Source organism: Moschus berezovskii, chromosome X, assembly GCF_049115385.1.
Source record: "Moschus berezovskii isolate FMDL1 chromosome X, NW_MosBer_1.0, whole genome shotgun sequence".
Taxonomy (NCBI): Eukaryota; Metazoa; Chordata; class Mammalia; order Artiodactyla; family Moschidae; genus Moschus; species Moschus berezovskii.
The window spans coordinates 38734625-38878803 of record NC_142488.1 but is presented as its reverse complement, the minus strand read 5'-3'; the positions used below and the strand labels follow the sequence as shown (position 1 = coordinate 38878803).

At 40.6% G+C, this 144179-nt stretch overlaps 3 protein-coding genes across 5 annotated transcripts; 2 read left to right on the top strand and 1 right to left on the bottom strand.

Moving 5' to 3' along the window:
- The first annotated feature begins 33622 nt into the window (after nt 1–33622).
- MED14 (mediator complex subunit 14) lies at nt 33623–98876 on the top strand. Of its 3 annotated transcripts, none has more exons than XM_088834027.1 (31): nt 33623–34168; nt 38139–38165; nt 40619–40724; nt 48404–48577; nt 49222–49351; nt 49816–49944; nt 50259–50366; nt 51139–51271; nt 51980–52130; nt 52625–52736; nt 57304–57429; nt 59704–59782; nt 63011–63170; nt 66101–66295; nt 66683–66817; nt 69829–69905; nt 73961–74121; nt 74224–74370; nt 75063–75154; nt 75897–76049; nt 76264–76533; nt 79397–79534; nt 81077–81188; nt 84009–84140; nt 86051–86233; nt 87117–87352; nt 90081–90260; nt 90356–90463; nt 91766–91891; nt 92157–92349; nt 98425–98876. In XM_088834027.1, the coding sequence occupies exons 1-31, from the start codon at nt 33960–33962 to the stop codon at nt 98475–98477; spliced, it is 4335 nt and encodes a 1444-aa protein (XP_088690153.1). In that variant the 5' UTR covers nt 33623–33959; the 3' UTR covers nt 98478–98876. The 3 variants fall into 3 exon arrangements, with proteins under 3 accessions (XP_088690153.1, XP_055293863.1, XP_055293864.1); XM_055437888.2 differs by lacking the exon at nt 98425–98876 and adding an exon at nt 94864–95073; XM_055437889.2 differs by lacking the exons at nt 84009–84140; nt 98425–98876 and adding an exon at nt 94864–95073.
- A 341-nt stretch (nt 98877–99217) lies between these two features.
- Nucleotides 99218–123030, top strand: CXHXorf38 (chromosome X CXorf38 homolog). Its single transcript, XM_055437890.2, has 7 exons — nt 99218–99583; nt 99726–99860; nt 106512–106631; nt 108323–108472; nt 109948–110121; nt 119829–119991; nt 120432–123030. Exons 1-6 carry the CDS (start codon nt 99368–99370, stop codon nt 119988–119990), a joined length of 957 nt encoding a protein of 318 aa, XP_055293865.1. The 5' UTR covers nt 99218–99367; the 3' UTR covers nt 119991; nt 120432–123030.
- Nucleotides 123031–126141: 3111 nt separating this feature from the next.
- On the bottom strand, nt 126142–127016 carry MPC1L (mitochondrial pyruvate carrier 1 like). The gene has a single exon (XM_055393486.2). It carries the CDS (start codon nt 126706–126708, stop codon nt 126226–126228), a length of 483 nt encoding a protein of 160 aa, XP_055249461.1. The 5' UTR covers nt 126709–127016; the 3' UTR covers nt 126142–126225.
- Nucleotides 127017–144179: the final 17163 nt, after the last annotated feature.

Sequence of the window (144179 nt, the reverse complement as noted above, 5' to 3'; positions counted from 1 at the left end):
TTAATACTGATCCTAAAATTAAATGGAATAGACCTAGAATAGCCAAAACAATTTTTGAAAAGGAAAAACAGAGTACAAGACTTTCACTTTCCGATTTCAAAACTTATTATAAGCTGCAGTTATTAATATAGTATGGTGTTGGCATTTCAGGTGTTGGCATAGAGACAGACATATAGATCACTGGAAAAGAATTGGGAATCTAGAAATAAACTTTTATATTTATGGTCTGTTGATTTTTTTAAAAGATGTGTGTATGCAACTTTTATTTTTTTATCAACTTTTATTGGAGTATAGTTGCTTTAAAATGTTGTTTCTGCTGTACAGCAAAATGTATCAGCTACACGTATCCATATATCCCCCTTTTTTTGGATTTCGTTTCCATTTAGGTCACCACAGAGCATTGAGCAGAGTTCCCTGTGTTATACAGTAGGTTATCATTAGTTGTCTATTTTATACATAGTATTAATAGTGTATATATGTCCATCCCAATCACCCAGTTCATCCCACCGCCCCCTCCTTGCCCCCCTTGGTATCCATATGTTTGATCTCTACATCTGTGTCTTTATTTCTGCTTTGAAAATAAGATCATCTATATATGGTCAGTTGATTTTTGACAAAGGTGCTAGGCATTTCAGTGAGGAGAAGGATAATCTTTTCAACAAATGGTACTGGGAAACTTGGACACCCACATGAACGCCATACTAAAAATGTAACTCAAACTAGATCATAGACCTTAACAGTAAGACTAACATTATAAACATAAGACTTTCCTGGCAGCTCAGACGGTAAAGCATCTGCCTACAATGAGGGAGACCCAGGTTCAATCCCTGGGTCGGGAAGATCCTCTGGAGAAGGAAATGGCAACCCACTCGAATCCTCTTGCCTGGAAAATCCCATGGACGGATGAGCCTGGTAGGCTACAGCTCACGGGGTGGCAAAGAGTTGAACACAACTGAGTGACTTACTGTACTGTTACTGTAACATTAGAAAATCTGTAATAGAAAACAGGAGAAAATCTTAAGGACCTTGGTTAGGAAAAGGCTTCTTGGATATGACCCCAAAAGTATGATTCATAAAAGAATGAATGACTAAACTCAACACCATCAAAATTCAAAATTTTTGAATTTCTAAGAAACACCACTAAGCACCACTAAGAAGATGAAAAGCAAAGCCATAGACTGGGAAAAGATATTTGCAGGTCACATATCCAGATAAAGGATTTGTATATCCAGAATATATGAAGTCCTCTTACAACCTATTAATAAGAAAACAAACAAACCAATTTTATAAATGGACAAAAGGTAGAGTTCTTCCCTACACCTAAACAGGACTGCCTGCTAAAAGTGATTAAGGAGAATCCAGAATCTCACAACATAATACCCAAAATACCCAGGGTACAATCACAGACGACTTTTCATACCAAAACCCAGGACAATCGCAACAGACACAAGCACTGCGATTACTCAGGTGTTGGAATTATCTGATAACGATTTTAAAGTTTTAATTGTAAAAATGCTTCAGTGAGCCATTGCAAACACTCTTGAAAGAGATGAAAAAAATTCACAGCAAACAAATAGAAGATATTTAAAAAGAAACTAAGAAATCACTGGAAAGTACAATTAATGAAATAACTCGCTAGAAGGGTTCTATAGTAGATTGGTGAGGATGGAGGAAAGAATCAGTGAACTAAAATATAAATCTATATAAATTATACAATCTGAACAACAGAGAGCTCTTACATTTAGGTCTTTGATAAATTTGAGTTAATTTTTTGTATATGGTGTGAGGTATCAGTCCAAATTCATTCTTTTGTATTTGAACATCCAGGTTCCACAACATTATTTGTTGAAATGGCCAATCGATTTTTGACAAATGTGCAAAAGCAATTCAATGAAGTAAAGACATCTTTTTTAACAGATTGTGCTGGAACAACTGGACATTTGTAGAAAAAAGAAAGAAATGAGCCTTGACCTAAACATCACACTGCATACTAAAATTAATTCAAAATGGATCATGGGTTTAAATGTAAAATGTAAAACTATGAGACTTTTAGAAGAAAACATAAGAGAGGACTTCCTGGTGGTTCAGACTGTACTTCCACTGCAGGGGACATGGTTTCAGTCCCTGGTCAGGGAAGTAAGATCCAACATGCCACATGGCATGGCAAATAAATAAATAAATAAAATAAAAAGTGCTTGGAAATAGAAGAAAACATAGGAGAATGTCTTTAGGACCCAAGACTAGGTGAAGAGTTTTTGAAAAAACACTAAAATCACAATTCATAAAAGAAAAAAATGGACATCATCAGAATTAAAAACTTGTACTGTGAAATATTCTATCTAGAGGATGAAAGCACACGCTACAGTGTGGTTGAATATACTTGCAAACCATATATCTGGTAAAAGCTTTCTTTGTAGAATACATTAAAAAAAAACCTCAAAATGTAGGGGAAAAAATCCAATTATAAAATGGGCAAAAGACCTGAACAGATATTTCACCAAGAAAGAAATATGGATGGCAAACAAGTACATGAGAAAATGTTCAAGATCATTAGTCATTGTGTGTGTGTGTGTGTGTATGTGTGTCAGTCATTCAGTTGTGTCTGACTCTTTGCAACTCCATGGACTGTAGCCCACCAGGCTTCTCCGTCCATGGGATTCTCCAGGCAAGAATACTGGAGTGGGTAGCCATTCCCTTCTCCAGGGGATCTTCCTGACCCAAGGATCGAACCCAGGTCTCCTACATTGCAGGCAGATTGTTTACCATCTGAGCCACCAGGGAAGCCCTCATTAGTCATTAGGGAAATACAAATTTAAACCATGAGATATCACTACAAAATTACTAGAAGAGCTACAATAAAGTATAACAATAATACCACATGTTGGTGAGGATGCAGAAAAACTGGATCTCACATACACTGGCAGTGAGAACGTGAACTGGTGCAGCCACTCTGGAAAAGAGTGGCACTGTATTAGTTTCCTAGTGCTGCCATAACAAATTACCCCACATTTCTTAGCTTAAACAACAGAAATTTATTCTCCCGCAGTTTTGAATGCTAGAACTCCAAAATCAAGGTGTTGGCAGGGCCATGCTCTCTCTGAAGACTATAGTGAAGAATACTTCCTCTTCCTAGTTTTCCCTAATTTATGGTAATTCTTGATGTTCCTTGGCTTATAGCTGCATTAGTCAGATGTCCATCACCATCATCATGTGGACTTCTTCCCTCTATGCATCCCTCTGTCTAAATCTCCTCTTCCTTTCTCCTATTCATCAGATCTAATCATTGAATTTAAGGCCCACTCTAATCCAGTATGACTTCTTCTTAACTTGATTATATCCTGACTGATGAGTAGACCTTAAAATACTCTACTTCCAATGTTCCCTTCCATTTTTATGTGTCATTGCCAGTGTTTTCATTCTACCTTGCTTTTTAAAAAATTTTTTTTGATGTGGCCCATTTTTTAAGTCCTTATTGAATTTGTTACAATATTACTTCTGTTGTTTATGTCTGGTTTTTTGGCCCTGAGGCATGTGGGATCTTAGTTCCCCGACCAGGGATCAAACCCACGTCCCTTGCATTGGAAGGTGAAGTCTTAACCACGGGACCACCAGAGAAGTCCCCACCTTGTTTTTAATACACCCAAATTAATCATTATTGTCATCTTTGTTTCTTAATAGTCAATACCTGTTTAGATTTATCTGCATATTTACCAGTTTCTTTCCCACATATTAATTTGCTCACCATCACTTCCTGCATCCTACACTCAACTTCAGGATTCAACATATTTCTTCCCAGAGTGAATCCTGCAGAGGTTTTTAGGGTGACAGTCTGTGAGTGATAAGCTCATTCCATCTTTGTCTGAAAATGTCTTTATTTTGCCCTTCTTTGAGTACAAAATTTAATCAGATGGGGTGGCGGCTTTGAAAATATGCCACTCAGATCTCTTGCTATGGGAGTGTAATTGACAGATGGCCTCAGCTGCTGCACTCTGAATCCACCACCACATTAGCCTGGAGGCCACTGAGAGAGCATTTCACACAGGCTGCTCCCAGTCAGTGACTAAGCACAGCAAGGATACTGAGAATTCCGGCAAGACATGTGACTCCTCTGATGGGCTGCTTTGGCCTGAGGACTCCTCATCAGCCTGGCTGAACCTTTCTTAGAATTGTACTGCAGTCTTAAAATCTGCCTGCACTAGCCTCCCTTTTTGTCAATGTGGTCTGATAATTCTTTCCTACCTTCTGGGCTCCCTCCCCTTTTCCTCCAATCAACCTCTTGCAAATCCTATTCCATCTTGGCTTTTTCTTCTCAGAGGATCCGGACTAACACACACGGTTTGTAAATTATGCCAATATAAAATGTATACATGAGTACTAGGGGTGTAATACACTATATTTAACACTGCTCTCCGGTATATTTGAAAGTTAAGAGAGTAGGTCCTAAGAGTTCTCATCACAAGGGGAAAAAAACATTTTTTTCTTTTTTTGTATTTATATGAGATGGTGAATATTCACTAAACTTTTGGTGGCCATCATTTCACAATGTCAAGCCATGATGCTGTTCAGTGTAAGCTTATAGAGTGCTATATGTCAGTTATGTCTCAATGAAACTGGAAAAGAATAAAGTGAGATGTTAGCTTGAGAGTAAAAAATAAAATGCATGCAATAATAAAAGCCTCAGTCCCACCCTTGCCCACATCTATTGTTTCTCCCACCACAACCACATTCACAGAGACGTACTCCTTTTTATCATTTTTGGTGCACCCTTTGAGGTTTTTTTAAAAAATAATTTTATTTATTTAGTTTTGGCTGTACTGGGTCTTCACTGCTGCACCTGCTTCTCTCTACTTGAGTTGCATGGGCTTCTCATTGTGATGGCTTCTCTTGTTGCGGAACATGGGCTCTAGGGCAAGCAGGCTTCAGTAGTTGCGGTGAAAGGGCTCAGTAGTTGAGGCTCCTGGGCTCTACAGCACAGGCTACACAGTTGTGGCACACCAGCTTAGTTGCCCCACAGAATGAGGGATCTTCCCGGAACAGGGATTGAACCTGTGTCTCCTGCTTTGGCAGGCGGATTCTTTACCACTGGGCCACCAGGGAAGCCCACCCTTTGAGTTTTTTATTAAAACATAATAAAATATGAATGCATAGTCTTGTTTTCCTCTTTCTTACTCAAAGGTAGCATACTATAAACACCACTCTAGTTCTTACACATTTTATCTTCCGGGTCTCTTCAACTTTTGAAAATATCTTCCATCTTTGGGTTACTGTGTCACAAAATAGTGAAACATCTCCTTAAATCTGTTACATAGTTAATTTATTCTCTTTTTATCTGTGTTTAATTTGCTTTTTAATTCATCCATGAGATTGCTTTTAGTGCCTGTACTTTTTTTATCTTTATATGTTTATGGTTATTTTTCCTAACCTATCTGTCCTTTTTTCATAGAGTCTTGTTCTTAGTGTTTTGATCCTTCTTTTAGGTTTCTAGTTATCTAAAATATACCTATCTTATGTTTTCTTTCAAATTTTATCCCATTATCTCTGGTTTGGGACCTCTAGTCCTTCTGCTTACTATGTTTGCTGGTTTCAACTTATGATGGATTGTTTCCTTATGAAGCTTTATAATTTTTTTATTATAAGCTCAACAGTGGTGTGTTTTTTTCTTTCTGTGTGTATCCAATGCAACTGGGGTTCTTTGCATTTACTTTTGCCAGGCATATCAATTAGCATCCAGTGAGGAGACATAAACCACACCAGTAATTTGAAGATAATTAATACAAAGAATTACTAACAAGTTACAGGTGATTACTAAATAAGTAAAAGAGAACTCTGAAGAAAGTTGAGGGAAAGGATACAAGGATGGAAAAAGCTTAAAAGAGTGCTGCCCTTTCCCCGCCCCTAGGCTGAGACTCAGACCTCATCAGAAAGAGTGGGTTGCAGCCCATTGGATGGTGGGAAAATCCTCTGAGTTGCAACAGGTCGGAGCTGGTCCACACCTGGAAAGCCAGGTTGCTAGTGAGCTGGGGCTGGAGAGCAGGGAGCTGTCTTTTTGGGTGCCAGGGAAGCTCACTGTGGGTGCATGCCACTGGGTCTCCTGTACCCTGTTGACAAGGATGCCACTTGCTGGGATTCTGGTGAAAACTGCTGGGCACCACTCCATCTTCTGCACACCACTGACAGTGGCACCATAGATTCAGGAAAGAAAAACACACCAGACCGGAAAGAGGAGTGCTGGCCTCTGCTGTGTTTTACGCTGTTCCTCCAGCACCCTCACTTGACAGAGTCTGACATTACACTCTCTGGCAAAGAAGAAATGTTTTACAAGGTCCAGTATCACAAAGCAGGGCCAAGAAAGGCAGATTTCGAGTCGAGGGGCAGCAAACTAATTAGTGGCATGTCAAGTCCCTAGACCAGGATCAATTCTTCACATTTGTTTTATAGTTTGGGATTACCAAACCATGCGCACACATGCTTAGTCGCTTCAGTCGTGTCTGACTCTTTGTGACCCCAGGGACTGTAGCCCACCAGTCTCCTCTGTCCATGGGATTCTCCAGGCAAGAATACTGGAGTGGATTGCCATTTCCTCCTCCAGGGGATCTTCCCGACCCAGGGATGGAATCTGCATCTCTATGTCTCCTGCATTGGCAGGTGAGTTCTTTACCACTAGCGCCACCTGGGAAGCCCACCAAACCATGTAGGTAGTATAAATTTGGACTTCAAACCCAGAAGAGGCATATCCCTGGGATTTTGATTTTTCAAAGAGACTCCCTCCCCTCAAAGCTTCCCACGTAGCATCACCTGTTCATAAAGAAGGCCCCACTCCCATGTGACTGGTAATTATATAGCCAGAACAAAGTCCATGCAAAAATACTTCTAACTCTTAGTACTGAAAGAATGACATTACAGATTAATTCAGATAGCTGAAACCTATTTAGAACCCCTCATTACTAGCAATGGCAAATTCGTTACGTGGAACAGAAATCCATAGGTGGAATAACAAAATACTCCAAAGAAATATGAGCACAAAACCAAGAAAAGACACAAAAGAAAGTGAACTCCCCAAGTGGAAGAAGCAGTTAATATGGCAAATCAAAGAAGACTTTAAAATTAAGTATAATATCCCCAGAGATATTCTAGAGAAATGTGCACGAGGGAAAAGATAATGAGAATTTCATTTTAGAAATGAAGTTTATGATCATTGAAATAAAAGCTCAAGAGATAGGCTAAAAAGAATAACAAACATACCTAAGAATGATAATAAAACTATTTGTTCACTAGTATGGAATAGGTATCAGACAATCAGAATATTCACCCAACCAGTAAGACTCAGAACAGAATGCCCTAATGGTGTGTACTGGCTTAATTTCAGGCTTAAACACAGATGAAATTGAGCCAAGAGATTTTCCCAGACTACACTGCACAGAGGCAATGAAATGAGAAGTATAGGAGACAGTCCAAGAGACATGGATGATCCACAAGTTTAAAGGTGCGCATGATAGTGATTCTACATGGATCAAACAGAGATAGAAGACGGGAGGGAGTGAAGAAATAATAAATGAAATATTGTAAGAGCTCAAGAAAGATGCTAGTCTTGAGAATGCCAGATCCCATCAAGTGCACACGTTTTGTTTGTTTTTCCATAAAAGTGCTTCATTTAAACCTAATGAAGACAGAGAAGGGGGTCATTATTCTTATTTTACTGGTGAGGAAATTGTGGTATAGGGTAGACAACTTACTCAAGTAAGTCAGGATGTGAACCCAGACTGATTTCTAATCTTCCGATGTACTGTTTTGCCACCAATTTGACAGCGGCTTCAGCTTTGCTTATTCAATAACTTTGTGAACACCTCTGAGTTCCAGGTCAGTGGGTGAGTATAGGAGGGGAGGCTAATTAGAGGTGAATAAGATGCTGTCCCTGCCTTAGTTTATCCTCTTGCAGCCAGTGGCTATGGAGAGAAAATGGTATGACATACTGTGAAGAGAATGGATTTGAGCATCAGATAAAACTGGGGTGGAATCATCACTCTAGTAGCTCTTACATGCTTTGTGCTCTTAACCCAATTACTTAATCTGAACTTTGGTTTCACTACCGCAGGATGGAAATAACAATAGTACCTATTTCATTGGGTTGAGATAGCCTTTGTAAACGTATGAAGATTGAGATAGCCTATGTAAAACACTCAAGCTCTTGTTTAGACCATACTAATGTATCTTGGGAACTCACAGATAAATTAATACTAATGTATCTTGGGAGAAGGCAATGGCAACCCACTCCAGTTCGCTTACCTGGAAAATCCCATGGACCGAGGAGCCTGGTAGGCTGCAGTCCATGGGGTCGCACAGAGTCGGACATGACTTAAGCGACTTAGCAGCAGCAGCAATGTATCTTGGGAATTACCAGTTGGGAGACTGGGGAACACTTCATGGGAGAGAGGTGGTGAAGAAGAAATGAAAGGTTTAATATGTAGACAGGGGAGGAGATCCCTTCAGGCGGAGCTAACAGCATGAGCAAATGCATGCAGGCAGGAAGCTAAACTGGGTCAGGTCAGACAGTACCTGAAAGGAAATATTAGTAAGTAAACGGAGAAGGCAATGGCAACCCACTCCAGTACTCTTGCCTGGAAAATTCCAGGGACGGGGGAGCCTGGTGGGCTGCTGTCTATGGGGTCGCACAGAGTCGGACACGACTGAAGTGACTTAGCAGCAAATCTTGAATAGTGGCTTTGGTCTATGCCCTAGCAAAATAAATGAAATGAGATTATGAACTCCAGGGAGACAGAACTATTTTGATTTTTCTTTCATTTTGCTACCCTGTGTCCCAATGAGTAGAACGGAACAGCACAGAAGTTATAATGTGTTTCATATGTGTTGACAGGCTAACCCAATGTCTGTTCCTGCCTGCGTTTGCTCTCTCCTGATTTCCATTCTGCTGCTGCTGCTAAGTCGCTTCAGTCGTGTCCGACTCTGTGCGATCCCATAGACAGCAGCCCACCAGGCTCCCCCGTCCCTGGGATTCTCCAGGCAAGAACACTGGAGTGGGTTGCCATTTCCTTCTCTAATGCGTGAAAGGGAAAAGGGAAAGTGAAGTTGCTCAGTCGTGTCCGACTCTTCACAACCCCATGGACTGCAGCCTACTAGACTCCTCCGTCCATGGGATTTTCCAGGCAAGAGTACTGGAGTGGGTCGCCAGTGCCTTCTCCGGATTTCTATTCTAGAGGCTAGAAAAAGGCTTGGTTTCCCAGTCTCCCTCATGGCCAGTAGTGGCCATGCTTTATGGTTTCTGACTATTGAACTAGAAACAGTAATCTGTCAGAGGGCTTCTTGGAGAAATTTGCTTTATATAATGAAAAGGACAAATATCCCAGAACTATTTTTTCTCTGCTTCATGCCATGTCTGGAGTTGCCCCAACCATGTTGGGACCATGAAGGTAAGGAGCAAAGGATGCTGGTACAGTTGATACGCTGAACTAATTTCTCAGCAACCACAAATCTCCAGTCACCTTGTTAAACGAGAAAAATGAACTCCTGTCCACTGCTAGCCACATTGTCTGTTCTTGTAACCAAAATCATTTCTAGCTGGTACAACAGGAGATTTGGGAGCTTTGAGAATTTTTTAAAAAATAAGTATAACTAGTTTTTACTCAGGCGGAGTTTCACTTATTCTATTTTTCTCAAATCAGTGCCCACAGTCCTAGTGATTTTGAAAGCTAATCTAGTGTTTGGCTAAACTGGGGAAGTCTGCAAATGGGCTGTGAAAATTACATAGCGGAAACAGATGGGTTTAGCGTTCATGAATACAAGTTTTTGCATGGTCTCTTAAATCTGTTTTTTGTTCTATCTGGAAAAGTGTTCTGTTGTCAAAGAGAAATGCTTTGACATTAAATAATGACCTATAATGTTAGAATAATTGAGTGCAATATCCATAAAGAGGAAATAACTGACTGATAGGAAATTCAGCATGACAGAAATGTTATTTTGCTTCCAAATATAAGGCAACATAATGTAACTTTTTCCTGCAGTGGAAAATTGTTATACAGTGATTCCAGGGGATGATAAATGTTTACCCAGTTACAAACTTTCAAGGTATAGATTCACCCATGTGGTAGGTTTGTATTTTGGTGGTCCTCAAATAGTTTGGATTCAACATAGTCTCAGTTTCAATATAACAGATACATTTCCAGGTGTCTGGGCTGGCAAAAAAAAAAAAAAACTCTGAAATATTAAGAAAACATATATAAATGAGATTACTGAAGAATGGACTACCTCGTGATACTTGGCAATCTTATTTTGAATCCTTGGTTTAGTGAAAATGTTGCTCTACTGCTACCTATCTCTTTGTAGTACCTAATTGAGCAATCTTTTGGTAACATTTGGAAGAAGTAATTTTGGCAGTAATTTTCATAAATATCAAAGAAAAACGAAAGTTATATTCACGTGTTCTTCAGGAGCATTGTTTTCTCTCTGAACTTTGCTTTTAGCTTAGAAGTGGGAGTTTCCTTCCCTTTTGGCTCATTCTATCTTTCAGAAGTGTCTAGAAATAATGGGCTAAATTGTTTTGAAGCAAAAAATGAATTCTGTACAAATCTTTCCACTGGTTTAGGAAGACATAATCTAGCATGGGTCTTAAGAATGGCCTTGCTAAGTGTGCCACACTAAGGCGTGACCATCCCTGGATACTGAATGGTTTCCATAGAGAGTTATGTGTTAAGTTGGTCAAGGAGACCAAAACATGACTACTCTGTGGAAAGGGGAACTGGCTTGTCTGATGCTTGCCACAGAATGTACTGAGCCCTTGGCCTTGGATTGCAGCCTAATCCACTGTATGTGTAGCCTAGCTCATTGCCTCATGAGACTTAGAGGCATAGGAACTGGTACCACTATGCTTGTTTTCTAGGCAGTAATAAAATGCTTTATTCTGATTTATCACCTCTCATTGTCTACCATTTTGGCATCTGTGGAAGTAGGAGGTTTACCTTGTGTTAGGCCAATCAGACTACCAAAGACATGTTTGCAGTGTAACAAATCAGGTTCATTGAATCACTGTAATAAGGGAGATCACACAAGAGGAACCATGGGGCATCTCATCAAATGAAGGAAAAGTGACAGTCATTATGGAATCTGGGGGAAGGGTGGCGTTTGCATCCATGCATGCTCAGTAGCTTCGGTTGTGTCTGACTCTTTGTGACCCCATGGACTGTAGCCCACCAGGCTCCTCTGTCCATGGGATTCTCCAGGCAAGACTACTGGAGTGATTTGCTATGCCCTCCTCCAGGGGTTCTTCCTGACCCAGGGAATGAACTCAAGTCTCCTGCATCTCCTGCACTGCAGGTGGATTCTTTACCCAGTGAGCTACCTAGGAAGCCCAGGGTGGCATTTAGGTGACATTTAAATAAAGCAGTGTTTTGGAGGTTCCAAGCAAGACTGTATGTAAAAGGCTGAATATCAGCTCTACGCTGCAAAGTGAACCCTTGGATTAACATATATGTGGATTACTGAAACCAGGACCCCTATCTGAAGCTGTTCACCTAGGATGGAAATTGTAGCTGCTTGTCTAGGTCAAAGTGACTTAGATTCTCCAGGCAAGAGTGCAGCGTTTTATTCCTGAAGATACAAACGGCAAAGTTTCTGACAGTCCATGATTTTAGAGAACAAAATTTCTCAGTGAGTATGGCAGCAGTAGTCACCCAAACAGCATGGTTACTGTGACATTTTCTACCTGCACCATGTTCTTGAGAGAAATATTATTTCTGGTGATGGAGGAGCCTGGTGGGCTGCAGTCCATGGGGTCGCTAAGGGTCAGACATGACTGAGCGGCTTCACTTTCAATTTTCACTTTCACACATTGGAGAAGGAAATGGCAACCCACTCCAGTGTTCTTGCCTGGAGAATCCCAGGGACAGTAGAGCCTGGTGGGCTTCCATCTATGGGGTTGCACAGAGTCGGACACGACTGAAGTGACTTAGCAGTAGCAGCAGCAGTGCAACTGACTTTGTGTATTACTCAAGCCTAATGAATGACTGGGCAGATTCCTACTTTCTCTTTCTGAACTAAATTTGACTTTCACCATTCCTTCTTTTGTTCAAGGACTATTACATTCAATCCATAGGACATTGTGTTGCGAAATCCAGGTTGGCACCACTGTCTGAGTTCCACTGATTGGAAGGCTCTTTGGGCAGTTGTATTAGTCAGTCCTTTTCACTTCCATTGTAAGATGAACTGGTGAGTCAATTTCTGTGACAGTATCTGAACGGTGGCATTTAAGACTCTGAAGACGACACATTTGAATGCTGTAACACAGGTAGATACTAAGAGAAGGTTTTACCACCAGAATTTGAAGATTACCTGTAAGTTAGAAGGTATCCAAGTTAAATTAAGACAACAGATCCTATCCCAATCTGGAGTCGACAGAGCTAGAGATGGAGTATTAGCTAAGTTATCTCATTTTTAAAGGAAATGTCTTTGCCACCTATAGTTACTTAGTATTGAGTTCAATTACCTAGAAAACCAATTGGTTTATCACAAGAAATCTGTACCAAGGGAAGTTGGAAAGAGAGTACATACTCAACAGCTGGTTTAATTGTATGTTTTTAGCCAAATCATGAGCAAAGTGTAGCCAGGTGTAGGAGCTCTACCAAGGAGTGGGTAAGGCTTCAAAGAGCAATATTAAGAATTGGCCCTATAGGGACTTCCCTGACGGTCCAGTGGTTAAGACTCATCGCAGGGCATACAGGTTCAATCCCTGGTTGGGTAACTAAGGTCCTGCATGCCATGTGGCATGCCTCCCCAGAAAAAAGAATAGACTCTATGGATATTACAGTTAAAGAAGTCAACAATCTCAATCTGGCAAAGAAGGGAAAAAAAGCCTACCTTGTGCTATGCATGTGGGGCAAAATTGTCTACTTCATGCTGGCATCTGCTTCTGAAGGATTTTGAAGAATCTTTAGTTTGAGGTCTCCTGCCAATACAGTCTTCCAGTGATTTAAGAGTGACTTATATCTTTTTGAGAGACATGAGTCCAAAGCTCAGTGTCCTGGAGTATTACTGTTGTGTTAGTTGTGTGCTGAGGTGCTTCAGTCATGTCTGACTCTTTGCGACCCCATGGACTGTAGTCTGCCAGGATCCTCTGTCCATAGGATTCTCCAGGCAAGAATACTGGAGTGGGTTGCCATGCCCTTCTCCAGGGAATCCAGGAATTGAACCTGCATCTCTAGTTTCTTCTGCATTGGCAGGCGGGCTCTTTACCACTAGTGCCACCTGGGAAGCCCTGCTGTGTTAGTTAAAAGTATCTGGTAATGTCCTCATCAAAGTTGGAGGCATGTCTTTTTTCAGAAGTCAAAGTCTCTGGGTTTTAAATTAAAAGACTTTGTTTTATTATTTAAATTAATTTTATTGGAGTATAGTTGCTTTACAATGTTGTATTAGTTTCTACTGTACAGCAAAGTGAATCAGCCTTCCATATACATATGGACTTCAAGACTTTGTTTTAGAGCAAGGTTTCTCAACCTTAGCACTATTGACATTTTGGGCTCATAACTCTTTGCTGTTGGTGTGTGTGGGAGGCTGTTCCATGCACTGTAGGATGTTGAGCAGCATCCCTGACTTCTATCCACTCAATGCCAGGAGCACCCCTCCCCCAATTGTGACAAACACAAACATCTGCAGACATTGCCAACTGTCCCTAGGGGTGGGGCTAGCCCCTGGTTGAGAAACACTGTTTTAGAGGAGATAGGAAAAACTCTTCTCACATCCATTGAATATAAGACTGAAGGCGATATGGTCAATGCAGATTTTGAGTAAGATGTAATATCTCCCAAAGATGCTTGGTAACTGTTTTAGAGAAGTGAATGTCACCATCGCTAGAGAGAACATCAAGATTTTTCCAAGTAGAAAACAACTAAATCAAGTAACCTTTTTGTTGTTGTTCAAGTTGTGGCTTTTTGATAACCTCTGATGAGTCTCAAAAATAGATCCATAATGGCCAAACATATTTACATCCTATGTAAATCTATTTGGAACATTTTGAAAGGGGCTTGAGGCTTTGGCTATAGGATCTATCCCATCTTAACTGTTTCCACAGGATTATGGCACAGGCAGGTAGCATCCTTGGTGGACTTCCCTGGTGGATAAGAGACTGCCTGCTCACGCAGGGAACATGGGTTTGATCCCTGGTCCAGAAAGATTCCACATCCCATGGGGCTTAGATGCGCCTCAACTACTGAAGCCCCTTTGCCCTGGAGCCTGTGCTTCACAATCGGAGAAGCCAAGGCAATGAGAAGCCCATGGATCGAAACAGAGAGTAGCCCTGCTTGCTGCTACTAAAGACTGCACACAGTGACAAAGACCCAGCGCCATCAAAAATAAATTTTAAAAAGAGAGACTTAAAAAAAAATCCTTGGTGATATCTTTTAAACAAATACAGGTTTAAAAATTAGCCAGATTATCTCTGCCTTGGTAATGTGACTGAACACTTCTGGCTAATGTGTTATATATTAATCAGCACTGGCTCTAGCAGACTGGAAGAGAATAGCTGTTTAGTTCCTCTTTGCTTCCTGCCTTTGCATGGTAAGTTGCTTTAGTCATGTCCCACTCTTTGTGACCCTATGGACTATAGCCCGCCAGGCTCCTCTGTCCAGGGGATTCTCCAGGCAAGAATACTGGAGTGGCTTGCCATGCCCTCCTCCAGGAGATCTTCCCAACCCAGGGATCAAACCCACATCTCTTAAGTCTCCTGCATTGGCAGGCAGGGTCTTTACCACTAGTCTTTACCTAGGAAGCCCCATCCTTTTCTGGGGTTTAACATAATTAATTTATAAGGATATAGTCAAAACTACCCTGGAAGTAAGAACACTTTACGGACAGTGGGGACAATGACAAACTTCCGGTAGTTTTTGATTTATATCTGAGATTTGACCAGGATGGTCCCCGATCAACAAAGGTATTGAAATCTAGAAACTCAACTTTGTAGACAACTACTTTGTAAGTCTGTGTGTTAGAACACAAGGATATCTGCTTTAACCTGAAAGGTACACACTGAAATGTATCTACTCTGTTTAACTTGTACATAAGTGATCTAAGAAGACTGAACTTTTTTCATGTGTTAGCTTCCTCCACCTCTTTCTCCCCCACAATCTTAACTTTGGGAAACAAAAGAGTTTTCACAGTAATTTTGAGTTACTCCCTTAAATGTGGAGAATGCTGAAACAAACCTATGTCTATTATCTTTCTTTTTTATGAGGTGAAGAAGCAAATGTTTATGAGGCCATTCCAGGAAATACAAAGATAGTTCAGGCGCAAAAGACATCCTTTATTAAAGGAAATGGCAACCTACTCCAGTACTCCTGCCTGGAGAATCCCACAGATGGAGGAGCCTGGTAGGCTACAGTCCATGGGGTCGCAAAGAGTCGGACACGACTGAGTGACTTCACTTTCACTTTCAGGGGAAAGACAAAATCAAGAACTGTCAGGAAACAGAAGACATTAATGTAAGTCATACTTTTAAAAACCAAGATACATTTATACATTTTAAAACCACAGTATTAACACTGATCTTTACAGCTTAACTGAAAAAATAAGAAACTTTTGTTGAAATTATTCAAGAGTTTGCAAGATAACAAAATATGTCCTGTAAATTTCAAATAGGTCATAACAGAAACTTCTGTTTTCTAGGCAAAGAATTAGTTGGATGTTCTACAGAAAGAAAGCCCGAATCTAATTTTCACTCTTTATGTATATCATCCATGTCATAATTGGCAGCAGAGTACTTAAATGCCTTTTTAAGTAAATAAATCTATCAGTACGAGTGAAAGTGAAAGTGTTAGTTGCTCAGTAATGTCCGACTCTTTGCGACCCCATAGACTACAGCCCGCTAGGCTCCTCTATCCATGGAATTCTCCAGACAAGAATGCTGGAGTGGGTAGCCATTCCCTTCTCCAGGGGATCTTCCAGACCCAGGGATCAAACCCAGGTTTTCCACATTGCAGGCAGACTCTTTAGATACCCTTAATTATTTGTTACCATTTATAAACCTTTTAAAAATTACTCTTAAGGTACTTTCATATCAGGGTAAATTAAAATTCATATAAAATTATTTTAAAGTGTACAATTCAGTGTGGCATTTAGTACATTCACAATATTGTGCAACCCTCCCCTCTATCTAGTTCCAAAATATTTTCACATCCCAAAAGGAAACCCATACCTATTAAGCAGTTACTCTCCATTCTCCCTTCCCAGGCCCTGGCAAATACTAACCTACTTTCTGTCTCTATGGATTTACCTGTTCTGGGTATTTAATATAAATGGAACTGTACAATATATGACCTTTTGTGTCTGGCTTCTTTTACTGAGCATATTTTTGAGGTTCATCCATGCTGTAACACGTATCAGTATTTTATTCCTTTTTATGACAATGACACTCCATTGTATGGATTTACTACATTTTGTCTATTCATCAATCGATAGACATTTTTTTTGTTGTTGTGTTCTCTTTGCAGCAGCGCAGCTCGCTGGGATCTTAGTTCCCTAACCAGGGATCAAACCACTGTTCCTTGCAGTGGAAGCACCGAGTCCTAACCACTGGATGGCCAGAGAAGTTCCTTGATAGACATTTGGGTTGTTCCTGTCTTTCAGCTACTGGGAACAGTGCTGCTATGAACATTTGTATACAAATATTTCTTTGTATACCCATTTTCAATGTTTTTGAATATATACATAGGAGTGGAATTATTAATATGCTAACAATATGCTAATATACTAATTATACATTTAACTTTGCAAGACCAACTGAACTGTTTTCCATAGTAGTGCACTATTTTACATTCCCGCCATCCATGTCCTCACCAACACTTGTTATAGCCTGTTTTAGTAACAGCCATCTTGCTAGGAGCGAATGGCATCTCACTGTGAATTGTACACTTTAAAATAGTTTGACTTAAATTTGCCTAATGATTAATGATATTGAGTGTCTTGTCTTGTGCTTATTGGCCACCTGTATATCTTCTTTAGAGAAATGTCTATTCAAATTCTTTGCACATATTAAAAATTGTGTTGTTTGTTTTTTGTTGCGTTGTATATATATTCTGAATAATAGATACCTGTGAGATTTATGATTCACAAATATTTTCTCCCATCTGTTAGTTGTATATATTTTCAACTTCTTGATAGCTTCCTTTGATGCACAGAAGTTTCTTATTTTTATGAAGTTCGATTTATCTACTTTTTTTTAATTGCTTATGCTTTTCATGTCAAGTCTAAGGATCCATCGCCAAATCTAAGATCATGAAGTTTTATTATTATGTTTTGTTCTAAGAGTTTTATAGTGTATGCCTTTGATCCATTTTTGAGTTAATTTTGGGATGTGGTATAAGGAAAGGGTCCAATTTCATCTTTATTTTAATTGAGGAATATTTGATGTACCATACTATATAAGTTTCAGGCAAAAGAGTTGGACATGACTTAGCAACTGAACAACAAATACAACACAGTGATTCACAGTTTTTAAAGGTTATATTCCATTTACAGTTATTATAAAATATTGGTGATATTCCCTGTGTTGTGCTGTGTATCTTTGTAGCTTATTTATTTTATACATAGTAGTTTGTACCTCTTAACAATTTCAGTCTTTTGCGTGTGGATATCTAGCTGTTCCAGCTCCATTTACTGAAGACACAATTCTTTCCCCCATTGAATGGTCTCAGCACTCATAGAAAATCAATTGGCCATAGATGTACCAATTCATTTCTGAACTCTCAACTCTATTCCATTGATCTGTTTAGTTGTTTGCTTGCTTAGTGACTTTTCTAAACTATTATTGTAAATTCTGTGTTGTCATACATGGCCACCTACGTCAGTTCTGTTAGCTTTGTGGTCAGATAATGTTTTGACAGTTTCGTTAAGGACCTGGAGAGGAGAAAAAGAGGAGAAGGAGGAGGAGGAAGAGAGAAGGAAAAAAAAAAAATCCCCTTTCTCCTAGTCTTTTCAAATTGGCTCAGTGTCAGGGTACTCCTTCAATGCTTAGCCAAGCCCTTTGCAACTCTGCTTAGCCTTCACATCCTGCTTGCACAGAGCCTGAAGGCAAGCCAGAGGTGAGAGTTAAGGATCTTTTCAGGGTTTTGTTTTTTTTTTTTTTGAGCATGCATCTAGCCCTGTGCGTGCATGTGGCCTTCTTGATTCCCAAGTATATGTGGGAGCTTTTAAAAGTCCTTATTCTCTCGTGTACCTCCTTTCCCAATCTCTCCCTTCCCAGGCTTTATGGTCTCTCTATTTGTTGCCCCGGGCTGCAACTGCCAATACTTGGGCCCTGAAATGCTTTTGGTAAAAGCTGTTTGGGAAGCTGCTCCAGACCTGGGAATGCTCCCAGTTGAGCAAAACAAAGGTAAGTCTTGTGCAGTTCCTTTAGGGAGCTGCCAGGCAAGTCTACACTCACAACCACAAGTATTTGAGAATAAACTGCATATTGCTCCCTGAGGCACTGGCAATGTCTGCCAGGGGTGTGGACTGCTGTCCTTGTGGCTGCTGCCAGTCTGGGATGGGGGGATTGTAAGTGGGCAGTTTAAAATTCCACTGTGCTCTCTTTCCTCAATACAGCAGCTTCTGTCTTCACCAGGTCTTCCTCTGGTGGTTGTGTTTTTGACCAAATTCTAGACTTGTGCAAAAGTTAATAATGATTGTTCTTGTCAGCTCATTAGTTGCTTCTGTGGAGGGACACAGTCCTGGAGATCCCTACTTCCTAATTTTCAGTGACAGCATTCCATAATGTACTTTTATATGAATGTGTTTGGATGTAAATATCTAGCGATATAAATAGATAATAAAATTAATGACTTTAATTTTAAGATATAATTAGTGTTAGTATATAGTGTATGTTAAATAAAATACATATGACATTGAAATTACGATTTTAACAAACTAATGATTTCCTTAAGTAAGGGACAAATCCATCATCAGAAAAAACATTTTCTTGTACAGATATTTATATTTTAGGTAATTATTATTCTCTGTATAGCTTTTTTTTCCCCCACACTGCATGGCTTACAGGATCTCAGTTCCCTGACCACGGATTGAATCTGCGCCCTCAGCAGTGAAACTGCAGAGTTCTAACCACTGGACTACCAGGGAATCCCCTATACTGTGTATAGCCTTAATCATTTTTTTTTATTATCTACTTTACATAGCCAACTTTTGAAGCCAAGAACCACCTAGTTAATTTTCCCTGAATATACTTTTTTACATTATATTTATAAATTTTAAGGTAGCAAAATAAGCTCATATATCAGCCACAAGACTGGAACCTTCTGTTAACTTATAACAGTTTTATAATATAAAAGAATAAGGGTAAATTGGAAGAGAGAAGAGAAAAATGTAAAGTGTAAAGAGAAAAAAAAGTAAAAGAAGAGAAGGAACCAGTTTTAGAATAAAATTATCATTGTAAAAGCTAAACACACATTTTAACACATAGTCATATACACACAGGCTTCCCAGGTGGCGCTAGTGGTAAAGAACCCACATGCCAATGCAAGTAGACATAAGAGATGTGGGTTCGATCTCTGGGTCGGGAAGATCTCCTGGAGGAGGGCATGGCAACCCATTCCAGTATTCTGGCCTGGAGAATCCCACTGACAGAGGAGCCTGGCAGGCTATAGTCCATGGGGTTGCAAGGAGTCAGACACGACAGAAGCAACTTAGCACACACACATGCACACATAAACACACAACCATGCGTGTGTATTAGAGGTGCTTTAAGCTATAGCTGGGGGTCTTGATAATTTTCTTTAATTTTTTTTGAAGAATAGTTGATTTACAATGTATTCATTTCTACTGTACAGCAAAGGGTTTCAGTTATACATATATATATATATATTCAGTTATACATATATATTCTTTTTCCATTATGGTCTATTACAGGATATTGAATATAGTTCCCTTTACTATACAGTAGGAGATTGCTGTTTATCCATTCTATATATAATTCAATTCAGTTCAGTTGCTCAGTCGTGTCCGACTCTTTGCGACCCCATGAATCACAGCACGCCAGACCTCCCTGTCCATCACCAACTCCCGGAGTTCACTCAAACTCATGTCCATCGAGTCAGTGATGCCATCCAGCCATCTCATTCTCTGTCGTCCCCTTCTCCTCCCGCCCCCAATCCCTCCCAGCATCAGAGTCTTTTCCAGTGAGTCAACTCGTCGCATGAGGTGGCCAAAGTATTGCAGTTTCAGCTTTAGCATCAGTCCTTCCAATGAACACCCAGGATTGATCTCCTTTAGAATGGACTGGTTGGATCTCCTTGCAGTCCAAGGGACTCTCAAGGGTCTTCTCCAGCACCACAGTTCAAAAGCATCAATTCTTCGGCACTCAGCTTTCTTCACAGTCCAACTCTCACATCCATACATGACCACAGGAAAAACCATAGCCTTGACTAGACGGACCTTTGTTGGCAAAGTAATGTTTCTGCTTTTTAATATGCTATCTAGGTTGGTCATAACTTTCCTTCCAAGGAGTAAGCGTCTTTTAATTTCATTGCTGCAATCAGCATCTGCAGTGATTTTGGAGCCCAAAAACATAAAATCTGACACTGTTTCCCCATCTATTTCCCATGAAGTGATGGGACAAGATGCCATGATCTTTGTTTTCTGAATGTTGAGCTTCAAGCCAACCCTTTCACTCTCCTCTTTCACTTTCCTCAAGAGGCTTTTGAGTTCCCTTCACTTTCTGCCATAAGGGTGGTGTCATCTGCATATCTGAGGTTATTGATATTTCTCCTGGCAATCTTGATTCCAGCTTGTGCTTCCTCCAGCCCAGCGTTCCTCATGATGTACTCTACATATAAGTTAAATAAGCAGGGTGACAATATACAACCTTGACGTACTCCTTTTCCTATTTGGAACCAGTCTGTTGTTCCATGTCCAGTTGTAACTGTAGCTTCCTGACCTGCATACAGGTTTCTCAAGAGGCAGGTCAGGTGGTCTGGTATTCCCATTTCTTTAATAGCTAACCTCAAATTCATAATCCTTCCCTCCCCCAACCTCCCTACCCCTCAGGACCCACAAGTCTGTTCTTATATCTGAGCCTGTTTCTATTTTCACAGATATGTTCATTTGTGTCATATTTTAGATTCCACATACAATGACATCATTTGTCTTTCTCTTTCTGATTTCACTTCGTTTGATAATCTCTAGGTCCATCCATGTTGCTACAAATGGCATTATTTCATTCTTTTTTATGGCTGAGTAATATTCCTCTGTGTGTGTGTGTGTGTGTGTGTACCACATCTTTATCCACTCATCTGTCTTTGGGCATTTAGGTTGTTTCCATATCTTGGCTATTGTAAATAGTGCTTCTATGTACATTGGGATGCATGTATCATTTCAAATCATAGTTTTGTCTGGATATATGCCCAGGAGTGAGATTGCTGGATCATATGTCAACTCTATTTTCAGTTTTTTAAGGAACATCCATACTGTTCTTCATAGTGGCTGCACCAATTTACATCCCCAAGAATGTAGGAGAGTTCCCTTTCCTCCATACCCTTGTGGCATGTTATTGGGGCCTTGATAATTTTTATCATCATACTATTAAAAAGCTGGTACTTATTAACACTTGTATGGAAAAAAATAACATGGTCTCTGTCTTTTAGACAAGTCAGTCTCCTCATGAGTTTTTTTCTTTTTTTGGTCTCTCTTTATTCTAAAGCTCCTCTCAAATGAACAATCTTATCCATGTCAAAGTTGCCCAAAGTAGGCATGACAATTCCAAATTGTTCTTAGTGAAGTTATGCCAGAAGTTAGTATAAGTTTATTAGCCAACAAACCCACGAGAACTGGCTGACACTTGGTCAAACATAAAAATATCACTGACGAATGACTTGGGCCCTTAACTATAATGTTAAGTCATCTCAACTGCTGACGGGAAGAATCAGCAGTCTCCTGGAAGGCAGAATATTTACAAAGATCTCTTCCAAAGTTAATTTCTTATAAGTTCTCAGAGAAACAACAGACAAGATGGTGGATACACAGACAATAGAAGGTGGTGTTAAAAGCCAGATTCCACCAGAGGACACCAAAATCTAATCAGACCTCTAAAATTTCAGGAGGTGAATAACACTTCTGATACCACAGGGACAAAGAAACCATCAGAGTCCATATTCACTGCAAAACCCATGTAATCAGGGACAGAGATGCCTCAAGTGGATGAGAGGCAAGGGACTGCAGATGTGCCCGTGATTACTGAGTCAAAGATTCTGGTTCAGGACTTCCCTGGTGGTCCAGTGGTTGAGAGTCCGCCTTCCAGTGCAGGGGACAAGGATTTGATTCCTGGTTGCAGAACTAAGATCCCATCTGCTGCAGGACAACTGAGCCTGCAGGCCACAACTAGGGAAGCCCGTGAGCCCCAATGACAATGAAAAGATCCCGCATGTCACAATGCAGATGCCATGTGCCACAACTAAGATTTGACGCAGCCAAATAAATAAATAAGCATCTCAGCTGTACCTTGATAGAAACTCCAAACTGTCCTAGCCGAATCCGCTTAAGACCACCAGGGACAAACCCATAGACTGAAAAATTCAGTTTTTATTGACCCGTCATGCGGAGGGACCTGAGATGGCTTTGACTGATGGCCTGGGGAGCTGTTAAAGACATGGCTGGTGTGTCTGTGTGACAAGAGAGTGAGAATGAATGGCAGTAGCCAGGCTGTCTCCCGTGCTTCAGGCTGCCATGTGGACCATTCAGTTGGGATAGAATCATTTCCTCAACAAGGCTTGCGACTTTGGATTTCTGTTCCAATGACTACAGTATGGCCAATCCGGAAAGACTTCCCTGAGGCTGATTTAAAAAAAAAACAACAAAACACGGAATACCATGGAAGAACCTATTCAAAACCAGAGTGCTGTAGGTGTTCCAGACTGACAATGGACAATGGACAGAATGACAGCTCCCACGATGAGCCTCCCACTGCAGAGAATGGCTGAGAAGATACTTCGATCTGTCTCCTGCCTCAAGTGGAAGAAAGACTCTACCATCTTTGTTTTACTACTTGGGGGCCCTCTGTGGTAGTCTGTGATGACACTGAGACCCCAAATGCCCCGGGTAAAGATGGGCACCCCAAACCAGGCACAAACTGCGATCTAAGACAAAACTATGGAAGGGAAAGGCACAACAGTCTTGTCTGATTTAATGAAGATTATAGAATCAAGGGAGAAGCCAGCTTAGTTCCACTGGTGAAGAGATTGGGCTATTGTAGCTCCCTCTAGGGGCCATTGTAGTTCCCTCCCCTAGATGACTCAGACAGAAGCCTTTGGCCCCCAGGGAGAAATAGTGGCTACTGATCTAGAACAAATGAACAATGTGCCCATGGAAAGAGGACAATAACCCTGGTACCTGAAGAAAGAATATCTCCGATCCCTAGGAAGTTGGGGGGTGGGTGAAAATATTTAACGCTTCCTCCATCCTCTAGACGCTGCAGCATCACAAACTAATGACATGATCCTCTTGAGTTAAGCAAGCTGCAATTGGCAATAACCCTGCTGCTGGGTTTGTCATCCCATCTGAGACCTAGGAAAAGAAAAAAAAAACTAATGTGGGATCGAAACTTTTCTGCTGTGCGGGACACCAGCACAATAGCAGGACTATTCATGTCTGCCCGACACCCTCGGGAAAGCTGGATCCCTGGGCTGTGTCGGACACCTCAGCTCCTACCTCATATGGGCACCGGTGTAACCTTGTTCCACTCTAGCTGATAGGAATTAAGGCATTTAGCCCTTGGCCGCGGAGAAGGCAATGGCAACCCACTCCAGTACTCTTGCCTGGACAATCCCATGGGCAGAGGAGCCTGGTAGGCTGCAGTCCATGGGGTCGCGAAGAGTCAGACACGACTGAGCGACTTCACTTTCATTTTTCACTTAGACGCATTGGAGAAGGAAATGGCAACCCACTCCAGTGTTCTTGCCTGGAGAATCCCAGGGACAGGGGAGCCTGGTGGGCTGCCGCCTATGGGGTCGCACAGAGTTGGACACGACTGAAGCGACTTAGCAACAGCAGCAGCAGCCCTTGGCCATCGGTTCCTCAGCTGTGATGAAACTCACTGCTCACAGAATGTCCGTCCGAGCCCACTGAATCACTTCCTGGGACTTGGGGGCATAAGAACCAGAACTCCCATGCTGATGTCTCTGCTGTTGCTGTGCTGAGGCTTATTCTGATCACGTAATCTATTTCCGGTACCCATGGATGCCAGGTTTACTCCTTGCAATCCACAGGTTGGGGGTTCTTCCTATTAATTACAAAGGAAGAACAAGGCAAGGGGAGATTTTCATCTCTTCATTAAGAATATAATAACTGCATTCTAAACGGGTTCCTTTCTGCTTCTATTTCTAATAATACCCCTCTTTTTCTTTTTCCGTTGTTCACCCACTAGAAATCATTTATTAAAGTTTTACTTGTTGGGTCAAATGCTTGTTGCATTTGAAGTGCTAGTTACAAGAAAATCAAATACCTTCAATGTATAAATGCTATTAAGTTTTTAAAGGACTCTGGAGTATAAGTAAGTTTGTTTAAAGAAATTTAGTCTGTTCAACTTGAATCAGCTCTGTCAAACATTAATTAAAAGCCTCATTTAAAAAAATAAATAAATAAAAGCAGAAAAAAAGATATTGAATTTTACAAAGAGGTATCTGCACCCTCTGTATTCACTGCAGTATTATTCTCAAGCCAATGCTCACTTGTTCAGTTGTCTGACTCTGTGACTCCATGGACTGTAGCCAACCAGCCTCTTCTGTTCATGGAATTCTCCAGGCAAGAATACTGGAGTGGGTTGCCATTTCCTCCTCTGAAGTGTCCGTCAACAGACAAATAAAATGTGGAATACACACACACCCACATACACAAATGCATGCACACATGCATATTATTTAGCTATAAAAAAGAAAACCCTGTCATTTGTGACAACATGGATAAAACTTTGAAGGCAGATGCTAAGTTAAATAAGTCAAAGAAAGGAAAATACAGAGAATCCTTGAACAACATGGGTTTGAACTGCCCAGGCCCACTTATACATGAATTTTTCCCCCCGCTTCCCTGGTGGCTCAGATGGTAAAGAATCTGCCTGCAAATGTGGGAGACCTGGGTTTGATCCCTTAGTTTGGAAGATCCCCTGGAGAAGGGAATGGCAACCCACTCCAGTATTCTTGTCTGGAGAAGTCCATGGACAGAGGAGCCTGGAGACCTACAGTCCATGGGGTCACAAAAAGTCGGACACGAGTGAGTGACTAACACACACACAAATATGTATTACACAATCCACAGTTGGTTGAATCCTCAGATGCAGAACATCATATACAGAGGGCCGATTGTGAAGTTGGACATGGATTTTTAAAATTGTGCAGGTCATTGCCTTCACCCTCATCTTTTAAAAACTGTACTGTATGATCTCAGATGTAGAATCTAGAAAAGCCAGATTCATAGAAACAAAGAGTAGCTTGGTGGTTGCCAGGGGCTGGGAATTGGGGAGATGGAGAGATGTTGCTGAAATGGTACAAACTTCCAGTTTTAAGATGGAGTAAGTTCTGGGGAATCTAGGTGTCTTTTTGCTTTTATTGCCACATCTTGTGGCATGTGGAATCTCAACTCTCTGACCAGGGATAGAACTTGAACTCCCTGCAGTAGAAGCAGGGAGTGTTAACCAGTGGACTGCCAGGGAAGTCCCAAGTTCTGGAGGTCTAATATACAGCATGGGAACTATGGTTAACACATATTCTATACTTGAAATTTGCTAAGAAGGGTATCTTAAATGTTCCCACCACAAACATTTTTAAAAGGTAACTATGTGAGGTGAAAAATAAAGATATTGAATTTTAACATAGCTAGAAAAATTTCAGGCTATATATTTGTGTGTGTGTGTTTTGAGAGCTCCTTGGAAACATTCTTATTTCAAGGCCTGAAACCAAAATTGTTAAAATATCGGACATTTTCATCTCTTTTATAAGCAGTTATCATTGAAATTTATTGTAGCTTTCTTTTTTAAAGTTAGTTTTAAACACTCTATACATTACAGAAAATGTTCTTAAAATCTGAAAAAAAATTGAGTAGATATATTAAAGGTTGTTCATTAGGGAAGAAAAAAGATCCAGGCCTTTAGTTGACTACCCATTCTCCATTTTTTTTAAACGAATTTATTGTGTATATTATCACACATACTGAAAACAAGAGAAAGAGTAAAATGAACTCCCATGTATCCATCATCAGCTTTAATAACTGTCAACATTCTGCCAAACTTATTTCATCTACGTCCTGCAACTATTCTTCTGAACTATTTAAAAAGAACTAGACACTTCATTTCACATGTAAATATATTAATATGTAAGTCATTCTTAATCCCCAAAGGTTAACGCAATATAAATAAAATTACAATGTATAGATGAAGGAATATGCCTGTTCTATTCACTCATGAAAACCAGACATGCTAGGTGCTGGGAATATTATAGAGAGAGTCAGTTGAGGGCAGAAGATGGAAAGTTCATGGGTTATTTAGGTGAAAAATCAAATACAAGCATGACTGCTCCTAGGTGATGATAATGGTAATAGCTAATATTTATAGGTAAATGACTATTTTAAGTCCTGTGCAAATGTTATTAAGAATAAATGTCATTTTTCAATAACATTTTTAAAACCAAATGGTTTCTATAAAATGGAAACAGACTCATGGTTGCCAAGACAGTGGCAGGAGGGATGGATTGGGAGTTTGGGATTAGCAGATACAAACTAGTACATATAGGTTGGATAAACAACAAGGTCCTGCTGTGTAGCATAGGGGACTGTATTCAATATCCTGTGATAAGCCGTAATGGCAAAGAATATGAGAAACAAGATATATATGTATGACTGGGTCACTTTGCTGTACACCAGCAATTAAACACAACACTGTGAATCGATTATACTTCAATACTTATTTTTTTAAGAAGAATAAATTATTCTTCATAATCATCCTCTGAGGATGAGGAAACTGAGAAACCCAGAGAAATGAAGTAACTTCATGGAAAGCATTCAGATCATAAGAAGTTAAGCTAGAATTTTAATCTAAGTCGTTTGACTTCAGAGGCTATGTTGTTGTTTAGTCACCCACTCATGTCCGACTCTTTGCAACCCCATGGACCACAGCATACCAGGCCTCTCTGTCCCTCACCATCTCCCAAAGTTGTCCAAATTTGTGTCCATTGCCATGGTGATGCCATCCAGTCATCTCATCCTCTGACGCCCTCTTCTCCTTCTGCCCTCAATCTTTCCCAGCATCAGGGACTTTTGCAATAAGTCAGCTGTTCACATCAGATGACCAAAATACTGGGGTTTCAGCATCGGCATCAGTCCTTCCAATAAGTATTCAGTTGATTTCCCTTAAGATTAACTGGTTTGATCTCCTTGCTGTCCAAGAGACTCTCAGGAGTCTTTTCCAACACCACAGTTCAAAGGCATCAGTTCTTCATGGCTCCGCCTTCTTTGTGGTCCAGCTCTCACAAACATATGTGACCAATGGGAAGACCATTGCCTTGACTATACGGACCTTTGTCAGCAGAGTTATGTCTCTGCTTTTCAACACAATGTCTATGTCTGTCATGGCTTTCCTGCCAAGAAACAAATGTCTTCTGATTTCATGACTGCAGTCACCATCCACAGTGATTTTAGAGCCCAAGAAGAGGAAATCTGACACTACTTCCACCTTTCCCCCTTCTATTTGCCATGAAGTAATGGGGCTAGATGAATTGATCTTAGTTTTCTTAATATTTAGTCGTAAGCCAGCTCTTTCACTCTCCTTCTTCGCTCTCATCAAGAGGCTCTTTATTTCCTCTTCACTTTCTGCCATTAGAGTAGTATCATCCACATATCTGAGGTTGTTGATGTTTTTCTCCTGCCTATCTTGATTCCAGCTTGTAACTCATCCAGCCCCACATTTCTCATGATGTGCTCAGCGTATAGATTAAACAGAGTTCAGCCCTGTTGTACTCCTTTCTCAATCTTGAACTAATCAGTTGTTCCATACAGGTTCTGACTGTTGCTTCTTGACCTGCATCCAGGTTTCTCAGGAGACAGGTAAGATGGTCTGGTATTCCCATCTCTTTAAGAGCTTTCCATAGTTTATTATGATCCACACAGTTAAAGGCTTTGGTGTAGTCAACGAAACAGAAATAGATGTCTCTCTGGAATTCCCTAGCTTTCTCTGTGATCCAGAAAATGTTTGCAATTTGATCTCTGGTTCCTCTTACTTTTCTAAACCCAGAGTGGACATCTGGAAGTTCTTTGTTTGCATAATGCTGCAGCCTAGCATGCAAGATTTTATCATGACCTTACTAGCATGGGCCCCTGGAGAAGGAAATGGCAACCCACTCCAGTATTCTTGCCCAGAGAACTCCATGGACAGAGGATCCTGGTGGGCTACAGTCCGTGGGGTTGCAGAGAGTTGGACATGACTGAGCAACTAACACTACTAGCATGGGAGATGAGTGCAATTGTTGGATGGTGAGCACATTCTTTGGTACTATCCTTCCTGGGAATTGGGATGAGGATTGACCTTTTCTAGTCCTGTGGTCACTGCTGGGTCTTCCAGACTTGCTGACATAATGAATGCAACACCTTGATGGCCTCATCCTTGAGGATTTTGAATAGTTCTACTGGAATTCTGTTACATCCAATAGCTATATTAACAGCGGTGCTTCCTAAGGCCCACCTGACTTTGCTTTCCAGAATGTTTGGCTCTGGGTGGCTGACCACACCATCGCAGTAGTCCGGGTCATTTGGATCTTTTTTATACAGTTCTGTGTATTCTTTCTATCTCTTCTTGATCTCTTCAGTGTCTACTAGGCCTCCATTCTCTGGTGGCTCAAATGGTAAAGTATCTGTCTCCAATGCAGGAGACCCGGGTTCGATCCCTGGGTTGGGAAGATCCCCTGGAGAAGGGAATGGCAACCCACTGCACTATTCTTGCCTGGAGAATTCCTTGGCCAGAGGAGCCTGGCGGGCTACAGTCCATGCGGTCATAAAGAGTCAGACACAACTGAGTGACTAACACTTTCACTTTCCATTCGTAGTGAAGTTGAGGAAATAGTTCAAAACTAATGAAAAGTGCAGAATATATTAACAATCATATCTCTACCCCTAAATTTAGCATTGTTAGATATTAATATTGTCACATTTCCTTCTGGTCAATCTTCAAGAAACCCATTGGGTATGGGTGTGTTAGTTGCTCAGTCATGTCTGACTCTTCACAACTCCATGCACTGTAGACCACCAGGCTCCTCTGTCCATGGAATTCTCCAGGCAAGAATACTGGAGTTGGTTGCCATTCCCTTCTCCAGACGATCTTCCTGACCCAGGAATCGAACCTGGGTCTCCTGCTTGGCAGGTGGATTCTTTACCACTGAGCCACCTGGGAAGCCCAAGAAACCCATTAGATATAACTAATAGCTAATAACCAATAAAGCATCACTGCATCCCTACCCATCCCTAGATGTAATTATTATCCTGAAGGTGGTGTCTATTATCCTCATTTACATTTTTTACTTTGTCTACAATATATTAAATTATGGAGTATTTTGTGTGCTTAGAAAAACAGGAGTAGTATAAAAAAGATAGCTTTTTTCATTCCGTATGGTTTTTGAGGTGTCTCCATGTTGGTACCTATAGGTCTAATTTATTCAACTGAAGAGTTATGTAGAAACATAGTAATTTACTCATCCATTCTCCTACTGAGAGACAGTTAAGATTATTCATATTTTTTTGCTTCTACAAACAATGTTGCAATGAACTTCCTGGTATCATCTGCCTAAAAACATACAGTCAGGGGAGACCTCTCTGAGGATTTCTCATTTAAGCTGATACTGGAAGGAGGAGGAGGCAGCCACATGAAGAGCTGGGGAACAAGTATTTCAGGTGTCTGGAGTAGTGGATAAGCCCTAACACCTTAGGGAATGGCATGTACTAGACCCACCCAGGGCGGTTACAGTGAAGTGAGTGAAGGAAAGAGAAGCGGGAGGCAGAGGTGGAGAAGCAGGCAAAGACTACTGTGTTAATAGCTTTAAAGGCCATACTAAGAAGTTTGGGTTTTCTTCTACGTATATGGAAAGCCATCAAAGTGTTCTCATTTTTTCTGGATTGATCAGATCATACTCACAGTTTTGTGAGTTCCTTTCCTCAACTTCACTACGAATGGAAAGTGAAAGTGTTAGTCACTCAGTTGTGTCTGACTCTTTGTGACCCCATGGACTGTAGCCCACCAGGCTCCTCTGGCCATGGAATTCTCCAGGCAAGAATAGTGCAGTGGGTTGCCATTCCCTTCTCCAGGGGATCTTCCCAACCCAGGGATCGAACCCGGGTCTCCTGCATTGGAGACAGATACTTTACCATTTGAACCACCAGAAAATGGAGCAGCTCTTAAATGAATGCAGTTACTGCTTTTGCTGTTTTGGAGGAATTGATGATAATATCATAGAAAAAAAAATACTTTTCAATTCCTTTACCAATGTTTTGTGCTTGAGGGGCAGTTGTATGTTTCAGAGTGAAACTACAGTTGACCTTTGAATGACACAGGTTTAAACTGCATTATATGCAGATTTGTTTCCAATAAATGTTACTACATGATCTGAGATAGGTTGAACAGCAAGGTACCACAGATAAGGAGGAATTCTAGTTAAAGAAGGCTGACTATAAATTATACCATAAACTATATATAAATTATGAATTTTTGACTGCAAGGAGGGTCTGTGCCCCTAACCACTGCATTGTTCAAGGGTCAACTGTATATATACCAATTTGTCAATTTTCCATCAAAAGGGCTTAAAGGGAAATGTTCTCTTTTTTCTCCGTATTTTGCAATCAATTTGTTCTTTTTATTAAAATCAGATTGACTTCATGAAAGATCCAGCATTTAGGTTGGCTTAAGAGCTGAGGAAATATCATACTGCTAGTTCTGAATTTTATCTGCTAATTCTCAGATAATTTTATCTGAGGTGTGATAGAATCTGGTGATGACCAAGTACAGAAACAACTGAAAATTGGGAATGAAAGAATTAGGCACTTATACTATTAATACAATGCCAAACATTGTATTGTGGGCTTTACAATGATAAATTGCACTATTTCCAAAAGCGATTTGGATCTGAACCATTCATTTAGTATCTCAGCCAAACATGCTAACACTGTCTCTCCTTCCTTAGTCATTTCTTCTATATTTGCCTGTGGCTATACTAATCACGTTGGGAGGTGGGCTATCACTTTCAGGAGTTTTCATTTAAATTACCTCCCCAATCGCCAACAATTTAAGCAAAATACAGTTATTTTCACCCTATTTTCTGTTAGAACTTTTCAATTTTTAAAGATATACAGAAATTTCATTAAAATCTAACCTGATGGATGTGGGTGAAAATTTCTCTTTTTCAAAACAACCCCCATCCACCCATTAAACTTTTTTATTTGCTAATTGGTTGTAATTTCTCTAGGTAGAATCTTACTTGCCAAATAGGATGAATACCAAGAGGCATGGTGTATAATTGTGCTTGCTGCTGCTGCTGCTAAGTCACTTCAGTCGTGTCCGACTCTGTGTGACCCCATAGACGGAAGCCCACCAGGCTCCCCCTTCCCTGGGATTCTCCAGGCAAGAACACTGGAGTGGGCTGCCATTTCCTTCTCCAATGTGTTAAAGTGAAAAGTGAAAGTGAAGTCGCTCAGTCGTGTCCGACCCTTAGCGACCCCACGGACTGCAGCCCACCAGGCTCCTCCATCCATGGGGTTTTCTAGGCAAGAGTACTGGAGTGGCTTGCCATTGCCTTCTCCGATAATTGTGCTTAATATAGACAATAAGACCGAGTTAAAATCCTATTAACATCACACAATCAAAATGTGTTAGAAAAGACCTTAAGGACCATCTCGGGGACTTCCCTGGTGGTCCAATGGTTAAGACTCTGTGCTGCCAGTGCAGGGGGCTTGGGTTTGACACTTGGCTTGAGAACTAAGGGCTTCCCTGATGGCTCAGATGGTAAAGAATCCCCCTGCAATGCAGGAAACCTGGGTATCATCCCTGGGTTGGGAAGATCCCCTGCAGAAGGGAACAGCCGGCTACCCACTGCAGTATTGTGGCCTGGAGAATCCCATGTACAGAGGAGCCTGGCAGGCTACAATCCATGTGGTCGCAAAGAGTGGGACAGGACTGAGCAACTAACACTTTCACTTTTTGGAGAACTAAGGACCATCTTGTACATCTTTTGTGTATGTGATCACCAGGGCTTTTTAGCTGAAGTCAACAGTTTTCAAAAGAGGAAAAAGAACCTTCAATAAAACAAAACAACTGCCAAAGAAATGATACCATTTTAGCTAACTTAGAAAAAAATTGTTTCCTAAGGTAGCAGCATAGGGATGGATCTTAGGGAGAGTATCTACCCTTCAGCAACTGAACCTGTGGGGGGCTGTAAGTAATCCTATTGCCTTTTAATGAGTACTAGGATGGTATTGTTTGTGTAAATGTGCTTTAGGATCACAAAAGAGGGAGCAAGTGATTAAGATTACACCCTCGGAAGACAGGTGAATTGTCTTCAAGAATGACTAAGAATTACACAAGTGGACAAGAATGAGAGTATTTTAACCTTAGGAACTGGCAAGTGCATCTCTTACTCCTAAGAGTCATAGATAAGACTGCAAAAAGAGATTTGAAAAGGGTGGCGGCAATTGACGCTTTTAAACAGTGCACATTAAAACCACCTAGGAAGCTTTTAAAAATCCTGAAGCCCTGACCAATTAAAGCCAAGTCTATGGGGAGAGGAGCATAAGTATTTTTTAAAGCCACCCACTCCTCCATCTCCTCCCAGATTCCAATGTGCAGGCAAGGTTGAGAATCATGGCTTTAAATCAGAAAACAAAATATTAAGAGTGCATTTTGAGCCGGAAAATGTGGCAGTAGGACATAGAAAACGAACTGAAAAGTCCTTGGAAGGCAGGGCGGCTATTTCAAGAGTCGGGACAAGAAACAAGTGGGAGAATCAATGGTAGAGGATTTAAAGACTTTCTGCGGTAGAACTGCCAGGTTTTGGGGGTCGCTAATGAGCTCAGCAATATATCCAACTCCATTCAAATGAAGTTATTCTGCCAGTGGCCCTTCTTCTACCCTCAATAATATTTTCTCGCATCTTTTCCCACAGTTAAAAAAAATGACTGAAACGTCTCCTATCCCACGAAAGGCGCATGGGCAGACTCTGGGAGGTGCAAAGATCTGAGATGTCACAAGCGCTTAGCCGTAACAATGTCTTTTCGAGTCCAGAAACATAGGTCACAAACATCTGGGATGGGGTGTCCTCCCCGGCTGGGTTGCACCCACCAGAGGAACGCTGATGGACACCTCAGCACAAATCGGATCTTTTTAAACTCCAAAGGGCGGCGAGGGCAAGAGCCGGGCAACTGCTGACGTTCTCGATGACAACACTGGCTCCGCCCTTACACTCACTTCCGGCGGCGCGCAGCCCCCGTTTCCGCTTTTCCCGCCCGCGCGCCGGCCCCGCCCCACTCCCACGCGCCCCCCAACGTGCCCGCGCACAACCGCCGGGAGAAAAGGCACAGGTTGCTGTCGGAAGTCCCCCTTTGGTTCCCCTTCCGTTCTTCCTAAGACTTCCGCTTTGGGCCGTCAATATGGACGCTGCGGCTGCCTGGCCGAGCGGCCTCTGAACGGTGGCTGGGGCGCTGCTTTTCTGCGGCTGCCGGCCCGCTTCCCCGCCCTCCCCCCGCCCCTCGCTCCAGTCCCTGGAGCCGGCGGGCTCGTCGCTACATGGGGGCGGGCCTCTGCGGCCGGCGTAAGGCTTCCTGTTCGGAGGCGGCTCGGCAGTAGTAGGCGGCTGCGGCGGCGACTCCGCCCGCGCCCACTTAGGCGCGGTGACTGAGAGCCTGGGAGGGAGGTTCGAGGGCCGCATCTTGTCCCGCTGCGCCAAGCCCGGCCCTGTGCCGCCATGGCCCCAGTGCAGCTGGAGAACCACCAGCTGGTCCCGCCCGGAGGCAGCGGCAGCGGCGGCCCCGCGTCAGCCCCGGCGCCTCCTCCTCCCGGAGCCGCCGTGGCAGCCGCCGCCGCGGCCGCGGCTAGCCCTGGCTACCGGCTGAGCACCCTCATCGAATTTCTGCTGCACCGGGCCTACTCGGAGCTCATGGTGCTGACGGACCTGTAAGTGCCGCGAAATCCACGCCTGCTCCCAGCCCCCGCTTCCCGCCCAGCCGGCTGAGAGGTTCGCACCTCCTTCTCCCCAAGAGGCTGCTGCTTTCTCCTCTCCTCTGGGCTGCTTAAGTCTAGAATTTCTGAACTCTTGGGGCCCAGCGGAGGTGGAGGAGGAGCTTTCCATTTGGGGTCCTGGAGATGAAGTAACCGAGACTTGTAAATTATGCACGTTGTTTGACTTGCCCTGAAAAGCCCATCTTTGGAATTTTTGCTCGATTTGCCAGCTGAACCTTATTGATTTGTTGGTTCGAAGCTTTTTAGCCCAGACTCCTAGTTTAGGGTTTGGAAATATATATTATTCGGGCGTTTAAAATAATTCCCAAAGACAAATTGTGTTACAGCCTTTCACGGTACATTTTAAATGTAGGTTGTAATTGCTTCTGACAAAGTTTGAACTCAGGAGATGTATGTAAAATAATGCAAAATGTTGGATTCCAAGTTTGTTTTTCTGGAATGTTTGAGACTGTTTGAAGTCTTAACACATGTAGTGTAAGTAAAGATTTTTTTGATAACTAGCCTGCTGTTATTGTCTCATGGGGTATGAGGGGAGTTTATAAATCACCAAGTTACCAGTAAAATACCTTGGGATATGATTAGAGTGTTAATCCCTTCAGAATAGGATCAGAATACACTATAATGATTTTCAGGTGTATGAAGAAAAGAAACTATGACATTTAGGGGTATATATAGTTAAATTACTGTTTCACATTTTTAAAATTTAGGTTCAGAGAAAGTAAGACTTACTAATTTTCAGCTAGATTCATTTTTATCTTTTAGTAGACTCCAGTGTATTCAGTTGAAGTACATTCGTATGTAGGTATGAGGCTGTGAAGTGTCACAGTAATTTGTTGCTAGAAACTGTTAAAATATTCTTTTGCAGATGACTAAAAAAAGAGGTTCCACTTATTCCTAAAACATCATTCTGAGAATTTTGATATACTTTATTGAGGGAGATGGAAAGAAGCCTACCCCTGTCTAATGAGGAACTTAAATAGCTGTCATGATTACATTATGGTGGCAATATACTTTTCTGCGCCGTTTATTGTTGGCTTTCATATAAGAATTTGAGTAGCCATGAGAAAAATCTCATGTACCCATCCTATGTATAGCTATGGGAAAATGTTGAAAACTGCTGTCTGTGGTGTGTAATTTGTATAATTTGTCTTTCCATAGGGCATTTGTAGAAATTCTTGTATTATTCTGTTTTAGCACTAAGTTATGAAAAGAGAAATATTTATTGCTGTAGGATAAGTACATAGATTTAGTCTTGCACCCTTTATATGAGGATGATTCCTACACTTCTCTCTCCAGCACAGACCTCTCCACTGAGCTGCAGACTCTATCCACATGCTTTCGTTTAAGTACCCAGTGGACATTTCAACGGACCAAGTCCAGAACTAAACTGATTCCATTCAATACCCGCCCCCCCCCCCAAAAAAAAACTCTCCTATCTCACTAAGTACTCTCTCTATTCTTCCTCTGGATGCTTAGGCCAGGAATTTTGGAGCTAATTCTTGACTCCTCTTTCTTCCAATCCCACATCAGTAAATTCTGTCATCTCTGGCTTCAGAATCCCACCACTTTTCAACTATTCCATCAAGTGTTAATCCTTTGCTCCTGTTACTGCAGTAGTTGACCTCTGCTGCTACCCTTGCCCCTCTATGGTTTTTCCTTCATGAAGTAGCCAGGATGATCCTTTTAAAACTTATTTTTACTCACAACTTTCCCATGGTTCACCATCTCAGAGTAAAATACTTTTTATAGTCACCAGTAGAGTGACCGTAAAGTTTATGGTCCAGATGAGGATGCTTTTGAACATGAAAGGTGGTGCTATTAATAACTATGTCAGAGCAACAGGCATAAACTGGGACTATCTTGAGCAAACCAAGACTGTGGTTTACCTTTAAGGTCCTACATGATGTGTCTTCTCTCCCTTACCGCCTTTGTTTAGTTGTTGTTTAGTCACTAAGTCATGTCTGACTCCTTGCGACCCCATGGACTGTAGCCCACCAGGCTCCTTTGTCCATTGGATTTCCCAGGCAAGATACTGTTGCTGTTTCCATTTCCTCCATTGTAGACCATGGAAAATTTAAGGGGAAAATTCACTGTTGTTCTTGATACATCGGTATACAAAATAACTTTTTTCTCATTTGATTTGTGGTCACCAAAATTGGTTTAAGAATAAGTTCCTAAATCATGTATTTTTCCTTGTTCTGGGTAGAAACTGTCAGGATTAATGTATTAATATAAAACCAGTGTTCAAGGTATATTTTATGAGTCTTATTTCTGCCACATTTGATGTTTGTGGAGTATTGAAAGTAAAAAAGGTGGTTTGTTTTTGGACCCAGATTTCTAAATTTTTTTTTTTTTGCTTGTTCATTTCCTCCTGCCCTTCCCTCACCCATGTACATGCTGTTATCTTAGACTTTACATTCTGCTGTGATTTTTTTTTTTCTTTTAGAGATTTAGGTTCTACTTTTTAAAAACTTTTTTTTTAATTTGAAATCAGAAAATGCTAGAATCTTCCACACTTTGGTGTAAATAAGGTTTTTGTGACTTACTGCACTTTCTTGCTCTTGCCCCAAGTGGTGGACTTGTTATCCATAAAGGAATTTTAAATAGATGAGGAGGAATTGGGGAGAAGGGGATGCAGGCAGCAAAGCCTATCCTCTGTCCCTGAAATGATACCATCTCTGGCAGGAGAAGATCCTTTTAGGGTCTCTGGGACAAGGGGCAAGAGCTGAAACAATGATGCCTGTTCTTTCTGCCCCCAAGACTCTGCTCTTTCTCTCTCTCACAAGCACACAAGCATCTTTGTCATTTTCTCCTCTCTTAAGGACAAGGGAGAGTTTTCAAGGAGTGTCTTCTGAGTCTTTCACAGGCATAGGAACTTGCCAGCAACTGCTTTTACTTGCAGTCTTAACATAATAAGGCCTTAATTTTTGCTTCATCCTCTGATCTGCTGGCCCTTCCAACTCCTACCCAGTTTCTTTTGTCACTTGGATCATAACTTGAGCTTCCATCCCACTGTCTATGCTAAGAACTGTAGGTAACTGTAAGCCAGAGCTCATTTTAATAGTTCCCCTTCCTTGTACAGTGAATCTCTGGAGGTGGTTTTAGGTTTTCTGCACGTGTGGCATGTCAGTGGGTAAAGAGCATCTTAAAAGTGGCTCAGTGTGTGTTCTTCAAGAATGAATCTGATGTAGGGGAGGCTTTAGAGTTCAGGCTGTTGAATCTTGAACCGTGGAGAATGGTGATTCAGGAAGCAGATCAGGACCTTTCTAAGCATCAGTGGATATGAGAATGTTAAATGGTATAGTTTATCAGGGAAAATGGTGACATTGGTTGCTGGCTGTCAGTACTGCAGAACTAGCAAAAAAGAGATCAGAATTTTCCTGGAGCTGTTTAAAAATAAACATTTGCATCTCACCAAGCGACATCATAATTGCTGTATAACCCTTGGCTGACTCTGGCCCTTTCCCATGCCTACCTTAATGCACCATAACAAAGCATGAAGGGATTAGTGCTTGGAAGCAAGGTTCTGTTGACTATCGAGAGGCTCGCAACTGAGTAGTACCTTGCATTCATGACCATTTGGTCTTAAAAGAAGATTTTCTCTGACTTCTCTGTGCTGTAGTATGCTAATAAGACTTGGGCTTTTTTTTAATGTTTGAGGTTCCTGCAGTATCCTTTGAAGAACTTTGAATGGAGAGAAATGTTTCTTTGTTACTTTTTCCTTTGTAGCTATATCTCTGAAAACTTACCAAAGTTATGAGTGGGAGCCACACAAGCCTATAGTAGCTATTTGTCCAGCTTTTCCGAAATGTTAAGGTATTTTAATAGAGTGAAAGTAAAGGCCATAATCATACTTTGATGAAGATGTGCATATATTTAGTCAACTTCTTTTTTTTCTTCTTAGGCTGCCAAGGAAATCTGATGTGGAAAGGTGAGTATAAAACCTTAAATCTGTGTTGATATATCTATGAGTGAGTGAGTGAGTTTGTGTGAGTGTGAGAGGGAGTGTGGGGGGAAACATGTGTAGGTATGGGTAGTGGGATAGTGGACCCGGAACCTAGGCCCAGAGAACCTAGGGTGACTTCTCGCACCATTTGTTCAAGACGCCCCGGGAAGTGTGATTTCCATATCCTTGGCAATTCTTGGTATGTGGCCAGCTCTGGACCTTGTCTTCTAGAAACTGACCAGGATCAAGTGCCTCAGGGGGTAGAAAGATGCAGAAGATAGAGAACTAAATGGAGATAGCTGGTTGCTCATTTTCTGCAGTGATGCTCTTAGATATCTTTGGAGAATGGACATTTGCCTACTGCTATTACTGATTTATAGTTAAGAGAATTTTGATTCAGTTGGAGTTTGGGGCTTAAGACATAACTAAATGCTAGTTCGTTTCCACAGTCCTAGGGAATAAGATAAATTAAGGTTTGAAAGATATCAGGTGATGGAGATTTAAATTGTGGCTATAGTGTAGTCTACTTGACTCTGTCTTTGGCACTACTTAGGCTCCTTGGTTGATCTTTTTTAAAATACCAAATCACTTTGGATGAATTTTAGCATTGTTAGTGACTATGCTCCACCCCCCACTCCCAGTGACCTTTTTGATAGAATTCGACAGAGATCAAAAAGGTAGAAGTAAATGAGACCTCTGTCTTGAAGCATACCTGTGTTATGGTTTGGCTGGTCCATTTTAAAGGAAGGAAGTGAAAATCAGGATGTGTTCTGTCCACTCTTGGGTAGAAAGGGAAACTGGGCCTTGGAGAACCAACTCTTGCTGCCTGTCACCCGAGACAGCGTGGTGTCAAGAAAAAAAAAAACATGCAAAAGTAGTTTACAAAGGGGTATGTCTCCTTTCCAGTAGAGGAGCTCATCTGGCATATGGAGTTCATAGTATACAAATATGTTTGCTTTGGGAGAGGAGAGGAGACCTCACTTCCTCTGTAAGCTGTCGCTGAGTTAGAGTGAGAGCACTGAGGCCTCCAGCACTGCGGGACTGCCAGATGTGAGTGTACATTTAGTATTTCTGCTGTGTGCCAGTCTTGCCTGTGATGCACTCTGCTTGTTTTATCTCTCAGGATCCTTCACAGACACTGGCAAAGAGTCATAATTGTATCAGTGTCCTGGATTCTTCTCTTTCTACTATCAATAATCATATTGCAGGCTGACTCTTCAGGAAGCTTTTCAGGTTGTTTGTGGGCTATGTATGCTCTTAATAGGAGCTAGACTCTATGGCCTTCAGTCAGGATTACGTTGCAGCAGGTTTCATTTTGGTGCATTGCATTTTGGGGTTACTGTTGCGGAGATGCAGAGGTATGGGTTGGATCTGTAGGTCGTTGAATAGCTGTACTAAGATTATTATGTCAGAGTCCACTTGGAGGGAGGTTGGTGTCTTTCTGGGGCCTGTCATCAGTCCTGACCTGTTGAATATTTTTGTGTGTGTCTTAAGGTAAATCATGAAAGGTAGGATTATCAGTTTTGTAGTCGACATGAAGTTGCGAGGTCTAGCTAACATGCTGATTGACAACATAAAGCTTTTGGTGTAAAGCTTTTAAGCCTTTATGAGGAAAGGATAAAAATACTGTTATTGGGAGAAAATGCATTGTAGTGGATATAGCATAAAAATAGATATGGACAGATCTAGCTTTTATTTTTAGTGCTTTCTTTAACTTTGCTTGGATAATTTAATATCCAGACTTTTCACTGAAATTAGTTTGGTAGAGAGTTGCGTAGTTAAGCTCTTTATTCAGTTTTATAAATCATGTTCCTGCCAGATGGGAAATGGACCTTGCTTTTGTAGAAATAATACAGTTTCAAGCTTTGATAAGGAGCTTTTCACTTCTTTCTTTTACCAAAAAGGTTACTGATTCATAACTCATGGTTTCGATTTCAAAGCATAATTTCGTTCCCTTTGTGACCCAGTTAACTTCTATATAATAATTTTATATTTGTGAATATAGTATATTTTTGGAGAAGGAAATGGCAACCCACTCCAGTATTCTTGCCTGGAGAATCCCAGGGATGGGGGAGCCTGGTGGGCTACCGTCTGTGGGGTCGCACAGAGTCAGACACGACTGAAGTGACTTAGCAGCAGCAGCAGCAGCAGCATAGTATATTTTAGTAAACAATTTTTATTGTAGTATAAAATTAATTGTAACATGTGATTCATTGCCTAAGCATTCTATTGGATTTATTATTCTGAGGTAGAAAATGAGGCATATGCAGGTGGTATCCAAAATGTGACAATAATTCATATTTAGGTAAATATTTTAGGTGGGTTCTTTCATTGTAATGGTTGTAAACAGATTGATTCATATTTTAGCTCAGATGAAATTGTGAAATACTCCTTCAAATATGCTGATTCATTAAGAGTTTTTTTGTTTTGTTTTAAAGGAAAATAGAAATAGTGCAGTTTGCTAGCCGGACACGCCAACTCTTTGTTCGACTATTAGCTTTAGTAAAATGGGCTAATAATGCTGGCAAAGTGGAAAAATGTGCGGTGAGTTAAACTTTTGACTTTATTTTATATAAAAGAACTTTTTGGAATGTTAACTTGTAATAGGCATAGTTTCTAATTTTAACTCTAACTTATATCTGCTGATATGTTTTTGGAGGCATTACTTATGTGAGTAATCATTTCTGTATGACAATATATAGTATTTATCTGTAGAAACTTATTTTTTGTTTATGGACACCTAATCAGGAAAAAAAGAGTAGACCATATCTGGAGACATTAAATATGAGACTGGATGTAAAGGGGGAAAATGGTTAGTTTACATTTGTGTGATTTCTTAGAGTTTACAGAGTATTCCCTAAATTTTGCCTCTTGATTTCTTGACAACCCTTTGAGAGTGGCAGAGTCTGTATTCTCTTCTTATTTTACAGATAAGGAAATAAGGTTCCCAGAAGTTTAAATGGCTTTTTCAGGGCCACAGAACTGATGATAGCATTTATCTGTCCCTTTATTTATTCACTGGGGCTTCCTTGGTGGCTCAGATAGTAAATAATCCACCTGCAAAGCAGGAGACCCAGGTTCTATCCCTGGGTTGGGAAGATCCCCTGGAGAAGGGCATGGCTACCTACTCGAGTATTCTTGCCTGGAGAATTCCATGGACAGGGGAGCCTGGTGGGCTACAGTCTATGGGGTCACAAAGAGTCAGACTCAACTGAGACAACTAACATACTTGTTTGTTCATCTGTTCATTCTCCAGACCTTTATTGCACACAAGGCATAAAGACATGGTGGATTGAGACTCGAATAAGGCATAGTCCCTGCCCTCAAGAAGCTTGTGGTCTTTTGACTATTGGGTCACTTTTTTGAATTCAAAACGGTGACCTGTAGTGAAGTTTACCAAAGATGCTAAAATATGCCCACCACACACACACCCCTCAAAAGTTTTAAGCTGTGTTCAAGAAGGGTTAAGGAGTTAATATTGGAAAGGGTAGAGTAATTATAATAAAGTGAATAAAACCCTAAAATGATGACAGCATGTATTAATCCATGTTAATTGAAGTCAGTTCTCCAGATCCAGCTCTGCAAGGCCAAGTAGCCTTCTAGCCACTGTAGGAAAAGTGGATAGATTCTCTAAGTGAACTTGACATTAATGCTCAGATTCTTTTTTCCCATTCAGTTATGTAATGACATTTAAAAGTTTTACCAGTTTTTATAGGTGCAAGTTCAGAAAAAGCTTACACTGGATAAATTATATTCAGATCATTTTCAAATACTGAATTTACCAGGTTTCCTAGATAAATTAAAATCAGCTATTCAGTGTAGAGGTAATTTATTTTTTGCACCTGACAAGCTAAGTTGAAATATTTTTATAGTAACTATATTTGCAGATTTATTAGGGTTTGCATATTCCATAAAGTTTCACTTCAGAAAGAAATCTATAACACAATTGTATTTCTGCCCATGACTTTCTGAAATGTCTAATCAATTTTATCCCTGTGCATTTGATATCTTCAGTTTCACTAAGTTCCCCTGTCATTAGAAAGCTTATGTGAAAGTTACTAAAGTGAAAGGAAGAGAGGTTATGAAGAAGTTGAGAACTTAAAATTCTAGAATAATATACTTTTTGAAAGTTAAAAGAAGACTTATTTCTAGCCACAGACTTTTTTGTCTCTAGGAGTAAGCTGATACCATCCTTCTATATAACATTGGTCAAAGAGGGAGGGTATCTTGCACCATATATTGAGTTTTTTTAATGGGGGACAAGTCCTTTTATTTATTCATCTGCCTGTTGATTTGCTTGATAAATTAAAGTTTGTAGACAGAAAGTCTTTTGTACACTGTAAAGCATCATTCAAAGAATACTTTTTTTAATAAAGATGAATATAAAGATGAATAAACTGGCTTATTTTAAGCTTATTCATCAGAAAGTTTACAATTCGTTTTCATTGTTTTTGGAAATTTGGGCACCAAGCCTAATGAATCTATTTGGCCAAAATGAAGAAGCATGGTATAGTATTTCTGAAAAGTCCCAAGGTTTCTTTTCAATAGTTAGTTAATTTGGGGTTATCTTTTCCTAAAGATATTCAAACTTTCAGTGAAGAATTAGGTATTACTGAAGTATATAAAGGAAAGATATAAGCCTCTGAATGCAGAGTTCCAAAGAATAGCAAGGAGAGATAAGAAAGCTTTCCTCAGTGATCAATGCAAAGAAATAGAGGAAAACAACAGAATAGGAAAAACAAGAGATCTCTTCAAGAAAATTAGAGATTCCAGGGGAACATTTCATGCAAAGATGGACTTGATAAAGGACAGAAATGGTATGGACCTAACAGAAGAAGAAGATATTAAGAAGAGGTGGCAAGAGTACACAGAAGAACTGTACAAAAAAGATCTTCCTGACCAAGATAGTCACGATAACGTGATCACTGACCTAGAGCCAGACATCTTGGAATGTGAAGCCAAGTGGGCCTTAGAAAGCATCACTACGAACAAAGCTAGTGGAGGTGATGGAATTCCGGTTGAGCTATTTCAAATCTTGAAAGATGATGCTGTGAAAGTGCTGCACTCAATATGCCAGCAGATTTGGAAAACTCAGCAGTGGCCACAGGACTGGAAAAGGTCAGTCTTCATTCCAATCCTAAAGAAAGGCAATGCCAAAGAATGCTCAAACTACCGCACAATTGCACTCATCTCACACGCTAGTAAAGTCATGCTCAAAATTCTCCAAGCCAGGCTTCAGCAATGTGTGAACCGTGAACTCCCAGATGTTCAAGCAGGTTTTAGAAAAGGCAGAGGCACCAGAGATCAAATTGCCAACATCCGCTGGATCATGGAGAAAGCAAGAGAGTTCCAGAAAAACATCTATTTCTGCTTCATTGACTATGCCAAAGCCTTTGACTGTGTGGATCACAATAAACTGTGGAAGAGTTTAAACTTTCAGTTTAAACTGAAAGATATGGGCATACCAGACCACCTGACCTGCCTCTTGAGAAACCTGTATGCAGGTCAGGAAGCAACAGTCAGAACTGTACATGGAACAACAGACTGGTTCCAAATAGGAAAAGGAGTACGTTAAGGCTGTATATCGTCACCTTGCTTATTTAACTTATATGCAGAGTACATCATGAGGAACGCTGGGCTGGAAGAAGCACAAGCTGGAATCAAGATTGCTGGGAGAAATATCAATAACCTCAGATATGCAGATAACACCACCCTTAAGGCAGAAAGTGAAGAGGAACTCAAAAGCCTCTTGATGAAAGTGAAAGAGGAGAGTGAAAAGGTCGGCTTGAAGCTCAACATTCAGAAAACAAAGATCATGGCATCTGGTCCCATCACTTCATGGGAAATAGATGGAAAAACAGTGGAAACAGTGTCAGACTTTATTTTTTTGGGCTCCAAAATCACTGCAGATGCTGATTGCAGCCATGAAATTAAAAGACGCTTACTCCTTGGAAGGAAAGGTATGACCAACCTAGATAGTATATTAAAAAGCAGAGACATTACTTTGCCAACCAAGGTCCGTCTAGTCAAGGCTATGGTTTTTCCCGTGGTCATGTATGGATGTGAGAGTTGGACTGTGAAGAAAGCTGATCACCGAAGAATTGATGCTTTTGAACTGTGGTGCTGGAGAAGACTCTTGAGAGTCCCTTGGACTGCAAGGAGATCCAACCAGTCCATTCTAAAGGAGATCAATCCTGGGTGTTCATTGGAAGGACTGATGCTAAAGCTGAAACGGCAATACTTTGGCCACCTCATGCGATGAGTTGACTCACTGGAAAAGACTCTGATGCTGGGAAAGGTTGGGGATGGGAGGAGAAGGGGACGACAGAGAATGAGATGGCTGGATGGCATCACTGACTCTATGGCATGAGTTTGAGTGAACTCCGGGAGTTGGTGATGGACAGGGAGGCCTGGCGTGCTGTGATTCATGGGGTCGCAGAGAGTCTGACACGACTGAGCGACTGAACTGAACTGAAGTATATAAAATCCAAGTGTTCAATTTTTAAAATCCAGTGTTAATGGTTAAATCCATTATACCATGGGTCTTTAAATTACCTGTTTGATACTACTGAGCTGTATGTTGATAAAATACCAAGCAAAATCTAAAACTCTTGGTTTTGATATTGAGCCATATTGTATTCATCTTTCATTAATTCATAGTATTTTCCTATTAGTTTTTTGAACTGGCTGTCACAGTAAGTCATATTCTGAATAAAGTCTCATATTGAACTTTATACATAACGTTTCAGTATTTTTGTTCTGTGAATGTAGATACCATTGTGCTTTTGTCAAGAATAAAGTCCATTAACTGGAGAATTAGAGGATTATTCACATATTGACACTTGGTGTTCTCAACTTAATGATTATTTAACTAGACTCATTAGAGGTTCTTAATAGATAATGATCTTTAGCCATGCCAGACGTATTAAGTGTTTAGCTGAGTGTATAAATACATGGTTTATAGAACTCTGACTAATGGTAAGACAATCTGGATAATGTTTTAGCTAAGAAAAAGAAAAATCTCTCTCCTTGAGCTTTTTTAAAAGCAGTATTGAGGTACAATTCACATACCATACAGGCTACCCATTTAAAAGGTACAATTCTGAGAATTCCTGGTGGTCCAGTTTTTAGGACTCTGCACTTCCACTGCAGGGGGCACAGATTCGATCCCTGGTCAGGGAACTAAAATCCCACAGACTATGTGGTGTGGCCAAAAACCAATAATAAAAAAGTGTACAATTCAGTGGTTTTTAGTATATTCACAGATATGTGTAACCATCACCACAGTCAGTTTTAGAAAATTTTCAAATTGTTACCCTTTAATTGTCACCCCAAGTATCCCCCAGCCCTAAGCAGTCTCTGCTGTCTCTATAGATATGCCTCTTCTGAATATTTACATATAAATGGAATCATAATATATGGTCTTTTGTGATTGTCTTCTTTCATTTAGCATAATGTTTTCAAGGGTTTTCCATGTTGTACCATGTATCATTACTTCATTTTTATAGCTGAATTGTATGGATCTACTGCATTTTATCATTCATCCATTAATGGACTTTTAGATTGTTTCCAGTTTGGGGCTATTATGAATAGTGTTGCTATAAACATTCATATACAAGTTCCTGTGTGGGCATGTGTTTTTCATTTCTCTTGGGTATATACCTAGGAGTGGAATGGTTGGATCATATGGTAACTGTATACTTAGTAATCATTTGAGGAACTGCCAAACTATTTTTGAAAATGACTATACCATTTTACATTCCCATCAGCAATGTAAGAGGGTTCCATTTTCTCCATGCCAGCACCTGTTATTGTCTGACATTTTGGTTCTAGCCATCCTAGTAGGTGTGAAGTGGCACCTCACTGTGTTTTTTGTTTGCATTTCTCTGATGACTAGTGATATTGAACATCTTTTCATGTGCTTTTGGCCATTTGTATATTTTCCTTAGAGAAGTGTCTATTTGGTGCTTAGTTAAAAATTTTAAAGGAGTTTATTATTAATCATATCAAAAGTTGGTATGTGAGTACTTAAAGAACATGGTCATCATTAGGGACCTATATGGATTCACTAATAAGTAATTCAAAACTTAACTTTTATTTTTATTAATTTGATTTCTAAGTCAAAGAAATATAGCTAGGCTAGTTTATTTTGAGTTGAGTAAGGCCGTTTAGAGAGTTTCGTTAATGACCCACATTTAGGGTGGAGCAGTGTAGGCACCCCACGAGGGTTGATGCACATCTTCCTGGAGGGAAATCTTTAGTATTCTTTGGCTGAAGCATTTTTAGTGTCCTGAGTGAATGGAGACTTGGGATGACCTAAATCTGAGTAAAAACCAGTAACAGAAGTTGAAAGAAGCAGGATTCAAAATGGTTTTAAATATGTTAAAATCAGAATGGAGTCAAGCTTCAGGTTCAGGATGCGAAAGGGGACCTTGCTTAAAGGAGATTGATGCACAGAAGATCAAGGCCTTTTAGTTAACTTCAGGGTTGCTGTGTGGTAACAGTGTCGTGGCTCCTCATGTTAGAAGTTAATGTTGGTGGTATTTGTAGGACTCCCATTTTACTAGTCATGGAAGGTAGCATTTCTACAGGGCCAACCAGTCCATTCTAAAGGAGATCGATCCTGGGTGTTCATTGGAAGGACTGATGCTAAAGCTGAAACTCCAATACTTTGGCCACCTCATGCAACGAGTTGACTCACTGGAAAAGAGTCTGATGCTAGGAGGGATTGGGGGCAGGAGAAGAAGGGGACGACAGAGAATGAGATGGCTGGATGGCATCACCAACTCGATGGACATGAGTTTGAGTGAACTCCGGGAGTTGGTGATGGACAGGGAGGCCTGGCGTGCTGTGGTTCATGGGGTCGCAAAGAGTCAGACACGACTGAGCGACTGAACTGAACTGATGCTGGTCTTAATTGAAGAGTTAGAAAAAACAGTTTTTGGTTCCAGCTTCTCTGATTATTGACTATCTTTGAGCAAGTGTATAAACCTCAGCCTCAAGTTTTTCATCTCTAAGGTAATGGTAATTAACTGTTTTTTTCTATTTCTTAGAGTTGTAAAAATCAGATAATAAGTGTGGGAATGCTGAGAAAATGTAGGGCATTGTGTGAGCCTGATGTGTTATTAATTCTGGATACCATATTTTAAGTTGATCACTGATAAACTGGACCATTTCCAAGCAGTGGACTAGGAATGGTAAGTCAGGAATTTGGAGATGTGAAGACAAATTGATACGGTTGGCACTGTTCAGCTTGAAGATAGAGTGTGGCTTCCCCTGTTTGAAAGACATGAGAGACTTCTAAGTATTGTTCCGAAAGGAGTTAGTTTTCAGCTTCTGGCTGAACTCTGTCAGTTTGGGTGCACCTGTGAAATGTGTTGCGTAGAGAACTGAGGGAAATGTTTTCTGTGTCAGATGTGAAGGTGACCTGGATCTCATAATGGGCAATGTTTACTGAGTGTTATATATGTTCTGGGCACTGTTCTAAAGGTTTCATGTGCATAAACTCTTAATCCTCAGAACAACCTTATGAGAGGGAGGAAACCATCTCCATTTTATATTGAAAAAACGGAGGCACAGAAGGAAAGTAACTTGGCCAAGGTTACAGGGCTAATAAGTTGCAGAATTAAAATTGAGACCAGGGCAGTTTGGGTCCAGGAGTCCATGCGTTTATATCTACTTTATTACCAGTCAGCTCTAGAAGTCTGTAAGAGAAAAAGCATTTTATTCTATTTCTTTTTCTTGACTTGTCATATGTATGTGTAATGTTAAGGATGGAGAAATGAATTGGGAAACCTTTTATTTAAATTGATAGAAAATTACTGGTTTTTAAAACTTTCTTTCCTCAAATTACTGGAAATTTTTTTTTTTTCTTCAGTAAATGTTTATTTAGTGAAACAAACTCAGCTAGGAATGAAGGTTCATCCTGTGGTGACCTGATCTGGGTATGACTTTCCATGACCATGTGATCTGTCATCTTGTAGTCCAGAGGCAGGTACACTGGGATCCTGGATGTATGTCAATATGCGTATCTTTAAATGGAAACGCTGGGACTTCCTCAGTGGGACTTTCCATTTGCATGGAAAAGTTTTTGATGAAATACTTTGACGTATGGAAAAGCTATATTATTTCTTACAGTTTACTTTGGAATCAATAAATGATATTTGAAGTGAAAGGTGGCTAGTTTTCACGTAAGCTTAATGCGTTTTCCTTTTGCTTTAAAGATGATCTCAAGCTTCTTAGATCAGCAAGCCATCCTGTTTGTGGACACTGCGGATCGCCTGGCCTCGTTAGCTAGAGATGCTCTGGTCCATGCACGCCTGCCTAGTTTTGCCATCCCATATGCTATTGATGTGCTGACTACTGGGTCTTATCCACGGCTGCCAACCTGCATCAGGGTAAGTGTGTTCCCACCCCCACCACCCAAAAATTGAAGGCTTTAGCATTAGATTCTAGAATATTAATAAGTAGCCCAGTCCCCCCGCCCCCACCAAAAACTGTTCTGTGTTTTAAAATAAATATTTCATGTAGTTTGTTTTTTTTCTCATTAAAGTTTGGGGGAGCGGAGGTATTGAAATAAATTGGAGCCAGAACATGAGTAGCTATCAAAATGAGTTATGTATTCATTTAGGTGAGGGTGAACAGAATTGCGAAGGTGACATCTATTTCAGATGTGAAAATATGGCACACTAGTTGCTTTTTGGAAGTGTGTTTTATAAAATTTGTTGCAGTTGTTTATTCTCTCGGTGCTATTGTATTTTATACTTCTAAGAAGTGGTAGAAATCGTCTAGTGACATTAAGTTGGTTTCATAAATAGAGCATGAAGAAGATTGTGTTGCATTATTATCTTAGCCAGGCGACTGGTGGAAGCATTGACACTCTAATACATGATAGTAATGGTCACTATTATTGGATGTAGACTGCAGAAATGAGTGTTGAGATTCTCTTGGGTAAAGTAAGAAAATACTGTGTTAGGGCAGGCACAGGTAAAAATTATGTCTCTTTGTACATTATTTCTAAATCACTTGAACATTTTTGTAGGATAAAATTATTCCTCCAGACCCAATTACCAAAATTGAGAAACAAGCTACACTTCACCAGCTGAACCAGATTCTTAGACATCGGCTTGTAACCACGGATCTTCCTCCTCAGTTAGCAAATCTTACAGTTGGTATGTGCTTGGAATATGTTTTTAAAGAATTGACTTGTTAGAATATTTCTAAAATCAGCTTTTGGGAGTTTTATCTTTTAAAATATCATTATGAAGTCTTTACCTACAATTTTGATGGTGTTTGAAACTGTAATTTGTGCTGTATCATTTCACTGTATCTGGAAATACAGTGCTGGTATTTGAAGCTGAGGAGAGGGCAAGATCACCTGGGGCTGGAGGAGAGCCTGGGTCCTAGAGTTGAGCCTCAATATTGTTCCTTGATGTTTAGAAGAGTTGCCTTTGATTTCTTGATGACCTGGAAGCTGGCTACTGTTAATGTAGGAAATACTGAATTGTTTGAACACTTATGAAAGAATCTTTAATCTCTTTAAGATTTCTTGTGAGCAAGACTGAAAAGTTCTAGGTTAGCAGGAGGAGGCTGCTTATTTTCTAGCAAAGTAGACTTCTTCTTCTTCTTCTAAAAGCAAATGGCCGAGTGAAGTTTCGAGTTGAAGGAGAATTTGAAGCCACCTTGACTGTGATGGGAGATGACCCTGATGTTCCGTGGCGTCTTCTCAAGCTAGAAATTCTAGTTGAGGATAAGGAAACAGGAGGTAAATCATAAATACTGATTTAAATCATAAGTACTGATTTAAGTGTTGGATGTTTTTGTTATTGATACATTCTTGCAGAATAATACATGTGTTTAACAATTTACCCTATAATTTGAAACAGATTTTATGATAATCATAACTCCCTATTAACCACAAAGGTTTCAGTGTTTCTATAGTATAATCAGTAATATTCATAGATAATTTCCAGTTTTTTTTTTAACTTATGATAGTGAGTATACTCTTCCTTAGTTGGTCTATAACACAGTCTGGACACTTTTCTGAGTAACCACCTTCTTTTTTCCCGCCAATGGAAGATGGGCGAGCCTTGGTTCATAGTATGCAGATCAACTTTATCCATCAACTGGTACAATCTAGGCTCTTTGCTGATGAGAAACCACTTCAGGACATGTACAACTGCCTGCGTATCCTTCTGAACTTTGAGCCCTGTATTTGTGAAGAATTTGTATCCCTCCAACCCCAACACACTTCCCTGGTGGCTCAGTGGTAAAGAACTCACCTGCCAGTGTGGGAGATATGGGTTCGATCCCTGGGTCAGGAAGATCCCCTGGAGGAGGAAATGGCAACCCACTCCAGTATTCTTGCCTGGGAAATCCAGTGGACAGAGGAGCCTGGTGTGCTGCAGTCCATGGGGTCGCAAAAGAGTCGGACATGACTGAGTGACTAAACAACAACACCCCCCAGCACACACGTTTCCATTTGCCTCTAGTCCTGAACTGGAGCAGCTTAAACTCTCTCCCTTACCCTTTCAGGGTGGAAATGGGATTTGGGAACTGGCCAGTGTAAAGAATAATGGTAGATCTTTATTTATTTATTTTTTTTAAAAAAACCAAGCTTTTCGTTTTACTGTTGACTTTGCAGGTAAAAATTTTAAATAATGAGGTAGAAATAGTACTCTTTGGAGAGAAAAAATAGTACTATTTGGTCTACCGATATTCTCTAAACTATGATGAATTAAAGGGTAACGTGGACCTTATGTTTTGTTTATATTGGTTCAAAATTAAATGTAAAACCTTTTTCTAAAATTATGTCACAAATTGCACCTCTTTTTATATACATCACTGGAGAAATATAATGGTCAACTTTTGGGGAATAGAGCATTTGTTATATGAAGTTTGCTTATACCTCTTTGGCTGTTGTAGTAAAATATTAGATTTGCTTAACGAGATCCATCAGATTCTTTCTGCTTATCACTTCAGTTAGAAGTGCTACATTCTCAAACTCTAATGTTAATCCGAGAGCGGTGGGGAGACCTTGTACAGGTGGAAAGGTATCATGCAGGAAAGTGCCTCTCCCTCTCAGTTTGGAAGTAAGTAAAGTTGATTCTGGGGTCATGCAGTGACTGTAAATACTCTTTGTTTCTCCTTTTCTCTTATGCATCTGAATTTCTGTATATCTAGCAACCTAAATTTGTATGGTAAGGTCCCATGGTATCATAAACCACATAGGACATCCATCATTAGCACCTTTCTTAGAACATGGCATGTTTTCAATATGTAGATATTTGTCTGTTTGTACTAAAACTTACTATTCTTAAAAGATTAGATTACTCTGGCTTCAAACCAGATTGCTAAAAGACGAGTAGGTTAAATTACTGGGTATCATTTTAAAAAAATCCTTGTCAGTCACAGTGTTATATTTTGATTTGTACTTTTTACAAACTTTTGGGGAAGGTCAGTTATCAGACTTATAATCCTCTATTCTCCATTTGAACTTTGCTTGGTTTTCCTGTAAAGGAATCAGAGGTGAATAGGCACCACTTAGAGACAGTTTGTTTTGTTTGGGGATTTTTTATGTGTATATGTGTTTTTAATTCTGTGTGTATTTTTTTTTAATGTAGTAGATCATATTGTGTTGGATTACAGAATAGCTGTCTTCCCAATGTTAATATTCCCTCAACAAAGAGTAAGGGCCTGCCATGTTCTAGACTTTGAATAAGGTGCACAGTAGATTCTCTTTTATTCCAGAAGTTAACAGATTGTTGGAAAAAATTCCTAATATTCGTTTTTCTCTTTAGTCAACAGGTTCTTGGGAGAAAAACAGGGACAGCATCTGTTCACAAAGTTACAATTAAAATTGATGAGAATGATGCCTCCAAGCCTTTACAGATTTTTCATGATCCTCCTTTGCCAGCTTCTGATTCCAAATTAGTAGAAAGAGCCATGAAGGTAAAAGAACTCAATATATTTTAATATTGGCTTGATTAAATGAATATAATGTAACTTATCATTTCTACTTAAGCTTTTAGCACAAATTCTTTAAAATACCTAATGGTTCCTAAAACCCTTTATGAAACTTATTTTAAATGAATGTTATGCTGGTAGGTTTGTTGTGGTTGTTTTAATATCTAATATTTTATAATTTTTAAGATATTCTTTCAAATTTTGTAATTTAGATCAGATCACCATTTTAATTTTTGTTAAGATCTGCCATTTAATCACTATGATAACTATGATTAACAGTGTCTTGATCTATACTTGCCAGATGTTAACTATAGCCTTTAAGCTATCAATACCATTGTTTAAGTTTGCTTTCTTTTATCGGTTAACACTTCTTCAGTGTGATTCTAAAAGGAAGTATCTTGAAGCATAGTAATCTACTCTCAGACTTTTAAAGTAAAAATGTTCGAATTGTATATACTATTCTGTTCTTGTTTATGCAGATTGATCATTTATCAATAGAAAAACTCCTGATTGACAGTGTCCATGCACGAGCTCATCAGAAGCTTCAGGAACTGAAGGCCATTCTTAGAGGTGTCAATGCTAATGAAAACTGTAAGTTCTTTTAAATTGACATTTCTGGGGCTTTTCAGGTGGCGCTAGCGGTAAAGAACCCGGCTGCCAATGCAGGAGGCATAAAGAGATGTGGGTTCAATCCCTGGGTAGGAAAGATCCCCTGGAGGGAGGGCATTCCAACCCACTCCAGTATTCTTACCTGGAGAATCCCATGGACAGAGGAGCTTGACGGGAAGCAACTTAGCATGCATGTCTTTCTTTTGTTTAAATTAGCATCTGCTTTTATTTTATGAAGAGTCTTTTAAAATGACTTTTTTCCCTGATGTATTGATTTTGTTGTAAAAGCTGGGCATTTCTGCCTTTTGATTTATGATCTATCAAGCTTGTCCTAATTTTCCCCTTACATTCTTCTTTCTCATTTAGCTTGACCTTATTTTTTAAATGTATGCATATTGACTCTCCTTGAAACTTCCCTATTGAAACAGAAGCTAGCTTAACATTTTAATCTGAATCTCATTCTAATTTTTCTTCTAAAAGGTTAATAAGGCAGCTTTGCAAATATTTATAATGTGTTTATAAAATATGCCTCTTTGAAATGAAGCTAAATTTATCCCATGTCTTCAAAAAATTTTTTTTGAATTGTTAATATATCAACAGAGTTCAAAATAAGAAATACAGGTGTACACACAGTGAAAAATCTTCTAATTACCTAGTACATTCAGAGCTTTAGGAGACGGAACGGTCAGTCATTTAGAAAGTAAGTGCTTTCATTCTAGGAATACAGTTTCCAGTATCATGATGAGAACATTTACTATCCCAACCCCAATTATTTTTGACTGGTATTACCTTGTGCCCACAGTATTTTCACAATCTTAATTTTTCTAATTTTAATTTCATTTTTTTCAAAATAGTATCATTGGGATTGTAGAAAATTGGGGTTTGTGATCTTTTGATAGGCTCTGGTTTACTTTAGTATCATCTGTAAACAAGGCTTAGTAAGTTAAAAAAAACTCAGTATGTTTGCCTGGGGGATATTTACTTTGAAAAATGGACTCTGAAAATGTGTTTACCTGGGAATAATCTTGTGTTTTTCGAGGAAGTTGTGAAGATTTTTCTTGAGTAGCACTTTGTAGCGATGTCACTGCTTGAGTAGTCAGAAGATGTTGGTATAACTGCTCATGTGCTCTTGGACAAGTCACTTAAATTCTTTGGGCCTCATTCTCCTCATCTGTATTTGAGGATGTTACTCCAGGCTCTTCGTGGATTTCTCATTCTAGTAGGAGTGTACTATCCAGTGGTTTTCAAGCCCTGTGAGTCTGTTGAGTCCTCAGTGTTAGAGAAGGGTGCATTGGAGACTTAAGTTTTGAAGGAGAGGGAGGATCTTGCATGTGGGCTTGGTCCCCTCAGCCCTACTTGAATCAGAGCAGTTCTGGAAATGAGGAAAACGTCTGCTGACCCACCATTTTAGAACATATGCTTTAAGTTTGTTTTTTTTAATTCACGTTCATGCATTTATACACAGCGTAACCTCACTTGATCGCTTTTGTGATGGGAAAGCATGCTTTAGTCAGATCCTTTGCTGGGACGAGGGGCCATAGTCTGTTCTGGGAATCCCTCAGTGCAGTCACCCTTCATTAGCTGTCTTTTCTTCCATCTCCTCCCTTGGACACGCCAAGGAAATTAGTTGCTCAGATAATGGAGCATTTCTGTTTTGTTTGAAACATTTTTTTTTTTATTTGACCAAAAATTGTCAAAATGGCAAAGTTGCTTTCTATATAAACATTTATTTTATATTTTCAAAGATTGGGGTGTGAAAATCCCACCCTCACATGTTATTTAAATGCAAAGGGAAAAATGTCTTTTTTTTTTTTTCAAAATTTTTTATTAGAAAACTGAAATTTACAATGTGTTTATCTCAGTCAGTACATGGCGTTTAAAAACAACATCATTACAGAAAGATAACAAAAATACAGTCTTAAAACCTACAGGATATGGAAAACATTATTCACTGAGGCCTTAAATGTAGTAGACTTTACATAAAAAGGAAAAGCAATGAGTATACAAGTATACAGCCAGTTTAAGAAGTTAGCAAAATAAACAGAATAATCATAAAAGAAAGCAACTAATATATACCAGGTATTAATGCAGTAAAAAGATAAAATTGAAAGGCTCAACAGTGTCAAAGCTTTGACTCTGTTGAGAATGGAGCATTTCAAGAAAGGGCTAAGGGAGAGCACAGACTGCAGGTTTTGGACAGCCCAAGGGGTAGTGCGTGGTTTCTTGAGGGTGGGAGATAGGGGTGAGATAGTCTTAGGGGAGATTAGGCAGGACTCTTGGAGAGAAATTTTTAAAAGGCAATGTAAGGCACTAAAGGTAACTTGTCCTACGGCCCCTTCTTAGCATCACCTGACTCGAGGAAGCCGGGGTGCTCTCCCCAAGTTGTCCTCTGTCAGCCCCAGATTCAGGGTCTTGAGATCAGTTTCAGAAGCTGTGAAGCACACAGCAATTCCTAATGGGGCTTAATTGCTTCTCTTAGTTTTCCCACTTTATATTACTGTCTATTGGTCCATTCTTCTTGTCCTCAATAAACGGAGAAATGAAAGACGAGATGTGTGTATATTCCTGCTGCAGGAAAAAACAGTGTGCAGCCTGGTCATCTTGCACAGCCTTTAATTTAATTGTCTCTTTATAAGTTTCTCTGTTAAAACCAGTTGTCTTTAAATGCTCAGGGCCTTACACATTTTATCAGTATTTTCTGTAAAGAAAGATACGGACAATGGCAACCATAAAATATGTTCAGAGATATATATGAACATATTTTCTGTTAATATCTTTTGGACTGTGTTCTCTGTATTCTCTGATTCCCTGTTGTTTCAAAAATATTTAATTTTGTTAATTAGATTGAAATTATAATTGTTATCCCAATTGTCAAGAGTTAGTTTTACTCCATTACTACACTTCAAAAATAGTTTTGCTTTAAAGAATACCTTCCTATCTTATTAGGATTTAAGACCTACAGATGTGTTTTAAAAATCAGCATCTGCTTCAAGTCTGTAAGCACTTTTAAAATTTTTCATGCTAATCTGAATATAGAATATTGTAAAAGAAATTCCTGTTTGTGCCTTTTTGTCCTATTGTTTGTTTTAGGTGAGGGTTAAGCTGGACTTGCATATTAAACATTTGTATGCAAATACATTAGATATACTTGAAAGCAGTTAGTTTTCATCTGATTAAATATATTTCCTGCAATCTTTTTTGCTTTAGTAATTTGTATAGACAGTACCAATGGCAACACTTCCCATTTTACTTGTTGCAGATTATATAGCGGGAGGTTTTGGTTTTTTTCTTTGGTTCAGAGAAGAATACAGATAATGTATATTATTGAGCACTTTGCTTTTCAAAGCACCCTTACAAGCTTGTCATTGCTTCTTCCTGAGAACCCATGGTGTGGACAGGAAGATGTCTTTGTCCTTCTTTAATGAAGTTGCATAGAGAAGTCACCCTCGGTGCAAGGCTGAGCCTACATTACCACTCTCCTCACCGCCGCCCGCCTTCTGCTCTGTAGTTTTAGAGGAATGTGGTAACCAGGAGAGCATATTCCTTTTGCAGGTTATCAGTCTGATTAGCACGCGGTGGGTGTGCTTTCAGTACTTTGCTTCCCTACTGGATTTTGTTATGCTAACTTGTGAGATTTAGGAGAAAGTTAATTGGGCCTGGTGGAAATACTTTGAAACTCTAGAATGAGTATTGGGAATTTGTGTTTTTAGTTTGCCTCTGTTCTTATTTTATCTGTGACTTGAAAATGAGGTATATAAATCACTTGAAAAAACTTTGTCCTATATAATAAATAATGCTTAATAGTTTTCAAATGTTTTTTAAGTATATGGGCCCTAATTGCCAGAAAAATCTCTCTTTATGAAGAATGGCATTAAAAATATTTAGGTTGTGAATGAAATTTATTTTATTTACCAAACAACTTTTTCCCTCCAGTATGTCAAAAAGGGACTTCCCTGGTGGCTCAGATGGTAAAGAATCCGCCTGCAATGCAGGAGACCTGGGTTCAATCCCTGGGTTGGGAAGATTCCCTGGAGGAGGGCATGGCTACCCACTCCAGTATTCTTGCCTGGAGAATCCCCTGGAGAATGGACAGAGGAGCCTGGTGGGTTACAGTCCATGGGGTTGCAAAGACACGACTGAGCAATCAAGCACACATATCAAAAAGAAAATCCTTAAAATTAGCTTATTAGTAATTACTGACTGAAAGCAAAGCTAGAACACACCTCATTGATAAGGTTAAATTTTCATTAGCTATTTTAACCTTTTTTAAGGAATCTTGGAGGGTGTTTGATTTTTTTTTTTTTTTTTGGCTGTAGTATTTGGGATGGGTATGTTTGTTTCAGGTCACCTTGTAGGTTACATTCTTCCTTTGAGTTATTAATTGACATAATAGTACTAATCTAGGTTAGCAAAGTTACGTTTTTCCTCTAACATTCAGATCATTCAGTAGTTGGTTTGTTTCTACTTGCTGAGAAATACATATATATATTTTTTTTTTTTGGGAGGGAAAATATTCAGATAGAAATATAATTAATTTTTAACTGTTCAGCTTCCATAGAGACTGCACTTCCAGCTCTTGTTGTTCCCATCTTGGAACCCTGTGGTAATTCAGAGTGTCTACACATTTTTGTTGATTTGCATTCTGGAATGTTCCAGTTGATGCTTTATGGACTTGGTAAGTTACTAAATGATAGACTCACTCAGTATAAAGAAAAATATTTTTAACAAAAGCAGAATAAAAATTTTGCCATTAGCTATTGGGAAGGGTGATATAAAAAGTATATAGAAAGTAGATATGGAAGGAATAACCAGCTGATATCTGTTCCTTGGGGCCCATTTTAACTCTCTTGTACCAGAAGTTAAACTTTCCAATATGAAGTCCATTCATGTTGTTTCTCTTATGTAAAAATAATAATGTTGATGGCTGATCTTTTCTTAGATTAACTGTTTACCACTAATTGGGTGTCGTGGAGAAGGTTACAATCTAATGTCATTCATGACTGAAGAACAAATTTATGACAGTATAAATATCTCAGGATGACTTGAATACAGAAACCTGGAGGAAAGAATTTTTTTTTTCTGGCTTAAACACAGTAGAAACTGAAGTTTGATTTCTAGCATGTTCTGTTACCAAGTTGGTGTTCTGATATGATGAAATACTGGAAACTTAATGTTTTGTGTTGCTAATGATATAGTATTCTTGAATATGTTAGAACATTTCCCATTTGAAATTAGTTTTAAGCCAGATTTATGAAAATAAAAATCCTTTCTGGTTATATTACATGGCTATAAAGATAGATTTTTCTATGAACTGCTCATGGAAAAAACTGGCCTCACTACTTTGAATTACATCACATTTATGATGGCTAAATGATAAGTGACACATTAGGAAATTGTTCTTTAAAACTTTAATGATTTTCTTGATAATTAAAATAGTACATACTTATGTAAGTAGAAAAACTAAATGTGTAAAAATGAGAGAAGCAGTAAACAGTCGCCTGTTGGTAATCATTGTTTTTAAGGGATGTATGCTTGTCTTAGCTCAGGCTGCCATAACAGAGAACCACAGAATGGGTGACATAAACAACAGAAATTTATTTTCTCACAGTTTTGGAGATTGGAAGTATGAGATAAGGTTGCCAGCATGGTCAAGTTATGGTAAGAGCTCTCTTCCTGGCTTATAGTTGTCAGCCTTCTTGCTGTGTCCTCACATGGCAGGAAGAGAGAGAGAGAGAGCAAGCTCTCTGGTGTCTCTTTATAAGGGCACTAATCTTATATGAGGGCCCCACCCTCATGACCTTATCCAAACCTAATTATCCCCCAAAGGCTCCACCTCTAAACACGATCACATTAGGAGCTAGGGCTTCAACATATGAATTTGGGAGGATACAATTCAGTCCATGGGCTTCCCAGGTGGCTCAGTGGTAAAGAATCCACCTCTCAATGCAGGAGATGCAGATTCAATCCCTGAGTCGGGAAGATCCCCTGGAGAAGGAAATAGCAACCAACTCCAGTATTCTTGCCTTGGAAATCCCATGGACAGAAGAGCCTGGCAGGCTACAGTCCATGGGGTCACAGAGTCAGACAAGACTGACTGAGCACGCACACAATTCAGCCCATAGCAGTGCTTTTCTAATTTTTTCTCTACTTTTTTTTTTAGTTGAAATCATTTTATATTTTGCTTTTTGTTCAACATTCTTTTTCTTAATATATGTATTTTATTGAAGTATAGTTGACTTAGTGTTTCAGGTGCACAGCAAGGTGATTTAGTTATCCATTTACACGTGTTATTTTTGAAATTATTTTCCATTATAGATTACTATGAGATATTGACTGTAGTACCCTGTGCTATACAGTAAACTTTTGTTGCTTGTTGCATATCTATTTTTTTTAATTAGAAATCTAGCATTCTATTAAACATTCTTAGCATTTTCTCATGTCATTAAAAATTCTAAGTGACATTTAGCAAGCTAATCTTCAGCCAACAACTCTTGCTTATTTAGCAAGCTAATCTTCAACCAACAGCTCTTGCTTATGCCAGAGATCATTTGTGTTTAATAAGTAAACATTTTAATGAAGTTTTATAGTTTTTTAAGGTTCTAAGTCTAGTAATACTATGAGTTTTAAATACATACACATTTATAATATTAACTAACTAGACTAAGAGTTTGGGTAATTAAAATATGGGCAAAGAATTTAATGTATTTGTTACTCATTCTTCCTGCTAATGTACACTTGCTATTAATTATCTTAACTATAACTCTCCCTAAATATTAAAGAAGGAAAACAGATTAATTTATGCCTCATGATGCATTATTGTTTAGCTTTTCTCTAACTCAAAATAACACTACTTTCTGCCTGAAACAGTAACTTTCATTTAAATTTTGGGCTACCTGGATATCTTGTGTCTCGTATAAGCTATTAATTAATGAAGTGCTTTATGCTACAGACCAAGCCACACTGGATGACATGGAGAAGTCTGTGAATGATGATATGAAACGGATCATTCCTTGGATTCAACAACTTAAGTAAGGCTGTTTATTTAGCTCAAAACTAAAAATGGAAACTTATTTTGACAAGATATATTTTCTTCCCCATCATTATTCTTGATCAGCCACTATCCTTAATATTTATGATGTGAAACTTGAGCCCCTTTTGGTACTTAGAATCTAAATTTTCTTGAATTAGGTCTGAGATGGCAGTGCTTCATATCAAATTCCTCTCGAAAGCAAATATAGGTATGAAGGGCATGACATTCAACTTTGATTCCTTGTCATGTTATGTCCTATATAAGCACTCTACAGATCACTTACACAATGAATTTTATTGTGTCTAGTGTTATGTGAAGTAGATTCTTCCTAGGATAATCTTCATAGTGTGAATCGACCAGCTGATACTTTCAGAGTAGTCGTCTGCTTCATTCAGTTTGTTTCAGAATTCTTTCAATGCTTCAGACTGTTAAACTAAATAAAATTGAAAATGAAGCTAGAGATAATTGTTTGAGGTTTCATTACCACCCTGGTACACAAAGGTATCATTATGGCAACTCTAATAGACTCTTTAAATCAGTAAAACAGAATTCCAAGGAATAAAAATAAATATCAGAGATTAAAACCAAACTGGCAAATGGTGTGGTGTGGGGGGGGCAGACTGTTCAGTGGGATTTTAATACTTAAATCTTAATAATTCACATCTTGCATAATTTGAGGTTGTTGGGCAGTTCCAGCTAGTAGAAATATAGCCTAAAACCAAGACGTCAAGTCCCAAAAGCTTTAAACTTACCAAATATGTATCTGTACTTAAACTTACATTATTTATAGGAAAGGTCCCCTGGTTGTCACTTATAATGCTTCTCAGATGATCTTTGATCAGTTTATCACTAATCTATCATGGACATTAATTTTTTTAAATAATTTTATTGAAATATAATTTGCATAGCATAAACTTCAATTGTTTTAAGTGTACCATTCAATGTCTTATCATAAATTTACCGAGTTTTGTAACAGCCATAACCACAATCCAGTTTTAGAACACTTAAAACATTTCTATTGCCTCAAAAGGATGCTCATTTACAGTTAATCCCCATTCCCAGCCTCACCCCAGGCAACTATGAATCTGCTTTCTGTTTTTGTAGATTTTCCCTTTCTGAACATTTCATAAAAATGGAATCATAAAGTATGTGGTCTTCTGTGACTGGCTTCTTTTATTTAGCATAATGTTTCCAGATTCAATCATGTTGAAGCATGTACTAATTCTTCATTCCTTTTTATGCTTAACTAACATTCCATGGTATGACTAGGCCACTTTTTATTTATCCATTCATCGTTTGATGGACATTTGAATTGTTTCCACTTTGTGACTCTTATGAATAATGCAGCTGTGAGTATTCATGTGCAAATATATGTGTGCACTTCACATTCCACTCGGAGTGGAATTATTTAAGAAGCTACTATACTAGTTTCCAAAGTAACTGTACCATTTTACAGTCACCCCAAACAGTGTCTGAGGGTTTCCATTGCTCGACATCCTTGTCAGCCTTTGTTACCGTCTTGACCATAGCCACCCTAGTGAGTATGACGAGGTATCTGACTGTGGTTTTAATTTACATTTTCTAGGGACTATTAGTATTGGGCATCTGTTCATGTGATTGTTTTTTTTTTTAATAATATTCACTGAAAACAAATGCTAGGAAAAAAGAAATGAAAAAACATGTTCAAAATATAAGCCCCAATTTTTTATTAGAGTCAACAGTCATAAAATTGCATTTCAATAAGATCAGAACAAAAAATAATAAAAAAATTCAAAATTATACATTTTTCATTAAAAGTATACATGTATAGACAAGTTACTCATCACTTAAGCTTTTTGTTCCACAAAGTCATAACAAAAAAGTTGAGTGAAATAGCAATTCCATATGTGCTCTGAAAGAATATCGTGTATTTATTATTCATATGTTTATAATTTATATATATTATATTTGTAATATATTTAGAATTTTTAATGTGGCAAAAGAGCTTGCTTCTGGTTTGTTGTAACTAATCTAAGTTGAATTGGTGATGATAATTACAGGAGATAACGTTTACCTTAAATGTTTCTGTGTTTTTTTAAAACTAACATACATAGTAGAGATACCAGTCTCACAAAGTATGTTGATAAGACTGGAAGTAGAGATTTGAAAGCAATTTTGGCAAGTTCAGGGTATTTGTTTTTAACTGTCTTCCAAAATGAAGTAAGTTTTGGTATATTTTAAAAATTTATCATCATTCCTTTATTAATAGCCAGTTCTAGCAATTGATCCTGTGAAGCTATAGTTAAATTTGTTTTTCAGTATAGAAAAGCAGTTTCCAGATTTTATACATTTTTGGGGTAATAGTTTTCAAACTGCTCTTAAAATGTTATGCATTAACTATGGTTTTACTGCACATAGCTAGCACACATTTTGTATCACACGCAGCTCATCACACAAATGCAACAGCACCCAAACTGGTCTGTGCCCTGTTATGTAAGACAAGCCGACTGATCATGAGCTTGGATGTTGTGGCATTGTTATAGTGATATGAAAAGCTTCTAAATGTGTATTCTTACTTTTTTAGTTGCCTCATGGTGGATCAGTGAGTTTGTGTACCTATCATTTTGCCTTTTTCACATGTTAATATGATATTGGTCCGTAGGATAGATAACCAGATAAAAGGAATGAGAGGGCTACTACAGTAAAAGCAACAGAGTGAAATCTGGTGGCTTAACTGAGAGAGGAAGGTAATGAACACTTCCTGGCACCTGCTAGACATACCCACCACTTTTATATGAGCAGGATAAAAACTAGAACTGGAGATCTCCAGTGATAACCAGGAAAATGAGATACTTTTATATTTATTTATTGTTCTATTTTGGTTTATAAACACTTCAGGCATTTTGTAAAAGATGTTGAGATTAGTTTGTGCTGTCTTGTCTTATAAACCACAGGAGATCTTTCATCTCCTATAATAAACAGATACTTTCTCAGCCTTAATACTAGTGGATTCTACCTTATAACTTATTAAGGTCATTCACACTGCAGTTTAAACTCTTTAAAATTAACGGTCCAGTACAAAACTAGAGAAATGATTCATCATTATGGTCGTATGTCCTTTTAGTAGTTAAGTTTCATATATTAATTGGTTTCTTAGTGAATTTTAATAATCTATTTGTAAAACAGTAGCACACAGTTAATCAGAAGTCTGTGATTTTGTGATGTGGATGATCTCTTTTAAACTAAGGTTTTGGCTTGGACAACAGCGTTGCAAACAATCTATAAAACACCTGCCTACAATAACCAGTGAAACATTGCAGCTGTCCAATTATTCAACTCATCCCATAGGAAACCTTTCTAAGAATAAGCTGTTTGTCAGACTTACCCGTCTTCCACAATACTACATTGTAAGTATGCAAAGGGGTGATTTCGGTGATTGAGTTCAATAATTCTATTTGTATCTTGAATCATTTATTGTTTATTTTGCAAATGTATTTTTTTTTTTTTTTTGGATATTTGAATTTTGTATAATGATTCTCAAGCCAAGAGAGGGGAGAGTTGATAGGGATGGGGCAGAGAGAATCTTATTTGTAGGAAATAATACAATGATTAGGCAGGTTTGGGGAATATAAGGTATGCCTTGTCCCTCACCCCAGGATCTGTCCTATAGTGAGGCCTAGTTTCTGCTTGGAATTAGGCATCTCCTCTATGTAAGAAAAAAATTGAAAGCAACTGTTGTGAAGATCTGGAGATGTTTTGGTGTCAGATAAACTTGTTTGGTTTTAATTAAATGTTAGTTTACATAATGCTGCTTTTTAAACATGATGGACTAAATTAACTTTATTTTCTCATCCTTAATTGAAGGTATATATATCCATTTTGTTGATTGCATGTACTTTTCAGTACGCAGTAAAATTCTCATTCCTTTTTCACCCTTTCTAGATTTTTCTATAGTTTCTTTCAGATTATTGAACTAGTTAAAATTTGCAAGAACTTGAAATATGGACTCATATTTCATAAATATATTTCCTGCATGTAGAAGTTTTTGTGTACACCAAGTCAATACTTTTGGCTAAGATTTTAAGGTGTTTGGAAAACTTAATTCAATGGGAGTGAATTTTTTTGAAGCTGTTAAGCCATACTTTAAAAAAGATACTATCATCAAAAGATACCCTGTGTAGCCTGATGTATCTTAAGTTAGGGTTACTTATGTTGACAAATAAGTCTGTCATTGACATGAATTCACTATTTTCTGAGTTTTGAAATACCAGCTGTGGAACTGGATTTGGCATGTGACAGGCTTGTTGTTTCCGTTCTCCATGTGCTGCCTGATCTACATGTATTTTCTGACTGTATTTAGTATCAACAAAACACCAGGCTTTCAGTTTCAATAACTAGTGGTTTATTATAAAGCACTAATTTGTTTCACGTGGTTTAGACCAAACTGAATGTTTATCACTCTTCATCCTTCTCACTTAGGATGATACATTCATAATAGTGGCGAAAACTACCATAGCCTTTAAGAAGAATAGAGGAAAGTATTCTTGCCCTTAAATGTCTTTGCTATTTTACTTTTGCTGGCTTTATTAAGGTATAATTTACACACAGTAAAAATTCAGACTTTTAAGTGTCTGGAGTTTAATAAATGCATACAGTTTTGTAACTGCCATCTCAGTAAGACACAGAAGCTATCCGTCACCCTTTAGAATTCCTTCATGCTTCCTCTCTATAATCAGACTTCCCCTCTGCTGTCTCTAGTGACCACTGACCTGTTTTTTGTCTCTACAGTTTAGCTTTTCAGTCGTTTCTTTCACTTGGCATAATGCCTTTGATTTTCATCCATATTGTTGTATTTATAATAGTTCATTCTTTTTATTGCTGAGTAGTGTTCTGTGGTATGAATGTATCACAGTTTGTTTAGTCTCTCGTCGAAGGCCATCTGCATTGTTTCTAGTTTTGGGCAGTTGTGAATAAAGCTGCTATAAGTATTTGCATATAGATTTTTTTGGTGATTTCTTTTGGATAAGTAACTAAAAGTGAGAGTGTTGGGTCACACACTAAGTGTATGTTTGGCTTTATAAGAAACTGCTAAACTGTTTTCCAAAGTGGCCAGACCATTTTGCATTCCTGCCAGCAACACGTGAGAGTTCTAGTTGCTCTGCATTCTTGCCAGCACTTGTTATTGCGATTAAAAAAAAAAAAAGTTAGCCATTCTGATAGATATGTAGTGGTATCTTATTGTAGTCTTAATTTATGCTGCCTTGATGACTGATGATATTGAATATCTTTTCATCTGCTGATTTACCGTCCATATATCTTTGGTGAAGTTCCATTTTACTTTTAATTCTGCCATTTCCTCAGTGTTGATTCTTAAGTGTCGGCCAAACAATTTCCTGAAGAGACTATGTGGGGAGGTGGGGTAGAGAGAGGAGAGAGGCAGGAATAGAGACAGAAAAGTGTGTGTTGGTCAAGAGCCCTGTCCAGTGGCATTTATTTCTCTCACTCAAGTATTTAGGGGACTCTTCTTAAATTTTAGGTAGACCTTGAAAATAGTAAGCCTTTATAGTGAGAGCAAGGTCTCTGGATCCATACTTCTAGGATCAGAGCGTGAGTCTGTCACTTCTCAGCTCTGAGACCTTTGACAGTTAATCTAAGCTTTTTGTGCCTAACTTTATCAGAAAAGTGAAGATAAGAATCCCTACTTCATTGAGTTACTAGGATTGAATGTGTTAACATCTGTCAAGTACTTAGGAGAGTATAGGGCTTCCCTTGTGGCTCAGCTGGTAAAGAATCTGCCTGCAGTGCGGGAGACCTGGGTTTGATTCCTGGATTGGGAACATACCCTGGAGAAGGGAACGGCTACCCACCCCAGTATTCTGGTCTGAAGAATTACATGAACTGAATAGTCCATGGGGTCTCAAAGAGTCAGACACAGCTGAGCAACTTTCACTTACTTCACTCACTAGGAGAGTACGTGGCACATGATAAACTCTCTATCGGTATTAACTATTGTTCATGTTCTTGTTATCCTCATCTTCATAGTGACTGTATATTTCAGTTGAAAAATCAGGGTTTATTTTTATATCCTTCCAAGTATGAGATACAGTTGTCATTTTTCTTTCATCATTGTTCTTTAGTCTGATCTGTTTTTTAGAAAACAAATTACATATTTAATTGCAGTGCTTTTTTTTGAGATCATGACTGATTTGTCCTTGTTTAAAAAGTCATCTGCATTAGATATATAATTCTGAGCCCTACTTGATACAAAGAGGAAAATATTCAACACTTACCAGTTAGTTATGTCTCTGAGTCTCATTTCTGATTTGGACCTTTTTAGGTTGTAGAGATGTTGGAAGTTCCCAATAAACCCACACAACTGTCGTACAAGTACTACTTCTTGTCTGTGAATGCAGTGGATCGTGAAGACAGCCCTCTCATGGCCCTCTTGCTGCAGCAGTTTAAGGAAAACCTCCAGGAATCAGTTTATCGCACAAAAAATGGGAGACAGCCTAGAAGCAGTACCAAGCGCAGGGTATGTTCACAAACAGAAATGAGCCCAGGGTTTGTGTCTGTTAACCTCACTGTACTCTTTTAACTGTTTTTAAATGGGAAAGAATTAGGTATGATTTTTAAGAGGCTGGCCAACAATAAGGTTTGGGTAACAAATGTCTACACATTCTTGAAAATGCTTCTCTTTTAATTAATAATTAATTGTACACTCTTTCCCACAAGGCAGCTTGTTAAGTACATAATATTTACTACTAAATTTCCAGTGTTTAGGTCAATATTTGCTCAGTAAACAGAATGAATTAAGATTTGTTTTGGTTAACTTTGACTTTTGTTATAGCAGTCCAAGTGCTTAACTAATTGCATCACATACTTTTTCTTTTTTTAACCCACTTGTGTCCTTAAATTCTAGTTGTCTGATGATGTATGTCCAGTAGAACCCAAGAAAACCAAACGATCAGGAGAAATGCGTGCCTTCAATAAAGTTCTAGCTCACTTCGTCGCTATGTGTGATACAAACATGCCATTTGTAGGACTTCGGTTGGAGGTAATTTTTTGGGACAATTTTGGGTACCCAAAGAGTAATGTTTTAAATGCCTTGCTGAAGCTAAATGAATTCCATTAGGAGAACCAGGTGGTTTTGATCTTGTTTATTTGGGGAGGGGTGGGGTTGAAATCACAATATCTCATGGTATACATGTATGCCATGAGATTATTATTTATCTCTGATTCCAAATTGTAGGCCTTCTGTTCTTTGTGGAAATGGGAAGTAAATTCCCAGTTAAAAAAAAAGACAACTTTTGAGAATTTTACTTGTATACCTCAAAGGAGCATTATTTACCTTTTTTAGGGATGATTAATAGTTAAAGGGGTTGCTTATTTTTCAGTGGGTGAAGCTGTACATATTGCTTACTAATAAAACTGGGATCCTTTGTGAGAAGCAGGTCAGAAAGAGTATTAAACTAAATTTTTACTTTTTTTCCCCATGGAAGAAGCAATAGACTTAGCCCGAGTTAGTGTCTTTCAAGAGTACAGAATTGTGATATTCAGCATGATCCCCAGGCATGAAAGGAAAGGGAGGTAACAGAACCTGCATTTTTATATTTCCAAAAAGGGCTTTGTCTAAGGATTGGCAACAATTAAAAAGTAATACATGAAAATCTTAATTATTTCCCTCTAGTTTAAAGTTTTACTTTTTGTAAGACTCCTCCCTTCTGTAAATTATTGGTGATGAAGGAAAGACCTAGAAATATGGAAGTAGATTATTTGTTAGGCTGATGATAATATAATAGTCTTGGGAAGACTTGTTGAAAACAGTTTGATGCTTTAGAGCAGGAATCAGCAGACTTTTTCTATCAAGGGGCAGATGGTAAATATTTTAGGCCTTGTGGGTCATTTGTTGTTGTTGTTGAATCACTAAATTGTGTCTGACTCTTTGCGACCCCATGGACCTGCAGCATGCCAGGCTTCCCTGTCCTTTGCCATCTCCTAGAGTTTGCTCAAACTCTTGTCCATTGAGATGGTGATGCCATCCAACCATCTCGTCCTCTGTCGTCCCCTTCTCCTTTTTGCCTTCAACCTTTCCCAGCATCAGGGTCTTTTTGACTGAATTAGCTCTTCACATCAGGTGGCCGAAGTATTGGAGCTTCAGCATCAGTCCATATCTTTTTTAGCTCTTCAGGTCTGCTGTTGTAGTGTGAACCAGCCATAGTTGATATTTAAACAAATGAGTGTGGCTGTGTTCCAGTAAAACTTTATTTACCAAAACAGGCAGTGGCTAGATTTGGCCCATGAGCTATGGTATGGAAGGACTGATGCTAAAGCTGAAATTGCAATACTTTGGCTACCTCATGCAACGAGTTGACTCACTGGAAAAGACTGATGCTGGGAAAGGTTGGGGGTGGGAGGAGAAGGGGACGACAGAGAGTGAGATGGCTGGATGGCATCACCGACTCTGTGGACATGAGTTTGAGTGAACTCCGGGAGTTGGTGATGGACAGGGAGGCCTGGTGTGCTATGATTCATGGGGTCGCGGAGAGTCGGACACGACTGGGCGACTGAACTGAACTGAACTGAGGGCTTCAGGATCTAAAGGCGGAAAATAGGGTGTGAAACTGTGAGGAGCAACAGTGGCCCAGAAAATCCAAGCCCAGAAATAGGCGACTAAAGTATATATTCATGTCTCCGATGTCCCAGCTCCTACAACTGTGAGCCTGATGAGTGTCCTCTTGTTTGGGAACTGTCCAGAGCTCCTACATTGTCTGTGCTTCTAACTATTTGACTCTGTTGTTAGACTTTTTCATCATGCTACATGGATTGATTGGGCTTCCCTGGTGGCTCAGACAATAAAGAATCTGCCTGCAATGATGGAGACCTGGGTTCACCCATGGGTTGGGAAGATCCCCTAGAGGAGGGCATGGCAACCTACTCCAGTATTCTTGACTGGAGAATCCATGGACAGAAGAGTCTGGCAGGCTACAGTCCGTGGGGTCACAAAGAGTTGGACATGACTGAGTGACTAAGCACAACACATGGATTTATTACATGAGTGTCATTCAGTTACTCCCTTGCAGTGGAACGGGAGGCTACTTGATACCCAAGGGGAATGCCTCAGTCATTGTCTGCTCTCTTCCTCATTACCCACAGGCCAGAAGTTGCAAAAGCTTGTGTCTTTGTAGTGCCCACATAGACACCTGTAAGCGTAATGGCCTCTCTTCTCTGTGTTCCTATACCTGTTGCACATGTAGGCTATTCAGCGTTCTGTAGTACTCTATTGAGCTCAGTTAAGCTCTTAAAAACTTTCTCTTCTCTCATTGAAAAAGATGATAAAGGCAAAAGCAAGCAAGCATATTTTCTGCTTAAGGTAATTTACATGGAGATGTGAATAACTAAATCAGATCCTAGCAGGAATGGTGATATTTGTGATACATAGAACAGAGGCAGTGTTTTTGAGCTCTCCCACACTTTGCTGTCTTTTGAATCTGGAGCCCTACTTCATAGTCAGCAGCTGTTTTTCTACACCTCTGCTCTTCCCAGGCCCAAAAAGCAGGGCTCAGTGACATGCTTAAGGCTGCCTTAAATCCTTTCTGGAATAAGGTGGATATAAATAAATAGTCTGTCAGAGAAGACCTAGGAATATCTGCTTGAAGGCAAGTGTGTTCCTCTGCTGGGTGACTAGAATGACTTCCCGGCATACCCAAATAACCTGTAGTTCCACTGACAGGGTCTGTGGGTAAATGCATCAACTGAAAATCTTTTCGAGTTTCACAGAGGAAATAGTTACTTTAAAAAAAATGTATTCCAGAAAAGTTGTAAACTGAAAAATACTGTTTGTGATTAAAAATGAGATGGGGCTATGACTCAGACTTTGTTTTCAAATAGACGTTAATTGCATCACACAAGGAAACCAGTCTTATTTAGTTCCCCAGGAAATCAGATGGGGGGGGACAATGCTCACGACTCGAGAACAGATGCCATGAGAAGAGAGACAGTAATACTTAGAAAAGGTAGTTGCCTTTGTAAAATTGGTGGTCTCATATAACTACCTTTCTCTTCCAGTTGTCCAATCTGGAGATTCCACATCAAGGAGTGCAAATGGAAGGTGATGGCTTCAGCCACGCAATTCGCTTACTGAAGTAAGTCCCTGTCATACGTCTGATGTGTTGCCACACACTGCAGCCATACCGCCAGTGCTGCTCCTTCTGCGAATCAGCATAAAGCAGAGTTCAGAACCTGCGGATGTCACAGGTTTCTGTATGTAATTACACAGTCTAGGAGAGGATTCTCTTTTACCTGCCAAGTGAAGATCCAGCACCTCTTGGTATTTTAGGATGTCTTCCTCTGGCTTTCTTTCATTCATTCAGCAGATGCCACTCGTTTACTGAGTGTGTGTGTCAGGCTTGAATTCTGATAGGGCCCTTCAGGATGCTGTGGGTTCACATAGCAGGGGGATCTGGGCTAGTTTGGAAATCAGGAACGTATCCCCACGGAAGTACCAGTTGTACCTGGACTGAAGGAGAGGTGAGAATTAGCCAGAGGAAAGGGAGCTACGGTGGGAGTGGGTGCCCCAACCAGAAGGAGTAACTGCTAAAATGAAGGCTTAGAGGGAGAGAAAGCTTGGCATCCTGGAACTGAAAGAAGTAGGGCATGGCAGGAGTTAGGGGAGATGAGCTTACAGATGTACACAGGAAGGATCAGATCCTGTCGGGCCTTGGTATAAATGTCCTTAAGGAATTCAGACTTTATCTGAATGGCAGTAAAGAGCCATCAGATGATTTTAAGCAGAAACTGACATCATTAGATAGCTTTTTTTTTTTGAAAGCTCGCCCTGATAGCAACATGGAGAATAAATGGGAGAGGAACAAGACTGAAGTAGCAAAACCAGTTGCAGAAATGGTTCACACCAGAGTTGTTGGTAGCTTGGACCAGGGCAAGTTCCATAAAGACTTAGGGGATGAAGTCTTTATAAGTGATACTGAAAGTAAGTGAGAGTAGAATGTGGCAGAGATGACTCTTGGTTTTATCTTGGGCAGATGGTGGACGGTGGTGGTGTTTATTGAGACAAGGGAATGAAGATGTGAATTTGAAGAGGTTTTGCTAAGTTCGAGGTGTCTAGACATCTCTTTGGGCAGGCAAGGATGTGTCTCAAGCTCAGGTGACAGGTCTGGGCAGGGGAAATAAATGAGTCACTACCAAGGTGGAAGTAATTAAGCTGGGATAGTAACTTAGATCACTGGGAAAAAGTACATGGAGGGAGATGTGCAGAGGGCTTGGTTCTAAATGGGTAGAGGACTAGGGGCCAGTGGATGCTTAGAGGGAAAACTAAGGCAGTGTGTGTGATTTATGAGTTGACCAGGATGGACTTGCAAAGCTCAAATGCCATTTTTAAGAGGTCAGCCTTTTTGGTGCAGAAAGCAGTTTTCTTTTTTTGCATTTGTATTGTTTCTTTGTGCTGCTGCTGCTAAGTCACTTCAGTTGTGTCCGACTCTGTGCGACCGCATAGACGGCAGCCCACCAGGCTCCCCCGTCCCTGGGATTCTCCAGGCCTGGAGTGGGTTGCCATTTCCTTCTCCAATGTGTGAAAGTGAAAAGTGAAAGTGAAGTCGTTCAGTTGTGTCCGACCCTTAGTGACCCCACGGACTGCAGCCTACCAGGCTCCTCCATCCATGGGATTTTCTAGGCAAGAGTACTGGAGTGGCTTGCCATTGCCTTCTCCGGTATTGTTTCTTAGATGTTGCTTAATAATATAAACCATAGAAGCAATTTTTATTTATTGAATTCCTCTGTCTGCCAAGACATGTCGGCTCTGCAGTTTGAGCCAACAGCAATCAATTTGTAACCAATTTGTTGCTTGCAAATCAGTTTGTCCTGTGGAAGATGGGAAGGTCTAGCAGATAGCATGCACTCCACCCACGTGTCGTGGTGCTCACTTTAGATAAAGAGTTGAAGAACTAGAAAAGCTCCCCTGCTTGGCTACCGTAATGCCATGTCCACAAAATGGTTTCTAGAGAGCGAGCTACTTTTACAATAGACATCAAAAAGAAATGTAATACTTGTAGTATATTTGCCTTTGGTTTTATATTATTTCTGCCTAAAATATGGGGTGTTTCTTTTTACTCTTCTTGACAGTTGCAGATTAATAGATGATAACATTTGTGTTCTCTTATTTTTTCATGTTTTGCAGCAATCTTAAAATGTCTTACTCTCAGCATTCTTACGAAAGAAATTTCAGGCCCCTTTCTTCTTGTGCTCAAAAGAATTCATTATAGTTCTTATCTAGAAAGAAAGCACTTCACATGTTTTAATTTTCATTTTACAGTAATTTTTAAGAAAATCTTTACTATATCCTAGCTATTGTTTTCTTTATTTAAAACTTAGGAAAATATATAGAAACAGGTAAAGAGATCTGTTTGTCTGGTACATGATGTCCATTATTGGGGGTATTTTCTTCATCGACGTGAAGAAGGAAAAAAATAATGTCTAAATATGATTTATTAAAATCTGGCCTAGATCTAATTACTAAGTAATTGCTTTAATACATTTAATCTTCAGAAACTTTTAAGCTTTTAGTCCTAGGTATTTTCATATTAAGTGGGAATATGAGTAGATACTTCAAAGCTTTAAAACTGAGCACATTTTTCTCCTCTTTGCTAAAGATATAGTCTGTTCTTGTTCAACTTATCTCCGTGAAAATCTGTTGAGCAGGTCTCCTTGCTGTGTCTCTGAAAATACCATGGTAAACACCGTAGGCTGCTCTGGTTCAGGGACCTGTTGCCTTGTGCAGATTCAGAAGAGCCTTGGTCACACCACACAGATGACACAAGTCTCGAGGGCAGCGTGCTTGCAGTGCCTGGATATGAGCTCTTGAGCAAACTTTCCACCCTTTTTGCTCTCTTAAATTGTTTATTCTAGGTCAGTGGTTCTCAACGTCAGAACAGTTTTCCCTGCCAGGGAACATTTAGCAATGTTTGGAGATGTTCTTGGTTATCATTGACTGAGAAGAAGGGATGGGAGATGCTACTGGCACCTGGTAGATAGAGGCCAAGGCTGCACAGGATAACCGCCCCCCAACAGCAGAGAATTCTCCCGCCCAGAATGTCAGTATTGCTGACATTGAGGAGCCCTATTTTAGGTGTTATATCTAAGAGGCCTGAACCAAAATTCCATATTTCTAGTTATATTTGTTGTTTTTTGCCTTAGATTTTGATAATCATTATAAGTCTGACAATTAACTCCTCTTTCTTTCCTATGAGTTAAAGGATAGTGTGTAATTAAATATCTCATTATTTTCATCCAGTACTGAAAAAACTGCTAAAATATATTACCTCATAATGTTTTATGACAAATAAGATAGTTCATAAAGCTGCAAGAGGAGAAGAGATGGATGGGTATTTTAAGACACCAAAGCTAATACATTCCTGTTGTATATGTGGTATATATAAGAGACAATATGTATGGAAAATGAGTTGATACATGAATAGCTCCATCACAATGAGTTACCTCTACAGAGGAGGAGGGGAAATAATGAAATAATGAGGTAGGGAGAGATAACCTGAAATTTTGTCATGGCAGTTAGTGATTAAGACTTGGTTTTACTGCAAGGAGAAACTAACATATCTGAATACCTACTGAACCAACCACTGTAAGCACTTTATATATATGTTTCATCATGTTTTAAAATCAGTAACCCAGAAGGTAATTATGTGTCTTCATTTTATACTTGTGAAACAAATTCAGAGAGGGTGAATGTGGCTGAGCCAGAATTAGGATGCAGGTCTCTGATTCCAAAGCCTTGTCCTTTTCACTAGATCATCTGCCTTCAGAGTCTTGTCTTACAAATATTTTGTTCTCCTTAGCTTTTCCTTGAGGATATTCTAGGTAGATTTCATAGAAAGCCAGTATATTTGATTTTCTGAGAAATCGTGGTCTTTTCTAATAACAAGATTAAGGACGAAGGCAAACATCACCATTAAAATGAGAGTCCTAATCCATGTTGATAGGAATGAAAGTGGGTTAAATGCTATTAATTGTTGTGAATTTCTATGAATGCTTCCTTCTCTTGCAGGGTACCTGGTAGTAAGTAGAGTTTGAACCAAAGCTCTACTGTGATACCCTGCCTGTCATTGTGTAAATTGTGTTTTTGTCTTTCTGTGATGTGAAGTACACTTCATATGCTATCTTTCATCACCAGAATTCCTCCCTGTAAGGGTGTAAATGAGGAAACCCAAAAGGCTCTGGACCGCTCTCTCCTTGACTGCACTTTCCGATTACAAGGTAGAAATAACCGCACGTGGGTGGCAGAGCTAGTGTTTGCAAATTGTCCACTTAATGGCACTTCTACCAGGGAACAAGGTGAGATGCTTCACACACTTTTGTCTTTGAATATTTCTATTTCTGGTTTTTTTGGGTTTTTTTAGTATTGATTCCTATTAATCTTCTCTCTTAATCCTGTAGGACCATCCCGACATGTTTATCTGACATATGAAAACCTGTTGTCTGAACCTGTTGGTGGTAGAAAAGTGGTTGAAATGTTCCTTAATGACTGGAATAGCATTGCACGATTATATGAGTGTGTGTTGGAATTTGCACGTTCTCTACCAGGTACAAGTGATCATCTTCTTGTGGGGGAGGGCAAGTATCCCTCCCTGTGCCAATGCCTTTGGAGGAAGTAAAACATGTACATTGTTTAAAAAAAAAAAAATCCTGAGTATATCTAATGAAAAGTTTTCTGCTTTACCTCAGACTTAGTTTCCTTCCCCAGGAGACAGATACTGTTAGGATTTGTATATATTCAGAAATGTTTACACATAGGTATACAAGATTATTATAGTAGTGCTTATTGAGAATTTACTAGGTGCCATAAATGTAATAACCACTTTGCTTATATTAACTCATTCATTCCTCACAGTAACCCTTTGAGGGAGGCAATTTACCATTCATTGTTTCACAAATGAAGAAAACAAGTCAGAGACTTAAGAAACTTGCTGAATGAAGTTCACATAGCTAGTAAAAGACAGGTCTGGAACTGGAACCCCTGAACCACTGTGCTTCAGTACATGTCCCCCACTGCCCAGCCCTGCCCCTGTCTGTCCAAATGGAAATTGGAGCCTACTAACTATTTATGCTGTTGATCATTTTTTGTTTTCTTTCTTTTTTTTTTAAACTAAGTTATAAAGAGAGAGATCTTTCTATCTAGGCATATAATATTACCAAGATCTCTTCTTTTTCACATATATATTTAAAAATTTTTCATGTATAATCTTAAATTCCTTTTTTGTTTTTTTTCTGTTTAGACATACCCACTCATCTAAACATTTTCTCAGAAGTTCGTGTTTATAATTACCGAAAACTTATCTTGTGTTATGGAACCACCAAGGGAAGTTCAGTAAGTTTATGAATTACTTAAAAACTAAAGTTCCTCTCATAAGTATTTTTAAAAAATCAAGAATTCAATAATTATGAAAACTTTCTTGAAATAATTGAGGGTACAAGTAAAAATTAGGGATAAAATGGTATTTTTAAATACTTTGTTATAGTATTCTGTAATGGTTAACTCTTAAAAATTCAAAACAAAAGTTATACCCTCTTCGGAGTATATATTCATAAAGAGTTTTGGCAACGTAATGTACTTTTGGTATTTGTGTTTCTTTCTTCACTGATTTCAAATCTACTTAGCAGCGTGATTACTATAATGAAGATTATGTACAAATGGTCTTGAACAGTACGGTATGTCTACGCTTTTAGTCACATGATTGTTAACATTATTTGATCCTATATTAATCTTGAAGGTATTCCCCATAATCTGTAGTTCTTATTTTTCCCCACCCCATATGTCAAGTACTAGAAATTTAGTATACAAATTTCAGCTAGCTCGTTTCTTTCTGAACTCTGCCACATAAAGTAATATCAGAAATGTAGTAGAAGTGGGCTAACACACACACTCAGTGAATGTGCTGATCCATAGTGACAGCACATCTGGAGTTTACAGAGTCTAATCTTAACAAGTTGCTTCCCCAAAAGACCTCATTTAGATCTTTGGCATTTTGCCTTAGTGTTTAAAGATTATTTTTTCTTCTCCTTGTATCTTTTCCTTTCTTGGTTTCTGAAACACAGTCTTTTTGATTTAGATTAGTATCCAGTGGAATTCCATACATCAGAAATTTCACATTTCTTTGGGAACTGTGGGTCCAAACTCAGGATGCAGTAACTGTCACAATACCATTCTCCATCAGCTTCAAGAAATGTTCAACAAAACACCAAATGTGGTTCAGTTATTACAGGTAATTAACTTTATTTTCTGTTTAAAAATAGGACTCAGTGTGTCATATAAAACTCCTCAAAAAATCATGTGGACTTAACTCATCTTTAATGATGAAAGTTTTTACAGAATGTGCCAGGAGATTGTCTCATTTGTGATGATTTTTACCTTGAAGATTCTGAGGTTTTAGCATCTGTAGAGAAACTGGCTGCTCTCACTGTGTGTGTTCCTTGTAGGTACTGTTTGATACTCAGGCACCATTGAATGCCATCAACAAACTGCCCACTGTGCCGATGTTGGGCTTGACCCAGAGAACCAACACTGCCTACCAGTGCTTCTCCATCCTGCCACAGTCGTCCACCCACATCCGACTGGCCTTCAGGAACATGTATTGCATTGATATCTACTGCCGAAGTCGAGGTGTTGTGGCAATACGGGATGGGGCCTATAGTCTTTTTGATAATAGCAAGTTAGTTGAAGGTTTTTATCCTGCACCAGGACTCAAGGTAATGGACTTTAGTGTTGGAGAATTACTAAATATAAATGGGATTCCCTAAAGCAACTCCTTTGAGAGGGAAATAATGAGGGAAAGCAACAGTTTCCTGTTTAAATTTAATGAGTAGCCATGTTACTACTCCCTGTAGTAGTAACGACATCTCGTAGTAATTCATTATCTCTGTAGCTTTATTCTGAAGGAGCTAGAAGTTCTGTGCCTATGTATATGAAATGATAAAATGTCCTTTTATGGCTCGTATTGAAAATTAGTCCCACTCTTGCCATTCTCCTATTCTGTACAGCTCTTTCTCATGGTATTCACACCTTTCCCTCTAAATAGCATTCTTTCATTGCTCTTTGTGACTTCTTAGTTAAGGGCATTATCTGACTCTAATGGAAGATGAGGGTTTAATTCTTTTTTAATTCTTTCTTGTATGCCCCTTCCCCTTTCCAGGCTACTCTCAGTACACATTTGCTGCCTTTTCCTCCAGCCTTGCGATATGGTTAGGGTAGCAGTTTCAATTAGATAATTTTTCAGTGTTCACATTATTATGAATTTTATAACACTATTCTACCAAGTTTACTATGATTACTTTTCCTTTCTTGCTCAACATTTTATTTTCCTGGGAATTATTAATTTTTTAAAATTAATAATTAAAATTATTAGCTCTCTCTGTATTTACCACTAACAGCCTTAAAGTCTCTTCCATGTATGTAACTCTCCCCTCAGTATGTTCACAAATCAGATACCTTATCAGTGTCATCTTGAAGCTGTCTCTTCCACAGTTTCTGACCTCTAAACGCTCCAGACCTTTTGCCTAATTTTGATTTAGGGATCTGCAGAAACAGCGGTGAAGCGGGAGAGTCCTTCATTTCTCTTGTGTTGCTTGCCCTGTCACTTGGACCACGCTTCTTTTTCTTGGTTTACTTCATTGTTTTGGTGGAATACTCTATGTTGCTCCCTGGGAGAAGATACACGGAAGGTTAATTTGAGACCTTGTATGTTGGCAAGTGTCTTTAGTTAACCTCATCTAGTTGAGGGAGGGGCTTGATATAGAATTCTAGGTTGCAGTCATCTTCTGTAAGAATTTTGAAAGCATTGCTCCATTGTCCCCTAGCTTCTATTGTGACCATTGAGACGTTTAGTCCATTCCACTTCTTCAACTTTACGTGAACAAGTGGACTCCTTCAGTCTGGAAACTTACATCCTTTTGTTCTGGGGAACTTCCTTATGCTGTTCCTCAAGTCTTTTTCTTTGTGTTCTCTGTGAGCTCTTTTTGGTACCCCTACTATTCTGATGTCGGGCATTCTGGACATATCCTCTGATTTTCTTATCTTTACTGTTTTTTATCTGTTTCTAGGAGATTTCCTCATTTTTCCCCCAATCCTTCTATTTCTCATTTCCATCAAGAACTTTTTTTGCCACCTTTTTTAGAAAAAATTCGAGCACTCTTTTTGTTTCTCAAAGTTCATTTTATGACATCTGTTCTATATGGCTACATTGTCCTCTCTTGAAGGTGAGACTGTTGACTGTGATCCTCACTGTGGGACGATCTGCTTGGGCCATTTCATTGGGTAACTCCCAGTGTCAGTAGCTTTAGATCTCTTTGTTGGGTCAGTGTAAGGACCAAGAGAAGAATATCAAAACTCTGCATAGCTGTTGTGTACTGGCTCCCAATTTTTGGCAAATGAAATAAAAGAAGGAAACTGGTATCCTCAGCATTCATTATGGAAACTTTAGTCTTCATTTTTAATATGGTACCCCAGCTCTCAGTTGATCCTAGAGTCCCCCAAATCAGAGGCTTTCTGCCAAGTGGTAGTGGTCAGCTTCATTGAGTGGGAGGACAGAGGCTCTGGAGGGTTTCACTGTCTCGTAAAGAGATGATCACCCATTCCTTCTGCTTTTAGTCTCTTTCATTCTCATTTCCAGAGGTGTCTGATGCTGTCAGTTCCTGTGTATCTTGGAGATCTGGGTGGAAATCGCTTTGCTTCTTGGCTTTCCCCACTGCTTGCTTAGGAAACGACTTCCTCACATTGGATAGTTCAATTACCACTCAGCCATCTGCTCTGCAGCCTCCTAGAATTTATTGCTATTTCTCTCTTATCCCATTCTTTTTGTCTTTGTGACTTTTGCTTAAAAAATTTTTTTAGGAGTTTCAGGAGGGTGTTGAGAGAAGATGAAATGAGTATTGTGGATAATCTATTACCTTTAATTGGAAATCAGACTATGTACCTTTAAAAGCTTTTCAGTAATTCTGATAAACTTATAATCTATATTTTTGAAGATTGGGAAGGTAGAGGGTATTAAAAAGCATCTGTGACTGAGACACACATTCTGGTAGCCTCACCTAATTTTTGATGACATACTCTATAAAACATACCTTTATCCCATTTTTGATAGTTCAGGACTGTTACATAAAATAAAAAGATGACTTAGTTTCTTTATTCAGTTTTCCTCTTTCATATTTGCTGGCTTAAAAAGTGAGAACTCTCACTAAACAGGAAGTTTTCCAAGTCATTGAAGTTGTTTACATGCCTGCCAGGAAACTTTTTACTCTTTTCTACATTTCTGATTCAGAAATTAATAAAATATTTTGACCAGGGTGTACTTCTTTCTTTAACTTTTGTTCACATAACAGCATTTAACTTAGATTTTTTTATTGTTGTGTTTAACCATTTTCCTCAATTTTCCCTCTTTCCTTCAAAACGACGACTGTCTCTTCTAGGTTGGCCTAACAATGGTGGCTATGTGTCAAACTTATATTTCAGAGATGGACATGTTATGTTTGTTTCTGTTAACACATTCTAAATGATTAAGAATATCTTACTAAAGTTAGGTAAAATAATCTAAATTTTACCTGTTTATATCCATAGACATTCCTGAATATGTTTGTTGACAGCAATCAGGATGCTCGAAGAAGGTCTGTAAATGAGGACGATAATCCCCCTTCTCCCATTGGAGGAGATATGATGGATTCTTTAATCTCACAACTCCAACCACCGCAGCAACAGGTGATGTCTAACTGATATTGCACATGGCATCACATTTGTATTATTTAACAGGTTCTACAGGTGTCTGCACTTCTTTGTTAAAAGGCGAGGAGGTCCTTGGTGGACCCAAGATAGCCATATGAAAAATAATGAATGACAAAGGGAGTCGGGGAGGCTTCTAGTGAAGGGAAGTAAATAGTACCAGAGACAGCATTAACCTTAGACTCATGCACTTAAAATAATTTCGGGTGATCACCCATGTGGTCATAAAAGATGATGTCCAAATGGCCAGTAAGCACAGAAAAGGTGAACATTGTCATCTGGCATCACAGAATTATACATTAAAACCATGGTGAGTTAATACCCCATACCCACAAAAATGGCTTTAAGGAAAAAAATTAGTAATCCTTGCCAACATTTGGTATCAGGACACCTGAAACTCTCACTTCCTACTGGAAGGTGTGTAAAATGGTACAGCTACCTTGCAGTGGTGTTTAGCAGTATTCAGAGTGCTGAAGCTGGACATTATGCATGCCTGTGACTTAACAGTTTTACTTTAGGTATACACGCAACAGAAATGCAGCCGGAGAACACAAGAATGTTCATAGCAACATTATTTATGCAAAAAATTAGAAACAACCCAAATAACTGACAACGGAAGAATGAGTGAGTAAACTGGAATGCGCTGAAATACTTCACAGAAAAGAAAAATGCTGTTGCTCCATGCAACAAAACAATGGTTTTCACTGACAGTGTTGAACAAAAGAAGCCAGACACTAATGAGTACATTCACTATTTATGTGAGATGCAGAACCAAGCTTGAGTGATGGAAGTCAGAGTACTGCTTACCTTTTTGGAGGCGATAAGAGATTTGGAAGGAGTGAGGCCTCTGGGGTTCTGGTCATGTCCGTCAGTATCTTGACTTATGTGGCAGTTACATTTATAAACCCTCATCAGACTGTGCATTTGTGTGCTTTGTTGTATGTGACTCATACTCTGGTTAAAAAAATAGACTAGGAAGAATTACGTTTTCCTAGGTTTTTCGTTACTGGAGGTGAAGGTGAAGGTGAGTAGGGATCAGGTTGAACTGTCATATTTCACTGACTAAAATGCCACCAATGTAAGGTACACTGTTTTTATGTACTGCCTGAAACAGCGCTGCCAGTTAGACTGCAACATGCCATGAATTGGAAGACACACCATAATTTCAGAGATGTTAAAATGTGGGGGGAGTTGATCTCAGACTCAGTGAAATGGTAGATAAATAATACTGATAAATCAGTGATTTGGTAAAGAAAATGAGCAAAAAAACATCTTGAGGGATAAAGTAGTGGTACTGCAAGGTCAGGAATCAGGACGTTTCTATTTTTAAAACACTTTGAAAGGGAGCTTTTTAAAATTTGCAATACTGGTGTGAATTTGGGGCATTTTCACACCTCACCTTTCCTATTGATAACCAGTGACATGTAAATGGTAATACTGCAGCTCTTGATTGGGGAAAGCTACGTCCACATATACTAAATGGTTGGACATTTTACCAACAAGGAATTTTCTTCTTTTCAGCCATTTCCAAAGCAGCCAGGATCATCAGGTGCTTATCCTCTTACTTCACCCCCTACATCTTACCACAGCACAGTCAACCAGTCTCCCTCTATGATGCACACACAGTCTCCAGGTAAGATACTAACTCTTCTCTTTGTCATGTTCAACTTTCAGATCCCAAATAGACACACATACAGTGAGAAATCCTACACATGTAGCCTGAGACTTCAGGGAGAACTGCTTTGCTAGTCTGTGGCCAGATATTTGCTATTCATTCATTATTGCAGGGTTGTGAAATCTGTGTGCTTCAGGAGCACTTTTAAAAGGTTTGAATTAAGTGGCAGGGTTGTCACCCAGAACCGGACTCATGGTGCAGCTCCAGGAATCACAGCATGGTCTGTGTCACAGCGTGATCTATGTCAGAGGTTGACACACTCAGGCCCACACCTACCCACCACCTGCTTTTGTAAATAGTTTCATTGGAGCACAACCATACCCATGTATGTAGTGTGTGTGACTGCTTTCCTGCTGCAGTGGCTGCTTACAGAAAAGCTCCCTTACAGAAGGAGCTGACAGAGCTCTGGTGTATGTGAATGGTGCCCCGCCCTCAGAGTTAAGCAGGGCGCAACCTGCTTGTACGAACAAAATGGCTCTGTGGGCAGACTCATGAAGCGTGCTGTAAAAATTGCTGGAGAATGCCAGATTTAGACTTTTAACTGAACTGTTAATTCAGTATGTTCAAACGGTATGTTTTAAGCACTTGCTGTGTGTCTAATGCTGCTGGGTGCTAGGGATTCAGCAGTGAACCCAGTAACAGCCCTGCTCCTCAAGCTTACCCTGTTTACTCAAGCTCTGCTAGCTCATGCTAGCAAGAAGGACTGGTATGAGATTTGGGGGTAGATGAGCCCTTCCCTGCTCATTGGAGTTGGTGGCACCCCCGGTGAATACTTGGATCGTTGTGTCATTGAAGGTTCCCAAAGGCTGAGCTGGTAGGGGACTCAGCCCCTGTGAAGTTCCAACAGTAGACAGTGTGGGAGCCTAGGGAGGAGCAGCTAGGGAGCAAGGGAGAGAATAGGAAGCAGGGACCCAGCACCCGAGGGCAGGGGGTTTCTAGGATGTGAGTTGAGACTGGTTTCGCATAGAAGGAGAGATGGTTATTTTGAAATAATTATAGTAGCAGACAGTTCTATAGTGCTTCCTGTGCACCAGGCCCTGTTCTAAGTACTTTACTCCTTTAATCTTCACAGCAAACCTGTGGCATAGGTCCTATTATTTCCCATTTAACAGAGGAAAAATGATGCATGGAGAAGTTAAGTCACTTGTCCAGGTCACATAGCTTGATATGTAAATACGATACTTAAAGATTAACCAAGTCAATTAACAAATTTCTTGAATGTAAATATGTTAATATTGAATTCGTAATGTATTGAACTAATACTGCATTAGGTGTTATATAACATTAAAAATATGAAATTCTTTCACAGAATAGTGGAGAATTTGAAAACTGCTGGCATTGAGGATAATTATGATAATGTAGCAAGTATTTTAATGTTGCGTTCATAGTTTTGGTAGTCATAATCCCTGCCCTTCATAATTCTAAATTAAAGTTAGTCCTGTGGCTAAACACCATCCTTAAGCTCATGTCTCCCAGTTTTTTATATCTCCATCTAGGCCTCTCCCCTAAACTCGAGTCCTATTATTTTCCAGCTATCTGTTCAGCATTTCTGTGTATCGATAGATGTTTAACCAACATCTGAAACTCAGCACAGCTGAAACTAAATTCCTAACACCCTCCAGCTGTTCCCTATACTGCTGCTCCCATAGACACCCCATTTCAGCAAGTGGCAGCTTCCTTCCTGTTACTTGGGCCAGAGCTGTTGGAGTCATGTTGGACTCCTTTCTCTCACACCCGTAGTCAGTCAGTTACCAAATATTGTCAGCTCTGTCTTCAGAGTTTATCTAGAACCTAACCACTTTTCAATGTCTCGGCCTTCACCCTTCCCCGAGTCACTAACCATCTTTACCTAGGTAATTGCAGTTGCCTCTGGACTGGTTTCCCCGCCCCGGTCCTATAGTCTTGTTTTTCAACAGCAACTAGAATGATCCTTGGGGAACAGAAGTTAGGTCATGACTCCTCTGCTCCAAACTCTGCAGTGGCTTCCCGTCTCTTTCAGGGTAAACCCTAAGTCCTTAAAGCGGCCTACAAGTCCCTGTGAAATCTGGGACCCTCCTCCCACCTCTCTGACCTAATTGTCTTCCATTTCCCCTTCCCCACCTTGCTCACGCTGTTCTGGCCACACTGGCCTCCCCCTGTTATTTTTAACTGCTGCTACTGTTGGGGCCTTTGCACCAGCTCCTCTGTTTGCCTTCAGTGTGTTATTCCCTGGATATCCTCATGCCTCATCCTTCACTTCATGTCTCAGCCCACATAGCCCCTTCAGCCCACATAGCCCCTTCTTGAAGAAGTTGCTCTATATAAAGAGCATCACCTACCTCCACCACCACAGGATATATCCCCCTTACCTTGCCCTGTTTTTCTCCGTAGCACTTAGCATAACCTGACATATATTTGTCTTTCTCATTATACTGGAATATAAATTCCCATGAGGGCAAGAATTTTTGTCTCTTGTTAACTGTTGCATCCCCGGTACCTACAACAATGCTTGGCATGACATTGATGTTCATGCCTTCTTGTTGAATGAGTGAATGAGTGAATAAAAAAGTACACTGCATATATTTAAAAAAAAAATTAGCCAATGTAAGAGCTAGAAATGGGGCCCCATGGAATTGATCTCTCTTTTAGTGGTGAAATTGTTCCAGTTTTTCTTTGTGCTAATTCTGGGAGCTTTATTACTTGTTTCTTTAGTCTGTAGATAGACTCTTAACTTGGGGTCCTTGGTCAGGACATAATATGTGTCCTGCAAGATCATCTATAATTATTTTCCTTTATTAGGAAATCTGCATGCTGCCAGCTCCCCGAGTGGGGCTTTGAGAGCCCCATCACCAGCATCATTTGTTCCAACTCCTCCCCCATCCTCGCATGGAATCTCAATAGGACCAGGGGCCAGTTTTGCTAGTCCACATGGTGAGTCCATACATAGAAATCGTTAGAGCATAAGAGTTTGATGTGAAAGTAGTTTTTGTGAAATAAAAGTTTTCTTTTTGCAAAATTAGTACTTATATATTGGGGGAATAGCAAAAGAAAATATGTTTTTCCTGGCAATTCCCCTGCAGTCCAGTGGTTAGGACTCTGCACTTCTACTGCAGGGGGCACAGGTTCAAAACTAAGATCCCACATGCTACGTGGCTCAGCCCAAAAAAGAATGAAAAAACTAGGTTTTTACTAATAACACCACCAAAAGATCTACCAGTTAGTCTGTCTGCTTTGAACTCTCTCCCCGCTCACGTGACCTGTCATGTGCCTGCTGCTTGCCTGAATCTCTGTTGCTGTAGCTTGCTCTCTACCCATCTTCTTGTCTCTCTGCTCAAACACCACCCCCTCAAAAAAAATTGGGACCCTATCATATGTATTGCTTTGAGACTTGAATTTTTTAACTCAATTTCTATTTTGAATTTGTTCAAATAGATAAAGAAGAGGTAGCCAGTGAGGTGTTTCCCTTCCCTTTGACCAAAACCACCTAGTTCCTCTTCCCAAAGGCATTTAATGCTATTAATTTCTCATGAATTCTTGGAGAGATGTTTTATGTACATGGCAGCATTCTGTACACCATGTTCAGTGTCTTACTTTTGTCACTTAACTATATCATGAATCCCATGCCAGTTCTGAACATACAGAGCTTCCTCAGGTTGTACAGCTGGGTAGCACCTGTGATTCTACTCTTTACTATGAACATTTACAGGAACATTTCTGTTAGTAAAAACTCTGTATCATCACACTAATGGCTTCATAGTATCCCCTTGTCTGGGCATACCATGATTTAACTGCTCTCCTAATATGATATGTTTAGAATGTTTCTATTTTTTCACAACTGAAAGTGGTGTCTTCTCTGCTCACAGGATTATTTTCTTAGGTAAGTTCCTAGAAGTGGAATTGTTGTCTCACAGGGTTTGAGAAATTCTAAAGCTTTTGAAACATTACAGATTGCTCACCTGAAAGGCTGTGCCAGTTTCCTCTAGTATCGTACAGGAATGTCTGTTTTCCTGCATCATTGGCAGCACAGGGTACTGTGATTTTTAAAGAAGTCTCAGTCACTTTGATAAGTAAAAAATGGCATCTTACTGTTCAATGTGTTTTTTTATTATTAGTGAAGTTCTTATGTTCATTAGTCTTTTCATGTCTCTTATTTTACGCCTGCTAGTTTATATCTTTTGCCTATATTCTTGTGTTTTTTCTTACCGATTTGTAAGATGAAGTAAGGAACATTTACTCTCTGATATATGGTAGTATTTTCTCATTTTGTCATTTGGTTACAAAGGGGTGTAAATATGTTAAAAGTATCTGTAGGATGAAATTTTGAGATTGTTCAGGAAGTCACTGCTTTCAAAACTTGATTCTTGGTTCATTTCTTAGTTACTGTGTCTTTTACTAAATAAAGAAAGTGGAAAATTCCCTCTCTTCAGCATTCTCTGAATAGATTGAAAACATAATTTGTCAGAGTTAGTTTAAAAATAAAAGATTTCTGCCCTTAATGGAGCTTTGAGGTTTTTTTTCTTTTTATCTTTTCAACCATAGTATTTCCTATATAGTCTAAAGGAGACTGTTATATATTATGCATCTTGAACCTTATGTAAAGGTAAATTTTATCCTTTCTCAATATTTTTTTTATGTTCCTAATTTTTGTATCATGTTAAAAAGTACAAAAACTATACCAAGTAGAGATCAAATGTGTCATGGGCATCAGGCTTTAGTGACATATCTTTCTGAAAGAAAAAATAAAATTATCACTACATAGGGTATAAGCATGTGAATGTTGTCAAATAATTTTCAGGTATTAAAATACAGGTTTTGAAAACCATTTGTTTACTTGTTTGCAGGAACCCTGGACCCTAGTTCTCCATACACTATGGTGTCACCAAGTGGCCGAGCAGGGAACTGGCCAGGGTCTCCTCAAGTGTCTGGCCCCTCACCAGCAACACGCATGCCTGGAATGTCACCAGCCAACCCATCACTACATTCTCCAGTTCCAGATGCTTCTCATTCCCCTCGAGCTGGAACAAGTGAGTGTCATCAACATTTTTATGTGAGCTTTTAGGATAACCAACAAATGACCTATTTTAATCATCCTATCCCATCCTCACATTTGAAAGTCATGACTTAATAAGGATACTTAACAACTGAAACTTTTATCCATTTAGTAAGTTGGTTGTAACGATAGTTAATTTGCAGAGTTGGGCAGAAGAAAGGGAATGTCTTCTCCAGAATTGGAGGAGAGTCTTGTACCTCTGTCGTGACTGCTAAGTTAGCTGCAGTACTGGACCTTGAAAAATAACCTCAAGGTAACTGGCATAATTATGCAGATTAATACAGAAGAATTGTGCAGAGATGTTCATTAACTTTTGCCCATGACTTTTTGTGGCTTAAAGCAACAACTATATGTTAGCTTGCCGTTCTGCAGGTTGGCAGTTCGGGCTGAGCCCAGCTGGATGGTCTTCCAGGCTCTGCTGGGCTCACTTGTGCATCTGTGGTCAGCTCCTGGGTTGGTGGGGGCCTGGCTTCTCTCTGCTTCGTGTGGTCTCATACTTAATATGGGCTTGCTCGCCTGGGCTGGAGAGGGTTCCAAGAGAGTGAGTAAAAGCTGAGGCCTATAGCTGGCACCGTGTCACTTCCAGTGCCTTCTGTAGGCCACAGCAAGTGACAGGGTGAGCCCAGAATACAAGTAAAGAAGTAGACATCACTCCTTGAAGGAGTTGTCATAAAGTCACACTGCAAGGGACCTGGCTGCAGGGAGGAAAGTAACTGTAAGGAAGCTTATATGTGATTGTTACACCACAAGGAATAACAGAAACAGTACAGACTGCTATATAAAAGCAAAGCAAAACAGGGAGCAGTGAGATAGTATGCATTTGTTTGCAAAAAAAATGATGTTTTCCTTCCCAAAAGGTTCCCAAACGATGCCAACAAACATGCCTCCACCTCGTAAACTACCTCAGCGCTCCTGGGCAGCCTCCATCCCTACCATCCTCACTCACAGTGCCTTGAACATTTTGCTGCTGCCCTCTCCAACGCCAGGCCTCGTGCCTGGCCTGGCAGGTAGTTACCTTTGTTCTCCTCTTGAGAGATTCCTTGGATCAGTCATCATGAGACGCCACCTTCAAAGAATTATTCAGCAGGAAACGGTATGTGGGTACCTGGTGAATTCCTGAGTGGTGATTGTCAAGTCAAGTGCTCAGATGCCTCCCAGAATAGGATCTGAACTGTTGCTTCCCCTCCTTTAACCAGCTCGTTAGGATTGCGCTTTCTCCCCACCCTAGCACTGAAAGTGGATCCACTGTTTTCTTTACCTTCTGACATTAACAAGTTGCTTCTTTTATAATTAGCTGTACTGTGGCTAACATGAACCTGGAGATAGATCTCCACTATACCATGAAACAGGTGTACCCAGGATCTGATTTGGCAGAGAATAGCACATGAGGAATTACTTGCCTTCTGGAATGCTTCTGCAGGCAGGCTGACTCTGAATCTGTGATCCTAAAGTTATTTATGATCACAAAAGGATGAAAGCTGCTTTTTTGTGTGTGGAGCATGGGCTGTAGCCCATGTGGGCTTCAGTAGTTGTGGTTCCCAGACTCTAGAGCACAGGCTCAGTAGTTGTGGCACACGGGCTTAGTTGCTCTGTGACATGTGGGATCTTCCTGGATCAGGGATTGAACCTGTCTCCTGCATTGACAAGCTGATTCTTTGCCGCTGAGCTACCAGGAAAAAGCCCTGAAAGCTGCTTCATAGATACATGAGCAATTGAATGGATTTCAAACTCCTGTAGAAAGACTTCTATCCTGTGGTGATAACCATTAGGAAATAGTTCAGAGCTGAACTATTCTAGAATCTATAATATATATAGTTCAGAGTTGTATATATAATATAATATATAATTATTATTATAATACATATTATACATATAATGTATATTATATACAATTATATAATAATACAATTATAAATGTTATACATAAATATAATTAATAGAAAAATATATAAATATAATTATATATATTATTATATGTATTATAATAATATGTATGTGTAATCTATATAGTTCAGAGTTGAACTATAACTAGAATATTCTAGTTCTAGAATCAGGCTACCCCAGTTTGTAGCCAGGACATGCCACTGGCTGGTATAAGCTTGGGCAAATTTCTTCACCTTTTTGATAATAATAGATAGTAGTATCTACCTTGGAGAAGGAAATGGCAACCCACTCCAGTGTTCTTGCCTGGAGAATCCCAGAGACGGGGGAGCCTGTTGGGCTTCCGTCTATGGGGTCACACAGAGTCGGACACGACTGAAGTGACTTAGCAGCAGCAGCAGTATCTACCTAATTCCCAGCAGTTGTGGGAATTTGAGATAACTTTATATAAAACCTTTACATAATGTCTTGGTATTCAGTTATATATTATTTATAATAATTATTGTTGTTAATAGTTATGCTAATGAGGTAGTCAGAATGGTGAATGCTTAAAATAGCCTCTCCAGGAATGGCACCAAGCTGTTTTTCCACCTTTACATTTGAATTTGAAACAAATAAGTTTTAACATAAGTTAAATAAATTAGCATTTAAAATGGTAATCAGCAGACCCCTTATCTAGCCTCACCTCTGCCACAAAGCCTTTGAACCTCATTTTGCTCATGTGCATAATCAATACATTATGGTAGAGCAGAGGTCAGTAAACTATGTGCCTTAGGGGCCAAGTCCTGCCCTCCACCTGTCCTTGTGAAGTTTTATTGGAACACAGCCACACACATTAAGTTGCCTATTACCTGTGGCTGCTTTCACCTATGATGCCATCATTGGGTGGTTGCAGCAGAAACCATAGAACTTATATTTACCAATCCTGGGCTAGCATAAGGTCCCAACCCAGATCTAACATTCTGTAATTGAACTTTTTATTCTTTTTTTATTTCTAATGGACCATTTTTTTAACTTATTGTGGACAATTTTAAACATATACAGAAAATAGAATATATAATTCTCTTATACAATGAACCTGTCTGTTCTCATACCCACCTTCAACAGTGAACTGACACTAATATTATTTCATTTCTAACTTCTCTGATTGACAGCAAATTCCTGACATCATTTCATCATAAATATGGTTTATAATCAACCATCTAGTTGGTGTCCATATTTCCCAAGTTGTCACAGTTTTTAACCGTCTGAATCAGAATCCATACACATTTTTAAGTCCTTTTTAAGTCCATGGGGTCGCTAAGGGTCGGATGCGACTGAGCGACTTCACTTTCACTTTTCACTTTCACACATTGGAGAAGGAAATGGCAACCCACTCCAGTGTTCTTGCCTGGAGAATCCCAGGGACGGGAGAGCCTTGTGGGCTTCCGTCTATGGGGTCACACAGAGTCGGACACGACTGAAGTGACTTAGCAGCAGCAGCAGCAAATTATAGATTCCATCTCTATTTCTCATTAAATAATCTACTTGATGAAGAAGCGATATCATTTGTCTTCTAGAATTTCTCACAGTCTGGACCTTGGTGATCACATCCCTTTTGAATCACCTGACATGCCCTTTTGATCCCCATATTTTTGTAATGTCGATCTGTCCTGTGGATCTGACTACTGAATTCAGGCTCAAGTTGGTTGTTCTGCAGGAGTATTTGATAGGTGGTGTTATGTTCTTCCATCAAGAGACACATAATGTTTGACCACCTCTCTCTCTGCCATGTGGTTAGTAGCAGTTGCTGGTGCTCAAGGCCTAGATACCTTTGTTTTGGAACAGGTCTCAACTTAGTTGTTTTCCTTTTGAAACAATTATCTACTTACAATTACATTTTCTCTTTGACTTACATATTGCCTCATATGTTAATTTGATGCATGCTTCTTGTTCTGCAGCTACAGCTGATAAATTCCAATGAACCCGGGGTGATCATGTTTAAGACTGATGCGCTGAAATGCAGAGTAGCTCTTAGTCCTAAAACCAACCAAACACTTCAGCTAAAAGTGACACCCGAAAATGCAGGACAGTGGAAACCTGACGAACTTCAAGTTTTGGAGAAATTCTTTGAAACAAGAGTATGTGTTTCTTGATGCATAATTTTAATACACTCAGTGAAATAGAATCAAGGTAGAATGAAGAGTAACTTAACTTGCTTCATTTATCTTTGTAGGTTGCAGGACCGCCATTTAAAGCCAATACATTAATAGCTTTCACCAAGCTGTTAGGAGCTCCTACACACATCCTCAGGGATTGTGTGCATATTATGAAGCTAGAGCTGGTAAGTTACAGAGACAAACTTTTCTAGCCAGATCAATCAGAGGAGGTTGGAGTTGGTGGGAGAGCATATGTTGGTTTTCACCATTATGTACCTGCATTTTCCTCTTGCATTCTTTTTAATTTTTAACTTAAATTTTATTTGTCTTTGGGTAGGTAACACAATCCTCTTGAATCTTTTGAGTTTAGAATGAGATAGTGGGAAATTTCACATCCATCCTTGTCCAGCTGTCTAGTCCTCCTCCCCATAGGTAACCTAAGTTACCAGCAACTTCCCTCTTACAAAAACAAATACATTTAATATCTTCTTCCTGTTCTTAGATAATGAAATAATCCTCCCATGCCTGATACCATTTATTGAAAAATCTGTTTTCTCTAGGGAAAGTTTTAATGCCTCTTCTTTCCTATGAAAGTATACAATTACATAGCTGGAATCCAGGTGGAAGCTAATTTTATTTTTCCAGTTTTACAGTAGTCCTTCAATTTAATGTTTCTAGCATTGCTTCTGTAACTGTAAATACCTCACCCCTTTTTTCAGTTGGTGTTTTACTGTTAATATTGGGATGGCACTGTCCCTTTGCTAATAGTCTCAGCATTTGGCTTCTGCTCTGATAGGTTATAGGAAATATTATTTATGTTTTAAAAAAATCCATTTGAGTTTTTTTTAAAGGAGTAAATAGTGTCACTAAAAAAGCTCCAGTAGATCTAATTTAAAATGATTAGTATAGTTTGACTAGTTGCTTTTAGGGAAGGAGTTGGAAATGAGACTGGGAAGTATAGATTGGCCCCAGTTAGGAAGTGCCTTGAATGCCAGTATTGGTCCCTAGGTGGCAGGGTGGGGGTGTTTGGGCAGCATGGATCCCTGTGTGTCACTGAGAATTTGTAAGCTAAATTAGAACTATGCTCTAGGACATTTGTCTAGCAGTGTTGTAAGGGTAGATTGGGAGAGGCAGCCACCAGAAGGGACCATTACAGGGGCCATGGGAGAAGTTATGGATCCCTCAGCTCCTTGGCATCAGTGAAAATAGAGAGGTGGGAACGGATATCAGAGACAACAAGGAAGCAGAACCCGCAGGCCTTGGGGATTAATGAAGTGGGAGGAAAGGAAAGGGAACATATCTCATAAATCCAGAGCTTGACTCTTCAGTTAGCAACTTCACATGTGTATTTCCTTTGGGAAAATGCAGGTTATCAACTTCACGATCTATTGATAAGTGAGTATAAAATTCCAGTTTCAGGCTCCTACACTACAGTATAATTTTAAACATTAATATGATTTTATCATGATTTTTTTTTTCCAAAACAGTTCCCTGACCAGGCAACACAGCTAAAATGGAACGTTCAGTTTTGCCTGACGATCCCTCCCAGTGCACCACCAATTGCACCTCCTGGGACACCTGCTGTGGTGCTGAAATCCAAAATGCTATTTTTTGTAAGTACCACCTGGTGTGTGTGTGAGTTTAGACTTCATGTAATCTTGGTTTCTGTAGTAAGAAATATATTGAACCTGGTAATTATGTGACACAGTTACATCTTAATCATGGTATTTAGTTGTTGGTCATTTCTTTTGTTATATTTAATTTTCTTTTACTTGTATCTTTAATCTGAGTAAATGATTGTACCTTTGAATAATTTTCTTTAAGTATTTTGTTTTCTTACTGTTTTTATTTTCTTTTGTATGTGTTGTATGTCAACAGCTTCAGCTGACTCAGAAGACATCAGTCCCTCCCCAAGAACCTGTTAGTATTATAGTTCCAATCATTTATGACATGGCTTCAGGTACCACCCAGCAGGCAGACATTCCCAGGCAGCAGAACTCTTCTGTTGCTGCTCCCATGATGGTCAGCAACATTCTGAAGAGGTTTGCAGAGATGAACCCACCACGACAAGGTACATGACCAGTAGATGATATTTTATTGCATATGTTATAAACGTTCTTCTGAGAGACCCCCTTTTCTCCCCTCTGCTGCTTCCTTACCCACCTCACCCCTCCAATCCTAGTAGTAGAGCTGTGGTTGCCGTGGCCCTCTTAATGTCTGCCTGTTGCTTTCTTCCTTTCTCACTGGCTCTTCAGTTTTGTCCACGTCTCTGCTGCCTGGACTTTATTTTTGTTTGTGATTTACTATTAGGACTGACCCAGTTGCTAATGCCAGAAGCTTGTATTTATAGCACACATTGCTACTAAGCCGTAGGTTAGGATGATAGAATTTTCCATGGCTGTGAATTCCTGCCCAACCATCGATACCTGCCACTCTGTACGTCACCAAGTTGAAATGCATGTTGGTTTCTCATATTTCATGGTTCAGTCATGAATAGAATAATACCATCCAAATTTCTGTATCTCCTAAATGTTTTGTGAAGAATAAAAGCTGATACAAATGGCTTCCTGCTTTTTGGGCTTCTTATATAAGTGTTAGGTGGGTGCAAGTGAACCTTTTCACCAAGTGCACAGTGAAGCTCTCAAACGGAACATTTTCGAGGAGACCAGAATGATTCTGGCAGATAAACACGGTCCCTTCAATACTGGAGTAGCCTATGCTTAACCTGGAACTCCTGACAGTGCTAAATTTTTGGTTATAAAACATAATGCTCAGCAAAGAGAACTAGCCTTCCATTCTGCTTGTTTCTAACATTAAGGAAATTAAAGTACATTTTGCTTATATCTAATATTAAGGAAGTCCTCTATATCTTTCTGTTCAGACTAGTATGATAACAGAATTCATTTTTGTTAAACGAGGGGAAGTTGTTCTCTGAAACATTTTTTAGTTACCACAGTGTCAAAATTTTACTAGACACAGGATCATGGGAGAAGTTCTATTTTCAGCTATTGGTTACCCCATATTGTGTACAAAGACAAGTTCCACCTAAGTATAGTTTATGAGGAACGCACTGGGCAGTAGAGAAGGGTGTGCTGCTTTTGTTGTAATGCTTTTTCCACTTCTTCTAATTTTCTGCTGTCATCCTTTGACTTATCTCTTCTTTCAGCTCAAAATAGGTCATCCTTCAGTATCAAAGTCTAAAGCTATCAACATTTTCAAAGCATGCATTATATTTTCAGTATAACCTTGATCACAAACACCATTCCTTCACAAGCAGATGACTATCATTATTATGTCTCATGGAATTTAAAATTTAAAGGAACAAATGTTTTGATCCTGTTTGGGATCAAGCAACTTCTTCTCTCTATCAATAATGAAAATGTGTTTTAAAAAAAGAAAAAGATGTAACTTTTTTATTTAAGAAATTGTTTGGATATTTTGGAAGTAGTTTTTATTTGACCTTAGCCTGGTTAAACCTTTGGGTTTTTTTTTTTCTGTACCATAATTTGCCAGTGGTTGGAGAGAAGGTTGCAGTGACTTGCACAGGGTCCCTGCTCTTCGCTGGAGGACCGTTATTCAGTTGTCTTCACTTCCCTCACTCGCAGCCTCTCAGCGTTAGACCATCCTCTAGGGAAAGGATCTGGTTTGGGATTTACAACTGATTTTGGTTAACTGTATTGAACTATTTGTAATTTACATAAACAAGTAAGAGGCACAGGCTCTTTGGTTCTTGAAGCAAAGGGGAAATTGAGAGGATGAATCATTAACCTCCTAAAATCCCCCCCCCCCACACACACAAATCTTGTTTTTGAATTGTTGGTATACCATATTTTAGCCTCCCTTCCCTCCTCCCAGACTCATCGCTTCCTCCCCTGGTGAAGGAGGAATCACTTTTATTATTTGATTTTAACACTGAACTCCAGAAGTTGATCAATTCCTTGAAATTTTGGGGAAAACTCCAATAGATGTCACAGACCTACACTGTCCAGTATAACTGCCACTCTCCAGATTTGGCTATTTAAATTAATTAAAATCAGATAAAAAGTATAAAATTCAACTCCTCAGTCACTGGCTATATTACAAGTACTCAGTAGCCACAGCACACATATAGAATATTTCTGTCATCACAGAAGATTCTGTTAAGACAGTGCTATCACAGGAGTTACCTGGCCTTTAATGTAACAGCAGAAGGATGTCATTGATGTTGTAACTAATGCATAAATATAAAACTAGATCTTTCATTAGTTTCAAGAACAGGTCATCAGTAGCCTTGAAGTCCAGCTTCAGAGGCTTATCGAATGCTCCAGTGTTTCTGTAAAGAAACTCTAGGCATATTAGCTTAAATTCTCATCTAACTGGGAGTTGCTCAAAATGTCTTCATGATGAAAAAACCCAAACCAAGTATCATCATCTAATACTTAACACCAAAGCTTAATCCCCTATAATCTGTGCAGTTAAAATTTAGTCTTTCGTTTTGATCTTTTAAAGTTCTTACTAATTTTAGATTTAACTACCCCTACCCCACCAGTGTGTTATCATCTTTCCTGTATTGCGAATAGCTAATGACCATTTTTCTCTGTTGCAGGTGAATGCACAATATTTGCAGCTGTTCGTGATTTAATGGCTAATCTTACACTGCCCCCTGGTGGGCGTCCATAGACACTATTGTTTTTAAACCAGGAAGGCTGACAAAAGAAACAAAACAACAAAAAAAAAATCTGAATTCAGCCTTCAGTTTAAAAAAGAAAAAAGGACTTTTTTGACTTTAAGAGCTAAATATTCTAAACTGGCAAAAATTTTCAGGGTGCACTTCTTTCATCAGAAAGACCATCAATCTTTTGTATAGCTAACTTGTATAGTGTGTTTAAATGGGACACAATTCAAACTAGGTAATACAACAGTGTCCGTTTGCCAGTAATAGGTTTAATATTCTGTTTTATACTATAAAGTTACGGAAATGCCAAACTTGTTTATTTAATTGTTTTCTTATGTTTTGGGTGTAATAGTCATTTTTTGGTTTTTGTTTTGTTTTTAAAGGCAGGTCTGTCATTTTTGAATACTGTAAAACTGTGATAAACTTTATATTGAAGCTGTATTTTAATATGACCGCTTTGAATCCTTACATGAAAATGTTCTGGGAGTTGTTATAAACACACCCCAAAGAAGCAATATTTAATAAAACTAGGTTAAAAACAAAAAAACAAAGAAACAGTGACACTCACTTTGTGTGTGTATCAGCTCTGTAGACTTCTTGGCCTCCCTTTATCTTTAACCTGGTGGGGCCAGTAATTAATTTCTAATAATATATGTCTGAAATTTGACCAAAATATCTGCTTCTTTGTTTCAAGATTAATTAATTTTCTTCAAACATTCCTAACTTGACTGGTGGTTAACATTTAGCACCTTGGTTGTCTTTAAGTATAGGATTTGGGTTTAAAAAAAAAAGAACTCAGTCTTTGAGAAGAGACAGTGAGTAGTTCATATTGATCAAAGATTCCAAATAATGCAGTCATTCTCTGCTGAGGATGTGGGAACTTTTCTGTTAGTCAAATATAGTTTACAGGATACTTCTGCACACAGCATTCATTAGGAAACCAAGAACTTGAATGCTGAACCCTTGCATGAAATTTCTGTGACATTTCTTTATCTTGAGTAACTTCTTCCCCTTGCCTTCCTCAGCAAAACGGGGGTGGTTCTAAACAATCCCAATTTAATTTATTGTCAACAAAATGATAAAATGTTTTACTTGGAAGAAATACAGTACAGTCCACTCAGTTTGAAGAATCCAAGACCCAGGGCCTGTCCAGGGTCAAATGGAGGTTCTGTTACTGACCCATCTCAGCAGTTTTCTTTTTGGAGCAATGTGCTGCCTCTCCCAGTCAGTTGGGAATTTTTTTAAGCTTCAAAGAGAATGATCCAAAGCAAAGGTCTTCTGAAGACCTGATGTTATTTGGGAAATTTTTTTAAATGGTAATACCATGCTGAGTTGTCTGGTCACTGTACTGCTGGTTCTCCATGAAATTTCAGATGCTTTGTCTAATTCTACTTTAAGATGATTTAATTGAGCTGCTGTGACTGTCAGTCACCGAATCCTATTTCAGGCATCTCATTGCAGTTATATCTGTCCTCAGCTTTGCTTCACTCTGTGCTTCACTCTATTCATTTCTGGTCAGAGTTGAGGCCTTCTTTGCCTTTTCTTCTATGTCTTATTTCTGCCTTCATTTCCTGCTTCTCACCCCCAACTCTGCCACTATGCGGAAGCAGGTGACTAAACTTGTATCCTTCCCATAACTTAGCTTTTATCCTTCTGTATTTGGTTAAACTTACAATGGTAATCACGTCAGTTTGGCAGTCTGAGATTTTATCCAGGGTCAGCCCTTTTCTATTTGGAGTTGAATCCTTTCTTTCATGTAGAAATATACATGTGTATACAAGAAATGTATTTTTATCTGCAGGATAATATTGTCTCAAATAATTTTATTATAGAGTTTCCCTTTTAAGGGTGGTTTTGAAATTGCATTTTAACATGATGCATTCAGTGAATACTTTTTTCCTTATTAATAACTCATCTCTGAATGCATTGTACAAATCAAAAGTAAGATAGGATTCAGTGAACAGAATTTGGTTTTGATGCTTATTAAGAGTAAATCCATGAATTAGAATTTTGCTATCATACTTGATACTTGGAATTGGTACATACTTTATTACAGCTTGAAAATGCTTAGCGTTTGGATCTTAAGTTTCATCACAAACTATGTCTTTTACCTCTTTTGTTAACCAAGTTCAATCAAAGGGACTGGATACCCATAGGAGTTTTTCCTAATTGATGGTTTGGATTTTTAGTGTGTTTCAATGTGATTATAGTAATTTCAGTAATAAATGAAATTTATACAAGTTTCAGAGAACTAACAACTCTCTAGTTAATTTTCATGAAGATGTTTTGGCTAATAGTCTGGTTTAACCTTAAAGAAATTGGTCCTGATTTGCCACATCTTTTTCCATCTGCTGAAATGCCATTTCAGAATGTATAAGTATTTTCAGAATTAGGAAGAAGGCAAAAACTTTACCAGAACATTTTGTTTGAAAATTAACACTGAGTGCGCTAAGTGCAGGCATAAACTAAAATATAGATGATTTTGAATTTAAATTCCACTAATAAGTTTACTATGTTGCAGTTAACACAGTAACCTGTAAAGCAAGGATACTAAAATGGTTTGTTAGTCATTTTTTGGATCATGGTTGATTTGATAACTTCAAGAAATAAAATTTTGCCACTATAAATTTGTATCCAATTTCAACATAAAAAAGAAATTCCTTTCATGGCTTCTTCCCCAGAAGAAATACCTACTACATTTTACTTTGATCATTTACTATCATCAGAGTGTTCCTGATATAAAATCATACACAGGAAACTACAAGAGAATTTATATTCAGGTAATTTAAGGAACAGAAAGGAGAAACGTTAATGTATATTTCATTGTACCCTGTGGAATTTCCTTCTTCCTTTGGTTTAATGGGAGTGGACACTTTGTCTAAGGAAATGATTTGAAATTTACTTGGGATGGATTTAATATTGAGGTTTTTAAGGAAAAATTAGAGGCTAGCCAGCATTGTATGCTGCACAATTCCAGGAGACTGATCTGCTCAGATTTCTATAAATTGCCTCCATTTTCAGGTAGCCAGTGATTTGTTAAAGTATCTTGCCCAGGAATGACTGACTGAAAGGGCCCATTTAGGTCAATATAAAATAATAATATTTACTGAGAGCTTACTATTTCCAGGCACTATTCTAACTATTTCAGTGTCTTATTTGTCACAACCACCCAACAGGGTAGGCCTCCATTTTCTGATGAGTAAACTGAGGCCCAGAGAAATGAAGTAATTTGCTGAGATCAAATCAACATTGCTTAAGATCAAATAGCTAAGAAGCAGCATTTTGAGTCCAGGCTAGCACTCCTAAACACTGCCACTTTGCTGTGAAACAAAGTCGGGGACTTCAAACGTTTAGACTCTTCCCTCAGAGCCTTTTGACTACATGCAATTTTAACATGTTTTCCAAGCTCAAGAAGCTCACTAAAAGCAACTAAAATTGAGATGACTTCTTGTCATTTAGAGTTGACAAGCCATTGCCTTCTGACCCTTACAGCACTGATTTGGAACTTAGCTTACCCTATGCAAGGAGCTCCAGCTATCATATAACCAAAATCATCATCATCTAAGAACGATGCTTCAGAACCATAGTGGAAGAAGTCCTCATCCCACTTGGGACGATGCAGCCCTTCAGAATCCAGGTGATGTGGTGTCCTGTTTGTCTCTGCTAGGTGGCCCAATGGCGGAAGCTTTTGAGCTTTGTGTCACCTTGGCACACAGCAGGCACATAAGTGTTCTGTCGGTCCAGACAGCCAGCGGTCAAGTTTAATTAATGTCCAGATTTGCTGCAGTCAATCTGCAGGTTTAAGATACAGTTAAGTAAACTTTCTAGAACTATATAACGCAAGGAACATATGTAATCCAAGAACTGGGCCTTGAGCACTGTCTAGAAAGTGAAAGCAAAGTCTCAGTCGAGCCCGACTTTTTGCGACCCCATGGAGTGTAGCCTACCAGGCTCCTCCGTCCATGGGATTTTTCAGGCAAGAGTACTGGAGTGGGGTGCCAGTGCCTGCCCTAGGGGATCTTCCCAACCCAGGGATCGAACCCAGGTCTCCCACGTTGCAGGCAGACGCTTTACCGTCTGAGTCACCAGGGAAGCCCGAGCACCGTCTACACCTTTACAGTAAGAGAACTGGAGCACAGGCTCAAGGAGAGGGAGCTAAAATCGGGCCTGGTGAGGTTTCAGTTTGGGGGAACAGAGAAGAGGGAGTTTTAGGTAGAGGCTTTCTGGGCAAGCACCAGACAAAGAACTTCGGTGTCTGCTGTTTTTAAGACGGGAGTGGCCGACTTGCCCCGGAAACTAGGACACCCAGTCACGGGAAGGGGGCGGGGCCACGCCCGAGGCTCCTCTGTTGCCTCCGGCGCTCCCAGGCTTCTGCGCCTGCGCATAGCAGTCCGCCCCGCCCCTCACCCGGTGGCCGCGCGGGCCAGGTCTGGAAATGGTGTTCTCTGAGCTGGCCGTGCGCCTCAACTGCGCCGAGTATAAGAACTGGGTGAAGGCGGGCCACTGTCTGTTGCTGCTGCGCAGCTGTTTGCAGGGCTTCGTCGGCCGCGAGGTGCTCGCTTTCCACAGCAGCCTGCTCGCCGCCGCCCCCGGCCTGGGCCCCCGCGCCGCCTGCAGCAGCGGCTCGCGGTGCAGCCCTCGCGCCCGCCAGGTGAGCACCTGGCCCGTGGTCTTGACCGTCGCCCCTCACCCCGTCCCCTCCCCCGGAGCCGAACCGACCGCGTTACCCGAGGCTCCGAAGCCCAGATGCCGTCCCTCCCTCCCGGGCCCCTCCTCACCGCCGCCCCCTGTAGTTTCAGCCTCAGTGTCAAGTGTGCGCAGAATGGAAACGGGAGATTTTGAAACATCACACCAACAGAAATGGAGACGTCCACTGGGGAAACTGCCGGCCGGCCCTCTGGCCGGTCGACGCCTGGGAGGTGGCCAAGGTAAGCACCTGCGGTCGGGAGGGTAGGAGGAGTTGGCCTACCAGGTAGGCGTTACCTGGAGCCCGGGGCTTCTGTCCGGTCTCTATGGAAGCTGAAGACTCACAAGCGGATGCAGGGAGAGAGATTGGGCTTTTGATCTAGTGTCTAGGTGGTTCAGGGCTGTTATATCGGACTCAGCGCAGCTTGGTGAAGTAGAAGATTTCAACAGGTGTGGCTGGGGCAAGGTGTGGAGCGAGCATCCTGAGCACCAGCACAGAGGAAAGAGCAGGCAGGCGTTGATGGGAGTAGGCTTCCTGAATTGCTCGTTTTGTCAGTAGGGTGCCATGAAGACGGCGGAGTAAGGCAAAGAAAGCTGGGGCAAAGATAGAAAGGACTGTAAGTGCGCAGCTAAGGCATAAAACTTTGCGGAGGCGGGGTGGGGTAAGCAGCAAGATAGAAGGCGGGGTTATTAGGCCTGTTTTCAGGTCTTCGCGCTGTGACTCACTAGCTGGGCAGGTGGAGGAATTTTTTTGACTTTTTGTTATTTGCCAGAAGCCCAGTAGGGGGTGGGAGGGGCCTGTCGAAGTCACCTCCGAACCTGCATTCACCTTTGGAGGTGCCTGGGAAGCCGGAATCAGAAGTTCAGCCCTGGGCCAGCCTCTGTTCCCTAACCTCAAAAATGAGGAAATTGGACTGTATCAGTGACCCCCAGACTTTTGGCTAACACGGAGCAGTCACTACACCCTCTTCCTCTCTTTTTTTTTGTTGTTGCTGCCATAGAATTGCCAGCTTCTACTTTTACCTCGAGAAGAAGACTTAAAACTCTACCCTTTACTGGTGTAGAGTGAAGGCTCCTCAACTGCTGCTTTCATGCCCTCAGAATCCACTTGAAGCCCTTGCCACCTGTTTCTGCCATTCTTTCCCCTCATCATTGCTGTCACCCCCAGACTAGTCCAACCACATACTCTGTTACCTTTCCAACCCCATCTTCTCAGTTTCTGGACTCCCCACTTGAGCATCCTCTGATTTCATCCATCTCAGCCTCCCGCTTGCAGGCTCACATTGGGGGCCGTGTCAGCACAGGGAGCTGTGGTGTCCAGCAGCCTCCTTACTCTTAGCGCACTTGTTAACGTCTCCCGCCCCAAGCTTAGCCCCTTGTCCCTACACAATGTTCCCAGCCCTGAGGTTTCCCCTGCTATCCCAGTCCCCAGCAGCCTTCGCCCTCTGCACGTCCTTTGTCTCCTCGGCTAGCCCGGATTCCATGGTCCATCATTCTGTTTGGTCCTTTGCAGTTTTCTCGGCCTTTATTCTCCTTTCTCTGCACTGGCCAGGCCCCAATGCCAGCCTTCGCGGCAGCATCATCTACTTCAGCTCGGAGGAAGCTGATCAGTTTCACTTTCAGTTCTTAATCACCAGCTCCCCCTCAACCCCCTGCCATCTGGCTCTGTCTCTCCATAGGCTCCTGTTTCCCGGAGACACCTGTACTGCCTTTCCCCCCACCCTCGATCCCAGCTTCTAATCTTGCTTTCCCTTCCTGGAGTTCACGGATAGCCCCAGACACGTGCTTCCTCATCTTTTTACCAGACTTACCAACCTGCCTCCATGTGCACCATCTTCTTGCTTCTGCTACAGAGAAGGAAGGGCATCTCTCCTCTTACCGCCCTGTCCCTCCACTTGAGTATTGGACCTTATCTCCTCCCACCTGTCCAAGGACTTTGAGTCTCCAGTTACCTACTCTTTTGACCTGCCAGCTTACTCCCATCACTGTACAAATAGTCTTAGTATTGCCTTGGTTTATTCAGTTTTTTAAAAGAGATTAAATATAGAGTTATTGTATGACTTAGCAGTGCCATTCCTAGGTACATACCCAGTGAAATTGAAACATACAGCTGCCCAAAAACCTATGCACAGATATTCACAGAAGTAGTACTATACACACTAGCCAAGAGGTTGAAACAACACAAATGTCCATCAACTGATGAATGGGTAAGCGAAATGTGGTCTGTCCAGACAATGGAATATTATTTAGCCATAAAAAGAAATGAAGTATTTGTGATATAAAGATACTAATGGAAGGGATGAAGTACTGATCCATGCTATATCGTTTCTTGAACCCTGAAAGCATGCTAAGTGGAAGAAACCAGTCATATAGTGTATGATTCCATTTATATGCAATGCCCAGAATAGGCAAATCTATAGAGGCAGACAGTAGACTAGTGTTGCCAGGGCCTGGAGGAGGAGAGGGGGCAATAGTTGATGGGTAGAGGGTTGCATTTGGGGGGTGTTGAAAATGTCCTAAAATCAACTGTGGCAATGGTTGCACAACTTTGAATATACTAAAAACCAGTGAACTGTAAATGCTTAATTTTTTTAATGAGGTGTAGTTAGTTTCAGGCATGCAACATAATGGTTTGATATATGCTTTGTGAAATGCTTATCATGATCAGTCTAGTTAACAGCCATTACCATGTGTGGTTACAAGCTTTTCTTCTTCTGATACAAACTTTTAAGAGGTACTCTCTTAGCAACTTTGGAATACTACATCCACAGGACTTCCTTATTTTAAGACTAGAAGTTGGTAACTTTTGCTTCACCCGTTTTGCCCCGTTCCTCCACCCTCCCCCCACCTCTGGCAACCACCAGTCTCTCCTCTGCATCTATGAGCTCGGATTTGGGGGTTTATTTTAGGTTCCAGATATAAGTGAGAGCACATGGTATTTGTCTTTCTGTGACATTTCACTTAGCATAATGCCCTCACAGTCCATCCATGTCATTGCAAAGAGCTGTATACTTTTAAATGGGTGAATTATATAGTATATGAATTTCATCTTAGTAAAGCTGTTTTTTTAAAAATAAAAATTGAATAAACACTTGGAAAATAAACTGTAGAAAGAAATGAAAGCTTCCCTTATCCATTCCCTCCTGCTGACTCCCCATTTCTCTAACTATTCCCAGTAGAACCTCTCAAAAAGTGCGTTATGCCTAATTTGCTTTTCCTCCAGTCCCATTGACTCTTCAACCAACTACCCCCTGGCTTCTGCCGCCCCTGCCCCTCCATTGCATCTGTCTTGGCAGGGGCACACGTGACCTTCAGTTCTCCAGCCTCATCCTTCCTACCGCTCAGACATTCAGCACTGCCACACTGCCGGCCACTCCTCTTCTTCAAACAGTCCCGGCCTCGAGACATCTTCCTCTCCGGGTATCCTCCTGTCCCCCCACCTCCTCCTCCTCAGGCTCCTTCTGAATGTCGGTTAGCCTTCCTTGGGCCTCTTCTGTCTCCCGCTTCTCCTCCCCGGGTGGATGTTGCTCAGGCCCGTGGAGTGAGATATTAATACTACATTTCTGCTGACAGAGCAGCTCTGTGCCCCCTTCTGTGCTCCGGAGGCCCATCTCTGCCACGTGACACTTTCACTTCCTCACTTCCTGGCACTTTGTCTTCTCAAGCTGGGCTCTTCATCTCCCCCTCCCAGCCTGTCCCCATGCCCCACCGCCAACCACCTACAATCATTCTTGCTTCATCTCTTCCCCCCCTCCCTCTCTTATTTGTACTTGCAGATTATTTTTGGAATCCTCCTCACTCTCTCTAGGTCATGGCTCTCGACCCCTTCTCCTGCCAGCCTCCCACCTGGCTGCCTCTGCTGCTCTGTTCACCCTTGATGGAGGATGTGCAGTCTTCTTGTGGGAATTAGATCACTTTCTTCCCTTGCCCAAAATCCTTGGATGGCTTTCTGATGTCCTTAGAATAAACTCCAGACTCCATGTCAAGGCCAGTAAGGCCCAGCATGTTCTGGCCCCTGTTTATTTCTCCAACCTTTTCTCCGACTACTCAGTGAAGAGACAGAAGGAGGTCCATGCATGCATGCTAAATCATGTCTGACTCTTTGCGACCCCATGGACTGTAGCCCACCAGGCTCCTCTGTCCATGATATTCTCCAGGCAAGAATATTGGAGGTTGCCATGTCCTCCTCTGGGGGATCTTCCCAACCCAGGGATCGAACCCGGGTCTCTTATGTCTCCTGCATTGGCAGGCAGGTTCTTTGGCAATGTGCCATCTGGGAATCCCAAGTGGGTAGTGAGACATTCAGGTGTGTTTCCCACCCTGTGCCTGTCACATTTGGAAGGCAGCAGTGGCAATGGCAAGCCACTCCAGTACTCTTGCCTAGAAAATCCCATGGACGGAGGAGCCTGTTAGGCTGCAGTCCATGGGGTCGCTACGAGTCAGACATGACTGAGCGACTTCACTTTCACTTTTCACTTTCACACATTGAAGAAGGAAATGGCAACCCACTCCAGTGTTCTTGCCTGGAGAATCCCAGGGATGGTGGAGCCTGGTGGGCTGCCATCTATGGGGTCACACAGAGTTAGACACGACTGAAGTGACTTAGCAGCAGCAGCAGTGGTCGATGCCATTTTAAGAAACAGATGTCAGCGGCAAGGAGGCAATGGAGCCTCCTCATTGGCTTCTGCTTCTGAAGAACGGAAGAAGTACTAGAATAAAACCTTCATGTGGAGAAACCTTCATGTGGAGGTTTATTTTGGTGAGAAAATGCCAGACTGGACATACCTTGTAAGGGGCAAAAGAAACTGCCTGGTCTTGAGTCAACTAAGGCCCCTCTCACTTTGGATGGCCCTCTCAGCCATGTTTCTTTTCTTCCTTTGTTTCCTTTCCATTTCATCATTTCTTCAAATTAATTGGCCTGTGATACATTAGTTAAGTTTTTGCTTAACATTTGCAGCATCCATAATCAACTTCTTTCAGTGGGTTGGGACATGGCAGTGTCTATTAAGATAGAGACAGTGATGGGGGCTTCCCTGGTGGCTAAGATGGTAAAGAATCCATTTGCAGTGCAGGAGATGTGGGAGACGCGGGTTCGATCCCTGGGTCAGAAAAATACCCCGGAGAATTGCATGGACAGAGGAGCCTAGAGGGCTGTAGTCCATTACAGTCCAGGGGGTCGCAGAGTCGGACACAACTGAGCAACTAATACTTCCACTTTCATGTAGTGAACAGTATATAAATTCTCAGTCATATGAGGCCAGGGTGTGGCATTCAACCACTTTCAGGAACAGAGCCCTGACTCTCCTTGCGGGGCATTGGCCTCTGCCATGTGCCTTTTTCAAAATAGCACTGTGAGCAGCACCGTAGGAAGTGGCTGGTTGCCTGCCTACAGAAACGTGTTTGTAGTCAAGGGAGCAGGTCTCTTTATTTAGAGTTCTTTTTGCGAGTCATTTTTCATGGGTCATCTCTTTTAGTCCCTTAGCAGGAATGTACTCTTGAGCTTCATGGCTTGGTAAAGTTGGTGCATTCAGACGTAAATTTGGAAATATTTCAGAAAAGAAATATACCCAAGCCTTGTTAAAACACCGTTTTGGGGGTCCACACCATAAAATCCTACCAAAGGCAAGATCATGCTAGAATGAGGCTGTTCTGTTGTATCTAGTATCTCACTCCCTGGGACTCCCATCTGTAATGCCTATGTAGGTTCTGCTCACCTTGCACCATCAGCATCATAATTGCCAACATTTGTGGCCTGTGTATTCTCATGTGCCCGGAGAAGGCAGTGGCACCCCACTCTAGTACTCTTGCCTGGAGAATCCCATGGACAGAGGAGCCTGGTAGGCTGCAGTCCGTGGGGTCACTAAGAGTCGGACACAACTGAGCGACTTCACTTTCACTTTTCACTTTGATGCATTGGAGAAGGAAATGGCAACCCACTCCAGTGTTCTTGCCTGGAGAATCCCAGGGGTGGGGGAGCCTGGTGGGCTGCCGTCTCTGGGGTCGCACAGAGTCGGACACGACTGAAGTGACTTAGCAGCAGCAGCCTTCTCATGTGCCAGGCATCATGCAAGTGCTTTACCTGCATTGACTCATTTAATTCTCGAAACATCCTTCAAGGTAGATGAGGACAGTTATCCCCCATTTACTGATGAGGTATCTGAGGATAGATAACTAGCCCAAGGTCACACAGTTGACAGGTGGCAGAAGAGGGTTTTGCAGCCCAGCTCTGTCACATTCCAAAGCCCAAATTCTTCACATTCTACTACCATACTGAACTTTCACTTTGGAGCAACTATTAGTTTTAAATCATCTTAACAACTCAGACACTGAAACTTAAGGGGGGAAAAAAGGGTGCTTTTTACCCCTTTCTTTCTTTGCATGCTCAGTCCTGTCTGATTCTTTGCACCCCGCTGTGGAATGTAGCCCGCCAGGCTCTTCTGTCCTTGGGAATTCTCCAGGCAAGAACACTGGAGTGGGTAGCTGTTGTCTTCTCCAGGGGAATCTTCCCAACCCAGGGATCGAACCCTGGTCTCCTTCCTTGCAGGCAGATTCTTTTACCACTGAGCCACCGGGGAAGCCTGCTTCCTTCCCCTGCCTCTTGCTTATATGCCATTAAGAAAGGACAGTTAAGTCATGTGTGGAAGTGTCTCTACTAGCAGGTGGACAGATAAAGCAGCTCTTCAGTTACTGCCCTGGGCTGAGGCATGGCTGCCACACTGTTGCCAGACTTGCATTTTGGACTCATGAGGCTCTAATTTAACTTCAGCAAGAGAGTTTCAGTCGTCCTTTGGGGAACAGGCAGATAACCTTTTTTGTTCCACTAGCCCCGTGTAGATAAATGTCTCTCTGGCTTGGAGGAGACTCATGAGCCTCTTGGACCTCCCCTGCTGCAGGCCTTCATGCCCCGAGGACTGGCAGACAAAACAGGACCCGAGGAATGTGACGCAGTTGCTCTTCTGAATCTCATCAACTCCTGTGATCACTTCGTGGTTGATCGAAGAAAAGTCACAGAGGTAAGAACCCTCAGATTGCCAAGCAGATATTGCCAAGCAGGAACCACACCCTGTGTTGCTAAAGCAGCCACGTGATTGGAGCTCACAGTGTTTTCCCCAGATAGTGGTGCACGGAGGAGTTAGGCTTAGGTCAACTGTTGGCATCGCTGAGCAGGTGAGCAGTGCTCACGTCACATGTACCTGCTGTGATGTCCGGCAGGCAGGGGACTGACCCTTCAGCTCTCCCTGATTGAGCTTTCCCAAGTTGTTAAACAACAACTTGCTGTTGTACTGTGTGTCGCTAAACCGGCAAACCTCAAATGTCTCCTCCCTGTTCTGTCATAAACTGAGGCAAAGTAATTTTCCATATTAAAAAAACAAATACAGAGCAATGCATCATTCTCTCCATTGGATACCAGCATTTGAGTCCTGCCCTTCTCAATCTCATTGGCTCACAGTTGAAAGACCAAGTTGAAAGTGAAAGTGTTAATCATTCTGTCATATCTGACTCTTTGCAACCCTATGGACTACAGCCCTCCAGGCTCCTCTGTCCATGGAATTTCCCAGGCAGTACTGGAGTGGGTAGCCATTACCTTCTCCAGGAGATCTTCCCGACCCAGGGATTGAACCTGGGTCTCCCAAATTGCAGGCAGGTTTTTTACCATCTGAGCCACCAGGGAAGCGTAAACAGTTGCAAGGCCAAGTTACCTTGACCTGAAGAAGACATAAACATTAGTGGATAAACAGTGTCAGAACGGATCACTATGCTTGTCAGACATCCTCTGGGAGATTTCAGCTGTCTCTGTTTCACCAGAGGACAGCTCTGGTACATTTGTTACTCTGAGGATCATTAAAAAGTGTATATGGCACACACAGATTATTTATAATATGTACAGAAATGCATGTATGTTTTGCTTGCATGCCAGCAGCCAAAGGAATTGAGAGTCCTTTACCATCAACAAAGACAAAAACTATCACAATAAAAAACTGACCCCTTTGATAACTTTTCATCAAGAATGTGGAAGACTGGGCAGGAATTATATATTAATATTAAAAGATTTTTGCATTGTCTGCTTCAGCCTTTGTGTATTCTCAGAGCCAATAGCCAATACTCTTGCTCTTTGGCAGGTTTTTTAAAAAACATGTATTTATTTTTGGCTCTGCTGGGTTTTCGTTGCTGTGTGGGCTTTTCTCTAGTTGCAGCAAGCAGGGGTTCCTTTCTAGTTACAGTGTGCAGGCTTCTCATTGTGGTGGCCTCTCGCTGTGGAGCGTGGGCTCTAGGGCTTCAGTAGTTATAGGGCATGGGCTCAGCTGCCCATGCCCATCACCATGGAGGCATGTGGGATCTTCCCAGACCAGGGATGAAATCAGTCTCCCCTGCATTGCAAGGCTGATTCTTAACCACAGAACCACTACAGAAACCCTGGCAGGTGTTTTTAAGTTAGGGCATTTGGAGGATTGTACAAGAGAGATTCACCCAGGAGTTCAAGGACTCAGGACAGTTATACGCTTGTTTATATTTCTTACCTTGATTAATTTAGTCTTCAAATGGCAGGGGGTTGAATAAGCCTTGGCAATACCTGCAGGCCACACACTTGTGGATTTTAGAATGAACAAGGCCTTTCTGTGATTTTTCTCTGGAGCTCTAAAATCTCAGTGTACCCCACTGTTGGATTTTGAAGGTTTTTCTCTTTTTTTTTGTCTTTCTGTAGGTGATTAAGTGTCGTAACGAGATCATGCACTCTTCAGAGATGAAAGTATCTTCTATATGGCTACGAGATTTTCAGATGAAGATCCAAAATTTTCTAAATGAATTCAAGAATATCCCAGAGATTGTGGCGGTATACTCCCAAATAGAACAGGTAAAAATTACATTTAGCAGCTCTGGCATAAAGAACTGCTGCTACTGCTAAGTCACTTCAGTCGTGTCCGACTCTGTGCGACCCCATAGACGGAAGCCCACCAGGCTCCCCCGTCCGTGGGATTCTCCAGGCAAGAACTGGAGTGGGTTGCCATTTCCTTCTCCAATGTGTGAAAGTGAAAAGTGAAAGTGAAGTCGCTCAGTCGTGTCCGACCCTTAGCGACCCCACGGACTGCAGCCCACCAGGCTCCTCCATCCATGGGATTTTCTAGGCAATAGTACTCGAGTGGCTTGCCATTGCCTTCTCCGGCATAAAGAACTAAGGGGAGGTAAAAGGAGCCACGGTCACTTATTTATTTATTTTTCTTAATATATATATTTTATTGAAGTATAGTTGATGTACAGTGTTTCAGGTGCACAGCAAGATGATTCAGTTATACATATGCACATGTATTATTTTTTAAATTATTTTCCATTAGAGGTTATTACAAGATGTTGACTGTGGTTCCCTGTACTATACAGTAAACCTTTGTTACTTGTTGCATATCTATTTTTTAAATTAGAAGTCTAGCATTCTATTCATACTAAGTCAAACAAATGGAATCAAAATGTCATAAATTTTTTAGTTAGGCAAAAATTCATAAGTTTTCTTAAAATATATATTATACATACTGGGACAGATTCATGTCAATGTATGGCAAAACCAATGCAATAATGTAAAGTAATTAGCCTCCAATTAAAATAAATTAAAAAATCAGAGGAAAAAAATATATATATTATTTATATATATGTATACCAAAGCTTGAGAAAGAACATAAAGAAAAAAAGACATGGAGAAATTGGAAAATATCAACTAAATGAAATGGGAGTACTGAATATGAAATAAAGTGAAACAAGCTAGATAAAAGTAAAAGATAATCATATAGTACAGTTCACAGTCACTTATTTAGAATTTAAAGCTTATTAGATTTAAACAAAATTTTAGAATGTAAGCAGGGAGCACCATGTTGACATGAAGTCAGAATTGTGATTCATCTGAGCAGCTTTTCTGTGGTCATGGGATGGTATTAGAATGGATCCAGTCAACAATGTTTAATTATAAATTCTTCTCTGGTAGGTCAGCTGGTAAAGCATCCGCCTGTGATGCAGGAGACCCTGATTCGATTCCTAGGTCGGGAGAATCCCCTGGAGAAGGGATAGGCTACCCACTCCAGTATTCTTGGGCTTCCCTGGTGGCTCAGACAGTAAAGAATCCTCCTGCAATGCAGGATACCTAGGTTCGATTCCTGGGTTGGGAAGATCCCCTCAAGAAGAGAACAGCTACCCACTCCAGTGTTCTTGCCTGGAGAATTCCATGAGCTGGACATGACTGAGCGACTTTCACTTTCACGTTTATGTAACCCAGTGGAATATCTTTTTTTTTTTTTTTTAATATATTTTCCATTCAGTTCGTCTGTTTGTTTGGTAACCCAACAGCTGTTGACATCTGACTGGGCTGTTTACATCCCTGAGGAAGATCAGCGAGATGGGTGTGACAAAGGAGTTTACCTGAGTGAGAGCCAAGTAAACGAGATAGAAATTGAATTACTAAAGGAAAAACTTCAAGAGCTCTATCTTCAAGTCAAAGAACAAGAGGTGTTGCCTGAAGAGGTAAAAAAAAAAAAGCAGTCTATCCTCTATGTGAGTAAACAAAGCAAAGAAACGCCCCAGGGAGGAAGAGTAGCTCATTTTAACTTGTCACCGGTTATGTTTCTGATTGAAAAGTCAAATAATTTCCAGACATGAATATTCTTTTGGCATAAAATACTGTTACCCTGAAATATTTTCACTTGATCAGCACACACTTGGGTGCCTAGTATGTGCCTCCGAGTGGAAGATCACAGGAAGTGTGACCCCGGAATCCTGAGCCTCAGGCTCTGGGGAGTTTCTGCAGGTCAAGGTGGGAGAAAGGGCTGCAAAACCAGCTTTGCTGAGAGATGCTGTTTCACTGGGTTGTGGTGGTGGGGGAGGTTCAGTCGCTCAGTCGTGTCCGACTGTGTGCAGCCCCATGGACTGCAACCAGGCCTCCCTGTCCATCACTGGGACTAAGAATCAAATCAGAGTTTGGAAAATTGGCAAGAGCAGAAGGGCGTTCTTGGCAGAAGAAACAGCACTTGCCAAGGCATGAAAGACTAGCCTGGGCCGAACAGTGACGAGGCAAGTGTAGGAGGGAGGCGTGGTCAGGTGTGAGGGTGGTCTGGCCAGTCAAAGCAACATTTTGAAAGGTTTTCTGTGCCGCACTAAGAGGTTTGGACCTTATTCCCCCAAAGCAGTTGGCAGCCAACAGAGGTTTGAAAGCAAGAGAGAGAAAATGAAAGAGATTAGATAATGGCTTTTGCAAAGTGAGGTCTTAGTGCAATGAGAGGTTGCAGACAAGCCAGGAGGCTCTTGCAGTTGTTTGAGGATGAGAGAAAAAGGACATAAGCTAAAGGTGTGCAGGAGGCAGCGAGCCAAGTTCTGGAGGCACTGCCGGGCAAAGCTGATGGCTTGTAGTTGCTGGTGAGATTTCTTGGACCCAGCAGGAGGTGGCAAAGGTTAAAGGATCAGCAAGGCTTCTAGCTCTGGACACTGCAGGCTAATGAGGGTCTCAAGTACAGGAGCTAGGAATCTCCTTTGTTACAGGCAAGGTATTAAAAAAAATTAACAATAATAGAATTCTTTTGTTGTAAGGTTTAGAAATATCCTGCCAGCTTAGAATTCCAGATTCCCAGGAGATCTTGGACAGGTCATTTTATCTGTCCATTCCACCTGTCCAAGGAAAGTAGTTTTGCTGATTACCTCGTTAAACACAGCATGTTTTACTTTTTTAATAGGCTGATTTTGAACTTTACTTTTTTTTAACTTGCTTATTTTGTGTTGGAATATAGCCAATTAACAACGTTATCATAGTTTCAGGTGAACAGCAGAGGGACTCAGCCATACATATACATGTATCTGTTCTCCCCTAAGTGCTTTCCAGGTGGCTCTAGTGGTGAAGGACCCGCCTGCCAACGCGGGAGACAGAGACGCAAGTTCAATCCCTGGGTCGGGAAGATCCCCTAGAGAAGGGCACGGCAACCGACTCCGGTATTCTTGCCTGGAGAATCCCATGGACAGAGGAGCCTGGCGGGCTACAGTCAGTGGGGTCACAAAGAGTCGGATGTGACTAAAGTGACAGCATGCACGCATTGTCCCCCAAACTCCCCTCCCATCCAGGCTGTCGTGTAAAACACAGCATGTTTTAATACAAAGTGTGTACTTCCTTTCTGAGGCCATGCTCCGTACTGGTCCATGCACCTTTGTTAAGTCGTCCGACCTTGACCCAGGAGATTCACTCAGCTTGATGGGCTTCTTTGGCACAGGGACTGGATACCACTGGTTTGGGGGCACACCCACCGTGGCACACCATAGGTATTTAAGATGATGAATAAGACTGGTAAATCTATTTTCTAAATCCGTCTGTTTCATCTGGCTTTATTTGAAAATGCCATTAGAACTAACCCCCAAAGTCAGCCAACAGACGAAAACCAGGGGCTCAGGCTCATGGACCCCAAGTCATCAGAAATTCTGTCTTCTTCCTTGAGGGAGCTGCAGTTCTTTTCCTGTTTGTGTAACAAAGAGCAAAATGCATCAGTAGCAACACACTGAAACCAGGAGTCTCTGCCAGTTGAGAGTGGGAAGGGACCCTGGCAATTCGCTGCTTCACAGTACCCCTGAGGAGCAAGTGCTGCTGGGTGAGAGGAGCAAGTGCTGCTGGGTGAGAGGCCTCAGGGCTGGGGTGTGAGGGCTGGCCCAGGGGTCGCCCCGCTCTGACTCTGAGCCTGCCTTCCCACTTACCACACAGTGGTTATCCTGTCTCCTGTCGTGTCATCAAGGAGCTAGCAACTGGAAATTTTGACCCCTCATTATCTCCATTTCACAGAGAGGAAATTGGGGTTAATTGACTTGTCCTCTGGGTCCCAAAGTCTCTAGATAGGGGTGATAAATTCTCATTTTTCATGTTTTCTGTTCACTAGACCGTGGCATTTCTTTTGATATTTCAGTCGATCAGAATGTAAGTTTGGCTTGATGGGCACGTTATCTCAGAAGCTGCAGGTTGTCTATCCACGAGGCGTGGAACGGATCTCTTTTGAAATTTTAGCACCATGTATGATTATTCACGTTCTTTCAGGTTAGTCTCCAAAGTCAGAGGATTTGATAAACCAAATTAAGTGACTGTAAAACACTATGGACATGAGTTTGAGTGAACTCTGGGAGTTGGTAATGGGCAGGGAGGCCTGGCGTGCTGTGATTCATGGGGTTGCAGAGAGTCAGACACGACTGAGCGACTGAACTGAACTGAAAACACTATGAATTGCGTGACACATCACTGATTCAGTTACTTTCAAAGAAAAAAAATGTTGCTCATTTACTGTAAGATACATGGTGGGCTTCCCAGGTGGCGCTCATGGTAAAGAACCCACCTGTCAATGCAGGAGACTAAGAGACACAGATTCGATCCCTGGGTCAGGAAGACCCTTGGAGGAGGACACGGCAACCCACTCCAGTATTCTTGCCTGGAGAATCCCATGGACAGAGGAGCCCAGAGGGCTGTAGTCCATGGGGTTGTGAAGAGCTGGACACTACTGAGCAACTTAGCATGCAAGCACGTGCCAAGAATAGTAAAGTGCAATCTCATTTGAGATGTTAAAATATGAGAAAACGTGCAGTAAGGAATCAAGAAATACAGTGGTTGTATTATGAGCATGGGACTCTCTTGGTGAATGTTTCTGGTGTTTGTTAAAGCTGCAGGGCTAGGGTGGTTCGCCTCAGAGCCAAATGGGAGCAGCAGGTGCCACCCAAGAGCCCTTCACACACACCTGCTTTGTCAGGATCTCGGGGGTTCAGAGTTCAGTGAAAGAACGTCAAGCACCATAAGTGGCTAACAAACATGTAAAGAACTTGCACATCCTTTTTTTAAAAATTGGAGGATAATTGCTTTATCGTGTTGTGATTCTGCTGTGCAATGAAGTGAATCAGCTCTATGTATATATATGTGCTGTCCCTCTTGAGCCTCCCTCCCACCCCCACTCTCCCTTCCCACCCCTCTGGGTCATCACAGAGCACCAGGCTGAGCTCCCTGGGCTATATATAGCAGCTTCCCACCAGCCATCTGTTATACACACCGTAGTGTATATATGTCAGTCCTACTCTCCTAATTCATCACACCCTCCCCTTACCCCTCTGTGTCCATGTGTCTGTTCTTTAAAATCATTACTTATTTTTTAAACCCTGGTGGGGGAGCCACTTTCATAGGGAAGCTTGGGGAGAAAGGACAGCGACAGAAAGCAGTCGAGGCAGGCGGGGAAAGGATGTCATTGACACTCCATTCGTTAAAGTCCAAATTTAGTTCATGCGTGAGTGCTGACTGAGGAATCACTCTGTGCCTCCACCGTGAGTGAGTGCAAGGCACAGTTCTAGAAGCTTGGCGTGCATCAGTGAACAAAACAAAGGTCCCCTTGGGGGAGACAGATGGCAAATGGTCCATGTAAGAAGTACTGATGGGGCATTTAGAAAGGAGAAGTACTGCGTGGAGCAGAGTGTGGGGATCAGGAGTGGCCAAATGGGGGCAGGTGTTGCGTTGTGACAGGTGGTATGTCTGGAGGAGGAGCATTCAGGCCAAGGGCACGGCGATATGAGCAGCGTAGCGGAGTGTGGTAGGAGCGGATAGAAGGGAAGGCTTGTGAACCATTGGGTGGGCCCAGGCTCTTCCTCCTGAGATGGCAGCAAGGCTGAGGAACAATAAAAGGAGCACACTGGCCGCCACGTGGAGGATGCGGGCCGGGGACCAGAGGTGGAACTAGGGAGATGTTAGGAGGCTGCTGCAGTTACCTGGTCAGAGAGGCGGTAGTTTGGGCCAGGGTGGAAGGGTGAAGAGTAGAGGTGATGAGAAGGCGGGGCCCACATGGCCTGTGAGAGGAGGAAAGGCATCAAAGACAAGTGCAAGGGTTTTGGCTTAAGTGCTGAGAGTATGGTTGTATTTACTAACCATCTTTTGCCTAGGATAGTGCCTACCAGGCACATAGTAGGCTCAGAATTGTTATTCAGTCACACAGTCACGTCTGACTCTGTGACCCCATGAACTGCAGCACGCCAGGCTTCCCTGTCTTTCACTATCTCCCGGAGTTTGCTCAGACTCATGTCCATTGAGTCAGTGATGCCATCCAGCCGACTCATCCTCTGTCGCCCTCTTCTCCTTCTGCCCTCATTCTTTCCCAGCATTAGAGTCCTCTCCAATGAGTCAGCTCTTTGCATCAGCTGGCCAAAGTTTTGGAGTTTCAGCTTCAGCATCAGTCCTTCTATTGAATATTCAGAATTGATTTCCTTTAGGATAGACTGGTTTGATCTCCTTGCAGTCCAAGGGACTCTCAAGAATCTTCAGCACAATTCACAAGCATAAATTCTTCAGCATTGAGCCTTCTTTATGGTCCACCTCTCACTTTCGTATATGACTGCTGGAAAAACCATAATTTTGACTGCATGGATCTTCGTTGGCAAAGTGGTATCTCCACTTTTTAATAACACTGTCTGGGTTTGTCATAGCTTTTCTTCCAAGGAGCAAGCATCTTTTAATTTCATGGCTACAGTCACTGTCCACAGTGATTTTGGAGTCCAGGGAAATATAATCTGTCACTGCTTCCACTTTTTCTCCATCTATTTGCCATGAAGTGATGGGACTGGATCCATGATCTTAGTTTTTTCAGTGTTGAGTTTTAAGCCAGCTTTTTCACTCTCTTCTTTCATACTCATCGAGAGGCTCTTTAGTTCCTGTTCGCTTTCTGCCATTACAGTGGTATCATCTACATATCTGAGGTTGTTGATAATTCTCCTTGGCAGTCTTCATTCCAGCTTCTGAGTCATCCATTTAACTCTCACGATGCTTTTGTTAAATGATTGTCAGAAGGAAGGAATGTACCAGATGTAGTGCTGTGTGCTTTTAGTAGATTATATCTAACCCTTGCAAGAATCCTGGTTGGCATATGAATGGTCATCCTATATTTGCATATATGGAAATAAACTCAGAGAGGTCAAGTCTTGCCCAAAGTCACACAGCTAGTTAAGTGACAGAGCTGGGCTTCAATACCCAAGTCTGTCCAACTGTATTCCATAACTTTTCTAGTACTTAGTTCTTCCATCTTTACTTCCTCTTCCCACTTAACATATAAAGGTACACAAGACTTCCCCATTCTTAATAATTAAAAAATACTCCTTTTGACTCTATCCTTTCCCCAAGCTAAAATAATCATCTCTATTAAGCACATTTCAAGAGCAGAGAGGGTCAGGAGGTGACAGCACAAAGGATCATAGCTCTAAAAACATCATTTGAGAAGGTCTCTGGGGAGGGAGGACCCCAGTCCATCTTAGTGCACAGACCAGGCCAGCATGGTCTCAGGCATCTGATGGGAATGCAGTAATGGGGAGGACCCTGGGCTGCATCTAGAATACCTGGCACAGGCAATAAGCGCTAACAGTGCATTACCCACAGTGACTAATGTCCACTGTGAATAATATCATTGATACAAGCTTCATTGAACATCTTTATGGTTTCCAAATTTATTATTTAAGGGGCTTCCCTGGTGGCTCACTTGGTAAAGAATCCTCCTGCAATGTGGGAGACCCCGATTCTATTCCTGAGTCAGGAAGATGCCCTGGAGGAGGGCATGTCAGCACATTCCAATATTCTTCCATGGAGAATTCCCAAGGGCAGAGGAGCCTGGCCAGCTGCAGTCCACGGGGTCGCAAAGAGTCAGACATGACGGAGCAACTAAGCACAGCACACATCTTTCAGGCGGGGCTTCCCAGGTGGCTCAGTGATAAAGAATCCACCTGCCAAGCAGGAGAGGCGAGTTTGATCCCTGGGTCAGAAAGATCTGCTGGAGGAGGAAATGGCAACCCACTCCAGTATTCTTGCCTGAGAAATCCCATGGACGGAGGAGCCTGGTGGGCTACAGTCCATAGGGTCACAAAGAGTTGGACACAACTTAGCGACTAAAGAACAACATCAACAACAGTCTTTCAGGGGCTGTAGGCTTGTTTCTATCCATGTAATAAACAGTTCCAGCTAGGACTTCCTTGTGGTTCAGTGGTTAAGACTCTGCACTTCCACTGCAGGGGTTGGAGTTCATTCCCTAGTCAGGGAACTGAGATCACACATGCATGGCCAAAAAATAAATTGGAAAAAAAAAACCCAGCTCCAGCTGAAGGGAACATCCCCATCTACTTAGTAACCTACCTGAAGACCTCAGCTTTGCTCCCTGTTCATCTGGCCACAAGTCCCTGCCAGTCTGCCCCTCCCCCGTCTCTCTTGCAGCCATTGTTTTGCATCTGACTGCCTCATTCTCTCACATCACAATAACCTGGTGCCTGCTTGGGTTCTCCTCTAGGCGTCCGGCACCAGAATCAATTGTGTACGTATGTCTCTAAGAACCACCACTCTGCTAGGAGTAGGGTACTCCATCACTTTTTGATCATCTTGACCTAGTTTGGAATTAGTTAGTTGAGTCGCTCAGTCGTATCCGACTCTTTGCGACCTCGTGAATCACAGCACGCCAGGCCTCCCTGTCCATCACCAACTCCCGGAGTTCACTCAAACTCATGTCCATCGAGCTGGTGATGCCATCCAGCCATCTCACTCTCTGTCATCCCCTTCTCCTCCCACCCCCAATCTTTCCCAACATCAGAGTCTTTTCCAGTGAGTCAATTCTTCGCATGAGGTGGCCAAAGTATTCGAGTTTCAGCTTTAGCATGAGTCCCTCCAATGAACACCCAGGATTGATCTCCTTTCGAATGGACTGATTGGATCTTGCAGTCCAAGGGACTCTCAAGAGTCTTCTCCAACACCACAGTTCAAAAGCATCAATTCTTTGGCGATCAGCTTTCTTCACAGTCCAACTCTCACATCCATACATGACCACTAGAAAAACCATAGCCTTGACTAGACGGAATTGGGGGTCCCTTGTTTTAAAAAAAAATCACTACACCCCAAAAGGCTAATAACTTTCTTCTTTGTAATAAGCACAGTGACCAGTTGAGGGTATCCTGGGATAAGCTGAGTGAAAACGTGTTTGTGGTACTATTCTGAGAGTACATACTTTTATTAAGTTTAAATGTCAGGAAGTATGTTACTGATGGGAGTTTAAATTGCTGTAACCTCTAGAGATGACAGTTTTGGCAAAATCTATTAACATTAAAACAGAAAACTCTATTAATTAAAACTCCATTCTGCTGCTAAAAGCAGATCCTACAAGCAACCTGTCACTTTATGCAAATGGACACATGTCCCAGGTTAGTTACTACAGGAGCATTTCTCTTAGCAGAAGGCTTGAAATAGTATGTTAAAATATGAAACATCCATAACTAAAAAACTATTCAGCCATTAAAAAAAATGAGGCCACTCTTTATATTCTGATACAGAAAAAAAATCAGTTGAGTAACATCTAATATGCTGCCATTCGTGTTTTTCTAAAATGTGTATGTGCCCATTATATCTCAGTAAAACTGAAATTTTTTAAATGTGTGCACGTATGTATACATGTGTTCATATGTAAATGTGTGGAGTGTCTCTGGAAGAGATACAAGAAACTTAACTGTGGTCGCCTCTAAGAGGAGCTGAGTGACTGGGGAAAGGATGTGAAAGAGAACCGTGTACCCTGTGTTCATTTCAAATTTTGTACCAGTGTATTTACTACTAGTGAATAGGTATGTGTATTTTATAAATACTGAATAGTAATAAATATACATATGTAGACATTTTTAATAGTCATACATGTGTACAGAATTCAAAATGAAAGTGCTCTATATGTGTGAGTGTATACACTTATATGTGTTTGTGTATACGTTTCTACAAGTGTGTACATACATATATGTGTATGTGTGTGCATCTCTTGCATTGACAGATGGATTCTTTACCACTGAGCCACCAGGGAAGCCCTCGTATGTATGTGTGTATATATATTTAATTATAATAAATGGATACAAAATTCAAAATGAAAGGGCTTCATTTTATTTTTTATTTACATATATATCATATTTATGTGTATATGTATACATATGTATATGTATAGGTATATACCTATATATAGGAAGTTTTACACATATAGGTATATACCTATTCAGGAACTTTTACACCAAAAAAATCTTCAAAATTTTTTTCTAGGGGATGTCCTATATTTATATGACATCATCTCATATAGATACCCAAAAAAGGAAAAAAGGTGTTTTTTACCTGGAGAAGGAAATGGCAACCCACTCCAATATTCTTGCCTGGAGAATCCCATGGATGGAGGAGCCTGGTGGGCTGCAGTCCATGGGGTCGCAAAGAGTCGGACACGACTGAGCGACTTCACTTCACTTACCTTGTGGTAAGAACACTGAAGATTTACTCACTTACCCATTCCCACCTCTGGTAACTGCAAATCTGATCTCTCTTCATAAGAATTGATTTTTTTGTTTTTGTTTTAGATTCCACATATAAGTGAGGTCATGGAGGATCTGTCTCTCTCTGCTTGACTTATTTAACTTATCAATGCCCTCCAGGTCCATCCGTGTTGTCTCAAATGATAGGATTTCCATCTTTTTATGGCCAAGTAATATTCCATTGTGTATATGTACCACATCTTCTTTATCCATTCGTAAGTTTATGGACACTCACGTTGTTTCCTTGTCTTAGCTATTGTGAATTATGCTGCTATTAACATGAAGATATCTCTTCAGCATGGTGTTTTCATTTTCTTCAGATACATTCCCAGAAGTCAAATTTCTAAATCATATGGTAGTTCCTTTTTAAATTTTTTGAAGATCCTCCATACTGTTTTCCAAAGTGGCTGCACCAATTTACATTTCTACCAACAGTGCTCCTGCATCCCTTTTCTCCACACCGTCACCAGCATCTCTTCTCTCTTTTTGAGGATGACCATTCTAACAGGTGTGAGGTGATACCTCATTGTGGTTTTAACTTGCATTTCGCTGATGATTAATGCTTTTGAGCACCTTTTCATGTCCCTGTTGGCCATTTGTATGTTTTCTTTGGGAAAATGCCTGTTCAGGTCCTATGTCCATTTTTAACTTGGGTAGTTTTTGTGCTATTGAATCATATGAGTTTCTTTATATATTTTGGATATTAACCCCTAAAAGCAAAAAATTTTAAAGAGACAAGTAAACACTCCCTTGCGTGGTCCCCAAACCAGCTATTGGTAGACACAGGAGCAGGACTCAGTCTTGGAGCTAGTAAGTTTTTCATCTGAATTTCAAGTCTGCTATAAAATTAACTAAGCTGTGCATTGTATGGTTTCTTTGTACAGATCTTAAACCAGCTGGAAGTGGTGAAAGAATTTCTAAGAAACAATGAGGATCTTAGAAATGGTCTGACAGAAGATATGCAGAAGTTAGACAGCCTCTGTCAACAGCATCTAAAACTAGATTCAAAGGATCCTGGGGTACAGACACCTGAAGGGAAGGCCTGAGGTGAGTTTAAGCATATGATGTTTAAATAAGGACTGAATGGCCTCATCTCTTTGATGTCTGTTCCCTTAGGTAAGGCCATAGCATACACAGTCTCATCTGAAGTTTCACTGTGTCCTTATTATTTGAAAGAAAGAACACGGAGCTTTGTGCTCTTTCTAATTGATGGGTCTCACATCTGTGAACTAATTCAAAATAAACTCCCTGCCTGCTTTGTGTAGTCAAATGTAGCTGAAGTCATTCGGCTAGTCTGACATGAATCAACTTTATGACAATCAAAAAGCGCTTCAGTCCTAAAATGATAGCAATGATGCCTTGCTCTTAGCTGTGATGTTATAATGGCAACTTGTTACTTTTCATAAGAAAAGCTCATTAAAGTAATGGTATTCAGTGTTTTACTTTTTTCCCTCATGAAGAAAATTAAATGTTCTCTTCTATTTTAGGTCGACCTTCCACAAAGATCAGGCGTGTCCTGTGAAGGTCTCCGAGGCTTCCATCTCAGGGATCCTTTTCTGGGCAAAAGGAAAAACTCTCCCGAGTACTCCACTCAGACAAAAAGGGATTTGTGTTGTCTTTTCCTGGACTTTCCTTTGACTCTTTGGGAGTATTTTTTTTTTTTAACATTCACAAACTTGTTGTTATCTGTACCAACCAAAAAATATTAGGTACTCTTGTACCAAACTTGCTATCATCCAGGGTTTTTTGTTGTTGTGGTTTGTTTTTCAGGTTTTGTTTTCCGTTTTGTGTTGCTGTTTAAAAGGTGACATTCTTTTCTGGTCCTAAAACTCTAACTGCTTCAACAGTAACTAGGCTTGTGTTCAGCCAGGCCTGTTGTGAAGGGCCACGCCGAGTTCTCTGCCCACTGGCACACACACCCTTGCCTCAAAGTCTCGATCATGACAATGCCCACGGGTGGGCTGTGATGTACTGATGTTGAGGTATAAAGTCTTCCTTCTTGCCAGCATTTCCAGTTAGTACAGAACTGTGAGTACCCGTTTCTGGTAGCCTGAGACAGTAAGACAGAGAGCTGGGCTGAGATCACAGTAACTTGACTGACAGCCTAGAGGGAGGGCCCAGGCTGGTACCACAGCTCTTTCTGTTCAGTTATTGCAAGAGCTGAGCACAGGGTGTAGTCTGTGCGTGCTGGATGAATATTCCTTAACTGAAGGGTCAGCTGATAGTGTAGAGGTATTCATAGATGTAAATATTCATTACATTGTTAACCAAGCCTGGTCCTTTGTTATGAGATTTAAGAAGGAAATTTGAACATTCTTATGGAAGTTCAAAGACATCATTTTCTTTCATCAACTTCACCAATTCACTCTGTTCCTCTTACCCCAAAAGTCATCCACCTTCAGCTTTGTCCTATTTGTTTCTTGAACTGCAAACCCCTTTCCTGTTGTGTGCAGTGGTCTGTGGGATCAGCTTGACCCTCACCTTCCCCCACATCTGCTCATCTCCAAAGCCAGTGGGCTTCCCTTGTAGCTCGGCTGGTAAAGAATCTGCCTGCAATGCAGGAGACCCCAGTTTGATTCCTGGGTTGGGAAGATCCCCTGGAGGAGGAAATGGCAACCCACTCCAGTATTCTTGCCTGGAGAATCCCCTTGGAAAGAGGAGCCTGGTGGGCTACAGTCCATGGGGTCACAAAGAGTTGGACATGACTGAGCGACTAAGCACAAAAGCACAGCAGTGCTGAGCTAGGCTATGTTGCCCCTGGATCTTCAGGCACAGACTTGCCACATTCCCCACTGCCTGGAAAAAGTGCTTCCAGTCTGAGCCTAAGTGAAGCCCTGCTCCTTTGCTTACTCAGCTGCCCATCAAGGATGTGATTTTTAGGGAATGGGGATGGGGGATATATTTGGTGTATTTTTACATTAAAATGCATTGAATGTAATTGTGTAAAACCTGGATGAATGTACATATGCCTGTAACTTCCTGCTTTCATCTTTCATGCAACTGTTTGGTCTTTAATCTTGCTTTTTCTTTTCCCTTCATTTCATGGAATATGTTTAGAAGACTTCAGTAATGCAGTTGCAATTTTCTTTCATCTTGCAACCCCCCCCCCCCCCCGCCCCGCCCGGAACCAAACTAAGAAACTTCATGAAATGTTTCATAGTTTCTAGATATAAAGTAACAAAACTTGGGATCAAATCAAATCTTGATTCACTAACCAATTTAAGATCTGGTTTCTCACCTTAGGAACTTTGGGTTATGAATACTTTCATTTCATTCCTCTTGTATCTATTTAGTTTTTCCTTATCTACCAAACAAACATTTATCAAGTGTCAGCCACATGCCAGGCACTGAAGTAGATGCAAAAGTGAAGATTTGTACAGTGTGGCCAATGGTGCGTGAGCTCTCATCTTACTGGTTTTATTGTCTGCTCTGATGAATTAAATGAATTCAGGGAATTCCCTGGTGGTCCAGTGGTTAGGACTCAGTACTTTCACTGCATGAGCCCCAGGTTCAATCCATGGTGTGGGGGACTAAGATCCCGTAACCCACGAGGTGTGGCCAGCATTTAATTTAAGAAGACATGCCCAGAGGGGGCTTTAAAGCAAACAGTGTGTGTGCAGGGACATCAGCCTCTTCTGAATCTCTGTATGAGGGCACAGAGCGTGCACAGAAGGGTGTTCACAGCAGTCTTGGCAGATGGCCACGGAGAGAGGACCGGTTAAATAATCACAGCACATCCATGTTGCCAAGAATTGCATGACCGTTAAAAAAGGAGGAGGAAAGGCTGCCATGCTGTGATAGGAAATGATGTCTAAGACATACAGATAGAAAAGCAGAATGTATAACAACGCATAGCATGCTATAAAACTATGGCACTTTCAGATAACAGAGATCTAGAAAGTTGTGTGCTTTTCCCAAGCTTTTTTCCCAGGTCACTTCTGCTGAAAGAATTGGGGTCAAATTTGGCTTTTCTGTCTTTGGCACACTCCCATATGAAATTTGAATGACAGCGTGCACTCCTGTATGTTGAAATTTTTTCATTAAAATTTTGTATTTCAAAATAATAGACATAAACTCAAGCTGCAAGACCTGTGTGTCACATTTGCTGGAATATATTGTGGTCTACATTTATTGTGGGTGTCAGCTCCCCCTCCAGGGGCATTTGTGAGTTGTCAGGGTCAGGAGAAGCCCAGGAAGTGGTTTCCTACCCGCACAGCACTGTTTCATCTCCAGATGCCTTGTTTTGGTCCAGCAATGGGATGTGCAACTGTCCTCTCCCTGGTACATGGTATAAGGTTCATAGTTTTGAAAGAGTTAGAAGAGCAAAATGGTTGTAGCATTCAAGTTGCAAGGATAAGGCAGTTCTTTGGATTTTATCTTGGGCTTTGCCGGGAAAGTCAGAAGACCTCAAGAGAAAGACATTATGTATTAAACTCAATACAAAACCACAATGCTGGGAAATAACCAAAGTCTGTCGGTAACAAAAACTTCTGGAAAAAGAGCTCTGCCAATTTGGAAACTGTTATTGCTTCATAAAGCAATGGTAGAGACCTGTAGACAGCCTTAAGTCAAATTGTCAAGGCCAGAAAAGATTATGTTTGAGAGTTTGGGGAGATTATGAAATGATTATTACCCTAATGATTTGAAGAGTGCATTTTTATTAAACTGTTAATCACTTACATAGCTGTAAACACTAATATCCTAGACAACAAAGGGTTGGAGCTCTGAGCTGGGTGGGCGTACTATAAATTAGATCCTGTAAGTGAAGCCTTGCATTAGAATGGAGGCTTTGCAATCTTTGGGATTTTTTTTCTCTAACCGTTTTGGCTTCTAAATTATAAATGTAGAGTGACAGGAAATTATCAGCAGGGATTACCTGCTTTCCCCTTAACAGGTTAATTAGAAACCTACCTGCTCTCATATGTCAACAGACAGTGGCCCTTGACTGAAATGCAATACTCAAATTACAAAATATATTTTGTAAAACAAATCTAGAAATATATTAATTTCTACTCATATAAGAGTGAAGGGGGAAAATCCTTTAAAGTTTCAATAAAAATCTTGATACCAAGGTTATGATTTATTTCAGAACTTTTAGAACTGCTTTTTATTATTGTATGTCTGAACTATCTGAAATATTAGAAGCTACCACATCTTCCAGAGACTTCTTTCCTGCTTCTCAAAAACCATCCTCTATGATATATGCTTGTTTGTAATGATTGCACAATTGTAAACTGAGCATTTTGTGACATCTCTTGGGGAAGGTGGGCAATGATCTTGCATGATTTATTACTTTCTACTGAGTTTCAGAAGGTATGAAAATTTATACTTCAGAACCGTGTGGTAGCCAGCCTCCAAGATGGCCCTCAATGATCCCTGCCTCCTGCTTCTGTTCTCTTCCCATAGTGCACCAAGGTTGGTCCATGTGACCGAGCAAACACAGCTGAAGTGATAGTATGTCACCTCCCAGGTTAAGCTATAAAAGACTGCAACTTCCATCTTGGACTTTCTGTCTGTTGGAACACCTTCTCTGGGGGAAGCCATGTTGTGAGCAGCCCTATGGCCCACATGACAAGGAAGTGAAGCCTCCTGCAAACAACTGTGTGAATGAGCTTGGAAGTGAATCCTCCAGCCCCCCCACAAGTTTTCAGAGACTGCAGCCCTAGCAGACATCTGAAAGACCAAGCCAGAAGCACTTAAGCCCTTCCCAGATTGCTGACCCTCCAAAACCCTGTGTGAGATATTTGTTGTTTTAAGCTAAGTGTGGGGGTGATCTGTTACACAGCAATAGATAACTCATACACTGTCATTTTCTAGAGTTTGTTTTTCCCCCTGTATCCAAACTGAAATGGAAAGACTGCCTCCAAAGAGGACTGTTGCTTAGATGCCACAGAAGGTAAACTTGTGCCTGTCTTGTCCAAAACCTGATGTCTTCAGAAGCTTTCAGAGTTGTTTTCAGTGACTTTGCATTTGAAATCTTTGTCAAAAGCAGGGTGTAAGCACCTTTGAACACTTGAATTGATTGAGGTTCCCCAGTAGATCACTTTGGAACCTGCATTCTCCCAAGGGATTCAGGGGATTTGGGATCAAATCCTAGAGGGCAGCCTCTGCTGTAGAGGTAATGGCCTCACACCCACACCCTCATCCTTATCTTTTTCCCTTCTCATGCTCCCAGGTTTAAGCAAATCCTTGAGCAATCATAGGATTCCTAGCATGGATGTGTGTGTGCATGTGCATGCACTTAGTCATATCCAATTCTTTGGGACCCCATGGATTAGCATGGATGTGTGTGTGTGCTTAGTCATGTCTAATTCTTTGAGACCCCATGGACTACTGTAGCCCGGCAGGCTCCTCTGTCCATGGGATTCCCCAGGCAAGACTGAAGTCAGTTGCCATTTCCTCCTCCAGGGAATCTTCCTGACCCAGGGATCAAACCCATGTCTTCTGCATCTCCTGCACTGGCAGGTGGATTCCTTACCACTTAGGAAGTCCTCCTAGAGAGGGATACCCTGGGCTAATACTGTTGACCACTGACCCTCACCCCCAACCCTAGCTAGCATGCAACACTGGATAATAAGTTCACCCAGTTATACAAACTGCCATTTCCCCCATTTTTAGGCATGAGGAAAAGAGGAAAGGATTATGATCTTGTTTTTATTTACTATTTACCAAGAATTCCAGGTTGACAGCCACTGACCTCAGAGTTGTTTATCTTGTTTCCATGGAAGGTTCTATCATTGTTCTCGGTCACCACGAGATTCTATGGTCTCTTGCCAAGTACACAAAAGTCTAAGCTGGATATCACTGAATTCATTTAAACCCACTTGGAAATATTTACCTCAGTAGAAATAGCCCTTGAATTTATTGGTATAGAGAGATTGTGGCTATATCGTTTTTAAAGTCATATTCTACTAAGCACCCTTATTTAAACCTGAACACCCAAAACAAGTACCAAAAACATATTCCCAAGAGAGCTTTTTTAAAAATATCAATACTTTGAAGTGTTTTTCATTCATTCTACCTCCCCTACATAAATTAACCCTCAAGTTGCTGGCGCCACGGAGAGGAAGACTGAGCCAATCTACCCTCACCTTCTAAAAACCATTTTATTTCTCCACGAAATAAATGATACTCAACAGTGAGTTCTGTGCTATTTGCCATTTTTTATTATCAGAACTGCAGGTTTCAATCAAATTTGTTAGAGTCAAAACCAAACTTTTAAATTTTTCTTTAGGAAGATTAGTTCAGTGCATGGAACCTGCAGAGATTCGATCAGGCCACTCAGTCACAGTCCCAGGTCACTAGAAAATAGCAGATGGTCTCCTGGAAGTTGTCAGCCACAGGGTCTTCAGCTGCAGGGGTGGTAGCTGCAGTAGAATCCACAGAGCCGGGAGAGGTGGCAGAAGCGGCAGAGACAACAGCATTGGTGGCTGCCGTGGTGCCACCGCCATAGTGGTAGGTCAGGTAGCGGCCCGCCTGTATACTCTGTGCCACTATGTTGGTGCCGTGACACACCATCAGCAGCAAGTTGCGAGGCTGTACACGGTAGGCGAAGCGCATGAAGGCCATCGAGTAGAAGATGAGCGCAGTCGTCATGCGGCCACTGATGATGTCCGGTGATGCTCTCATGTCCCCGAAGGCGGCCAGCGGGAGGCCCCAGTTGGCCACTGGACCCCAGAAGTGAGTGCTTTTCAGGTAATCTCGGAACTCCTTAGTCTTCACGGTCTCCATCGCCTTCCGGCACAGAGCCACCAGCGCTGCCATGATCGCCAAGACTTGGGAGCATCAACAAAGGAACAGTTAACCGACACTGACGTGGGGCGTAGAACCTGGAACCTCAGCTGCATTAGCCCCGAGTCTCGCACCTACACGCGACAGCCGTAAAGCATGCCAGACGGCACGCGCCACTGTCCTGTGTTCCTTTGCGGGTGGAGGCGTGGCCTGCCCTCCCGACTTTGCATTTCTGCCGTAAAGTGCACCAGAGGGCACGTGCCACTGTCATGCCCGTCTTCGGGAACGGGAAGCGTGGCCTCGCCTCTGTGCCTTTGCATGACTGCCGTAAAGTGTGTGGAATGTGCATGCATGTTTGCGCGCGCACTAGTGCATTTAAGCGAAGATGCACGTGCAACCTTGTCTTTCCCTCGGTGGTGTGCTGCCGCCACTTGAAACCTTTCAGTGATCCAGGTGCCACCGGGGGAGACGGTGGTCCAGCTTCCCATTTCTCAGGTACAAGGGAAACTCTGCTTGCTTTCTCTAGTGTGTGGACTGCATTGACTAGATGCTGATACACAATTCTGCAACCAAGTACAGAATTTTCTCTGCACAATTTGCCTGAGTTACCTGCGGATATTTCACCTCTATATATTTCAGGGTCTGGCTCTTCACAAGAACATTCTCCAAACCACAATAATCCGCTCAGATGGTTAACATTTAGTACAGCATTATCATCTAATAAGTAATGCATATTTAAATAGTTTTATGGCTTTTTTTCTTTTTTGTTGGAGGGGGGAAATTCAGGATCCACTCAAGATTCACATGTAGTTATAGTTTTTAGATTAACCTCCCTTAATCTAGAAGAGTTCCCCAGCTTTTTTTTCTTTTGTGATATGATATTTTTGAAAAGTACAAGTCAGTGGTTTTTCAGAATGTCCTTAGTTTGGATTAGTTTGTTTTTATCTTCAGTTCAGTTCAGCCGCTCAGTCATGACCGACTTTGCGACCCCATGAATCACAGCATGCCAGGCCTCCCTGTCCATCACCAACTCCCGGAGTTCACTCAAACTCATGTCCATCGAGTCGGTGATGCCATCCAGCCATCTCATTCTCTGTTGTCGCCTTCTCCTCCCGCCCCCAATCCCTCCCAGCATCAGAGTCTTTTCCAGTGAGTCAGCTCGTCGCATGAGGTGGCCAAAGTATTGGAGTTTCAGCTTTAGCATCAGTCCTTCCAATGAACACCCAGGACTGATCTCCTTTAGAATGGACTGGTTGGATCTCCTTGCAGTCCAAGGGACTCTCAAGAGTCTTCTCCAGCACCACAGTTCAAAAGCATCAATTCTTCGGCGATCAGCTTTCTTCACAGTCCAACTCTCACATCCATACATGACCACGGGAAAAACCATAGCCTTGACTAGACGAACCTTGGTTGGCAAAGTAATGTCTCTGCTTTTTAATATGCTATCTAAGTTGGTCATAACTTTCCTTCCAAGGAGTAAGCGTCTTTTAATTTCATGGCTGCAATCAGGATCCGCAGTGATTTGGAGCCCCCCAAAATAAAGTCTGACACTGTTTCTCCACAGCCTTGTCAAAAGAGTATAAACAGCTGTATTGTGGTATAATTCACATATAATATAGTGCAGCCACTTAAAATGTATTTTAAAATGTACAGTGGTTTTTAGTATATGCACAGATTGTGCCAGCATCACGGTAATCAATCCTAGAACCCCAATGACCTGGGTCCCCACGTCCCAAGACCAGGGTAGGCAGGTAGTTAGCCATGAGCATTCTTTTTAATGGCTGAGTAATACTCCCTTGTGTATATGTACCACAGCTTTCTTATTCATTCATCTGCAGATGGACATCTAGGTTGCTTCCATGTCCTGGCTATTATAAACAGTGCTGCAATGAACATTGGAGTACATGTGTCTCTTTCAATTCTGGTTTCCTCGGTGTGTATGCCCATCAGTGGGATTGCTGGGTCATATGACAGTTCTGTTTCCAGTTTTTTAAGGAATCTCCACATTGTTCTCCATAGTGGCTGTACTAATTTGCATTCCCACCAACAGTGTAAGAGGGTTCCCTTTTCTCCACACCCTCTCCAGCATTTATTGCTTGTAGACTTTTGGATAGCATCAGGGTCTTTTCAAAGTCAGCTCTCTGCATGAAGTGGCCAAATCTCGCACCTGTGGCCTTGGCAGGAACTCAACATTCATCCCTCTTTTTATGAATGGCCCAAATCTTTCTGGCTTACTTCACTCTGTATAATAGGCTCCAGTTTCATCCACCTCATTAGAACTGATTCAAATGCCAGAAAGAAAAACACCAATACAGTATAATAACGCATATATATGGCATTTAGAACGATGGTAATGATAACCCTGTATGCGAGACAGCAAAAGAGACACAGATGTATAGAATAGTCTTTTGGACTCTGTGGGAGAGGGTGAGGGTGGGATGACTTGGGAGAATGGCATTGAAGCATGTATATTATCATATGTGAAGTGAATCTCCAGTCCAGGTTCGATGCATAAGACAGGATGCTCGGGGCTGGTGTACTGGGATGAACCAGAGGGATGGAATGGGGAGGGAGGTGGGAGGGGGGTTCAGAATGGGGAACACATGTACACCTGAGGGAGATTCATGTCAATGTATGGCAAAACCCAATACAATAATGTAAAGTACTTAGCCTCCAATTAAAATAGAACATTTTCATTACACCAAAAAGAAACTCCTTACCCATTAATAGTTCCTCCTGTGTCCCCTCCCCAGAGCCCCTGGCAACCTCTTAATGCCTTCCTGACTCTAAGGAGTTGCCTATTCCGGACATCTCATATATGTGACATTTTGGTCTGGCTTCTTTCACTTATCATTATGTTTTCAAGGTTTGTCCATGTGGTGTGTGTCAGTATGTCATTCCTTTTTATGGTGGAACACTCATATACTATGGGGATAGACCACAGTCTGTTCATCTGTTCATCAGTTGATGGACATTTGGGTTGTTTCCAATTTTTGATTATCATGAATAGTGCTGCTGTGAACATTTGTGTACAGGTTTTTTAAATTTTTTCATTTTATTATTTTTGAAAATTTTTAAATTTCTGTATGTATACTTCATTTACAGTGTTGGGCCAATCTCCACTATATAGCAGAGTGACTCAGTTATACACATATGGACATTCTTTTTAAAAACTCTTTTCCATTATGGTTTGTCACAGAATGTTGAATCAGTTCCTTGTGCTATACAAAGGACCTTGTTCCTTATTCATTCTGTATGTGATAGTCACATTCTGTATGTGACTACATCTGTAGTCCCAAACTTCCGGTCTTTCCCTGCATCACTCCCCTACCCTTTGGCAACCACAAGTCTATGTCTGTGAGTCTGTTTCCGTTTGTAGGTAAGTTTATTTGTGCCACATTTTAGCGTCCACATATAAGTGACATAATACGGAGTATGACAATCTCTACGTCAATTCATGTTGCCTCAAATGGCATTATTTCATTCTTTTTTAAGGCCAAGTAATATTCAATTGCATATATGTACCATTTCTTCTTTATTCATTCCTCTGTCAGTGGGCGTTCAGGTTGTTTCCATGCTTAGTGCTTCTATGAACATAGATGTCCATGTATCTTTTTTTTCTTTTCAATATCAACACATTTTAATTGCTTCTCAGTTCAGCCTCTCACATCATAACTCATGTGCCAAAATGGGTAGAAGGGGATGGGAAGGACATGGTTGCAGATTAAGATGTTTTTCCTGAGTGTTGTCTTGAGTTCTCTTGGTATATTATGACTTGGAATCTGCCCATGAGCCCTGGAAACGTTCCTGTATGGTTCTAAATACTTTATTTTTAAAAAATATAAATTTATTTATTTTAATTGAAGGCTAATTACTTTACAATATTATATTGGTTTTGCCATACATTGACTTGAATCCACCCCGGGTGTACATGTGTTCCCCATCCTGAATCCCCCTCCCACCACCCTCCCCATCCCATCCCTCTGGGTCATCCCTGTGCACCAGCCCTGAGCATCCTGTCTCATGCATCAAACCTGGACTGGTGATTCATTTCACATATGATAATATACATGCTTCAATGCCATTCTCCCAAATCATCCCACCAAAGACTATTCTATACATCTGTGTCTCTTTTGCTGTCTCACATACAGGGTTATCATTACCATCATTCTAAATGCCATATATATGCGTTAGTATCCTGTATTGGTATTTTTCTTTCTGGCTTACTTCACTCTGTATAATAGGCTCCAGTTTTATCCACCTCATTAGAACTGATTCAAATGTACTTTTTTAATGGCTGAGTAATACTCCATTGTGTATATGTACCACAGCTTTCTTATCCATTTGTCTGCAGATGGACATCTAGATTGTTTCCATGTCATGGCTATTATAAACAGTGCTGCGATGAACATTGGGGTACATGTGTCTCTTTCAATTCTAGTTTCCTCAGTGTGTATGCCCAGCAATGGGATTGCTGGGTCGCATGGCAGTTCTCTTTCCAGTTTTTTGAGAAATCTCCACACTGTTCTCCATAGTGGCTGTACTAGTTTGCATTCCCACCAACAGTGCAAGAGGGTTCCCTTTTCTCCACACCCTCTCCAGCATTTATTGCTTGTAGACTTTTGGATAGCAGCCATTCTGACTGGCGTGAAATAGGACCTCATTGTGGTTTTTTTGTTGTTGCTGTGGTAAAAGTCATCACATAATATAAAACATACTATTTTAACCACATTTAACTGTACAGTTCAGTGACAATAAATACATTCACATTGTGCAACTCTCAGCATCACCCATCTCCAAAATTTTTCACCTTGCTAGACTGAAAATCTGTCCCCATTAAACTAATTCCCCACCCCCAGACCCCTGATAACTACCAATGTACTTTCTGATTCTTACCAATTTGACTATTCTAGGTACCTCTTTTAAGTGGAATCATAGTGTTTGTTTGCACCTTATAAATGCCACATTTTTAAACCTAATATGTTTTGGGCTTCCCAGGTGGCTCAGTGGTAAAGAACCTGACTGTCAATGTAGGAGATGTGGGTTTGATCCCTGGATCAGGAAGATCCTCTGGAGAAGGAAATGCAAACCCACTCCAGTATTCTTGCCTGGGAAATCCCGTGAACAGAGGATCCTGGTGGGCTGCAGTCTGTGGGGTAGCAAAAGAGTTGGCTGTGACTTAGCGAGTAAATAACAGTGTATGTCCTACAAATAGATTGTACCTTCCTTTTCCCCCCTGTGCTGTACAGTACGTTTGTTCTCTTTAGTTATTTATTTTATACATAGTAGCATATAGATGTCAATCCCAGTCTCCCAATTTGTCCCTTCCCCCTTAGTGTCTGTACATTTGTTCTCTTTGCCTGTGACTCTATTTTTGCTTTGCAAATAGGTTCATTTGTACCATATACACAGATTCCACATATATGCATTCAATTCAGTCACTCAGTTGTGTCTGACTCTTTGGAACCCCATGAATCACAGCACGCCAGGCCTCCCTGTCCATCACCAACTCCCGGAGTCCACCCAAACCCATGTCCATTGAGTCGGTGATGCCATCCAACCAGCTCATCTTCTGTCGTCCCCTTCTCTTCCTGCCTTCAATCTTTCTCAGCATCAGGGTCTTTTCAAAGTCAGCTCTCTGCATGAGGTGGCCAAAGTATTGGAGTTTCAGCTTCAACATCAGTCCCTCCAATGAACACCCAGGATTGATCTCCCCTAGAATGGACTGGTTGGATCTCCTTGCAGTCCAAGGGACTCTCAAGAGTCTTCTCCAGCACCACAGTTCAAAAGCATCAATTCTTCGGTGCTCAGCTTTCTTCACAGTCCAACTCTCACATCCATACATGACTATTGGAAAAACCGTAGCTTTGACTAGACGGACCTTGGTTGGCAAACTAATGTCTCTGCTTTTTAATATGCTGTCTAGGTTGGTCATAACTTTCCTTCCAAGGAGTAAGCATCTTTAATTTCATGGCTGCAGTCACCATCTGCAGTGATTTTGGAGCCCCCCAAAATAAAGTCAGCCACTGTTTCCACTGTTTCCCCATCTATTTGCCACGAAGTGACGGAACCAGATGCCATGATCTTAGTTTTCTGAATGTTGAGCTTTAAGCCAACTTTTTAACTATCCTCTTTTACTTTCATCAAGAAACTCTTTAGTTCTTCTTCACTTTCTGCCATAAGGGTGGTGTCATCTGCATACCTGAGGTTATTGATATTTCTCCCGACAATCTTGATTCTAGCTTGTGCTTCCTCCAGCCCAGCGTTTCTCATGATGTACTCTGCATATAAGTTAAATAGGCAGGGTGACAATATACAACCTTGACGTGCTCCTTTTCCTATTTGGAACCAGTCTTTTGTTCCATGTCCAGTTCTAACTGTTGCTTCCTGACGTGCATACAGGTTTCTCAAGAGGCAGGTCAGGTGGTCTGGTATTCCCATCTCTCAGAATTTTCCACAGTTTATTGTGATGCACACAGTCAAAGGCTTTGGCATAGTCAATAAAGCCGAAATAGATGTTTTTTATATATGCATCTATTAATACACAATAATTGTTTTTCTCTTTTTGCCTTACTTCACTCTGTATGACAGACTCTAGGTCCTTCCACAGTCTCTACAAATGGCACAATTTTGTTCCTTTTCATGGCTGAGTATTAGTCCATTGAACTGTGGTGTTGGAGAAGACTCTTGAGAGTCCCTTGGACTTCAAGGAGATCCAACCAATCCATTCTAAAGGAGATCAGTCCTGGGTGTTCATTGGAAGGACTGACGCTAAAGCTGAACCTCCAATACTTTGGCCACCTCATGTGACGAGTTGACTCACTGGGAAAGAGTCTGATGCTGGGAGGGATTGGGGGCAGGAGGAGAAGGGGACGACAGAGAATGAGATGGCTGGATGGCATCACCAACTCGATGGACATGAGTTTGAGTGAACTCCGGGAGTTGGTGATGGACAGGGAAGCCTGGCGTGCTGTGATTCATGGGGTCGCAAAGAGTCGGAGACACGAGTGAGCAACTGAACTGAACTGAACTGAACTGATTAGTCCAGTGTGTGTGTGTGTCTATACACACACACACACACACACACACACATATATATATATATATATATATATACACACCACATCTTCTTTATCCATTCATCTGTTCATGGATATTTAGGTTGCTTCCATGTCCTAGCTATTGGAAATAGTGCTGCAGTGAATATTGGGGTTCATGTATCTTTTGAAATTATGGGTTTTTTTTCTGGATAAATGCCCAAGAGTGGGATGGTTGGGTCACATGGTAGTTTTAGTTTTTTGAGGAACCTCTCTACTATTCTCTTTAGTGATTGTACAGATTTACAGTCTCACCAAGAGTGCAGGAGGGTTCTCTTTTTCCACATTCTCCGAAGCATTTATTGTTTGTACATTTTTTTGATGGTGACCATTCTTCTGGTATGAGGTAGTACATCACTGTAATTTTATTTTTTAAATAACTTTACATTTTACTGGGAGATACTTGCAGCATATGTCAGTGTATATCACTGGCATCACTATTAGCAATCTCCATTTCATGGAGGACAAGGTGCTTCAGTGAAAGATCAATAGGTGGCAAACTTCTGCAATCCTTAGACGGAAGAAGGCCTGCAATGGGTAGCCCCCCTTCTAAAGCAATATTTGGGATTTGTACTTCTTTTATGGGGTATAGGTTGTATTGGTTTTGTGTGTATGTTTTGCATGTTACATTTTAAAAGGTACTGAATGAAAAATGTTTCTTTACAAATAGGTGTGAAGACATTTTCCATTTAAGCTAAATCAGTATGTATCAAAATCACTTGGTCAACCAGTCAGTTCTGAAGGTCATCTGTGAGTGCTGTGGTTATCTCTGTCCCTATGGGAAAGAGGGTGACATAGAACAACCCTAAATTCACCTTCATTTCCAGTAATCTGTGGTTGGAGATGCTCCACTGTGATCTAAGTCTTACCTACTCTCAATGTCTTGTGACCTGGAAGCAGATATATATAGTTTCCAACTATACTTAGTTGGATAAGGTTTCAATTAGATTTTTGGAAAAAAATATTGAGAGGAAATGTTGAAGGATAACCAGAACATTTGAGTAAGTCCATTGGAGTATAAAACGTAGGAGACTGTAAAATCACCTTTTGTTTCCTAACTGAAAACTTGGATTTAGGGTTAACTTTTTTTCATTCCTGAGATTCTTAAGACTTTAAGTTTATGCTGACAAATTCTGGGGAAAAATTATTTCTTCATTTATTCTCTTGGAGAGTCATTTTATAGTTAAAAGGCAGTATAGTCTCTACAAATGGCACAGTTTGTTCCTTTTCATGCCTGTGTAATATTCCTGTGTGTGTGTGTGTACATACCACATTTTCTTTATCTATTCATCTGTTCATGGACATTTACGTTGCTTCCATGTCCTAGCTATTGTAAATAGTACTGGATAATAAACCTTCTTATCCAAGGTTTTTGCTTTTCGTGGTTTCATCCGTGGTTGTGGTGTTTTAGGCATGTCTGATTCTTGTGATCCCATGGACTATAGCCAGCTGGGCTCCTCTGTCCATGGAATTTTCCAGGCAAATTACTGGAGAGTGTTACCCTTTCCTTCTCCACTTACTGTAGTTTTCATTTGCATTTCTCTGATTATTAGTGATGTTAAGTATCTTTCATATGTTTGTCAGTCAGGCAAGAACACTGGAGTGGGTTGCCATGCCCTCCTTCAGGGGATCCTCCCGACCCAGGGAATTGAACTTGCGTCTCTTATCTCCTGCATTGGCAGGTGGGTTCTCTACCACTGGCACCACCTGGGAAGCCCTGATTTAGGGCTTCCACCCATCTTTTGATTGGGATTTTTTTTTTATATTGAGCTGCATAAGTTGTTTGTATATTTTAGAGATTACTCCCTTGTTAGTTGCTTCGTTTGCAAATATTTTATCCCACTCTGAGGGTCTTCTTTTCATCTTGTTGATGGTTTCCTTTGCTCTGTAAATCTTTTAGGTTTAATTTGGTCCCATTTGTTTATTTTGGTTTTATTTTCATGATTTTATGGGATGAGTCAAAAAAGATCTTGCTGCAATTTATGCCAAAGTGTTCTGCCTTTGTTTTTCCTTTAAAAGTCTTATGCTGTCTGGCCTTATATTTAGGTCTTTAATCCATTTTGAGTTTATTTTGGTGTGTGGTTTTAGGAAGTGTTCTAATTTCATTCTTTTACATGTAGCTGCCCAGTTTTCCCAGCACCACTTATTGAAGAGGCTGTCTTTTCTCCATTGTATATTCTTGCCTCCTTTGTCAAAGATGAGGTGACCATAGGTGCATGGGTTTATTCGCCGGGCTTTCTGTCCTGTCCCATTGACCTATATTTCTGCTTTTGTGCCAGTACCCTATTGTCTCTGGGCTTCCCTTGTGGCTCAGCTGGTAAAGAATCTGCCTGCAATGCAGGAGATCTGGGTTCAATCCCTGGGTTGGGAAGAGCCCCTGGAGAAGGGAAAGGCTACCCACTCTAGTATTCTGGCCTGGAGAAGTCCATGGACTCTATAGTCCATGGGGTCACAAAAAGTCTGACATGACTGAGTGACTTTCACTTTTCACCCTATTGTCTTGATGATTGTAGTTTTATAGTATAATCTGAAGTCAGGAAGCCTGATTCCCCCAGTTCCATTTTCCTTTCTCAAGACTGCTTTGGCTATTTTAGGTCTTTTGTGTTTCCATAAAAATTATAGAGTTTTTGTTCTAATTCTGTGAAAAATGCCATTGGTAATTTGATACGGATTGCATTGAATCTGTAGCTTGCTTTGAGTAATTATTGTCATTTTCACAATATTGATTCTTCCAAACCAAGAACACTGTATCTGCCTCCATCTGTTTGTGTCATCTTTGATTTCTTTCACTGGTACCTTATAGTCTTCTCAGGGCATGTTTTTTGCCTCCTTAGGTAGCTTTATTCCTAGGTATTTTATTCTTTTTGTTGCAGTGATAAATGAGATCATTTCCTTAATTTCTCTTTCTGAGCATTTATTGCTAGTGTATAGGAATGCAAGAAATTACTGTGCATTAATTTTGTATCCTGCAACTTTACTAAATTCGTTGATTAGCAGCAGTAGTTTTCTGGTGGCATCTTCAGGATTTTCTGTGTAGTATGTCATCTGCAAACAGTAACAGTTTTACTTCTTTTCTAATTTGGATTCCTTTTATTTATTTTTCTTCTCTGTTGATGTGACTAGGACTTCCAAAACTATGTTGAATAATTAGACATCCTTCTCTTGTTTCTAGTTAATCCATTTTGGTGACATATAATTGCATATGCATGCCTGCTCAGTCACTCAGTCATGTCTGATTCTGTGATCTTCTAGAGTGTAGCCTGCCAGGCCCCTCTGTCCATGGGATTCTCCAGGTAAGAATACTGGAGTGGGTTGCCATTCCTTTCTCCAGGGGATCCTCCCAACCCAGAGATCGAACCTATGTCTCCTGCATTGGCAGGTGGATCTTTTACCCGCTGAGCCATCTGGGAAGCCTCATAGTTGCTTGTAAGTGAATCCACCTGTAATGCGGGAGACCTGGGTTTGATCCCTGGGTTGGGAAGAATCCCTGGAGAAGGAAAAGGCTATCCATTCCAGTATTCTGGACTGGAGAATTCCATGGACTGTGTAGTCCATGGGGTTGCAAAGAGTTGGACAAGACTGAGCAACTTTCAGTCACTCAGATTCTTAATGATCCTTTCTATTTCTGAAGTATCACTTGTAATTTCTCCTTCAACCTTTCTAATTTTAGTGATTTGAGTTCTCTCCTGTTTTTTCTTAATGTGTCTGGCTAAATGCTCATCAGTTTTGTCTTCTCAAAGAACTAGCTTTTAGTTTCGTTGACCTTTGCCAATATTAAGTTTCAATTTCATTTATTTCTGCTTTGATTTTTATTAATTCTTTCCTTCAACTAACTTTGGGTTTTGTTTGTACTTCTTTCTCTAGTTGTCTTGAGTATAAGTTTAGGTTGTTAATTTGAGACTTTTGTTGTTTAGAATTGTATTGCTATAAACTTCCCTCTTAGATTTGCTTTTACTACATCACATAGATTTTGTGTGTTTTCATTGTCATTTGTTTCTATGTGTTTTTTATTTCCTCTTTGATTTCTTCAGGGATCTCTTGGTTATTTCAGTTCAGTTCAGCTTAGTCGCTCAGTCGTGTCCGACTCTTTGCGACCCCATGAATCACAGCACGCCAGGCCTCCCGGTCCATCACCAACTCCCGGAGTTCACTCAAACTCATGTCCATCGAGCTGGTGATGCCATCCAGCCATCTCATTCTCTGTCATCCCCGTCTCCTCCCGCCCCCAATCCCTCCCAGCATCAGAGTCTTTTCCAGTGAGTCAACTCGTCGCGAGTTGGCCAAAGTATTGGAGTTTCAGCTTTAGCATCAGTCCCTCCAATGAACACCCAGGATCGATCTCCTCTAGAATGGACTGGTTGGATCTCCTTGCAGTCCAAGGGACTCTCAAGAGTTTTCTCCAGCACCACAGTTCAAAAGCATCAATTCTTCGGCGATCAGCTTTCTTCACAGTCCAACTCTCACATCCATACATGACCACGGGAAAAACCATAGCCTTGACTAGACGGACCTTGGTTGGCAAAGTAATGTCTCTGCTTTTTAATATGCTATCTACGTTGGTCATAACTTTCCTTCCAAGGAGTAAGCGTCTTTTAATTTCATGGCTGCAATCAGCATCTGCAGTGATTTTGGAGCCCAAAAAAATAACGTCTGACACTGCTTCCACTGTTTCCCCATCTATTTCGCATGAAGTGATGGGACCAGATGACATGATCTTTGTTTTCTGAATGTTGAGCTTCAAGCCAACCTTTTCACTCTCCTCTTTCACTTTCATCAAGAGGCTTGTGAGTTTCTCTTCACTTTCTGCCATAAGGGTGGTGTCATCTGCATATCTGATGTTATTGCTATTTCTCCAAGCAATCTTGATTCCAGTTTGTGCTTCTTCCAGCCCAGCATTCCTCATGATGTACTTGGCATATAAGTTAAATAAGCAGGGTGACACTATACAACCTTGACGTACTCCTTTTCCTATTTGGAACCAGTCTGTTGTTGCATGTCCAGTTCTAATGGTTGTTTCCTGACCTGCATACAGGTTTCTCAAGAGGCAGGTCAGGTGGTCTGGTATTCCCATCTCTTTCAGAATTTTCCAGTTTATTGTGATCCACACAGTCAAAGGCTTTGCCATAGTCAATGATGCAGAAATAGATGTTTTTCTGGAACTCTCTTGCTTTCTCCATGATCCAGCGGATGTTGGCAATTTGATCTCTGGTGCCTCTGCCTTTTCTAAAACCTGCTTGAACATCTGGAAGTTCACGGTTCACATATTGCTGAAGCCTGGCTTGGAGAATTTTGAGCATGAATTTACTAGCGTGTGAGATGAGTGCAATTGTGTGGTAGCTTGAGCATTCTTTGGCATTGCCTTTCTTTGGGATTGGAATGAAGACTGACCTTTTCCAGTCCTGTGGCCACTCCTGAGTTTTCCAAATGTGCTGGCATATTGAGTGCAGCACTTTCACAGCATCATCTTTCAGGATTATTTGTTATTTAGTGGTATATTACTTAGCCTCCATGTATTTGTGTTTTTTACAGTTTTTTTCCCTGTTATTGATTTCTAATCTCATGGTGGTATGGTCTGAGAAGATACTTGATATGATTTCAGTATTCTTAAATTTACCATGTCTTGATTTGTGACCCAAGATGTGATCAATCCGGGAGAATGTTCCATGTGCACTTGAGAAGAAAGTGTATTCTGCTTTCAGATGGAATGTCTTATATGTGTCAATTAAGTCTATCTGGTGTAGTGTGTCATTTAAGACTTGTGTTTCGTTATTAATTTTCTTTCTTGATGATCTATCCATTGGTGTAAGTGGAGTGCTAAAGTCCTGCACTGTTTTTGTGTTACTGTCGATTCCCCTTTATGGCTGTTAGCATTTGCCTTATGTTGGATGTATATTTATAATTGTGATACCTTCTTCTTAGATTGATCCCTTGATCCTTATGTGGTGTCGTTCCTTGTCTCTTCTAACAGTCTTTATTTTGAGTCTGTTTTGCCTGATACAAGTATTGCTGCTCCAGCTTTCTTTTGATTTTCATTTGCATGGAATATCTATTTCCATGCCCTCATTTTCAGTCTGTATATGTTCCTAGGTCTGAAGTGGGTCCCTTGTCGACAGCATATATAGGGGTCTTATTTTTGTATCCATTCATCCAGCCTGTGTCATTTGGTTGGAGCATTTAATCCATTTACATTTAAAGTGATTATCAGTATGTATGTTCCTGTTACCATTTTCTTAATTCTTTTGGGTTTGTTTTCGTAAGTCTTTTTCTTATATTTCCTGCCTAGAGAAGTTCCTTTGGCATTTGTTGTAAAGCTGATTTTGTGGTACTGAATTCTCTTAGTTTTGGCTTGTCTGTAAAACTTTTTATTTCTCTGTTGAATCTGAATGATATCCTTGATGGTTAGACTAATCTTGGTTGTAGTTTTTTCCCTTTCATCACTTTAAATGTATGCTGCTACTCTCTTCTGGACTGCAGAGTTTCTGCTGAAAAATCAGCTGATAAGTTAATGGAGTTTCCCTTGTATGTTATTTGTTGCTTTTCTCTTGCTGCTTTTAACATTTTCCCTTTGAATTTATTTTTTGTTAGTTTAATATGTGCATTGCGTGTATTTTGTTGGGTTTATCCTGTATGGGACTCTCTGTACTTCCTGGACTTGGGTTTCTATTTCCTTTCCCATGTTAGGGAAGTTTTGGATTACAATCTGTTCAAATATTTTCTCGCATGTATCTTTTTGAATTATAGTTTTGTCTGGGTATATGCCCAGGAGTGAGATTGCTGGGTCATATGATAATTCTGTTTTTAGTTTTCTGTGGAACCTCAACACTGTTTTCCATAATGGTTGTACCAGTTTGCATTCCCACCAGCAGTGTGGGAAGGTTCCCTTTTCTCCACATCCTCTCCAGCATTTGTTATTTGTAGGCTTTTAAATGATGGCCATACTGACAGGTGTGAGTAGTCCTTCACTGTAGTTTTGATTTACATTTCTCTAATTAGTGATGTTGAGCACCTTTTCATGTGCCTGCTGGCCATCTGTATATCTTCTTTGGAGAAATGTCTGTTAAGGTTTTCTATCCATTTTTTGATTGGGTTGTTTTATGTGGTTGTATGTTTTCATTTAGCTTGGGTAGATCCCTAAGAGTGGAATGACTGGGTCATATGTAACTCTAGTCTTTTGAAAAACTGCCAGACTATTTTTCCAAAGTGAGTTTCAATGTCTTACATTCCTACCAGCAGTGTACAAGGGTTCCAGTGTCTCCACGGCCTCAGTGATCCTTGTTATTCTCTGTCATTTTTGTTGCAGCCATCCTAGTTGATGTGCTCAGTGTCGTTCCTTTTCAATTTAAACTTTTAAGTTTGCATTGTAGTTTAGCTGGTTAACACTGTTGTGTAGTTTCATTGGGAGTGGCAGAGAGTATTCCAGGCAAGTGTGTGTGTACATGTTCAGTCGTGTCTGACTCTTTGTGACCCCATGGACTGTAGCCCACCAGGCTCCTCTGTCCATGGAATTCTCCGGGCAAGAATACTGGAGTGGATTGCCATTTACCACTCCAGGGGATCTTCCCGACCCAGGGATTGAACCCACACCTCTTTTGTCTCCTGCATTGGTAATTGGATTCTTTACCACTATGTCACCTATTGATTGCACTCATCTCACACGCTAGTAAAGTCATGCTCAAAATTCTCCAAGCCAGGCTTCAGCAATACGTGAACCATGAACTCCCAGATGTTCAAGCTGGTTTTAGAAAAGGCAGAACCAGAGATCAAATTGCCAACATCCACTGGATCATCAAAAAACCAAGAGAGTTCCAGAAAAACATCTATTTCTGCTTCATTGACTATGCCAAAGCCCTTGACTGAGTGGATCACCACAAACTGTGGAAAATTCTTAAACAGATAGGAATACCAGACCACCTGACTTGCCTCTTGAGAAATCTATATGCAGGTCAGGAAGCAACAGTTAGAACTGGACATGGAACAACAGACTGGTTCCAAATAGGAAAAGGAGTACATCAAAGCTGTATATTGTCACTCTGCTTATTTAATTTATATGCAGAGTACATCATGAGAAACGCTGGGCTGGAGGAACCACAAGCTGGAATCAAGATTGCTGGGAGAAATATCAATAACCTCAGATATGCAGATGACACCACCCTTATGACAGAAAGTGAAGAAGAACTAAAGAGCCTCTTGATGAAAGTGAAAGAGGAGAGTGAAAAGGTTTAAAGCTCAACATTCAGAAAACTAAGATCATGGCATCTGGTCCCATCACTTCATGGCAAATATATGGGGAAACAGTGGCTATTTTTTTGGGCTCCAAAATCACTGCAGATGGTGATTGCAGCCATGAAATTAAAAGATGCTTACTCCTTGGAAGAAAAGTTATGACCAACCTAGACAGCATATTAAAAAGCAGAGACATTAGTTTGCCAACAAAGGTCCGTCTAGTCAAAGCTACGGTTTTTCCAGTAGTCATGTATGGATGTGAGAGTTGGACTATAAAGAAAGCTGAGCACTGAAGATGCTTTTGAACTGTGGTGTTGGAGAAGACTCTTGAGAGTCCCTTGGACTGCAAGGAGATACAACCAGTCCATCCTAAAGGAGATCAGTCCTGGGTATTCATTGGAGGGACTGATGTTGAAGCTGAAACTCCAATACTTTGACCACCTGATGCGAAGAGCTGACTCATTGGAAAAGACTCTGATGCTGGGAGGGATTGAGGGCAGGAGGAGAACGGGATGACAGAGAATGAGATGGCTGGATGGCATCACCGACTCAATGGACATGGGTTTGGGTAGACTCTGGCAGTTGGTGATGGACAGGGAGGCCTGGCATGCTGCGGTTCATGGGGTCGCAGGCTCGGACATGATTGAGTGACTGAACTGAACTGAATGTCACCTAAATTTCAGGTGCACAACAAATTTATCCCCCCATATATATACATGTATCCATTCTCCCTCAAACTCTACTCCCATCCAGGCTGCCTCATGCCAATGAGCAGAATCTCTCGTGTTATATATAGTAGGGCCTTATTGGTTATCCGTGTTAAATATTGCAGTTTGTGTACCTGTCGATCCCAAACTCCATAACTGTCTCTTTCCCCCAGCCTTTCCCTGGTAACTATAATTTCATTTTATAAGTCTTGAGTTTTTCTGTTTTTAAATAAGTTCATTTGTATCATTTGTTTTTAGATTTTAGAGATGTCATATGATATTTCTCTTTCTGACTTACTTCACTCAGTATGACAATCTCTAGGTCCATCCATGTTGCTGCAAATGGAATTATTTCATTCTTTTTAATAGTTGAGTAATATTCCATTGTATATGTATACCACATCTTCTTTATCCATTCCTTTGTGGCTTGACATTTAGGTTGCTTTTATGTCTTGGCTATCGTAAACAGTTCTTCAGTGAACACTGAGGTGCACTGTATCCTTTTGGACCTGTTTTTCTCCAGATATATACCCAGGAGGGGGATTGCAAAGTCATTGGTAGCTCTGTTTTTAGTTTTTATAGGAGGCCCCCATACTATTCTCCATAGTGGCTGTACCAGTTTACATTCCCCCCAACAGTGTAGGAAGGTTCCCTTCTCTCCATAACCTCTTTCAGCATTTATTATCTATGTTTTTTGATAATAGCCACTTTGAATTCTGTGGGGTGATACCTCATTTTGACTTGCATTTCTCTGATAATTAGAAATATTGCACATCTTTTCATGTGCCTCTTGGCCATGTGTATGTCTTGTTTGGAGAAATGTCTATTTAGATCTTCCATCCAGTTTTTGATTAGGTTGTTTTGATTATATTAAGCCTCATGAGCTGTTTGTAAATTTTGGAGACTAATAACTCCTTGTTGGTCATATCGTTTCCAAATATTTTCTCCCAATCTGTGGGTTGTTTTTTGGTTTCATTTATGGTTTCCTTGGTTGTGCAAAAGCTTTTCAGTTTAATTAGGTCCCTTTTTGTTTACTTTTGTTTTTGTTTCCATTATCCTGGGAAACAAATCAAAGAGGATACTGCTGCATTTCATGTCAGAGTGTTCTGACTATGTGTATCCTCTAGGAGTTTTAGAGTCTCTAGTCTCACATTTAGGTCTTTAATCCACTTTGAGCTTATTTTTGTGTATGGTGTTAAAGAATGGTCTGATTTCATTTTTTAACATGTAGCTGTTAAATTTTCCCAGTGCCATTTGTTGAAGAGACCGTCTTTCCACCATTGTGTGGTCTTGCTTCCTTTGTCATAGATTAATTGACCAAAGGTGCATATGGGTTTATCTCTGGACTTTGTATCATGTTTCATTGATCTATATTTCTATGCCAGTACCATCATACTGTTTTGATGACTATATAGGTCTGTAGTATAATCTGGTGGAGAAGGCAATGGCAAGCCACTCCAGTACTATTGCCTAGAAA

Coding starts and splice junctions, on each gene's coding strand:
- CXHXorf38 (XM_055437890.2), top strand. CDS start 99,368: ATGGTGTTCTCTGAGCTGGCCGTGCGCCTCAACTGCGCCGAGTATAAG. Junction 99,861..106,511: donor ACGCCTGGGAGGTGGCCAAG/GTAAGCACCTGC, acceptor CCCCTGCTGCAG/GCCTTCATGCCCCGAGGACT. Junction 106,632..108,322: donor ATCGAAGAAAAGTCACAGAG/GTAAGAACCCTC, acceptor GTCTTTCTGTAG/GTGATTAAGTGTCGTAACGA.
- MPC1L (XM_055393486.2), bottom strand. CDS start 126,708: ATGGCAGCGCTGGTGGCTCTGTGCCGGAAGGCGATGGAGACCGTGAAG.
- MED14 (XM_055437888.2), top strand. CDS start 33,960: ATGGCCCCAGTGCAGCTGGAGAACCACCAGCTGGTCCCGCCCGGAGGC. Junction 63,171..66,100: donor GTCTTCCACAATACTACATT/GTAAGTATGCAA, acceptor GGACCTTTTTAG/GTTGTAGAGATGTTGGAAGT. Junction 84,141..86,050: donor CAGTTTTGCTAGTCCACATG/GTGAGTCCATAC, acceptor ACTTGTTTGCAG/GAACCCTGGACCCTAGTTCT.